The 144,179-nt window shown below is 41.8% G+C and overlaps 1 protein-coding gene across 4 annotated transcripts; it reads left to right on the forward strand.

The window, feature by feature from the left end:
• Positions 1–17,585: 17,585 nt before the first annotated feature.
• Positions 17,586–97,069, forward strand: PPP1R21 (protein phosphatase 1 regulatory subunit 21; the record flags this gene model as incomplete). Of its 4 annotated transcripts, none has more annotated exons than XM_080711792.1 (22): positions 17,586–17,642; positions 31,395–31,463; positions 33,372–33,518; positions 36,537–36,635; positions 38,525–38,689; positions 38,846–38,904; positions 40,296–40,401; positions 46,473–46,514; positions 47,201–47,350; positions 54,566–54,667; positions 54,760–54,848; positions 57,844–57,980; positions 59,157–59,249; positions 66,184–66,311; positions 70,344–70,496; positions 80,399–80,491; positions 83,710–83,952; positions 86,923–86,955; positions 88,113–88,229; positions 90,999–91,097; positions 92,883–93,011; positions 97,040–97,069. In XM_080711792.1, 22 exons carry the CDS (start codon positions 17,586–17,588, stop codon positions 97,067–97,069), a joined length of 2,340 nt encoding a protein of 779 aa, XP_080567918.1. The 4 variants fall into 4 exon arrangements, with proteins under 4 accessions (XP_080567918.1, XP_080567917.1, XP_080567919.1 ...); XM_080711791.1 differs by having other exon boundaries at positions 40,296–40,390; positions 46,462–46,514; XM_080711793.1 differs by lacking the exon at positions 86,923–86,955 and having other exon boundaries at positions 40,296–40,390; positions 46,462–46,514.
• Positions 97,070–144,179: the final 47,110 nt, after the last annotated feature.

A 144,179-nucleotide genomic window follows, 5' to 3' on the forward strand; every position in this document is an offset into this window, starting at 1 on the left:
TCTTGCACTTTGCTTTTTGGAACTTTACTAGGATTTGTTACCCTTTACAAAGTTGCATCACCACTGGCAATATTAGTTGTACCAAACATAACACCTTTGTATTAACTGGAGTTTATATTTGTTTCATTCATGGTGAATGTAGGAATAAATACAGCATTTGACTTCTTCATTGAGACTTCTAGTGTGGCTGGCCCCAGCATTTTCACTTTGAAATACATTTTACTTTATTATAGATTATCTCCCCTTTATTCCTCCTTTGAATGTTTCCAGGGAAGGGATTTGACTCTGTGTGTGTGTGTGTGTGTGTGTGTGTGTGTGTGTGTGTGTTGCTAAGGATTGAACCCAGGACCTCATGCATGTTAGGCAAACACTCTACCACTAAGCTTCATTTCCAGCCTACTCATCTTATTGTTGAGAAGGTATATTTAGGTTATACTATGTGTAAATTTCATTTCAGGATCCTATCTGTATTATGGATTTGAGGGGTAGAGAACATTGGTCTTGAAAGTACTTATGGTCCTGGTACAGAAAGATATATATTCAGCCCTTATCTGCCTTCCTCCCCTTAGTGATAAGAGGCAGAGAGGATTGGCAATAGAGAGCTGTGTGTCTTCAGAGCAAAACAGGCATGATTTTTCATTCATCTGTGGCAAGCCTGGATTTGGGCATAGACATAAGAATGTTATTGGATAGCTAATTCTAAGAGTTAAGTACTAATCTATAATCTACCACTAACAACTTCTGTAAATTAGTTTGTCAGAGGACACAGGTAGGGATAGAACTCTATCAACATGGTGGAAGCAGACCAAGACATTCTGAACGAGTGGGAGGGGTGAGGGAGAAACTGCACTGGCCATCTGGATGCAGGGAAGGAGGGCCAGGGGAGGCAGCATACTCAGGGTCACCTGCATCCAGCATTGCCAACCTTGCCCTTCGCCTTGCTCAACCCACTAGAGTGACTAAATTCGCCACCTCTCCCTCTCCTTAATTGGAGCGGATAATTGACGAGCTGGCTCTGGTCACAGGAAATGTGCTCAGATGGCTTCTGTCCTGTGGGACAGGAAGAATGAGGACCACCTGATTTCATCCTGTGCCAAGGAGGGCGACACAAAGCAGCAGTGTCTCCTGTGGTGCCTGGCAGGGCAGAGTCAGGGATGAGCACCATGTGCAGGTCCATGGCCAGTGCCTCTCGGGAACCTTGGTGTCGGGACCGGGGAGGTGGCTGGAGCTATGATGGCCAGGAAGGAGCCCTGGGGCTGGGTGGCTCTGTGGCGAAGCTGCTTCCTTACTTTGGGCATACAATTAACCTCTGCATGTCTGTTTCTTCAGTAAAACAATTGAGAAAAACAAAACAAATACTTTTTTTTTTTAACTCAGGGGCACCGTATCACTAAATTATCCCAAGCTTTTTTGTTTTGTTTTGTTTTGTTTTAGCTTGAAACAGGATCTTGATAAGTTGCCTAGGCTGGCCTCAAACCTGTAATCCTCCTGCCTTAGCCTCTCGAGTAAGTGGTGTACAATTTTGTTCCTTCGTTTCATCCACCCCATGGGTGTTGCTTGAATGTGTACTGTATGGGTAGAGCCATGCTAGGGCCTGAGCCTACATAGCTGCCAAACTCACATGAGAGGGGGTAAAAAACACACATACAAACAACACACCATCTTTGCAGGGCTGTTTAAATCGTCACCTTTTCCCCAGATAAATCTCCACACTCTTTCTTTAGGTTAACATGTGGCCAACTCCCGCACTCCCTCTTTGGGTTGACACGTGGCCAACCCCGCACTCTGGCCCTTGCCCAGCTTCTTCTAGAGATGCCCTGGGAGAGGGACCCCATGGAGATGGCTGTTGCCAGGACAACAGAAACCAAACACCAGCAGAGATGCTTCTGAGGATGGGGTGAGTTAAGTGTTCCCACAATGGTTGCAGGTGCTTTTCCTGCTTTTTTGGAACATTTATTCTTGGAAAACCTTTTGTTGGGAATCATGCTGAGATCCCAAAAGTAAGTGAGGGCCAGTTAGCAACTCCTGGTTCCAGCACACATGCAATAGTGTGTACACACATGTGTACACCCAGCTCTGGGGTAGCTGCTTCCTTTGAAGGATTCATCCTCATTCATCACTAGCTGGAATTGGTTTATTATGGCTGTTTCCTGGGGATTTCCACCTGACCTGTGAGGAGCTCTGGCCCAAATGCAGAACAGAGACAGCTGTACTTCTTGAGTGACTTTCTCTGTGCAGTGAGAGGAGACAAAGGGAACCAAAAGGCTGAGCTTATGTGGCCCTGGACAAGAGTCTCCACTTTTCCTGAGTACCAGTGACAGAGGTGATCTTTAAATTGTCTTCTTCTTCTTCTTCTTCTTCTTCTTCTTCTTCTTCTTCTTCTTCTTCTTTTTTTTTTTGGTGGTACTGGGGGTGGAACCCAGAAGCTTTCTACCTTTGGGATATACTCCCAGACCTATTTTATATTTTATTTGGAAACAGGGTCTCACTAAGTTGCTGAGAGCCTCACTAAGTAGCTGAGGCTGGCTTTGAACCTGTGCGATCCTCCTGTCTCAGCCTCCCAAGTGTGGGGGATTACAAGTGTGCACTACCATGCCCAGCTAAATTGTGTTCTTAAGAGAAAGTTTAGGACAGATTACAACAACACACCAAATGCACATATATAACTCAAATTATTATTTTGTTTTTAGTTCGAGATTTCTCCTTCATGATCTAGCAGTTATTCAAAGGAGCATTTTCTCATACTAAAATTTTGGCTTAAAGCTGTTTGTCTAGTATTAATACCATTCATTACAAATGTTTAAATGCAGAAATGCATTTATTTTTATTAAGCTTATTTATCATGGATAGCTTAGTCTCAATTACAGATACTATAATCTCATAAAAGTTAAGTGGAATAAATTTATAAAAATCATTTTGCAAATAAGTAAGCTAAAAATCACTGAATTTCTCCAAAGATAAAATGAATCAGGGAGTCCCATGTCATTCTCATGACTAGCTTATAACTGGTTTATTAATCAGCAATTTCATAATTACATTCCTTGCTGGGCTGTTGTGCATCTTCAATAAGAATACCATGTTCATGGTGCCCAAGGCATCTAATAAATGTGAGCTGTTATTAATAAGTTTAAACTCTGAAAAACAGATTAATCTACAAAGACACACTCCTGTGCATATGCATGCACACATGCACATGCATTCAGGCTCTTTTACAGAGAACCAACTATGGCAGAGATGGGCAGATCCTCACTGTACTCTGAGCCTGAAAGCTGTACACACATTTTTTTGTTGTTGTTTTCTGGGGTAGGGGTCATCTGTAGATAGGAGGATCACAGGTTTGCAGCCAGACTCAGGAACTTAGTGAGACCTTCCACAACTTAGTGAGAGCTTTCTTCAAAATAAAAGAATAAAATAGGGATTGGGGTATAGCTCAGAGATAAAATTCCCCCTGGGTTCCTTCCCCAGCACCACACATACTCATGCAAATAATAGATAAAATAGGGCTGGTTGGGTGTGTAGTTCACAGGTAGAATGTCCCTGGGTTCATTCCCTAGCAACACACACACACACACACACACACACACACCTGAGCACATACATGGATGCTGTATTTCTATACTTGTGTTTATCTTCTAGAAAAGACATTTCAGATGATTGGGAGATAAATGAGAGGAAGAGAGAAGGGTGCATGCACGTGTGTGTGTGTGTGTGTGTGTGTGTGTGTGTGTGTGTGTTGCTGAGGATGGAGCCCAGAGGCACTCTTCCTCTGAGTTACCCCAGCCCTTTTTATTTTTTTATTTTAAAACAGGGTCTTATTAAGTTGCTGAAGATCTCTAAATTTCTGAGGCTGACCTCAAACTTACGATTTTCCTGTCTCAGTCTTCCAAGTACCGGGATTACATGGGTGCAGTACCACACCCAGGGAGGAGGATTTTAAGGACAAGACTGGCATGAAGTAGCTGATTTGTTCACTGACTGAACACACTTGTATGGAGGGCTTGGTGTTCAGGGTCATACAAGCAAGGTTGGTCCTGAGCTGCCCGTGGCCTCTGGATGTTGCTCACTCTCCTCCCAGGCCTCACCAGTACTGTTGGGATGAGACCCTTGCTTGCTCTCCTGGACTGATGCCACGGCCTCCTGGCTAGCCTCCCTGCCTCCCATTCCTCCAGTTATTTATTTATTATTTGTTTATTTATTTTGTGGTTCTGGGGGTGAAACACAGGGACATTATACTCCCAAGGCACACTCCAGCCCTATTTTTAATTTGAAACCAGGTCTCACTGAGTTGCAGAGGGCCTCACTAAGTAGCTGAGGTTGTCTGCGAACCGCAATCCTCCCATCTCAGCCTCTCAAATGCTGGGATCACAAGTATGTGCCACCATGTCCCGCCCCTCCAGTTAATTTTTTTTTAATAGTGTGAATGTAATTGCTTTTTTCTTGGCTAAAACTCCATTAATGGTTCTCCCTTCCTGCAGTCCAAGACCTGGCTCTGCCCTGGGACACAGACCCTCACCAGCCCTGTCACCTCTACCCATAACTGCTACCAGCTGCACCCCTTGTTTCACCCCAGTGCAAATATGTACTTATAAGCACAGCATTTCACATGCTCTTTAGGATGCTCTTCCTTTCATTCAAATCAAACTTCCACTAAGCTGGAAGCCACCCTGAATAATTCTCTAGTGCTCCAACCCAGTTGGCTAAGAAAATCGGGTGGCTCTCCATGTACGTCTGAGAACACTCCCAGAATCGTTTGCAGCTTCCTGCTCCACTGTTGTGAATCTCTGAGACTGTTACTGGTCCTCCGGCCTGGATGAAGGCAAGTGCCCCTCAACGACCTGAACCAGCCTCTGCCCTTGTTCCCTGGACCCCGGCATTGGTCCTCAGCACAGCAGCCAGAGTGGCTGTGAAGAACAAGTAAGAGCATGTCACTTCCTATAGATCCCTTCCCTAATCTGTGTTCTTTGATATCACACTGGTAGCTTGAAATAGGCCATGGTGTAGATGTAGTACTTACACCATGAAAATTGGCAAATGCTACAAATCAGGGCTTTTCTTTCCCTCCCTCCTTCCCTTTCTTCCTCTTAGTTTATCAGCACCCCAATGCTCCAACAGTGACCCATTTTTCTCAGAGTAAATGCCTAAGCCTTTCTCTTTCTAAGTCCTCACCAGGCAGTTCAACATCACTTCTCTCCCACTTCCCTGCCCTCTGCCCAGCCACACTGGCATCCTCACCAATCCCCCAATATGCCACACACCCTCACCTCAGGGATCTCCGCCATACTCCCTCCAGCACCCGCCCAGGCTCTGCTCACCAAGTCTGCCTTCCTTCAAGTGCTGCTTTTCCTGCTGCACATCCTGCCCCTTCCCACTTTCGTGACCCCTGGCCTTGCTCTGTTCCCCCCACTGCATCCCAACCTACTATCATTTATAGTAATATAAGAATAAATGATAAGAATGATAAGTAATATTTATATTACTGATTCTCTGCACCTCTACAAGAAGGCCACCTTGTAAGGGCAGGGATTGCACTGTTTTCTTCATGGACCAGCACACTGCATGGTACACCGAAGTCACTTAGTAAACATGAACTGACTGATCTTCAGTGCCCACCTCCTTTGTATACCTCTCCTAAACTTTGTACTTTGCTTCTCAACATCCACAAAATGCCAAGTCTTGTTCCTCTGGGTTAGCATCGTGCCCCCCACCTGAGGATTGAACCCAGGGGCATTCTAACTGTGAGCTAAACACCAGATCTTTTAATTATTTTTTGAACCAGGGTCTTGCTAAATTGCTAAGGCTGGCCTTGAATCTGTGATCCTTCTGTCTAAACCTTACTAGTGTGGGATTACAGGTGTGCACCACCATACCTGGCACAGAGTGCTCTTTGTGCATGGAGCTGCTAAAGGGCTGGTACTATATTTCTACACTCTGCCTGCCCGTGGCTGTTTGTGAGTTCTACAAAGGCATGTCCAATACCTAGCTTAGTGTCTGGCCCACACAACACCCCACTGACATTGTTAAAAGACCACATGAATGTTCATTTAAAAATCAGAAATGTTTTTCTTTTTCCCTTCCTCCCTCCCTCCTTCCCTTCTTCCCTTTCTTTCTTCCTTTTTTATTGTGGTACTAGGGATTGAATTCAGGGGCATTCTATCTCCATGCTACACTTCCAGCTCCTGCTGGATTGCTGAAAGTCTCACTACGTTGCTGAGATCATACTCAAACTTGTGATCCTCCTGTCTTAGACTCCCACATACTGGAATTACCAGTATGTACTACCATTTCAGTATGCATCATAGGGTAGCCAGAATTAAATTTCTTTCATTGGTTCCTTGATTTCATTGATTTCTTGTATTGACTCCTTTTCTTATCTTGTGGCCCCTCTAGTAAAGCCTCTGTTGGGAAGCCTGAGCCAGGGAGGGACCCAGAGTTTTATGGAGAGGGCATGACATTGAGCAAAGCAGTGCTCTGGTACCCTGGGATCTGAACAAGCTGGTTACTCTTTCTATCATGTTTCTCCCGTTTTCTCTACTCATCCATCACTGATGTCTTTCATAAGCCCTTCTCTTCCTTGATCCTAGAATCGGCTTTACACATGGGAGAGAAGAGACAGTGACCTGTGTGTGGTGGTGTGAGGAGCTTCTGGAAGTGAAACTTCACCTGAGTGTTACTTCTTCCATTTCTTTTCCAGTTCTTGCAAAATCCCAGATACTTGAGGCAGTGATAGGTATATGAAATGTTTTTAGTTTTTCAAGTTTTTATAAATATAGTTCCTATGCCACTTGGAGTCAGCAGCATGGGCTTATGGCTAGTGGCAGAAACTTTGAATGAAGAGGTCAGGGCCCAGGGAGGTTTCCTGATAGGAAGCCCCAACTGGGAGTGCAAAGGGGTAGGAGAGGAAGGTTGCAGGCAGAGCTAACAGCTTCTTGGTGAGCACAAGCAACCCAGGCTTGAGAGACCATGTGACCGGATAGCAGGGAACTTGGGGAACAGTGGTCAGGATGAGATTGAGGAGGCAGGAAGGGGCCAATGACACGGCCTTCAAGGCTGTGGCAGGACTGTGGAGCCTCCATGTGCTCTCCTTCTGAATGGTTTTCTTGAGGAGTAGTAGGATCAAATTGCAGCTGAAGGAAATTCTCCATTTCTCATTCTTTAGTCCTGGGCTCTCAAAAACCCTTGCTCCTGGAGTGACAACACAACCTGGATTATAGTGGGCCCTCAGCATAGAACTGAGACGGAAAGACTACCATTCATCATGCTCCACTAGGACCCACTTGGAGGCAATTTAGCAAGGGGAAAGCAGGTTTCATTAAAAGCCAGTTGAGGAAGATTCTGTTATTGGCAGCTGAGCCAGGGATCTTGCCTGGATCACTGCCTGGTAGGATTCCACCACTGGCCTGCATACAGAAACAAGCAAATGAGCCTGGTGTGGTGGTAGACACCTGTAATCCCAATACTTGAGATGCTGAGTCAGGAAAATCACAGGTTGGAAGCCAGCCTCAGCAATTTAGCAAGACTGTTACAAAATAAAAAAGAAGATAGGCTGGAATATAGGGAGGTAGAATGCCCTTGGGTTCAATCCCCAGTACTACACAAAAGAAAGGAAGAAATAAAGAAAGAAAAACTGCAAATGATATAAAAAGGAAAAATATATGCAGTTTGGTTAAAGTGGAGAGAAGCAGCTATATTGCTTCTTTGTGGATCCCACAGAAGTAATTAAAATTTAAATAAATTAAAGCCAGGTCATAAACCAGTGTATATTTAGCTAGACTGCTGGCCAGAGAACATGTTGCTTGCCTCTGCTGGGCCAGCATGAGGAAGCTCAGGAGCTCTGGGTTTCAGTTCCATGGCATGTTACAGAAGGAACAGGGGCTCAGGATCCTGTGGAGCTTGCAGGCTCCAGCAGTCTCTTTATTGTTTGGGCTCTGTCTCTCCAGGCTTGGAAGGTGAGAGCTGGAGGCCTCTGGTCTGCCCCCAGAAACTCCAAAGTGGTCCAGCTTCACGCCTGCCCACCCACCCCGCCCAGGACAAAGAAGAGGCCACGCCCTGTAGAGAGGAATGACTTGCTTCCGGTCTCAGCCATCAAGAGAGGAAGAAGGTCCACACCCTAACTCTAAGCTTCAAGAGAGTACAGGATGTCCCAACAAGTCTTGAAGAGCGACCTAGTAATTTTCCAGTTACTAATTTGCATTACTTGTTCTGTTCAAACAGCCTGTTTCCTCAAAAAAGACTCAGGTACAGTGGGATGAGGTCACCAGAGACATGCCTAAACAATTCCAACCACTAGTCGCGGGTGTGCCCAAAGACTGAGAACCAGTTCCTCCTGAGACTGTGGTTCTGATCGCTCTCCAGCTGCCATGGAGCAAGTTCGGTGAGGGAGCGCCCCCTGGTGGCCACACGAGGTCACACCAGGCAGAAAGAACCGTTCTGGGGCCACGCCTCCCGGTAGAGAATTCAGAGTAGAGGTGGTTTAAGAACCTTCCCTATTTACCTAAAACCGTTAATTTGTATACGTGCGGGTGTGTCTGTGTATGTGTAATGGTGCTGGGGACTGAACCCGGGAAGAGTGGATTCTATCTCTGAGCTACCCCCCCCCCCAGCCCTATTTTATTAAGTTTGAAACAGAGTCTCTCCAAATTACTGCATGCTGGTCTTTACTCCGTCATCCTCCTGTCTCAGTCTTCCAAGTCCTGGGATTACAGGCCTGTACCACACTGCCTCAGTAGGCAGTTGACTTTTTGTTATGAAAAATTTAAAATTTAAACAAAAGCAGAGCCCAAAGGACTATAAACTCCCAAGCGCTCACCACCCGGGTTCTAGAGTATCAAGATTTTGTCACTCATGTTATGTATCACTATTTATTTTTATCCGCCCCCCCATTTGTAACCTGGACATTATTCCACTTTACCTGAAATGCAGTACTATGTGTTTCTTAAAACTGTGGGCATTTTTTTTTTTTTGTAGAACCACATGCCTTTATCACATCAAGAATGACAATTCCTCATAGTCATCTAAATTCCTCTACAGTTTGCAGTTAGGTTTTTATTTTTTTTTAAATCTTTGGCAGTCCTTTGTGAATCCCAGCCGTGCATTATGTTTGGTCTTTGTGTCTTTTAAGTCTCTCCCTCTTTAGTGATTTATCCTTCAATACAGTAAAATGCACAAGTATTAAGCATTCAGTTGGACAGATTCTGACAAATACGTACACTTCATAACCCTCACCAAGAAAAAGAACATGTATTTCCATCACTTCAGAAAGTCACCTCCTGCACCTTTGAGTTGATACTGCTCTCATTTACTTCATATGGATTAATTCTGCCTAGAATTTCATATAAAATGGAAAGAAGTTGGGTGTGGTGGTGCACACCTGTAATCGTAGTACTTGGGAGGCTGAGACAGGAGGATTGTAGGCTCAAGACTAGCCTCAACAATTTAACAAGGCCTTCAAGCAATTTAGTGAGGCCCTGTTTCAAAATAAAAAATAAAATAGGGCTGGTGGTGTAGCACAGAGGCAGAATGCCCCTGGGTTTGATGCCCAGCACCACACACACATGCACACAAAGGAAACTTAGACTTAGTGTACTTTTCTCTTGTATGGCTTTTTACACTCAGCATAATGTTCTTGGGTTCTTCTATGCAGTTGCCCTTTATTCCTGAATTGTATTATCTGCATGCATCACAATTTGATTTGCAAATTTTTGTTGCTGGCCATCTGGATTGCTTTCAATTGGGGCTATTATGAATAAAGCTGCTATGACTATTTTTGTGTGAATATATATTTTTGTGTCACTTGGTTAACCCCTCCTCTTATTGTGTGTGTGCAAGGTGGGGTCACTGGGAATTGAACTGAGGGGCATTCTACCTTTGATCTACACTCCCAGTCCTATTTTATTCTTTATTCTGAAACAGGGTCTCACTAAGTTGCGGAAGACCTCACAATTTGCTGAGGCTAGACATGAACCTGCAATCTGAGTCTCCCAAGAACTGTGATCACAAGTGTGTGCCACTAAGCTGCACTTTGTGTGTTTTTTACTCTAAGAAAATCTTGAGTCTAAAGCAACTCTTGCTTTCCCACGTTTTCAGCTGTCTAATAGTTTGACATTCTGCAAATTTATCAGGTTCCCTGTGTTGTCATTTAACATGTTCCTCGAATCCCTGGGTTCTTATAAATTGGAAAGTAGGTCTAAAACCTAGTTGAGATGGGGGTGAAGCATCTGGCAAGACTGATTCAGAACTGGTATTAGGGTATGTTTCTTGATCTCAGAAAGCATTCCAGTGACCTGGTTGCCCCATTCCAGTTAAAACACTGAGACCCATTAGCAGGTCCACAGAGCCCTCATCTATAGTTTTGAATGCCCTTTGCCTTGAATCAATTGTTCTGTTAGGAATTACAACTTGGTGTTTTAAAAACATTCTACCAGTCCTAATTCTTTGCAAAGAAGACTCCTTGATCAACATTTCGTTGTTATGAAAGGCAGAAAAATACCTGACTAATTGCTAGTAAAATTTGTAATTTGGCTTGCTGATTGTTAGAAACTTTATAAAAAGCTCAGACAAGAAAGGCTGTCATAGTATTTAAAATGTAATATAAAAACACCTTCATCTTTCTCTAAGAAAAAACTGGCACTTAAATGTAGATGATTTATACATCAGTAGATCTGGACCAATTGTGGTTATAGTAATGATTATAATGATAGTAAGTACTAGCACTTGGGAAACATTTTATGTTGATTGAAATTAATTAATAATTAAATTGAAATAATCTTCAAGATAAAAATTATAGAGAAAATGAAAGCATTAGTCATTGTATAATTCCCTTCAACATCAGGTTAAACTTTTCCCCTGAGGAACCATGGATTCATTGTTTCAATTGACGTTTATTGAGCACTGCTTTTTCAAAACAAAGAGAAAATAGACTCATTAGGCCTCATGGGGTCCAGTGGATGAATTTTGTCTCAGTGATTCCCAAGACTTGCTTTGTGCGACATTTATGGTCTCCACTGTGGGATATGCAAAGAATATCCTGAAGTTTTTGGCAACACCCCAAGGTCACAAATCACCTGCCCTATACACAGGTGGCAAAATATATAACTGGCTTTGGGGTGGGGGTGGCAAAGAAGGCCTTTTCCCTAATATTATGTGCTTTCCATGGTATCATGCCCATTTCAAGCTATCATCGTGATATCATGAATGCAGAGTTACAAAGATGCCCAGTGCACCATTACTTGGTATCTACACCATAGGGCACAATAAACTTCAAGAGTGTAGATTATGGTACATTTTACATGGTAAAATGGAGAGTTATGAATATTTATTATCTTCATAGTAAAACTCATTTAATTGTAAGTTTATGTCATTTAAGTTTTAATTTTTTATTTTTTTTGGTGGTACTGGGGGTGGAACCCAGGGGCTTTCTAACTCCAGGCTATACTCCCAGACCTATTTTATATTTTATTTGGAAACAGGGTCTCACTAAGTTGCTGAGAGCCTAAGTAGCTGAGGCTGGCTTTGAACCTGTGTGATCCTCCTGTCTCAGCCTCCCAAATGCGGGGATTACAAGCATGCGCCACCACACCCGGCTTATATCATTTAAGTTTTAATGATGCCTGTGTTTAATGGGTGACTTGCTGAGATAGGAGGATTGTGGGTTCAAAGCCAGTCTCAGCAACAATTCCTGAAAAGTTAAGAGTGAGCTCTCACCAGCCATTGCAGACTGCTGGAGCACACCTTTGTTTCTTACTCTTGCAGTACTGACTGTAGCCACTGCAAGGTACAGCATGAAACTGGGAACTGAGAGCAAATGGTTGGGGTAACCCTCCAAGCCAGGGATGGCTGATGGCCTTTGGACATTGGAGAAGAGAGGAGCTGGGTGTAGTATTATGGATTATTTCCTCATCTCAACTATGAAGGATGTTAGCTTCCTATTACTAGTGCAACACATGCAACACATTATTCTAAACTTATATGTTTAAAACAATACAAATTTATTTTTTTAGTTCTAAGGGTCAGAACTTAGAAGTGGTTCTCATTAGCTAAAAGTAATATGGCAGCAGGGCTGCTCCTCCTTCTGGAGGAGCAGGGAGGATACTCTATCTTCCAAGTTAGCAAAGTTGGGTTGAGTCTTTTGCATGCTGCCATCTCTGGTATCTCTCTTTGAAGAGCTGATTAGCAACCTTAATTCCCATTGCCACGTAAACTGCCAAGTTCATAGGCTCTATGGACTAGACCCTGGACTCGTGGGAGGCATTTTTCTGGCTCTGCACTTGTCTGGGAGGCCTATTGGAGAAGGTGCTTAGATCCTAAAAGGCAAGACTATATAGTAAGATGTCACAAAAGCTGCTCTTTGGCCTCTGATAATCAGTAGGTAGAAATAAGAAAGGAGGCAGGGAAGGGAGACATTTTATAGATGGTGGGGGGGCAGTCCCTGGAAGTGATGATGTGTGAGACCTGAATGGCTAGAACGGCACCATGCCAAGACCTGCAGAAGGCCAGGCCAAGGATGGAGAGCAGTGGTACCAAGAGAATGCTAGTTGGGCTTTGGATTGAACTCTCTAAACCATCTCAAATAAGTACAATAGCATGTTCACTTATACAAACTCCACCTTAGGTAAGTCCCCTCCTTGGGAGGCTGAGACAAGGAAATGTAGGTTTGTTGCCAGCCTCAGCAATAAGTGAGGTCCTCTACAACTAAGTGAAACTCCGTTTCAAAATAAAAATAAAAAGGGCTGGGAGTGTAGCTCAGGGGTAGGATGTCCCTGGGTTAAATCCCCAGCACCACATAACCAAACAAAAAACAAGGTAAGTCCCCCTCCTGTTTTCCTTGTCCAATCAGACTCATCCTTCCAAATCCCTCCTACACAGAAACTGTGGAGAACCACTGGGGAAAAACAAGTACAAAGTTTCCAAAGAGGGGTGTGTTTGTAAATCAAAAGGGGCAGTAAAGAAGAGGAGGGGTGGCAGAATCCTGTAGTAATTGCACCCAGAAACTCACACTCCCCCATCTGCACCCCTTTGTGACTGGTGCTGCTCTTCTTTTCATCAGGAGACATCCAATTTCCCACCTCTAAATCTGGGCTGGCCTTGTGGTTTGCTTGGTCAAAAGAAAATGGCAGCAGTGAAGTTGTACAAGTTTACAACCCTCTTGAACTTATGAGGCCTTAGAACTCTGCTATCATTGCCCTATTGGAACCCACCAACCTGTGAAGAAGCTCAGTCTAGATTACTGGAGGCTTAGATATCATGAAAACAACTGAGGTGTCCAGCCAGTAGCTAAGACCAGCGGCCCAACATTAAATGAGGCTTTGAGACTTTCCAGCCACAGCTGTGCCATTAAGATCACTAGGGCTATATGAATGGTCTTAGGTGAGGCCATCAAAAAACCTAGAGATTCATCAGAAATAGCAAAGCATTGTTGTTCAGGGTAGACTGTTATGCAGCAATGGATAACTGCTACATAAAGTGGGAAGTTATGGGGCCAGGTCATGTACAGGTTTAATAGCCTTAGCCAGGAATTTGGATTTCATTCCAAGTGCTCTGGGGAATCATGAGTTTTAGGAAGAGTGATATGTTTTTAAAGATCATTCTGGTGCTATGTAGAGAAAGGTTTGTACTTGGGCAAGAATGGAAGTAGGGAGATCAGTACCTGAGCTGATGGTTATGAAGATGACAACACAGCAGGGGACTGCCTTGGAGAACACAGCAGGGGACTGACTTGGAGAACACATAGGGGACTGCCTTTGACAACACAGCAAGGGACTACCTTGGACAACACAGCAGTGGACTGCCTTGGACAACACAGCAGTGGACTGCCTTGGAGAACACAGCAGGGGACTGACTTGGAAAACACAGCAGGGGACTGCCTTGGAGAACATAGCAGGGGATAGACTTGGAGAACACAGCAGGGGACTGAGTTGGAGAACACAGCAGGCGACTGACTTGGAGAACACAGCAGGGGACTGCCTTGGAGAACACAGCAGTGGACTGAGTTGGAGAACACAGCAGAGGACTGACTTGGAGAAGACAGGAATGGACTGACTTGGACAACACAGCAGGGGACTGCCTTGGAGAACACAGCAGGGGACTGAGTTGGAGAACACAGCAGTGGACTGCCTTGGAGAACACAGCAGTGGACTGCCTTGGAGAACACAGCAGGGGACTGACTTGGAGAACACAGCAGAGGACTGACTTGGACAACACAGCAGGGGACTGACTTGGAGAACACAGCAGAGGACTGACTTGGACAACACAGCAGGGGACTGACTTGGAGAACACAGCAGGGGACTGACTTGGAGAACATAGCAGGGGATAGACTTGGAGAACACAGCAGGGGACTGCCTTGGGTCCTGCTAATGAATGGGGCTGGGAGATAGTGAGCAACAATCCTCTTGTAGGTACATACTACAAGATTTTTTCCACTTCTGTGCCATTGTCTTTCCTTCACTTGGTGGTGGTGATGGGGTTGTTATTGAGAAGTGAAAGAGACAGAGACTTATAATATGAAAAGCACTGTTTTAATATGTTTTGAGATGCAGCCAACAGTAACAAAGACTAAAAATTAAAAATCAGTTGCCTTAGCCGGGCGTGGTGGTACATGCTTGTAATCCCAGCATTTGGGAGGCCGAGATTGGAGGATTGCGGTTTGCAGACAGCCTCAGCTACTTAGTGAGGCTGCAATTTAGTGAGACCCTGTTTCAAAATAATAGGGCAGGGGGTGTAGTTCGGAGGTTGAATACCCCTGGGTTCCATCCCCAGACCTGAAAAAAAAAAATCAGTTGCCTTGTGCTTTACTCTGAAGGATCTAATGGGCAAAAGATTCCACTGGGCTCATGAAGACTGTTACCCAATAGGAAAGGCCTTCAGAATAGAACCAAGTCCTTGGGAGAGAGCCACAGTGGGAAAGGCAATATAGGAAGGAGATGAAAGAGAGACCAGAGGGAATAGGCAAAACTAGAACTTATCCATGATGATCTATCTCTAGATGGGCAGAAATGCAAGGAGCAAAGAAATACTGTGTTCATGGATGTGTGATATGACTGCATCCCAACAGGTACATCTGGGAGCGTCCCTGGACAGATGCTTGTTCCCAGGCATCATTGAGTGGAGAAGACTGACCAAGACGCAGTCCTCACACCTAGGGCTTGCTGTTTAATTGGACACACTACTAAACATGGTATAGTAGGCAATTAGCAATGTAAGGGTTTTTAGTTCTATCAATTTCTGAACATTATATAAATAAAATTGGATATAATTTTTTTCTTTTAGATCTGGCTTCTTTTGCTCTGAATTATTATCTTTTGAAATTTATCGAAAAACTGTCGTGGCTCAGTCTTTTTCATTGCTGTTTAATATTCCATAACATGAATATACAATCATTTTCCTATCCATTTTTTTTTTTTTTTTTGGATACTGGGGATTGAACCCAGGGGCATTCTACCCAAGGTATACCTCCAGCCCTTTTTATTTTTAAACAGGCCTTTTTCTTTCTTTCTTTTTTTTTTTTAATGGTACTGAGAATGGAACCCAGGTGCCTTCTACCTTTGAGTTATACCCCCAGTCCTAATTTGTTTTATTTTGAAACAGGGTCTACTAAGTTGCTGAGGGTGGCCTCGGGGTTACAAGCATATGCCACCAAGTCTAGCTTGTTTCTGTATTTTTAGTATATACTCATGTGTCCATGAACAACACAAGTGATATTTTATATTTTTAAAATGTATTTATATTAGCTGGGCCTGGTGGCGCAGGCTTGTAATTCCTGAGCTTGGGAGGCTGAGATAGGAGGACTGCGCAGGTTCGAAGCCAGCCTGATACTTATTGAGGCTCTCAGCAACTTAGCGAGCCCCTGTTTCCAAATAAAGTATAAAATAGGTCTGGGAGTATAGTCCGGAGGTAGAAAAGCCCCTGCATTCCATCCCCAGTACCATCATAAAAAAAAAAGTACTTCATAAAAAAAAAAAAGTACTTCAAAAAAGCCTACTTCAATTTGCTTCTCATATATAACATGGCATTTTGCTGGTATCTACATGGCATGTTGATATCTACAAATACATGCAGCTACACAGATCTAGGTAGTTTTAACTGCAATTATAATTTATGGCAAACATAGTCTATATTTATCAACCATTCCTCTATCAATGAATGTTTCAATGCAGCAATGAAATGTAATACCTAGTAAAATTCTAAAAATATTCAAATGAGTAAGTGGAGGCACTTTTTGGTACTGAGATTGAACCCAGGGGCTATCTACACTCCCAATCCTCCTTTTGTCCCCCCCCCCCAATTTTTCCTTCTTTTTTTTTTTTTTTGGCTGGTACTGGGGGTGGAACCCAGGTTTCTAACTCCAGGGTATACTCCCAGACCTACTTTTATATTTTATTTGGAAACAGGGTCTCAGTAAGTTGCTGAGAGCCTCACTAAGTAGATGGGGTTGATTTAGAAACTGTGTGATCCTTCTGTCTCAGCCTCCCAAGCACGGGGATCACAAGCATGCGCCACCACGTAATCTTCCTGTCTCAGCCTCCCAAGCACGGGGATCACAAGCATGCGCCACCACGCCACCTGGCTACTCCCAGACCTTTTTTATACTATATTTGGAAACAGGGTCTCACTGAGTTGCTGAGCGCCTCACTAAGTAGCTGAGGCTGGCTTGGAACCTGCAACCTTCCTGTCTTGGCTTCCCAAATACTGGAACCTTAGGTATGTGCCACTATGTCAAGGCTAGAGGCAGCTCTTAATTCAAGCAAAAATGTCATAAAATATTCCAGGATAACTAGTTGCTTCAATTCCTCGCGTTTAAAGCTGTTAACATCTACTCTTAACTGCAAACATGGCAAGAATCATTGCCTAAAATTTCCTAGCGGCCTTATAATAAATCCACTGAAAAATGTTCTAATGTGTGTGAACGGGGGCGGGGGTAGGTGGATGTTAGGTATGGAATATACACAAAGAAACCCCAATGCCAAAATACAAACGCGTGCCGGGAGGTGTTAGTCAGTTAGAGCGCAGAACGTTTCCCGGGCGACCTCATCCCGATAGCGACAGAGCGGAAGGTTGGGGTTTTTCTTGTGAAGCTCCTGGGAAAGCAGTGACCATCGAACGCCAAGCAGTTGCCATGGGAACCACGGGGCGGTCGGAATCCTCGAAACTCTTAGAATGTTTTTTCTTCCGGTCTTCGGCTCTGCGCCACCGCCGTCTCTCTCCTTAGTCCCCGCCCATGCCCGAGAATCTCTCCGCATTCTCTTCCCCTCTCGCTCCTCCGAGCTCCGTTCCACGATGCCATCGGGACGCACGGCCAAGATGGCGCCGGGCCCTCGAGGCAGAGGCGGGGCCCAGGCGCGCCGGCCGGGGTGCGCGCGCACGTGCGAGGGCGCATGCGTGGGGCGGAGACGTCGGCGTCGCCCCGCCCCGGAGGCCGCTCCGCCCCCAGCCCCACTCCGCCGCCCTCCCGCCCAGAACCCGGAAGTGGAGGAGGAGGCGCGGCGGCCGGCGGCGGAGGCTGGCGGAGCACAGCACCAGCTCGCGTCCGGGGTCGGGGTCGGGGGGCGGGCTGAGCGGCCCGGCCTGCCGGGCCTGGACGGGCGGGGGAGGCCATGGCCTCGGCAGAGTTGCAGGGGAAGTACCAGAAGCTGGCTCAGGAGTACTCGAAGGTACCCACCGTGGGCGGGGAGTGAGGGGTCCCTGGCCCTACGGCCTCGGGTTGCCTTGACAGCGGCTTGTCAGGACAGAGGGGGACGGCCGAGGGGGCACGTGAACGCGCCCCTCTTTCCCCTGCACCCCCTCTGACCACCATTACAGTGCCTCCACCTGCAGCTCCCCCGAGATGGGGCCGGGCGGTGGCTGAGTCCGTGTGCTTTTCTGCAGAGAGGAGCTGGAGTTTGATTCTTCCTTCTCACTGAACTAGAGGGCTTCCGCACTGGCATGCCCAAATCCAGGCTTCTGCCTCCTGTGCTGGCTGGTAGGAGAAGGGACAGATTTGGCTCACCCTTCCCTTCGCTGCTTCCCGGTTTTTCCAAGCCAGTGATGGGAATGGCGAACCGTTCTTCCTTCCCTAGGGATGGTACGAGGATAGAGGGAGGTTTATGTCCCGAATCAATTTGGGAGGGTAAGTGGTGTCATTGTATAAACGCCTCACTAAGGGTGGATATTTACGAATGTATTCAGTGCTTCGGCAAGATTTCTGGAGTGATTTTGATAGCTTGAGTTCCGGGGCAGTGTCCTTTTTCTCTCATCCCTCCTTCACCTATAATGGGGCAAAGCACCCAGCAGGTGCTCCCTACGGTTGAATAAAGCAAAATAGGGACCTGCCCCTTTGTCGTGGTTGCAGCAGTAGTCTTAAGTGGTGGACTCTTCCCTTGGGCAAGGGTGGTGCAGTTTCTGGGTAGAGTTTCTGCCTTAAGAATATTCTAATGAAGTTATTGGAAATCGATTCAACAGTCATTAGGTAGTGGGAATACTTTTTATTGCAAGTTGGAAAAATTGAACAATTTTATTATGATTTTATTCCACGAATATTCTACAAGCTGACACAAAATATTTTTTGAAAAATAAAACCTGTGTCTAAACAAACACACCTAAGTCTTATATCAACCGATTGGAGCCTTTTGAAGAACTACACTTTTATTCCCACGGTGCTACCATTGGCAAAACTTTGTTGCATTTCCATTTGAAGTCGTCTTAGGAGCCTGTGATACAATGTCCATGATGGCAAATTTTCATCCTTTGGAGGAGGAATTCCCTGCCATTCCTTGTTCCAGAAGTTTGGAACATATCTATGTGTGAAGGGGATGGATACAGTACGGCAATCCTCAAATTTGCCTCTCCTATCGTTGGTTGAACATTTTCATGTAGCTGAGCCTGTGGTACATGCTTGTAATCCCAGTACTCAGGAGTCTGAGGCAGGAAGATTGCAGATTTGAGACCATCCTCAGCAACTTAGTGAGGCCCTCTGCAACTTAATGAGACTCTGTTTCAAAACAGGGTCTCAGTCTCCCAAGAACTGGGATTGATTATAGGCATGTGCCTTGCTCATTTTTTAAAAAATTGCAATGTTATAGGAATTTCATAAGATGTACTTACTGGTCCAAAGATTCCATATTCTAGTACAATTTCTAATCCCCTTCCCTTTTTTGTACTGGGGGTTGAACCTAGGGGCATTCTACTTTTGAGCTTCTCTCTCTCTCTCTCTCTCTCTCTCTCTCTCTCTCTGAAACAGTGTCTCACTAAGTTGCTGAAGGCCTTACTAAATTGCTGAGGCTAGCTTTGAACCTGCAGGCCTCCTGTCTCAGCCTTCAAAATGCTAGGAATGTTAGGATTACAAGTGTGTGTTACTGTGCCGGGCTTTGTGCTATGCAATTTCTAGGTAAGGTTTTGTCTTTTTTTAGTCCTGTGCCTGTACAAGGAGTAGTCTGCCTTTTTTATTACCCTTTCTAGTACAGAAATTGTGGGCTGATCATGAAATTTAGTCACATTGTTTCTATACCCTATTTAGGCTACTAAGGAAAAAGGTTGCTCTTAATCTATGGAAAGAAGCCTACATATCAGGAGAGCAACACACATGATCCCTAAACAAAGGATATTTGCAGAATGTTCTCATTTAACTTAAGTGCAGATCTCAGCATGTACTCCAGGAAAGGATCGTTCCTTCATTAAGAACTGTGATCATAGTCTTTCCTCTTGAGAAGTTAAAAACAACAAAACATAAAACCAGCTGGGCGTGGTAGTGCATGCTTGTAATCCCTGTGCTTGGGAGGCGGAGACAGGAGAATCATGCAGGTTCGAAGCCAGCTGTGCTGGCATAAGAGACCCTGTTTCCAAATTTAAAAAAAAGTACAAAATAGGTCTGGGAGTGTAGCCCGGAGGTAGAAGGGTTTCCAGGAACCCCAGTACCACAAAAACAACAACAAAAACAAAAAACCTACTACAATTTAAGGAGCTCCTGGAAAAGAAGCTGAGAATATAGCTAGATAAAAGCTGAACTATAGAGGCCAAAGCAGAATTGTGGGACAGTTAGATTGCTAGAACAAAGTTCCATAGAAAGGTCAGTAAAAATGGAGATTAAAACTCTAAGCTGGTAATGGTGGAACATGACTATAATCCTTGTGCTCTGCTGAGATGGGATGATTGCATATTTGTGGCCAGCCTTAGCAAATCTTAGCAATTTAGCAAGGTCTTTAGAAATTTAATAAGACCATTTCCAAAATGTAAAAAAAAAAAAAAAAAAAAAGCCAGGCGGTAGAACTATGCCCCTGGGTTTAGTCCCCAGTACCTCAACAAAAAGTTAAAAAAAAAAAAGTTAGGGCTGAGGATGTAGCTCAGAGGTAGAATCCTGCCAGGTTCAATCCCAAGTACCATGAAAGAAAGGAAGGCAGGTAGGAAGGTGATTAAGACTCCAGCCAAGCACAAGTACCATGAGAGAGAGAAAGAAAGAAGGATAGATTAAGACTCCAAGCCAGGCAATGGCATATGCAGTATGCCATACTGTAATCCCAGTACTTAGGAGGCTAAGACAGGAGGATCACATGTTCAAGAACAGCCTCAGCAATTTAGAGGGGCCCTCAGCAACATATTAAAGTCCTGTTTCAAAATAAAAAACCAAAAGGGCTGGGAGTATACCTTAGAGATAGAATGTCCCTAGAGTCAATCCTCAGTGTCCCATCCCAACTCCAGTGGTTTGGACAGTTAGGAGGTAATTAAAGGCTTTTCAGAATTCAAGTGCAATAGCATTTGGGAGAGGGAGAAGGTATGTAGAGGCTGTTTTTCTGAGTTTTTTTTAAAGTCAATAAGTAAAAATGCAAGCTTTTCTTTGAGATGTGAAAAAGCTCATCAAGGCCTCAGTTATTACATTATAGATTAAGAATGAATATTATTTATTTTAAAAAGAATATACTTTATTTTGAAACAAGGGTCTCACTGAGTTGCAAAGGGCCTCACTAAGTAGCTGAGGTTGTCCGTGAACCCGGATCCTCCTATCTGAGATTACAAGTGTGCACCACCACACCTGGCTGAAAGACCATTTCTTACTTGCTTTTTTCTCCTACAACCTGTACTCTGCTTCTGATACTCTGGTATATCTTATGAGGAAGAGAGGCAAACGTAGGTGTGGTGGCACACGCCTGTAATCCCAGTACTTGGGAGGCTGAGACAGGAGGATTGCAGGTTTGAGGACAGTCTTAGCATCTTGGCAAGACCCGATTTGAAAATAAAAAAAAAGAAGTGCTGAGGGTATATTTCAGAGGTAGAATAACCCTGGGCTCAATCCCCTGTACCAAAAGAAAAAAATAAAATAAAAAAGAGGAGAGGTTAATAGTACTGAGTCTGGCTCATTTGATTTCAGCCTGCTTACTTTATTTGCAGACATACTCTTGCCTGGCACCATAGTATGTGTGTAAACAAGTTTTAAGATCTTCCCAATGTTTGTGTTACACTAGGACAGCAATTTTCAAAGTATGGGCCCTGGACCCCATCATCTAGGAATGGGTTAGCAATGCAGACTCCAGAGTCTACCCTGGACGTATTGAATCTCAAACTAGCAGTAGGACCCAGCAGTCTGTTGGGTAACATACCTCTGTGTTTTTGATACATGCTTTATTAATAAACTTGTGGTACTACTGTGAAATTCCTGAGGCACCTAATTTACAACGGGAAAAGGCTATTTAGCCACAATTTGGAGGTTCTGAGTCTGAACCGTGCAGTAGGGCTCGGTGAGGGCTAACCTTGGACTGCTGTGAGACATGGTGATGGTAACAACAGGAGCGTGTTGAGAGCAAGCCCTTGATTATATCTCGAACCATGAGCAGAACCAGGAGAAAGACAGACACTAGGGCCCCACAGCCCCTTCAGGAGCACATTTCCTGTGACTTAGGGACCATGCCTTTATATATGAACCTTTGGGGAGCCCTTAACATCTAAACTTAGCACATGCTAAACTTAGAGGATCATTGTTGAAGAAATGGTATCAGTAAAGTAGCTTTTGCTCACATGAAGATGATTCTTTTACAGTTCTTTTTGAGGTGGTAAAAACCATTGGGAGAACCAAACATTCATGAATCCTCTGTTTACTTTGCAGTCGATGCTTCTTGTAGTTGTAATGGAGATCACTGGGGACTTTTAGACTCTCTTAGCACAGAGCTGTTCAAATTGGAAAATGGTCAATTTTGATTCAGTGTGTTTTGTTTTCATATAGTGGGGCTTGGTGGGACCTGACTAGTCACCCCTTGCTCTAAGAGAAATAGACTGAGGAGCTAGAGGGACTAAAAATCGAGTATCCGCTTTTTATAACCTTGATGTGTATAGTTCACTACTAAGGTTAGATTGGAAAACAACTTTGAGTTCAATGCTATCAGATGGTATTCTCCAAGACAATGAAAACGTGTTTTGCTATCCAACAGGGTAACTTTGCCACGTGTGGTGATTGAGCACTCAAAATGAAGCTAGTATGGCAAAGAACTGAATTATTCAGTTTTAAATAATTTTACTTTATCCGGGCATGGTTGCACACACCTGTAATCCTAGTACCTGGGAGGCTGAGACAGCAGTATCACAGGTTCTTGGCCAGTCTCAGCTACTTAGTAAGAACCTCTGCAACTTAGGGAGACCCATTAGTTTCAAAATGAAGAATAGCTCGGAGGTAGAATGCCCCTGGTTTCAATCCCAGTACCACACACACACACACACACACACACACAAATAAATAATTTAAATAGGCACATGTGGCTATTGGCTGCCCTGTTGGACAGTGCTAGTTTAGACCCCAGCTCATTCATATATATATATATATATATATATATATATATATATATATAATCACAAATATAAATATCTGTGTTACTCACCTGAAGATCTTGTTAAACTGTGGATTCTGGTTTAGTCAGTTAGTCAGTCCAGGGCAGGGCCTCAGCTTCCGTTTCCAAGTGGTGCTGGTACAACCACCCACCAACCAGACTTTACTCTAGAAAGACAGTGGGTGGCCTACTTTTCCTCGTTAGTTCACTGATGGGAGGCAACCAGACTGCGAGATTTAGGGATGGAGATTTGTCATGGCAAGTTTCCCCACAAGAGAATAGGAGCAAGAGAAAGGGTTCCATATGAAGCCTGGTCTGAGAGGAGGTGTTTCTTGCAGCAGTGACAAAATAACTCCAGCCACTAGTATATCATATGTGGCTGCATATGCTTTGCTTTATCCCCTTCCTGGTATAGTAACAAATAAATAGGTAAAGAGAAAGACCAGGTGCTGTTCCAAACCCTTTAGTATACTTAAAATGTTAAAACTGGAAGTTTTAGTGATCATTCAGGCCAATTAATATAACTGATTTCTGGACAACTTTAGTATTCTGAAACTTTTTTTTTTTTTCAGTATTGGGGTTCAAATCCAGGGCCTTGCCACATGGTAGGCAATCTTTGCCACTGATCTACATCCTTAGCCCTTATTATTTTTGTTTTGAGACAAAGTCTCACTGAGTTGCCCTGGCTGGCCTCAAACCTGTGCTCCTCCTGCCTCAGCCTCCTTGACTTGCTGAATCCAAATATGTGCTACTACACCCAGTGGATTCTGAAGCTTTGAATAAGGGTGTTGACGAGGCTGAGCATTGTCTCTGTACACATAACTTTGTAATGAAAAAAAGCTGAATGTTTAAAGGTTTGTTTTATGGGGTTGTAAAGCATGTATAAATGTCAAAATGTCAATTGCATGGTAATGGCCACGTAAGAATGGCTCTAATGAAGATGATTGAGGTTTAAATGAGAAAATGATGTGGGTGATTCATCTCTTTTTTCCCACAAAATCTTCCACAGTTTATGATTTAAAGTCAAATTTCTAATCTTGGGCCAATTATCAGAGATTGTTTAAGTGGCATGAGAGAGATCATAGTTGGCTTACTACCACTCTCTGTGTGCCTTGAAAGGCCTGACTGAGGCTGGGCTCTTTCAGAGCCAAAGTTAAAGAGAGCAGGTTTGTGTGCTAGCACAGGGCTTTGAGGATTATTGGTGTCTACTAGTATCAAACAATTCAAATCATTTGGAGAAGGGTCTTAGAAAAGAATTTTTTTTTTTTTTTTTGGTACTGGGGTTCCTGGAAGCCCTTCTACGTCCAGGCTACACTCCCAGACCCATTTTTTTTAAAAATATACTTTTTATTTGGAAACAATAAAAATAAGCCCGAAACCTGCATGATCCTTCTGTCTCCATCTCCCAAGCTGGGTTTACACGCACCACCACGCCCAGCTGGAAAAGAATTGTTAAAGGAATGACATTCTCTCATAGTTATATAATGTAGTACATTTGTTTTTTTTAATATAGAATATTGAATGTGATCAAGTAACAACTGGAGTGCTTTCTCTATTTTCAGTATTGATCTTTCATTTTAAGCATGAAATATAAGAATTATACTGCAATCTGTATCATGAGCAGTTTAAATTGACAGATGGAAGATGGGTACAGAAATCATATATAAATCACTAAGTATAAAGTTTACAACTTTAAAAAGTAAAATTAAAACTGAATAATTTAATAAGAAATGTCTTATTACTAATATGTGCCAAGGAAAATGGGGAGCAAGTTCACCAGGTAGCGTTTAGGAGAAATTATAGAGGAAGTAGGGTCAGAGGTGAGAAGTGGCTCCTGCAAGGACAGACAGGGTTTAGTTAGCCAGCGTGAAGCAGGACTGTGCTTTCAAAGTATAGGTAATGCTAATCAAAAGATTAGACAACAAAAAATGACATTTAAAAGAATTAAGAGGGCTTTGGAGTTGAGATTCAGAGGTGCTGTCCTCCATTAAATGGCCCAAATGTGCATGGTGCAGAGCTGCTGTAAGTAGACTGTGTTTTCTTAAAAATAGCTGGTATCATTTTCTCAAGTGTTTTTCTGTCTAATGGAGACTTCAGGGCAGTTGTTTCTTGATTAAGTCACTGTGCACAAAAGTCTCCGTGCTTGTCTCCTGGAGGCATCAGTGCCCATCTGGTGACCTTGTGTCTGTATCTAAAACAGAAGCACTGTGTATCTGCCTCCTCTGTAATGAATGCTGGAGAGGGGGAAGATGCATTCTGAAAGACCCATCCATTCACGCCAATATCAGCATCTGACAGGCTGCTCATTCAGGAGTGCTGTGGGAAGTCGTGATGCTGACGTGCAGGAAGGCATCCAGGGCCACACAGTGTAGCTAAGGTGGCAATAGAGTGTGCCACGCCTATTGCCAGCATCCTTTTCTACCTACTAAATAATAGACAGGCATGCTAGAGAAATATTTCTAAAAGATCAGCAGTTTCTGTTAAGCAGTTTCATTGAAACCGTGTTTGAGTTGCCAGCTTAGCAAATAATATTTTTTAAAGGAAAATCCAAATTATTTTTTGTTATCACCAGTTAGATTAAATGTTAAAGGTTACTTGAAAATTCCTTTTTGCTTTTTAACAAAGTGGGCTCTTTAGTTTGCTTTAAGTAGCCTTTACTATGCCTTATGAATGAAATGTAAGGTTATTTTATATTTCAAATGAAAGGCAAGGTTATTTTATATTTTAAATTTTTATTGTTCTGATCCTACATAAAATGATCACTTCAAGCTTCATTCTAAGTTCTTAATGCAGTCCAGTCACTAGGAGCTTCCAAATAACATACAAAGAAGACAGGCAAAATATCAAAGTTAGGACAGAGATATGAATCCTAAAGACTGAAGTGGTATTGCTATCTTTTGGCTATATGGATTTGAAAGTATTCATTCTACTATCTAGGTAACACATTATCCATGACTATATTGATATTTCTTATAAGTAGGTTACTACATGAAGGAAATCATTATTGAACTGGTATTTCTCCCTTTTTAGAATTTGTTTTGGAGGGTACTGGGGATTGAACTTAGGGACATTCTACCTCCCAGCCCTTTTTTTTTTTTTAATTTTGATATAGGATCTCACTAAGTTGCTGAGGATTATGATAAGTTGCTGAGGTTGGTCTCGAACCTGCAGTCCTTCTTTCTCAGCCTCCCAAATACTAGGATTACACCATGCCCAACTACTTTTTGATCTCAAAATTCTTTCTGTAAAGAGCCAAACAAGTTTTTTAGGCTTGGGGATACCTGGGTTCTAGTGCAACTATTCATCTCTTCTGTTATAAACAGTATGTAAATGAATAAGTATGGCTGTGTTCCGGTAAAACTTTAAATAGGTAGCAGGCCATTCTACCAAAAGTGATCTACAGAGTCAATGCAGTCCCTATCTAAATACCAATGTCATTCTTCTTATACCTAGAAAAATCAGTTATAAATTTCATATGGAGAAATAAAAGACCCAGAATAGCCAGAACAATTCTCAGTAACAAGAACCATGCAGGAGGCATCACAATTTCTGACTTCAAATTATACTACAGAGCTATAATAATTAAAACAGCATGGTATATTGGTATAAAAACAAGCACCCAGACCAATAGAACAGAAGATACAGAAACTAACTTATCCACTTAGAGTCAACTGATCTTCAAAAAGGGTTTAAATATATATGCTGGAGAAAAAACAGCCTTTTCAATAAATGGTGCTGGAAAAACTGGCTGTCCACTTGTAGAAAATTGGAACTAAATCTTTACCTCTTACCCTGCACAGAAATCAACTTGAGATGGATCAAAGACCTGGAAATTAGACCAGAGTTTATGAAGCTGTTAGAGGAGGGCATAGATTCAAGACTCCAACATATAGGCATAGGTAGAAACTTCCTCAACAAGACCTCCAAAGCTCAGGAAAATAAAATAAGAATAAGTGGGATGGCACCAAACTAAAAAGTTTTTGCTCATCGCAGGAAATCATCCAGATTCTAAAGAGAAAGCCTACAGAATGGGAGATCTTTATCAGCTATCCCTCTGACAGAAGTCTAATATCTAGAATATACAAAGAACTTAAACGACTTTACAGTAGAAAAACAAATAACCCAATCAAGAAATGGGCAACCAAATTGAATAGATATTTCACACAAGAGGAGATACAAATAAATGGCCAATAGATACATGAAAAAATGTTCAGCATCATTAGCAATCAGGGAGCTGTAAATCAAAACTACATTGAGATTCCATCTAACTCCAATCAGAATGGTAATCATAAAGAAATAAAATAATAATAAATGTCGGTGAGGCTGTGGGGAAATAGAAACTCTTCTACACTGTTGGTGGGAGTGCAAACTAGTCCAGTTACTATGGAGATCAGTATGGAGAGTCCTTAGAAAACTGAGAATGGACCCACCATATGATCTGGCTAAACCACTCCTGGGTATCTTTCCAAAGGGGTTGAAACCAGAGAACAATGTGATATATGCATACCCATGTTCATAGTAGCACAATTCACAATAGCCAAACTGTGGGATCAACCTAGGTGTCCATCAACAGATGAATGGATTACAAAATTATGGGAAATGCAATGGAATTCTACTTAGCAATAAAGAAAAATAAGATTACTCATGTTAAGTGAGATTAGCCAATCAGAGAGCAAAGGGCCATATGTTTTCTTTAATATGTGCAGGCTAGAGAATAATTGGCATACAAGAGAGACTCCAGATGATCAGGGAAAACAGGGAGAAGATATAAGGGTAGGAGTGGAAGAAGGTTTATTAAAAGAAATATTACTGTAGACTATGTGTATACATGTGAATATATACTAATGTCTGTATTGGGAGGCAGGGAAATGAAGGGGGCACCAAGAGCGTGCACATTTATGTTATTGTCAACATGGTTTACATTATGATGTGAGACTATAATGCACCAGTAAAACCATACCCCCCAAAAAATGAAAATAAGCAGACCAATTTGGTCCACAGACCTTAGTTTACTAGCTCCTCTTTGTAGAAGTTAACCCTTTTTTCCTAGTATATATTTGCCCATTGTCCTATTTATAGGACCATTTATGCATGTTAAATATACCATATTGTCCCAGTGTCCTACTTAAAGGATAATATGTATTTTCATTCTTAATGATAATAAAGGGTATATAAGCTCTAGATTGTGATTTCCAATCTATTTTTTTTTGTTTGTTTGTTTGTTTGTTTTTGTGGGTCTGGGGATGGAACCCAGGGGCATTTGACCTCCGAGCTACACCCCCCTGCCCCATTTTTTATTATTTTATTTTGAAACAGGGTCTCACTAAGTTGCAGAGGGCCTCACTAAGTAGCTGAGGCTGTCCGTGAACTGTGATCCTCCAGGTCTCAGCCTCCCAAATGCTGGGATTAGAGTCGTGTGCCACCATGCCCGGCTCCAATCTATTTTAATGTATCTGTGGCAATTTTGTTGAAATAGTCTCAGAACTGAAAACTTGGGACATAATGGGTTAATGTGTATATTCTTTTCTTTTTTAGATCAGGAAATATTAGTTTTGCAGATTACTTTTTACCATTTTACCCCCCCCCCCACCGCCCTTTTTATTGTACTGGGTTTTAAACTCAGAGGCATTCTACCTCCAAGTTATACCCCCCAGCCTAATTTGATTTCTTATTGGATACAGGGTCTCAGTAAGTTGTGGAGGGTCTCGCTAAGTTTCTGAGGCTACCTTTGAACTGAGATCCTCCAGTCTCAGCCTCCCAAGTACTGGGATTACAAGTGTGCACCACCCTGCCCAGCTTATCATCCCCTTTTAATTATGAATTTTTTGAAAATAAGGACAATTGTTTTACTTCTTTCTTCCCTATCATTTAGTACAATGCCTTACACCAGGAAAACTATAATAAATATACCTACCTCTTGTCCCTTTGAGTCCATTCTAAGAACTCTGTTTTATTTGTGGACCACTTTATAGTTTAGACAGAAAGTGCTTTGACATAGGTTTCTTATCTGGTTCTCACAGCTGCCTTAGAAGAAGGAAGATAGGGTAGATGTATTTATCCATTTTGTAGACCATGTAGTTGAAGCTTGAAGACTAAGTGAATTTCCCAAGTTTATAATGTCTAGTAAGTGTGGCACAGCAAAGATTAGGGTCTGCTTTCTATTGGAGCACTGAACTGTGAGCTTTAATTTTATAAAAATAGAAGATGCTCATCTTTTTATTTTTTGTTTTAGGGTTTTAAATTTTGAGTTTTAAATATTCAGTTTTAGGTTTAACATTCAAATATTCCTGCTCTTTTGGTACAGAAGAGTCATTTCTGTTCTGTTCTCAGAAGACAGATCCAAGTTATACAGAATAAGAAATAATTTTTTTTAAGCCCATAGATGAAATTGTTCTATTCCTTCAACTTCTCATAGAAGATCCTGGATATTCATGGTTTCTGTACTGAGCCCTTAGAATGTTAGTCTGGAAACCTTTCACTTCAACGTCATTGGACTTACATATTTATAATTAAATTGTGCTGTGTTCTTTTTGCTGAGAATACATTCATCTAACTATAGATGCAGATTTTATCATCTAAAACTCACTCATGGTGGTTATATAGATGTATGAATAAGTAAAAATGCATCAAATGGTATAAATTTTATTTTCATACTTTATTGAAAATAAAGTTATACCTGGGAAAATCATGGAACCAACCTAGATATCCTATACACAAGGGAATTTTACTCAGCCATAAAAAAACAGTTATGTCATTGGCAGGAAAATGGATGGAACTAGAGAATATTATGCTGAGTGGATCAGCCAGTCTCAAAGTCAAGGGCTTTCCTCTCATGAGTGGAAGCTAGAGGAAAAATAGGAAACAAAGGGCTTCAGATAAATGCAGAAGTGAAACCAGTAGAATAGTGGCAGGGGAATGGGGGAGAGGGGGCAAAGGAAGGATTAAGGAAGGAAACATTTCAAATAATGCTGTGTCCATATATGAGGCATCTCTACCAATCTCAGTAACCCGTATGGGAGGGAGAAAGGGGGAGTGGGGTGGGATGCGGACAGAAACGCACCAAGTGCTTTGTGTGTGTATGAATGTATCACTTTGGGTCTCATTTTGATGTATCATTTCAGTGCACCAAGAAAAGCACAAGTTAAAGTTTTCTATTTTTAATAATTAACTATGGAAAAAAATGAAGTTCTTCTTCCAAGGCTTCCCCGACCTCACCAGCCTGCTGCTTTTCTTCCTCATCATAGCTTTGTAAATTAGTAGCCAAGAGTGTCTAGTTGGCATTATAACTGCTAGAGTCGGAGTCTCAGCTTTGCCACCTTGCTTCTCTGTGCCCTAGTTTCTTCATTCTAAAATGGAGGTAATTAGAATACCTCCGTAAGATAGTGAGGATTAGATGAGGTAGTATGAGGAGGCCCCTTGGGATAGGGCCTGGTCTGTAATGAGCATTAAAATGTAAGTGAATATTATGATTATTTTTAAAGTGAGCCTGCTCCCTAGTTGATTTGTATACGGCCTCAGCTGATGCCTAGCCACAGTCTACCATTCCTGAGCAATTGGTGATACTTTCATGTCTAATATTAGACACAGTATCCTGCTGGGTATGTTGATGCCCCACATTTTGATTTTCTGTATAATTCTTATTCCACAATTTGTCCAACTGTATGTATTTTATTAGTGAAAAGTATGCCAGGATTTCTGGGGAAATGACATATTTAGAACCCATTTATTTATTTATTTATTTATTTATTTATTTATTTATTTTTGTGTGTGTGTGTGGTACTTGAGATGGAATCCAGGGGCATTCTACCTCTGAGCTACACCTCTAGCCCTACTTTATTCTTTTATTTTGAAAGAGGGTCTCTTACTATGTTGCAGAGGGCCCAAGTTGCTGAGGCTGGCCACAAATTTGAAGTCCTCCTGTCTCAGCCTCCCAAGTACTGAGATTACAAGCATGTGCCATCACACCCAAATATATTATTCTTAATTTAGGAACATGACTTGGTTTTGTATGCAAAATGGTACACAAAAGTCAGGAGACATGGGCTTTAATGCTAATTTTGCCATTGATTTATTTTGTGCATTGAGGAGCTCAGCCTGTGTATCCTTACTTAAAAAATGGCAAATTATAGCTGAGTGTGGTGGCGCATGCTTGTAATCCCAGCGCTTGAGAGGCTGAGACAGGAGGATCCGCACAGGTTTGAAGCCAGCCTCAGATACTTAGTGAGGCTTTCAGCAACTTTAGTGAGACCGTGTTTCCAAATAAAGTATAAAATAGGTCTGGGAGTATAGCCCGGAGGTAGAAAAGCCCCTGGGTTTCACCTTCAGTACACACAAAGAAAGAAAGAAAGAAAGAAAGAAAGAAAGAAAGAAAGAAAGAAAGAAAGAAAGAAAGAAAGAAAGAAAGAAAGAAAGAAAGGAAGGAAGGAAGGAAGGAAGGAAGGAAGAAAGAAAGTGGCAAATTATGATATCTACTACATTCTTTGGGGCAAATATATATTTTTCTTTATATATGTATATGAGAAGATTTTAGTTATTCAGTGTGTTGATTCTATAATTATAAGAGAATTCCTTGGTAAAATGATGGCTTTATGTTAAAAATAATTATTACTTTCTTTTCAGCTTCGGGCTCAGAATCAGGTCCTAAAAAAAGGTGTTGTGGATGAACAAGCGAATTCTGCTGCTTTGAAGGTACACAACAAAATATTTGTGTTGGAAAGGTTAAGTTAGTGTTTGATGAAGCTCAAAACAGGAAATTCAGTTGGTTTTCAGGGTTAAAGTCCCAACTCTGACACTGATTCACTAGGGGTGGGGATGGTAATTTTTTGTGTTTAACTTTCCCGCTAGTTTAGGTATGAATATTATATATTTTATTTTCTTAGCTAAGAATTACAGAGAGTATTGTTTGCCTTTAAATACCTTAAGGCCTTTATTTAGCTACATTCATCTGCACTAAGGGGGCCTCTTGTCTGTGGTCATCTCAGGAAGCACATGGATGGACTGTTGTCATGTTCACATTTGTGTTCAGCACTCAGCAGACGGTAGAATCCTAATGGATTGGAATATGTGATTCATTTAGTCCATTAATCTTGCCTTCAGTTGAACTTAATAGTAATAAACTTTGTTAATCTAAATACAGAGTGATACATTTTTGCCATCAGTACCTTTGTTAACTGATGCTGGAAGATGAAGCAAATTGTTTCTGTCTCATTTTATTAAGCATGTTTGTTTGTTTGCTTCTGTTGTACTAGGGATTAGGCATTCTGCTTTTGAGCTATACCCCCAGCCCTATTTTATTCTTTATTTTGAAACAGGCTCTCACTAAGTTGTAGAGGGCCTCACAAGTTGCTGAGGTTGGCTGCAAACCTATAATCATTCTGTCTCAGCCTCCCAAGTACTGGGATTAACAAGTGTGTATAACCACACCCCGTTTAAGGATATGTTTAAATGGTAGATAAATTAATTCTAGGATATGAATGCCATCTTGGCCAAGTTGCAGTTAGATATACTATCTATCTCACTCTTTCCCTTTGCTTGTATCCTCTCTCCTCTTTAGACAGATGGAGTTAGAATTCCTTTTACTCCAGTCTTTTTCTGTACCCAGGTACTCTATTAGGTAGCTAAGACCCAGAAATATGTCCTGAGCCAGTCAACACTGGAAAAGTCTGTCTCTGAGAGAGCTTCCATCTACATGCCATCACCACAGTGCCAAGGCCGGGATGAGTCAGCAACCCACCCATACTTCCAAAGCTCTCTGTACCCATGGCACAATTATTAGGAAGATGTTTTATGGTCAGGGTATGTTACTCTTGTTATTATTTTACTGAAACTATTGGTGAAATGATTATTCTTTCTCCTAATAATATTTAAAACCTGTTACTGGGTAGAGTATTCCCTAGCTTCTTGTGGTCTGCTCTCGTATTTGACACCGTTCTAGTGCTGCTTGTGTTTGTGACTGTGCAGTGGTAGCGATAATGGCAACACTGGTGGCAGTGGTGATGGTGACAGCAGGTTCATCAATTGAGCACCTGCTGTATACCAGACATGTTGCTAAGTACATTATATTCATTAACTCATTAAGGGTTCACAATAACTAGGGGCTGTTAATGTTATCATCCCCATTGCAGAAACTGGAGTTTAGACAGAGATTCGATAGGAGTCTTCCAAAATCAATGATTGGCTAATGGAATTGGAGTATGAATCAACTAGTAGTAACTGTTATAACAGTGTAAAAAAATTACTTTTTGTCTTATTATTCATTACAGTGGTTATTGTAACTACGATGGACAATTTGCCAGTTTGTTAGATGAGAATGTTAAGATGTTCTCTGTTATAGTAGGCTTTTTTTTTTGTTCTTTTTTTTTTTTTTTTTTTTTTTTTGTAGTTCTGGGGATTGAACCCAGGAACATTTTACCTTGAACCTGCAGTTCTGTCTCAGCTTCCCAAGTACTGGTATTACAGACATGTGCTATCATGCCCAGCTTATAGTAGACTTGATTTTATTGAGTTTGCCTTTTTTTTCTTTCGGGTAATATAAGAGGTTTATTTAGGGAAGTGTGGATACATTTTAAGAGGAGGTTTGTTTTCACTTTGATATAGGAACAACTGAAAATGAAGGATCAATCACTGAGGAAACTACAACAGGAAATGGACAGTCTGACATTTCGAAATTTGCAGCTTGCCAAGAGGGTAGAGCTGCTTCAAGATGAACTATCTCTAAGTGAGCCTCGAGGCAAGAAAAACAAGGTAAGTTTAGTAAAGGCAAGTTAGTGTGGCCTTGTCATGAGGTACAGCAGGCACTGAATTTATTTATTTGCTTTGTTTGTTTGTTTGTTTGTTTATGGTATTAGGGATTGACCTGGGGGACATTCTTCCCCTGAGCTACACTCCCAACCCGTTTTTACTTTTTTGTTTGAAAACAGGGTATTGCTAGGTTGCTGAGAGTCTGGCTTAGGTTGCTGAGGCTGGCTTTGAATCTGTGATCCTCCTTTCTCAGCCTCCCAAGTTTCTGGGATTATAGGTGTGTGCTACCATACCTGGCTTGAGATCCGTTTTTGTGTGTGTGCTACTATGCTTGGAATTCAGGGGCATTTTACCTCCAACCTACACCCCCAGCCCTACTTTTTATTCTTTATTTTGAAACAGGGTCTCACTGAGTTGCAAAGGGTCTCATTAAGTAGGAGTTGAGGCTGTCTTCGAACTGCAATCTTTCTATTTCAGCCTCCCAAATGCTGGGATTACAAGTTGTGTGCCACCATCCCTGGCTTGAGACACTGGTTTTTAACAAAAGAACCCACCTCCAAATTGTCTAATATTCCATTATTTTATCTAAATATTGAGTAAAAAAAAGCACATATTTGCTATTAATATGTACTAAATATAGGGAGCATTTTCATGTGAAGGCCAGCTTAAAATAATTTATTAGCAACAAACATATATATAGTTGATATAGTGACTCTGAAAAGTCAACTGACCCTTTCATATTTATTGGTCAAAATTGTTGTTAACTTTTAATTATACCAAGTTGCCATTAACCCAAGGTAGAGTAAATAAAATGAGAGATATTGTTAAAATATAACTGTTTATAGGAAAGTAACAATTGAAGCACTCAAATAGTTCAACTTAGGTTTTATAAGTTTACTGCAGATGTGTTTTCTTAGTATTTATTCTATGAAGCCAATTTGGAATTTTTGTGTTCAAATTTAAAAATGTTTTCCTGTATGGTTTTGTATAGTGAGGTGAGATTCTCACTGCTTTAAGATGGGTGCTCTGGTGTTTCTGAACACTCTATGATTAAGAAGGTGCTCTTTAGAGCCGGGCATGGTGGTGCATGCTGTAATCCCAGTGCTTGGGAGGCTGAGACAGGAGGATCGCACAAGTTCGAAGCCAGCCTCAGCTACTTAGTGAGGCTCTCAGCAACTTAGTGAGACCCTGTTTCCAAATAAAAAATATAAAATATAAAAATAGGTCTGGGAGTATAGCCTGGAGGTAGAAAGCCTCTGGGTTCCACCTCCAGTACCAAAAAATAAAAAAAAAAAAAAGGAAAAAGAAGGTGCTCTTTATCTGACATGGTGGCCACACCTGTAATCCTAGTACTTGGGAGTCAGAGAAGAGGATCACAGGTTTTAGGACAGCCTCAGCAACTTAGTAGAGGCTGGGGATATAGCTCAGAGGTAGAATGCCTCTGGGTTCAATTCCTAGTACCCCCAAAATACATACATACATATATACATACATACATAAATGAAGGTGATCTTTTTGTGTAAGGAAATGGATGGGTTAGTAATGCAGTTCTACACCTTTTATGTGTATAGAACCATATTCCACAATATGTAGGTTGAAGAAGTAATAAATAGGTTGGATAGAAGGGAAGAATGCACACAGTGACCCCAAAGGAGCACTGTAGAGGGAGGAGCACAGGCTCTGGAGTTAAGCCCAGGTTTGAATTCTTTGTCTGTCATCTCTATACATCCATGACTGAGGCAAAGATGCTGACCTTGTACCCTCAGTTTCTCCATCAGCAAAGTGGGGATGAAGCTTTCAGGCTGGTTATGAAGATTGGGATCATGTGATGCCCTGGATGATAATTGCCTCATGATACATTTGCCTATGCATTTCCCTATGTGGAAGTCTGTGGAGTGCCTAGTTTTAAGTAAAAGGGGAGAACAGAGAAGACATAATAGATATGTGTTAGTCACTTGGGAAACTTGTCAGAATATAAATGCCCTGGAAATTCTCAAAAAAAGATCCCTGTGAGGTGGGAGAATAGCCATTTAGACTTCAGACATGTGCACCAGGTAACTCCTCCTACGACTGGCAGAGGTATGAGTATAACACTTGTAGATTGGTTTTAATTAAAGCTTTCCAAATTTGGTAGTACTAGAGGACTCCGAGTATGTCATTCAGCAGTGTTTCTTATGCATCTCTTATCTAAAAACATGATGGATATTTAATATTATTGTTGTTTATATATAGCTGCTCCATTTTCAAAGGGCTTTTAAACATTGATTCATATGGGATTGGTAACTTCATTGTAATGAAGAATAAAGGCAGGGAAGGATGGTAACTGATGTTTGAACACAGTCTTATTGTTAGACTGTCCCTTGAATAGTCTCACTTCTATGTATTACATGAAAACAAATGTTCATTATTAGATCTTTTGAATAGTGCTGTTATTCTCAGTAGAAAAAGGTAATATTAGTTAAAAAGCAAAAAATAAGGGCATTTTTCACAATCTTTGAGTTTTTCTTGTGTTTATAACTGTTTTATTTTATATGGTAGTGTTTTTAAAAAAACTTAGAAATTTATGTGAACTCTTGTATAAACTTATCATTGTAAATGCAGTTATATAATTTATTATAATTTCCTAAAGAAGTTTAACAGTGCAGACTCATGGAATTGATAAAACTTTCATTTCCCAAACCAAAATTTGAAACTGAAATGATGTATTTTAGCATACTTCTATTGCTGTCTTTTTGCATCTGCTCTGTTTTCCAACAGAACCAGCCCTGAATTCATCTGCAAAGACTAATGAGCACAGGCTCTCTCTTTCTTAAGTTTTCCTGCCCTTTGCAGGATATGCAGTTCCAATTTGTGTCACATAGGAAAAGTTAGATGATGGACTATATACATTTTGCAGGATTGTTTGAGGATGAATGAACACATAGAGGAGTCAAGCTACGAAGGTGGTAAAGAATCTGTGTACCTTAGCATGTTTCTCTAAAGGATGAAAATTATGTGGGCATAATTTATTCTTTCCATCAGAAAAGTGGAGAATCTTCTCAGTTGAGTCAGGAGCAGAAGAGTGTCTTTGATGAAGATCTACAAAAGAAGATAGAAGAGAATGAACGATTGCATATACAGGTGAGAAAAATCTGTTTTTCCATATGGGTGTTTGGTTAGTTGTCTTCTTTTCTCTATCCCTTTCTCCCTCCCTTCCTTTTCTTGTGGCACTGGGGGTGGAACCCAGGGGCCATCTCTCTGCGCTATACCGTCAGCCCCTATTTTATTGATTTTATTTTTATATTTTATTTTTATGTGGATCATATTGAAAATGGCATACATTCAGACTGTGCTTGGTGCCCTCTCCACCCACCCCACTTCCCCTCCCCTCCAACAATGAATGTCCAGGTTGACCATGCTGTATTCATACTTTTACACATATTCAAATGTAGCTCCTGCATTAATCAACCTCAGCCTTCTTTTCCCCTTCCATTCTATCTTTGCTGAGGTTTTCCCTCTATTATCTGGAGTCCCTCTAGTATCCCCAATACTCTCTAGTTTGGGCATATTAGAGAAAGCGTATGTCCCTTCTCTGTATGTGCTTGGTTGATCTCACTTAACATAATATTCTCCAGGTCTTTTCCTATTCTTGTGAATGACATGATTTTGTTCTTCTTTATTGCTGAGTAGAATTCCATTGTGTGTATTTCCCATAATTTTGCAATCCATTCATCTTTGGATGGAGACCTAGGTTGGTTCCATATTTTGGCTATTATGAATTGTGCTGCTATGATCATGGGTATGCATATGTTACTGTAGTTCTGATTTCAACTCGTTTGGAAAGATACCCAGGAGTGGTATAGCTGGATCACATGGTGGATCCATTCCCAGTTTTCTAAGGAATCTCCACACTGATCTCTATAGTGGCTGAACTAGTTTGCACTCCCACCAGCAGTGTAAAAGAGTTCGTCTTTCCCCACATCCTTGCCAGCATTTTTTATTTGATTTCTTTATGCTTGCCACTCTGATTGGGGTTAGATGAAATCTCAGCATAATTTTGATTTGCATCTCCCCTATTTTATTTTTTAATATATCGATGTTTAGTTAGACCCTACCCTAAAGGTCTTTGAGGGTGTGGACCAAGTATGTTTTGTATGTCTAGCTCTAGGACAGAACCTGACTCATGGCAGATACTCATATATTTATGGAATGTTGAGCATTTTTCCATAGCTATGCCCCAAACCATTGAATGTATTGTAAGAATTATACGGTAATATATCTAACTCTACCTCTTGATTTTTTTTTTTTTTGTCAAATGGTAAAAAAAAATTTGCACTAATTTTTGGTATTTATTTATTTATTTATTTATTTATTTTGGTGGCACTGGGGTTCCTGGAAGCCCTTCTACCTCCGGGCTACACTCCCAGACCTATTTTATATTTTTGAAACAGGGTCTCTTACGCCAGCGCGGCTGCGCGGCTGGCTTCGAACCTGCGCGATCCTCCTGTCTCCGCCTCCCAAGCGCGGGGATTACAAGCGTGCGCCACCACGCCCAGCCCATAATTTTTGGTCTTTAAAAATCTTTAAAAATTGAACTTTTGACCTCACTGTATTTTGTGTCTTAAGTATTCATAACTCTTAATTTGTATTCTACTCTCTTTAAGAGAATGAGCTTATTGAATTCTATTTGTGCCCCAAATTGCTTCAAATAGAACTTTATGAGACTCAGAGGAAGAAGGTATAGGCTTTGGAGTAGGTTTTCCTATGTTTGATCTCCTCTCTACTGTACTTAAGCTTTGAGGCATTTTACAAATTGCATGACCCTTTTTAAGCTTCAGTGAACACAGTTGTAAAGATTTGCTAACAAAAACACCACCTCTGATATACCTTGAGTACTAAATGAGAGAGTGCCTATTGGGTTTAGCATGTGGAGCCATGTAGAAACTACTCAGCAAATAGTTGCTTCAATTTGCTTTTCTCATATGTATATTAGGATATTGCGAATAGACAAAACAGTCTTTTCTTTCTAGTTTTTCGAAGCCGATGAGCAGCACAAGCATGTGGAAGCAGAGCTGCGGAGTCGGCTGACCACTTTGGAGACAGAAGCAGCCCAGCACCAAGCTGTGGTTGATGGCCTGACACGGAAGTACATGGAAACCATTGAGAAGCTGCAGAATGACAAAGCTAGGCTAGAAGTAAGGTCTGGTGTTTGTGAGAGTATTTTTAAAATTGGTTAAGGCTTTTATAAATTGTCTGCACTTCACAGAGCAGTCTAGGTGATTCTGCAGCCTGAGTGTTCTCCTATCTGTAGCCTGAGCTGTCGACTTTTTTTTTTTCCTTCTAAAATTCAGGTAAAATCTCAGAGTCTAGAAAAGGAGGCCAAAGAATGTCGACTTCAAACAGAAGAATGGTATGTGGAAATGTGAATTCCAAGAACTTGGAGCCTGAGTTTTGGTTTTAGCAGCTCTTCTGTCTTATCCTATCACATTTGAGATTAGGATACAGGAAGGGCCTGGTCTATTCTTTGGAGCCTCAGCATTCCTGAGAGAGTATCTTACCTGTTTCTCCTCTGCCCACAGGTGTTTTGGGCTTTGGCAGATGGTGTTCCAGGGCTCCTTTTTGAGGACTGATACTTTCTGTTTTACTTTTTGAGGATTGGATACTTTCTGTTTCAAACTGCCCCAAAGAGAGGGACCTTCTGATGGTCTCAGGCAAGAAAGCTGACTTATTATCAATGTTCAGACCTCTTTTTTTTTTTTTTTTTGGTGGTGGTACTGGGGTTCCTGGAAACCTTTCTACCTCCAGGCTACACTCCCAGACCTATTTTTTTATACTTTTTTATTTGGAAACAGGGTCTCTTAAGTCAGTGTGGCTGGCTTCGAACCTGTGCAATACTCTTGTCTCCGCCTCTCAAGCGCGGGGATTACAAGTGTGCGCCACCACGTCCGGCATGTTGTCCTTTTAATGGTACATTTTGAATAAACTTGAGGTTATATGATTTAATTTAAAGATATCTGATTTTTTTTTTTTTTTTTTTTGCGGTAATGGGGATGGAGCCCAGGGACATTCTACCTCCAAGTATACCCCCCGGCCCTATTTTTATTCTTTATTTTGAAACAGGGTCTTACTGAGTTTCAAAGGGCCTCACTAAGTAGCTGAGGCTGTTTGCGAACCTCAGTCCTCCTGTCTCAACCTCCCAAATGCTGGGATTATTAGCATGTGCCACCATGTCTGGCTCAAGATATCTAAACCTTAAAATTAAAGTGTTATTATACTCTAATGCTTATTTGTATCTAACATAATATTGTAGGCTTTAATAGGGTCAACCAAATTAATTCTGTTTCAGTTCAGTTGTGTTGGTAGAATTATATGCATGGTTTAGATGTGTGTACCTATGCTTCTAATTGAATCAGAACAGAAATTACTAGCTTTTGAACATGAAAAAAAATAATACTTTAAAAGAAACTTTACAGTAATACTTAATAAATGCTTGTATATCATAAAGAGAAAATTTATGCTTTTGAAATGGCTCTAAGATTACTTGGGGGAGTAAACTTAAGGTTATGTAAGATTCTGGGACTTTGCTACAACTCTCCAGACTCTTACATCATTCTCCAGAGGTCTCAAGGGCTCTGGAATTCAGCCATGGTGTTCCTCTTATCTTCACCTTGTAATAGCTCCCTTCTGAGAATGTCCCAGATGTTAGGCAGTTGAAGCCTGAAGCCAGCTGTTGCGATAACAAACAAATTACCATCCACTGTCTGATTGGTGATAATCTGGTTTTGTATTTTTTTCTTTCAGTCAATTACAGTTAAAGAATCTTCATGAAGATTTGTCAGGTAGATTAGCGGATTCCTTATCAATCATCAATGAAAAAGTACCTTTTAATGATACAAGTAGGTATTATGTACAGCTTTCCATTATTTTCAAAATTTTAAACCTCTTTGTGGTAAACAGCCAGTTAAAATAATTTCTAATCTCTTTGACAGAAAATTTAATTGACCAAACAGAGGGTTGCTTTCTTTTCGTTCTTTTGATTAGCTTTGGTTAGTTCTCATATTTCATAGATTTAAAATGATCATGTAACCACTCCAAACTCTAAACCACTCTTCTTCTAGCCTTCTTAGAAGAAGCTCAAATCCACATTTTTGAATTTCATATACTTATCATATGCCAAGGTAAACACTAACCTGAACATAAAGTAGTGGAATATTTGTACAGGGACAGTTGTGATTTCTGGTGGGGAGGGGTAGATCTTTTTAGTCTGGTATTGCCTCTTGGTCCATCCCCAGTGACTGTTAGGAAACAGGGCTTACTTATCCTGTGAATTGTCTGGTAACTTACACACCCAAAAGCATCAACAGCAGCAAAATAGCTTTTTGAAAATACTAAAGAACACCTGGATGCAGTGTCACATGCCTATAATCCTGGATACTTAGGAGGCTTAGGCAGAAAGATTGCAAGTTCAAGGCCAGCATGGGCAATTTAGCCAGGCTCTGTCTCAGAATTAGGAAGAGCCTATGAATATAATGCACCAATAAAAAATAATAATAAAAAAAAAGAATTAGGAAGAGCCAGGGATGTAGATAAGTGGTAGAGCACCTTCCTAGCATGCGTGAGGCCCTAATTTTCATCCTCAATACTAAAAACAAAAACAAAATCAAACCTTCAAAAACCAGAAACCTAGACAATACCTTACATGTGTAATATGTTTGTAACCTTTAGACAAAAATTAAGACCTTGAAAACAAAGAAAGCAAAGAAAATATTTAATTGCTTGGCATTTCTTTTGTTTACAATTGCATGGTTAATGTTAATTTTTTACTCCTTCCAAATTTTCCTAGAGACCTAAAAAAAAGGAAGAAAGAGAAGAAACTGCAGGAAAATAGCAGTTTAATTCAATACTAAAATAAGCATATCTCATTATTGTATCAAAAACATAGATTCCCTTTGAAAACAGGGCCTGTTCCTAGCTTCTACATTAATGTAAAAAGCACTAGCTAGGGAGATGCAAATCAAAACTACGCTAAGATTCCATCTAACCTCAATCAGAGTGGCAAACATAAAGAAATCAAACAATTGCTGGCAAGGATGTGGGGAAAGAGGAACTCTTTTACACTGTTGGTGGGAGTGCAGAGTAGTTCAGCCACTATGGAGATCAGTGTGGAGATTCCTTAGAAAACTGGGAATAGATCCACCATTTGATCTAGCTATACTACTCCTGGGTATCTTTCCAAACGGGTTGAAATCAGAACTACAGTAACATATGCATACCCATGTTCATAGCAGCACAGTTTGTAATAGCCAAAATATGGAACCAACCTAGATCTCCATCAACAGATGAATGGATTGCAAAATTATGGGAAATACACACAATGGGATTCTATTCAGCTATAAAGAAGAATAAAATAATAGCATTTTCAAGAAGATGGAAGGAACTAGAGAACATTATGTTAAGTGAGATTAGTCAAGCACAGAAAGAGAAGGGACATATGTTTTCTCTAATATGCCCAAGCTAGGGAACAGTGGTAATACCAGAGGGACTCCAGATGATGGAGGGGAAATCTCAGCAAATCTTGAATGGAAGGATAGGAGAGAAAGAAAGCTGAGGTTGTTCAATGGAGGAACTGCATACGAATATGTGTAATAGCATAAATACAACATGGTTAACCTGGACATTCTCTATTGGGAGGGGGGAAGGGAAATGGAGGGGGAAGGACATGAAGCACAGTCTAAATGTATAGCATTTTCAGTATGTTCCACTTATAAAAATTAAAATTAAAAATTAAAAAAAAGAAAGCACTAGCATACTGTTGCACAATTGAGTACCTGGATTTGAAACCTTGCCATTTCAGCCATCAGGTTCTAATAACCTTCTGAACCTTTTTTTCATTTATTGTTCCTTTTCTAGTAATAGTTATTACCATGCTTTTAGGTCCTTACCATGACTCATGTGAGTTAGTTACTTTTGTTCCCAAATACTTGTTTTTATTTTGTTTTTGGTACTGGGGATTGAACCCAGAGGCATTCTACATCTGAGCTATACCCTCAGATCTTTTAAGTTTTTGTTTTGAAACAAGGTCTCTCTAGGTTGCTGAGGCTATCCTTGAACCTGTGATCCTTCTGTCTTAGCCTCCCTAGTACAGGGATTACAATTGTGTGCCACCACACCCTATAGTCTCCAAATATTTAAAAATCATTTGCTGAATGCCTAGATTAGTACATAGCAAAAGAGGATGAAACATACATGCATACATACATATATACATTTATTTATTTGTTTTTGTGGTACTGGAAATGGAACCCAGGAGCATTCTACCTTTGAACCCCCCTCTCCCCCAGCTGTTGTAAAATTTTTGTTTTGAAACAGAGCCTCACAAGGTTGCTGAGAGTCTCACTAAGTTGCTAAAGCTGGTCTCAAACCTGCTATCCTCCTGTTTCAGTCTTTCAAGTACAGGAATTACAGGTGTGCTCTGCCATGTCCTGCTGCAAAAATTTATAAAGCAAAGATTTGTATTCTTAAGGCATTTATGGTCTAGTAGGACAGAGATGGATATAGAAGTGTCTGTACAGAAAATATAAGCTAGATTGTACCATAAGGAAGCATTTGAGGCTTCAAGGGTGGGAGATGTTAATCTGTGGGTGTTTGGGGAAGCCATTCCAGAGGCAGTGTGCTTTGCAACAGCCTATTTATGTGAGCAGGTTTTATTGAGCAGAGAGGAGGGGAAACAGGCCAAAAGATTGCATGGAATGTAGTATGTGGGACAAAAGTGTCCCAGTGGCTTCAGAAACAATAATTAAGTATGACAGGAGGTTGTAGTGGGTGGGTTGTAGTGGGCATTGATAGGTCATTTCTAAAACGGGGGGTGGGATTCAAACTTAGAGTTCTGAGTTCTGGCCTAAGAACTTAGGGCTTTATTCAAAAGACCATCAAGTTGTTGGAGAGGTTTTTGAGCCAGGGACTGTCCTGATGAAATTTGTGTACTCACAAGGTTAATGTGGCAGTGGTGTGGCTTGCCTTGGAGGAGGTGGAGGGAAGCTGAGACTTGTGATCACAGACTTAAGCCTGTACTGCCAAGGACTGTGAGGAAGTAGAAAAGAAAGAATAGGTTGGTCCTTTCAGATAGGCAGTGGAGATAGAGAAGGTAGTGTAGAGGAAGGATGATGATTCAGTTGAGAGGAATAAAAGGTAGATATTTTTCTTCAGCTTTCCATTTAGATTGAGGCAGGCCCTCCAGCTTTTTCTTTAAAACTATTTTTTTGGCTAAACACAAAATAAAAAGCATAAAACTTCTTCACAGTAACCCCCCCATCAAATGTAAACAAAGCAGAGTCATCCTAGACAGCTTAGCACAGGCTCCCTCAAATATAAACAAAGCAGTGATGTAAAGAACAATGTAATGATTAAATAATGGTTAACTGCTTGTTCTGCTTCTTTGCTTGCTAGGAAGTACCTGGCACACATCTGTCCCCCTTTCCCAACATTAGGTGACCAAATGTGTAAAAGAGCTTGTATGTTCAGTGATTGTGCTCGGACCCAAAGCTTTGCTTGGTGAGCTTTCACTAGTGAATAATGAAACCTGCTTTCAGCTCTGATCTGTCTCCTGACTTCAGGGACCTAGTTTTCCTGCAACAAGATGACAAAGTACTAAGGCAGCCAGCTTAAAAGGGAAAAGATTCATTTTGGTTTCTGCCGGTGGTTAGGTGGCTCTGCTGACTTGGGATCTGTGGCCAGGCAGAGCATCATGTGGAGCCTGTGATCAAGCAGAGCTGCTTGCTTCATGGCAGCCAGGGAGCAAGAGAGAGGAAGGGGCTGAGGTCTCAGTATCCTCTCCAAGGGCACCACTTAGTGACCTGCTCTTTCCATTAGAACCTCCTAAAGGTTCCACCACCTCCCAGCAGTGCCATCAGCTGGGTATCAAACCCTCAACAGGATGAGCCTTGGGGACATGGAAGATCCAAGCTGTAACAATAGACAAGGGCAGGTTTGTTGGAAGATGGTAGAGTTAATGTTGCTGTTGTTTAAGGTTCTAAATTGACCTGAGGAAGCTGGATGAGCCCTCTGTGGGCATGGTGGTAATGTGGGGTGCAGGGTCTTGGTGAGTTCTCTATCGCAGTGGGGAGCATGGTCCTGTAGTGGAGAGAAGCTGGAGAAATGGAGTGAGATAGAAGCTGGAGAATCTAGTGGTGCCATCCAGCTCTGCATGTTGCTGTGAGAGGCCAGAGAGAGTTGCGATGGTAAAGGTAGTGAGGTCTAATGACTGGATTTGGTTACCTGAAGAGCACTAGAAGTCTTTGAGGGAAGTGCTTCCACATAGGGCAGACATCATATTGCTAGCACAAGAATTGGATGAATCAGTGCTGGAGAAACAGGCAGAACAGGGCTTTTTTTGAGTAATGGGAATGAAAAGAGATGAGAGCCTAACAGACTGGCAAAGTTCTTTCACTTCTGTTTTCTTTCTCTTCTGTTTTCTTTCAAACAGTATGTGTATGGGAAAGGGAATGTGGTACAGGCAAAGGAGAAGTCTCTGTGCAGTTAAGTGAGCTGTAACAGATGCTCTTTGTACAATGAAGGGACAATAAAGATACAAGGGAGGGAGGTCTCATATGCCATGTCCCTGAGCAGGTCAGGAGCAGCTGTTGCCAAGGGTCTAGAGCAGGTTTATCTGAGGACAAGATATGTGAGCCATGGACTCCAAGATGGAGGCTGGGGAAGGTGAGAAAACTTTCTCTTTGGCTCCTATCATCTTAGCATAGGGGGCGAGGGGAGGCCATTTCATCCATGCGGAGGCAGGGGAGGAGCTGAGGAATGGTATTCAGGACTTAAGCTAGGATAGGTTTGGAATGAATATCATTGGAAGAATGAGAGGGACACAACAATTAATTCCTGCTTGCTGAGTAGAGTTGAAGCCTCCTCTAAGTTAGGCAGAATATATTATACAGACCCCACTCTGGGTTTGGAAATGATGCACCAGGCTTGGGGGCAGGGAGAGACAAAGCTTCAAGAGGGCTGATAGGAGAAGAGGGGTGTTGCTGGATGGAGAGTGAGCTGGGAATTCACAACCAATTTAGCAGCAGTGGAGACACTGGAGAGAACCGGTAGAGAACCATATGGGAACTTTCAGAATCAGATTTTGGCACTGGGACCATTTTGACTGAGGACTTGGTCAAAGGAGAGCAGATTTGAGTGGCCAGAATGTTGAGCAGAGATGAGCAGAGGTACAGACTGTAAAGGAAGTGTGAGGCCAGGCCTTAGAGAGCTGTCAGTGGTTGACAACAGCTTTGATTATGGAGAGGACCGTGAGAGAGATAGTGAAACCATATCAGGAAAGTTAGGATCCATTGGTTGGGATCAGCAGTAGTAGATGGTGATAGATTTCTGAATATTGTAGTGTTATAGAAACTGGCATTTTTGGAGTATTAGCGTAGCAGCCATGTGCAGGGTTAGTACAGAAGGGAGAAAGACTGATGATAACAATAATATCATGACCCTTTCTAAGTAATTTTGATAGGCCCCAAAGAAGTGTTTGAGATTGTTAGAAATGAAACCAGATGTGGTGATGCACACCTGTAATCCCAGTACTTTGGGAGGTTGAGACAGGAGGGTTGCAAGTGTGAGGCCAGTCTCAGGAACTTAGCAAGACCTTGTTTCAAAATAAAATTTTAAAAAAAAAACACAAACAGAGCTGTGGGTGTAGCTCAAAGGTATAATGCTCCTGGGTTCAACCCCCAGAACTAGAAAAATAAAATAAAATAAAAGAAGTGGAAACAGTAATTGCTTTCTAATTTTGAAGTATTTGGAAACCAGATTCCATATGAACTCAGTTACTTTCCTGAATGGTAACTATGGCACTCATCATTTTAAATTCTCATGTAAAGCTGATTTTGCTGCTGAACTTTCATTATTTTGTATTTAAACTATTTAAGTATACAATGAGAAACCTAATGTACATCATTTTGTTTTGTAGAATATAGTCAGTATAATGCTCTCAACGTTCCACTCCACAATAGGAGACATCAGGTAAAGGATGAAGGACTTGTTTTTATTTTTAGCTACATGTATGTTGAGGTTTACAGAAACAAGAATTACTTGTTTTGGTTTCTGTTTAGTTTCTAGATGATTGCTTTACATTCTTTAAAACATGTTACTTGCTTTTTATTGCATTCACAAGCAGTACAGATTTTTGATGTTTCTCTTGTCTGATACAATTAGAATTGAATTATGGGATGTCTTAATTTTTTCTTTTTTCTTTCTTTTTTTTTTTTTTGGTGGTACCGGGGATGGAACCCTTCTACCTCCGGGCTATACTCCCAGACCTATTTTTATATATTTTTTTAAATTTGGAAACAGGGTTCTTGAGCCAGCGAGGCTGGCTTCGAACCTGCACGATCCTTCTGTCTCCGCCTCCCAAGCACGGGGATTACAAGCATGTACCACCACGCCTGGCTGGATGTCTTAATTTTTTTAACCATGCTTTTCTTTTGGGTTGGCAGACCTTGCATTAAAGGATCTAGGTGAAAGTGGAGGAAGTGTGTTTGCTAAAACTGGTAGTTTTCTGATTTACTGAGATAGGAATATTAAAATTCAAACGGGAACAAATGAATTACAATGAGGAATAATCACACTCAAATTCACAAGTAGACTTAAAATTTGTTTAAGAAAAAAAATTTGATCATTGACCTCAACTGAGTACTTTCATTTTAAAGCTGAAGATGCGAGATATTGCCGGGCAGGCCCTAGCTTTTGTTCAAGATCTCGTGACAGCTCTTCTGAACTTTCACACCTATACAGAACAGAGGATTCAGATTTTTCCTGTTGATTCTGCCATAGACACTATATCGCCATTGAATCAGAAGGTAAATTTGATTCAGAATACTTTTTGTTGCCCTGAACAAATAAGGAGATATTTATTTTAATATCACTTCTGTGCATTAGCTGAGTGCTGTAGAGGATATGGAAAAAAATAAGTTATAACCTTTACTCTAAAGACGGAATATGACAAAAATGGAAATTCTAAAGAAATTACATACTATGAAGGAAAAGTAAAGAAGTTAAACACTAGGGGAGTTTCTGAAAGACCTCTGTGAGTGGGTGAGTGGTCTGGCCAGTATGTGGTGTGAGATCATTGGTGAGGAAGATTGCTGTTGGTGGTGACTAGTTCTTTGAGGGATGGATATTTTTTCTGCCAGAAGAGAGAAAGACATGAACAAACTCAGGGAAGGGGAAAGCACAGCAGGGTGGGGGGCACACATTAAGAAGAGGAGGGCTGCAAGGGAGCATGAGCAGTCTTGGCTGGAGCTCTGGAAGGGAGGAGTAAATTCGGCACAAAGTTAAAAAGAATAGTAGCTCCAGGTTCTGGAGGACTGTTGAGGGCAGGCCAAGACATAGATCTTCACTTTGTGGGATTGAGGCCTTTGCAATCTTTTGACCAGGGGGTATCTTAATGAAAAGTGCCATTCTGTTGTTGAAATAGAAAGTTTTATTGTTGAAAAGCTTTTTTTTGTTGTTGGCATTCTTCTTGTTTGTAGTTACTGTATAACTTTCATCAAATGGATATCACTGGACTACATTCTCTTAAAGATTGGACCAGGGTTGGGGAATTTGCTTCTAAAATGGCTCACTCACATGCCTAGCTAGTTAGTGTTGACTATTGGCTGGAAGCCTGTTTTTCATCGCATGCACCTCCATAGGGCTGTTTGGGTACCCTCATTACATGACAGCTAACTTCCCTCAGCAAGACTGATCCAGAGAGAACTAGGTAGAGGTCATACTATCTTTTATGACATCAGCTAGATGGTCACACCATCATTTTTGCCGTATTGTATTGGTCACAGACCGACCTCAGAAGGCCAAAAGTTCATGAGCATCATTGAGGCTGTTTTGGCAAACAAATCCCACAGGGAAGAAATTTAGGGATCTTGCAATAGATTGCTCCTTTGTGCTCTTGATAATGTGGTTTGAAATGAGCCATGCTGTTCCTCTTAATCTGATTCTTCTTCATAGATTGTTTGTGTGCCTCATGCAGTATTTCCAGGGCTTGATTAGTGTTTGTCTACAGATACCCACAGTGCCTGTTAGTGGAGCAAGACTTGGATGCTGGATTCAGACTTTTTGACTTTCAAGGCCAGTTTACTATGCCCTCTTGGGAGATTTATTTACTTTCATTGTTTCAGTTTCCTCATCTTTAAAACAAGGGATAGAGTACCTATCTCACAGTATGTGCTTAAAGATCAAATGATATAATACATCTGAGCATTAAAAAGAGCACCTCAATATGTGCCTCGTTTTCATCATTTTTGATTTGATTCCACAAAAAAGGACATAAATATTTAACTGAGCATTGAAACACTCTTTAATCACTTACAAAAGTAATATTAAAAGTGGAGGGAAAAAAAGCCAGGTGTGGTGGCACAGGTTTATAATCCCAGTACTTGGGAGGCTGAGATAGGAGGACCGCAGTTTCACAACCAGCTTCAGCTACTTAGTGAGGCCCTCTGCAACTTAGTGAGATTCAGTTTCAAAATAAAAAAAATAGAGCTGGGGTAACTTCCGGGAAGATGGTGATAGAGAAAAGCAGCGTTTACGAGTCCTGCTAACACTTGATCTCTATTGCCACAAAATCAGTGCTTTTCATAGCCAACAACACTATCAGCAGAGATGTAAACACAAGGGACAGAGAAAAAGAAGACTAGAAGAACAACTAGAGACTAGAAAAGAAACCAGTTCGCATTGTGGCGATGGAGCCACGCCGGCGCCATCTTCCCTCACAGCACCAGGCTCCAGAGAGGAAAGGTAAACAAGGAGCTGAAGTGAGCAGCTGCGGATCATTCGGATGTAGTTCAGCAGTTCTTTCAGCACAAGACCCTCTAAAACTCCTAGTGGCCAAGTTCATCACGCTTTCCAGGGACTCAGAACGGAGCTTAAAACCAGAAAATTAATATGCCAGCCTCGTGGCTGAGGGCATGACAGCGGCATCATATTGCCAGCAGAGGACGAGTTCAACACGCCCGCAACAGCTCCAGATCAGCACGCACAATAACTGTAAGTGAAATTGCGGCCCCTAAAGGAGAAATCCCAGCACTGCACCCCCAGGGATATACGCAGTTTTGATACTCTCCCTGGGCCTGAGATTTTGCAGTCCAACCCAATGAAGGAGTAGTGGTGGCAAAGATACCACACCCTAGTCGCAGCTTCTCGTGGGAAAACTCCAGGCCGGCATCCCCCATGGTCTTGCGCAGCCTCGACTAACTCCCTGGGTCTGAGACTTTATGATACAACCCAGTAAAGGAGTAGTGGTGACTGAGATTACTACAAACTCCAGATTCAGAGCACCCTAAGTGAAGTTGTGGTGACCCAGGGAAAAACCCAGAGAAGGCACAGACTTCTGAAATCATGGAAAAGAGGAACAACAATAGAGCAATGAATGCTCACAACCCCATAATATCAGAACCTGATAACACAGAAATTCAGAGATCTCCAGAAGATCAAATCAGGAATATAACTGTAGAAATAATACAGGACCTTTGAAAAGAATTTAAGGAGAGTCTAAAAATAATAAAGGATACAATCATTGAAGTAAAGGCATCAACTCAAACTATAAACAATCGATTAGACCACATGCAGATTAGAATCTCACTCCTAGAAGATGATCACTTCAAACACAAACGCATAATTTATAACTTAGAAAAAACAATTTGACAGCAGGAATTTGACATCGAAGAAATATGGGCCCATTTTAAGAGAGCTAGCCTAAGAATAATTAGAATAGAGGAAGGAAAAGAAGGTGAAACCAAAGGGATCAATAATCTCTTCAAAGAAGTAATAGTAGAAAATTTCCCAAACATAGAGCAAGAGGTCGATACACAGGTCCAGGAAACTTATAGAACTCCCTTTAGACAAGATTAGAGAAAAGGTTCCCCATGCCACATAATTGTCAAAATGACCAATGTAGAAGCCAAGAAGAGAATCTTAACGGCAACAAAAACAAAAGGCCAAGTGACATTCAGAGGCAAACCAATTAGAATCAATCACTCCAGACTTCCCAAACCAAGTCATGAAAACCAGAAGGGCTTGGAGTAACATATTCCAAACCCTGAAAGAAAACAACTTCCAACCAAAAGTTTCCTACCCAGCAAAAATATCTATCAAATTAGATGGGGAAATAAGAAGCTTCCATGACAAACAGAAACTGAAGGAATTTATGTCATCAAAACCAGTGCTAGAGAAAATAGTCAAGGAGATTAACTACAAAGAAAAATTGGTAATACACACCAGAACCAGAGAAACAAGATTTTCCATCCAGAAGAAAACTAAGCAAAGAAGAATACACAGTATTTCAAACAGAAATAAAATCTTAACATGTTACGAATTAAAAGTTATCTCTCGATAATTACACTGAATGTAAATGGCCTCAGTTCCCCAATAAAAAGACATGAAGTGGCAAAATGGATTAAAAACCAGAATCCATCTATCTGCTGCTTACAAGAAACACACTTTACAAGTCATGATAGGAACAAACTCAAGGTAAAGGGCTGGAGCAAGGTAATTCATGTTAAGTAGCCATCCTAACAAATGTGAAGTAGTATTTCAGTATAGTTTTTATTTGTATTTCCTTAATGAATAGTTATATTATGATAATGATGAGTGATATTCTTGTGTTTATTGGTCCTATAAAAATCTTTGGAGATTCATTGTCTATTTTAGTAAACTATTTAGTAAACTATTTTAGGTAAACTCTTTCTAAATTGTATTGTTTGCTTTTATTGCTAATTTTTAGGATTTCTATTTGGAATATTAATATACCTTCAGATATAGCATTTGGAAATATTTTATCCCATTCTATTATTTAATAACTTTTAATTCTGTTTACATTGTCTTTGGATGTACAATTTTTTAATTTTTTATGAAGTTTGTTTGTTTATTCTTTTGTTGCCTGTGCCTTTGGAATCATATCCAAGAAATCACTGCCAATTTTAGTGTTGTGAAGTTTGATGACCCTGGTTTTCTTCTAAAAGTTTATAGTCTTAAGATTTGCATTTAGGTCTTTTATCTATTTTGAGTTCATAATTGTATATGGTGTTAGGTAAGGGTCCAATTTTACTCTTTGTCATGTAATTATTATTTTTCAGCAATTTTTATTTAAAAGATTATTATTTCCTTCACCCAATGTTCTTGGAACCCTTGTCAAAAATAACCATATATGGAAGAAGACATATATGGAAGAATTAATTTCTAGGCTTTTTATTTTACTCCACTGGTTTATATATCTGCCTTTATAGCAATACTACACTGTTTTCATTATTGTAGCTTTATAAGGTTTGAAGTCAGAAAAAAAACAAAAAACCAAGTACTTCAAATAATGATACATCCATATTCTACGGTATCACTACCAATCTCACTAATGTGTACGGGGAGGAACCTGGAGGGACATACACCAAGATCTGTGTGCATGCACATTTGTACTACTTTGAATATCACTATGAGCTGTAATTATAATGAACCAACAAAATATTAAAAAAAAAAAGGAGTAGAAACCTTAGTTGAGTGAAGAAGGGGACCTAATGAAGCAGATAGGAAGGGGGAAAAGGGAAATACACAGACTTACCAAAACCAGTTACTCTGCTGAAAATAGGAAGGTGGGGAGAGGGAGAAATAGGGAACTGGGTAAGGGCTGAGTACTGTGTGTAAACCTCTATCACCCTAAACTGCAACAAGTTGTATGATTACAATGCACCAATAAAAACAATTAAAAAAAAATAGAGCTGGGGTATAGTTCAGAGTCAGAATGCCCCTGGGTTCTATACCTAGTACCACCAAAAAAAAAAAAAAAAAAAAGTAGGGAATAAACTTAAAAAAGACTGGAATAGGAGAAAAGCAGTACTGCTACTTTTTTTTTTTTAATGTAGCTATAATTTCCATGATAATAAGAAGGATTTTCAGCCAGGTGTGGTGGTGTACACTTGTAATGCCAGTACTTGGGAGGCTAAGACAAGAGGATACAGGTTCGCAGTCAGCCTTAACTACTTAGTAAGGCCTTCTGCAACTTAGTGAGACCTAGTTTCAAAATAAAGAATGAAAAATCGGGCTGGGGGTGTAGCTCAGATGTAAAATGCCCCTGGGTTCAATTCCTAGCACCACTCACACAAAAAAAGAAATATTTTCGACTTTATCCTGGTTCTTAGCCTATTGGAATTTTATTTTAGCTTGTTATACTCACAGGGTGAGAATCAAATGTGTCAATTTGTCTGGGACACTTCATTATGTTGCATAATTTATGTTATTTCTCAATTTTTTTTTTACCTTTGGTCTTTGATCTATGAAAGGTCTGTGATAAATCTAGTCTGTAATACTGAAGGAGATTCCAAAACCATTTGTTAAAAAATTATTATAATTTTTAAACTTGCTAATAGAATCATAAAGTAGACCTTTAAACCTGTAAGCTTAGTGTTCATCTTATTTTACGGCTATAAGGATTGCATCCCAGAGAGATTGAGTGAGTGGCCCCAGGACTGTATATCTGTGTAGTTTACAGTGGGGTCAGTTGAATCATGTTTCTGTAGAAAGAGATCTTAACATTTTTATAGTAAGAAAATTGAACCATTGTAACCATTGTTAATACTTTGATAACTGATTTCCTAAATGAAGTTACCCTTTGGCTTCTGAATTGTCTAAATGCCTAGAGGATATGTGTGTGTGTGTGCGTGTGTGTGTGTGTGTGTGTGTGTGCGCGCGTGGGGGTGGGTGTTACTGGAGATTGAACCCCGAGGCATTCTACCTCAGAGTTATATCCCCAGTTCTTTTCTTTTCTCTTCTTTTCTTTTCTTTGAAACTGGGTTTTACTAGATTGCTCAGAGTCTTGCTATGTTGCTGATGCTGTCCTCAAACTTCCTATAACCCTCCTGTCTCAGCCTTCCACTGTAATCCCAGCCTGTAACTGGGATTGCAGGCATGGGCCCATTTTTTTCTTTTTTTGTGGTCCTGGGGGTAGAACCCAAAGGGTCTCTACCTCTGGCTATACTCCCAGACCTATTTTATATTTTATTTGGAAACGGTCTCACTAAGTTGCTGAGAGCCTCACTAAGTAGCTGAGGCTGGCTTCGAACCTGCACGATCCTCCTGTCTCAGTCTCCCAAGCACTGGGATTACAAGCGTGCACCACCACACCCGACTGGCCCATTTTTTTCCCCCTAAATCTTATTTATGTATATATACATACATACATACATACATACATACATACATAGGATTGAACCCAGGGGTATTCTTCCTCTGACCTACACCCTCAGCCTTATTTTATATTCTTTATTTTTGAAGCAGGGTCTCTTTAAGTAGCTAATGCTGGCCAAGAACCTGCAATTCTCTTCTCAGCCTCTCAAGTACTGAGATTATAAGTGTGAGCCACCAAGCCTGGCCTGAATCTTTATTTATTTATTTACTTTTGGTGCCACGGATTGAGCCCAGTGCCTCGTGCATGCTAAGCATGTGCTCCATAGTGAGCTACACCCATAACTTCTGATTCTATTCTTCATGCTAAATCAGGTATTTTACATACTAATGTGTTAGCAGCTATAAGAATTCTTAGGTCATCATTTTGATAACTACATTTCTGATATTTTAAAACCCCAAATATATTATATGCTAAAAATAAGAAGCTGTCTTCATAAATCTCATTTTTAAAAAATGAGATACATAATATAAAATTGTATCATCTGGTCTTGATTTTCAAACCTTGTTTTTTCTTTTCTTTTTCCCTGGAACCCCTATGGATAAATAGTGTTCAAAGAAACCGGCCTGTTGGTACAAGGTTGCAGTGTTGAGTCATCTCACCATTTTCTCTGATGCTTAGTTGTTTATTGTGTCACCCCTCTTCTGCTTTCTCAAATTTGAAGGAAATGGAGGTTGGGGGCTATTATCTGGGACTACGAGAGGGTAAAGCATCTGGGTAAAAGCCAGATTTTGCAGAAAAGTTCCTAAAAGAATTTAGGTTTATAACTTTGTGTGCCCATTTACAAATGTATTGATGTATGCTGTTTTTCAGTGAATTTATTCACAATTCTTTTCCTCCTGTTTAGTTTTCACAACACCTTCATGAAAATGCATCGTATGTCCGCCCCCTTGAGGAAGGAATGCTCCATTTATTTGAAAGTATTACTGAGGATACTGTGACTGTCCTGGTAATTTTTTTTTTCAGTGTTTTACATCTGGAATTGGGAGCTTCACTCTCTCTAGTAGCACTTTTAACTTTGAAATTATTTTTATTTTCCAGGAGACAACTGTGAAATTGAAAACATTTTCAGAGCATCTAACCTCCTACATATGTTTTCTTAGGAAGATTCTTCCTTATCAGTTAAAAAGGTACTTTCCCTGGAGGCCAAGAAACTGTGGGTGGAACCTAACATGCTGTGACTTAATATAATAGTAAAATGTGATTAATATATTATGGACTTAATATAATAGTAAATTGTGATTTCCCGGACCTTTCTGCACCACAGCTAATTTGGGGTTTTGTGAAAAAGGAAAAGCATGACTAAGTAGCATAAACTTATATTTTAGAAAATTAAATTGTCAGCTATGATTTTTTAGTAGTTCTGCACAGCATTTGCTATTATAACTAATGTTATGAACAGTATTTTCAGCAATTGGTTTTATTATTCTTTTGCCGTAAATATCTAGATGGGTGTTTCAGTCAACATTGTCATGGCTGAGACTCCAAATACCTGATAGTCACAACTGAGAGGAGAGAGGATTTATTTACTCACAGTTCTGGGGTTTCAGTGCATGTTAGGCTGGGTCACATCTTTGAAAAGCTCAGGGCATGGTGGTGGGACAGAGAGAAAGCAAGGGTGGGGGCAAGCGACATATATAGTCCTCAGGGACACAGCCCTAGTGACCACCTCCTCTTGCCCTCCCTACCTGCCTATATTAGCACCCAGTAAATCCACTGACCCATCAGTGGATTTATCCACTGTTAGGACTAGAGCTCTCATGATTCAATTATATCACCTCTGAATGTTTTTGCCAATCTGTGAGCTCTTCCAAGGGACATTCTATATCCAAACCATAACAATGGGAGTTATAATACTTAACTTCTAAATTTGGATCTATAATCTTTGGGTATCTTTGAGATTATACATTCTTGTTTATATTATTGATGATTTGCATAGTTATAAATTAAAAACTTTATTACTCCGTCCTTTATTCACTGGCTATGTTATTTACTAACCTTTAATATTAAATAAATAACTAAACCATAAGTATTTTTGGAAAGGCAGAAAAAATACACATATCTGAGAATTTGATCATACCACTTGTAAATTTTTATATTTTTTATCTAAAACTATCAAGATTTCTGTTTCATCCTAAGATTCAGCCTTTTGAAACAAAGAATAATACAATACAACTGGAACATAAAAATATATTTGTTTTTTTATTTTTAATTTTTTGGTACTGGGGTTTGAACCTAGGAATATTGAATCTCCAAGCTATGGGTCTCACTAAATTACTGATGGTCTTGTTAAGTTGCTGAGGCTGATCTTGAACCTGCAATCCTCCTGTTTCATCTTCCTAAGTACTGGAATTACAAGCATGTGCCTTCAAGCCTGACTTCATAATTATAGTTTAAAATATTTTATGAAGCTGGACACAGTGGTACATACCTATAATCCTACCACTGGGAGGCTGAGACAGGAGAATTGCAGGTTTGAGGCCAACAAACTAGTTTAGTGAGACTCTGTTTTTAAATTTAAAAAAAAAAAAAAGTGCTGGTTGGGGTATTGCCCAGAGGTAGAATACCTCTGGGTTTAATCCTCAGTGCTCCCACCCAAAAAATTCCTAAATGTTGGATAAGCCCTTTCTTCATCTAAAATCCCTATCCTTGGCATGGTTTGCCACATGTGCTTTCAGCCTAGCTCATAAAGGGTTCATGATGTTATATGATCTGGGTAGCAGTGGTTTAACTACTGTTTTAATTGGTATGATGACCTGATCTTCAGTAGTATGTGTGCTCAGAATTGAATGTAGCTGGTTGCTATAAATAAAGTAGAAGTGGAAAGGGAAGGGAAGGGAATGAATATGATTATGATTTCCATGTTAACTTTTCTAGTTTTGTGAATAATTTTTTTACTTGATTACCTACATATCTTATTTTTTATTTTTATTTTTTTGCGGGTCTGGGGATGGAACCCAGGGGCATTTGACCTGTGCCCTATTTTTTTTTTTTTTTATTCTTTATTTTGAAACGGGGTCTCACTAAGTTGCAGAGGACCTCAGTAAGTGGCTGATGATGTCTGCAAACTGTGATCCTCCTGTCTCAGCCTCCTGAAAGCTGGGATTACAAGCATGCGCCAGCACTCCCGGCTACCTACATATTTTAAAATAGACATTATTAAGAGTTCACATGGTTTTATTTTAACCTTATAATTAAATTCTCTTAATGTATATGACATACATTCATAAACATATCAAAGTCAATCATTAAGCCAAATATGAAAAGGAAGGAGGGAGGAGGGAATGGGGTGAGAATTAGGGAAGGGCTAAGTAAGTAATGTGTGCATGTATGTCTCTATCATCTTGTACTCCATTAAGATGTATGACTACAATGCACTAGTAAAAAATTAAAAAAAAACTGAAAATGGTAAAATGTGTTTTATGAATGGTAAGCATTTACTTTTTTTTTTTTTTTTTTGGTGGTACTGGTGCTGGGGATTGAACCCAGGGGCCATTCTACCTCCAAGCCACACCCCCAGCCCAATTTTATTTTTATTTTGAAACAATCTTGCTAAGTTGATGAGTCTTACTACTAGCTGAAGCTGTCTTCAAACTTGCAATCCTCCTATCTCAGTCTTCCAAGTGCTGGGATTACAGGCCTGTGCCACCATGCCCTGCAGCATTTACTTTTAAATTTTTTTTTTTTTTTTTTTTTTTTTTTGCCAACCTGTTTAGCTTTTGAAACTATAAACACTGAGAGGTGTTTCTTAGCTAGTGGTAGTAATACCAGTTCCTGTTTAGTTAATTCTGTTTAGGAATTTAGCTTAAATTTTTTTGTAAGTAAAGGATTTAATATACTTAATGTTTAAAATATCAATGTTTTTGTGCTGTTCTCAGGTTAGAAAGATAATGGGCTTGTGCTTTATCTTTTCTTCAACTTAGTCCTGTGTCATTCCATTGGCATTGCAGTAAGCAGTGTGCATATCATAATGTAAAAAAAAAAAGACCCTATAAATGAAATCACGTTTCTTTTATTTTTCTTTTTTCAAAATTTCTCTTTGGATATAGTCATTTGAGAACTTATATAGTTTGGCAATCATTCATTCAGGGTGCTCACTTTCTAAAAAAATCTGCCCATTTCTAGTTTAGAAGAAGAATGTGAATCTTCTCTTTGTACATCTGCATTAAGAGCCAGGAATCTAGAGCTGTCCCAGGACATGAAAAAGATGACAGCTGTGTTTGAGAAGCTACAGACTTATGTTGCTCTTCTCACTTTGCCAAGTAAGTGTGTTTATTGTTCATGGTTCAGTTTGAAGGACTTGAGATCGAGAGCACAGAAGTTGGAAAAAGGAAGGTAATGTGCTCAGTAGAGGGATAGGAGCTTAGGGTCTGGAGTCAGCGAAATGGAGTTCAGATCCCTTGGATGAAGCACTTTACCTCTCTCTCTCCTCTGTGTTCTCACTTATAAAATGGAAGTAAATATGATTATTATGTTAAAAATGTAAAATATTTAGAATTAAACATGCATTAAATATAAATTCCCTTTTTGTCCTTCTTTTAATGGAGAAAGGCAAGTCACAAGAACTCATAGCAGCTTTCCAGTAAGTATCATAGGTTAGCATTAGTAGTAAAGATACCATTTATTTCCCTTTGGCCTAAATTTAAACAGGTATTTTTAGGTAATTGCATGAACCTCAATTATAAAGATGCTTTTCAGAATGCCATGATATTCCTGATACCATGATTTTTTGTTTTTCAAAATAGCTTTTTTCTGGTATAAATTATATACTATAATTTACTTATATAAAGTATATAATTCAGTAATTTTTAGTATATTCAGACGTGTGCACCATCAGTGCAGTCAAGTTTAAACCATTGTTAGTACATCAAGAAGAGACTTTATATCTTTTAGCTGTTACCTTCTTATTTGCCTGTTGCTCATCTCCCTAGCCCTAAGCAACTACTAATCTACTTTATCTATAGATTTACCTGTTCTAGACACTTCATATAAATGAATTCTTATTAAATGTGCTCTTTTGTGACCAGTTTTGCTGGAGAGCAGATCCACAGAGCTTCTCATGCTGTTATGCCAGAAATAGAATTCCATGATGTTTGCATAATAATATTTTAGTGTTGTTCAGCAAAAAGTAACTTGTAGGGGATAGAGAATTGTGTTATATAGTTACAAGATAAAAATTTACACTGACTTTGATTTATAAAAGGATCATGAAAGAACTGTTTCTACTTAGCAAATTGATTTTGATTCTTAACCAATAAAAATATTTGTGGATATGGGAGATGTAAACCAGTTAGGTGTGTTTGTATATATATCACCATTATATATGAATGTACTTGCAAAAGTTATTTCTAACATTTAATAGACAATTTTCATTCGCTGTATTTCCCCAAATAGAGGGAAATAGGATTTTGCTTAGGTTTGTGATTTTGATTTTGTAGGTACAGAGCCAGATGGACTCCTTCGGACAAACTATAGTTCTGTCTTAACAAATGTTGGTGCTGCTCTGCATGGATTTCATAATGTCATGAAAGGTAAGTCTTGAAAAAGATAGAAATAAGCTGAAAACCATCACCGTACTTTCTCAGGTCTGCCTGAAGGAGATTTAAACAAATAATGCCCAGGGTTGTGGAGGGCAGGTGAAGGCACCTGGAGGTCATGAAAGCACACAGCGCCTGCCTTCTGTTTTCCCAGCCTCTTGCTTTCTGCTGGTGAACAAAGTGCTGAAGAGAATTCCTTGTGCTTGGCTCTTTAGCCAGAAAACCATATGCTGACTTAGTGTGTATGTATGGATTATACCAAACCAGGCATGAAGGAATTGAAGAAACTAAAGCTTAAGTTTCCAGAAAGAATACATTAACTTTTCACCATTCTTTGCATTTTGATGTTTAAAATGCCCAAGTCCTGCCTTGTTGGGTTTAAACCTTGGTCAATTTGCAATTGTTTCTGTGTTCTTAAAAATATAGTCACAAGTACTTGGGAGGTTGAGATAATAGGATCACAAGTTCAAAGTGAGGCTTAGCAGCTTAGTGAGGCTGTCAGTAACTTAGTGAAACTCTGTTTCCAAATAAAATATAAAATAGGCCTGGGGGTGTAGCCTGGAGGTAAGCAGCTGCTGGGTTCCAGCCCCAGTACTACCCCCAAAAAATATATATATACACACACACACACATATACACACACACACGTATGCGTGCACGCCAGTTTGGTGGCACCCACTTGTAATTCCAGTAGTCAAGAGGCTGAGACAGGAGGATCGCAGGTTCATATCCAGCCTCAGCAACTTAGTGAGACTCTGTTTAAAAATAAAAATAAAATAGAGTTGGGGTGTAGCTCAGAGGTAGAATGCCCCTGTGTTCAATCCCCAGTACTGCATAAATAAATAAATAAATAAATAAATAAATAAATAAATAAATAAAGTGTATATATAATAAAAAAGAGTGTATATATAGTAAACAGGGTGTAGGTCAGTTGTAGAGCATCCCTAGGTTCAGTCCTCATAACACACACACACACACACACACACACACACACACACACACAAAGTAGAGCATCCCTAGGTTCAGTCCTCATAACACACATACACACACACACACACACACAAAAGTTATGAAAGTTATCTGCCAATAGGCAGGGAAAATCTTTTAAATAATTTCATATGCTTTTTAGCATGAGATTCTGAGTCCTGACTAATCTGTAGACCTCTGTTGCTCCTAGATTTTCATACTACTTTTCCTTTCTTTTCCTTTCCCTTTAGAGACTTGGAGTAGGGGAAGAAGAATCAGGAGGGATTATTAAAGACTAAAATGATTCTTATAGAGTTTAGTTAACAATTAATGATGCCGGACGTGGTGGCGCACGCTTGTAATCCCAGCGCTTGGGAGGCTGAGACAGGAGAATCACACAGGTTCGAAGCCAGCCTCAGCTACTTAGTGAGGCTCTCAGCAACTTAGACCCTGTTTCCAAATAAAAATATAAAAGGTCTGGGAGTATAGCCTGGAGGTAGAAAGCCCCTGGGTTCCACCCCCAGTACCACCAAAAACAAAACAAAACAAAACAAAAAAAACAATTAATGACTCATTTCACAGAAAATAATTTTTTAAAACTTAAAGCTATTTTGTCTAATGTGTGAGAGGGGTGTACTTGGTGTCCACTTACAGTTTGGCACATTCCTATGGCAATGTGGTTTATTCTTCATCCCAAATACCACTTTACCATTCAGTATGGAGAATGGGCCTTCCTTGGTGGCTTATCTTCTCTTAATTATGAGGAACTTTAAAAGTAACTACTTCTGTACGGTGGTGCACACTTGTAATCCCAGCATTTGGGAGGCTGAGACAGGAGGATCATGGTTCTCAGACAACCTCAGCTACTTAGTGAGGCCCTTTGCAACTACGTGAGATCCTGTTTCAAAAATAAAGAATAAAAATAGGGCTGGGGGTGTAGTTTGGAGGTAGAATGTCCCTGGTATCCATTCCCAGTACCGAAAAAAAAAAAAAAAAAAAAAAAGTCACTACTTCTGGAACTGGCTCTGGTTTCAGGAATCACAGCTTTATAGTTAGCCTGGGTGGCTCTTGACAACAGTCAATCAAACTTTCAGAACTTCAGAACTTTTGTAGAAAGCCCATGTGGCTTTTGGTTTGAGGAGCTAGGACTAGCTGTAATTCTTCATTCTAGAACTTTCTAAAACCTGCATTAGGCCTTTGTAACCACTTCTGCAGCTTCAAATTTTTGTTTTGTTTTTTAAATTTCCAATGTGATACGATTTATTCTTGCTAGCAGTTTCTCTAATAGGAAGTTTCTAAATAGGAAGTGCTAGACGCACTTGTCGATAGTAGCTTACCCATTGAAAGGGGTCTTAACATTTCCTTCATGTAAAAAATATCTTGATTTTATTTACATTAATATATTAAGGCTGGGCATGGTGGTACATGTTTGTAATCTCAGCATTTAGGAGGCTAAGACAGGAGGATCACAGTTCGTGGACAGCCTCAGCTACTTAGGCCCTTTGCAACTACATGAGACCCTGTTTCAAAATAAAGAATAAAAATCAGGGCTGGGAATGTAGCTCGGAGGTAAAATGCCTCTGGGTTCCATCCCCAGTACCGGGAAAAAAAATCATCAACAGTATACAAAATTTTCTAAATACACTTTTGTTCATATACTTGTATACTGTATAAGGTCAAGAAGATGCCAAGTGGACCAGTCAGAATGTGCTGTTGTTTGGCTTGAGCTTATAGGAACTATGGGACAGTGAGAAACCACTTCAGCCTCTTTGTGCCACTTCTTGTTTCTGTTCCTGAAAATGAATATAGGGTAAAAGAAGAATATTGGAAACAGTATTATGAAACAAAATGATTATGGAGCCTTGTTGCTAGGTTTACAGTTGGAGTTTGTCTATCTTGGAAGACTGTTATGTATCTCTTGTGAAAACTGAGAACATTAACAGGAACATCTTAGGTTTTTTGGTTTTTGTTTTTTCTTTTCTTTTTTTGGTACTGGGGATGGAACCCAGTGGCATTCTACCTCTGAGCTACACCCATATTTTTTATTCTTTATTTTGAAACAGGGTCTCACTGAGTTGCAAGGGGCCTTACTAAGTAGTGAGGTTGGCTGCGAACCACGATCTTCCAGTCTCAGCCTCCTGAATGCTAGGATTACAAGCATGCACCACCATGTGCGGCGAAACATCTTTGTTTTTAAGAGAACTTTTATTTTAATCCTTTGCCCTTCCTGCAAAACTCTGAGTAATTGCTTAATCTGATTTGAAATTAAAGAGAGAAAGATGGGTAGGTGGGTTGCTAGGTTGTTCTCAGTGTACAAAAAGAGAGGGAGATATAAAAATGTGTGTTCTATATAGAGTTAAAGTGAGAGTGAATTAAACTTTAAAGTAGTAGTAATCTGTGAGAATTACTTGATTTGTAGCTTCAGAGAAGTTGAGAAGCTGAGACAGGAAGATTGCAGGTTCAAGGCCAGCTTCAGCAATTTAGTGAGAATAAAAATTTTAAAAAAGGGCTTGCCATGTAGCTCAGAGTTACAATGCTTTTGCTCATCTATTTATCTATTTATAAAAAAGAAAGAAATCTGTGATCTTGATGACATGATTTATTTGTATTTTTTTGGAATTAAAATTTAATGTCCTGAGCCAGCATGGTGGCACACGCTTGTAATCCCAGAGCTTGGGAGGCTGAGACAGAAGGATCACACAGGTTCAAAGCCAGCCTCAGCTACTGAGTGAGGCTCTCAGCAACTTAATGAGACCCTGTTTCCAAATAAAGTATAAAAATAGGTCTGGAAGTATAGCCCGGAGGTAGAAAAGCCAATCGGTTCCACCTCTAGTACCACAAAAAAAAAAAAAAAAATTAATGTCCTTAGACACCATAAATCATTTTTTTATTGCAGTACTGGGGATGGAATACAGGGGCATTCTACCTCTGAGCGACACCCCCAGCTCTATTTTTTTTCTTTATTTTTTGAAACAGGGTCTCACTTCTCACTGAGTTGCAAACTTGCTAAGTAGCTGAGGCTGGCTGTGAACCAAGATCCTCCTGTCTCGGTCTCCCAAGTGCCGGGATTACAAGCGTGCGCCACCATGCCCCACTCAAAAATTTTTGATCAAATAAAGAGTAAAGAGTTGGATTGGGGAAGTTATAGTCAAATTCAAGTAACATTGTTCTTAGTATTATATCACTTTTATAAATACCTCAATTACCATCAGTCAACCAAGATTGCCTACCAACTATAACATTGGTTATACTTCCAGTAAATTATTAAGTATTAGTGGTGTATAGCAAGACAACATCTACTTTAGGATTAGCAATTTCAGTGTACAAAAAGTTTTCAGCATTCTAACTGCATTTATATATATTTGGACATCTTAGTTATATAAAAAGATAATCATTTATTTTATTTTACTTATTATTATTTTTTTGTGGCACTGGGGATGGAACCCAGGGGTATTGTTACCTCTGAGCTACACCCCCAGCCCTATTTTTTAGTCTTTTTATTTTTAAAACAGGGTCTCACTGAGTTGCGAAGAGCTTCACTAGGTAGCTGAGGCTATCCACAAACTGCAATCCTCTGGTCTCCACCTCCCGAATGCTGGGATAACAAGCGTGTGCCACCATGCCCAGCCTAGATAATCATTCATTTTAAAAAATATATGAAACATAATAGTAGGACACGGATTGGTTGGTTTCTTTATGGTGACAACTGCAACATATAGTATAAGATGTTAACATGCCGGGCGTGGTGGCGCACGCTTGTAATCCCCGCGCTTGGGAGGCAGAGACAGGAGGATTGCGCAGGTTCGAAGCTAGCGACGCGCGCTGGCTTAGGAGACCCTGTTTCCAAATAAAAATGTAAAAATAGGTCTGGGAGTGTAGCCTGGAGGTAGAAGGGCTTCCAGGAACCCCAGTACCACAAAAAAAAAAAAAAAAAAAGATAAAGATGTTAACATAAGATAAAAACTGGCTGACATGTATGTAGAGACTAGCACTTTTTTCTAAACTATACTAAATACATATACATGTGTATAAAAGGCATAAATAAATACTAATTAAGCTGGGCATGGTGGCGCAGGATTGTAATCCCAGCACTTGGGAGACTGAGACAGGAGGATTCAGAGCCAGCCTCAGCTACTTAGTGAGGCTTTCAGCAACTTAGTGAGACCCTGTTTCCAAATAAAATATAAAATATGTCTGGGAGCATAGCCCCGAGGTAGAAAACCTCTGGGTCCCACCCCCAGTACCCCCCCACAATATATATGTGTGTGTGTGTGTGTGTGTGTGTGTGTGTGTGTGTATGTATATGTATATGTATATGTATATGTATATGTATATACACTAATTAAACAATTGCCTAGTTTTTGAAAGTGTTTGTGAAAATAATTTCTTTGAGAATGTAGTAATTTTTTATTAAAATATGAAAACATCACATTAAATTTCAAATACCGTTTCTTAATTCTGAATAAATGAAATTCTTTGTATAGTTTCTATAAATGTTAATTTTTCTGTAATATATTTTTAGCTTTGTTAATGATAATTAGTGCTCTTTAGCTGAAATATTCTAAAAACTTCAATGGAGGCTGATTATAAACATTTTATTATTTAAAACTATAATTACCCTTCATTGTAAATCAATATTGTCAGTAATTCTACTTTCCCCTAATTACAGGGCAAATCATTATTTATTGCAGAGACCCAGAAAACTCCAAAACTTGGCTCTTTGGCCAGTCTCATCTACTGCAGTTCCTCTCTATTGTGCTTCTCTAACCACAGACCTTTGTTGTAATATTATTGAACTGGAAGCAGTAGCACATTAAGCATACACTACAGACATTTACTTTCTTCCTCTATCCCTATATCCCTTTCTCCCTCTCCCTCCCTCCTTTTCTTCCTTCTTTCTTTCTTTCTTTCTTTCTTTCTTTCTTTCTTTCTTTCTTTCTCTCTCTCTCTCTCTCTCTCTCTTTCTTTCTTTCTTTCTTTCTTTCTTTCTCCTTCCTCCCTTCTTTCTTTCTTTCTTTTTTTTTTTTTTTTGGCACAAGGTATTAAGCCCAGGGTCATTCTACCTCTGAGCTACCTTCTCCTTTTTGTTTTGAAACAAGATCTTGTTAAGTTGCTGAGGGTTTTGCTAAGTAGCTAAGACTAGCCTCAAACCTGGATCTTCTGTCTTGGCCTGCCAAGTACTGAGATTATAGGTGTGCAACACCATGCTGATTTGTGCACACATTTCTCATTGATAGTTAAAATGTGCACTAACTAGCCAAGGTCCAATATGGTGTGTGTGTGTGTGTGTGTGTGTGTGTGTGTGTGTGTGTGTGTGTGTTGGCACTGGGGGTTGAACCCAAGGGCATTCTACTTCTGAGCTACAGCTCCCAGCCCTATTTTCTTTCTTTTGAAACAGGTTCTCACTAGGTTAATGAGAGTCTCACTATTTGCTGAGGCTGTCTTCAACCTTGCATTCCTCCTGTGTCATACTCCCAAGTACTGGGATTACAAGCATGTGCTACCACGTCCAGTTTAGGTCCTGTATGGATTATGGGACTTCATGCCTGTGTTGGCTGTTCTGCTCTAGCTTCATGGCTTGCTTATATAGGTACAAGAACTTTTCTTATTAGTTCCTGTTAGACTATCAAAACAGTGATTTCTAAATGGTAAATTCTAGTCAGGATCATTTATTCAGTGCTAGAATAATGGCTAGTCTCCAGAGAAGAAGACTTAGACTCACAGGCTGGTGGCTGCCCTAAAGATAGCCAAGATGGTGTTAAGAGACCCTCACTTTTCTCTATTCTTGCTGTCTGAATTTGTGGCTTACTTGATATTCAGCAAAATCCTGATACTTGGGACTATTCTTTGACAGATTTACTTTGTACATTTGTTAGAGTAAGTATGAAAAATGAGTGGACTGGTTGTCTGTATGTGTCTTGCATATAAATGGTAATGTGTTTTGATTTCATTGCTTTTATAGATATTTCCAAACATTATAGTCAGAAAACTACCATAGAGCATGAACTTCCAACAGCAACACAGAAGCTGATAACAACTAACGACTGTATCCTGTCATCAGTAGTGGCATTAACAAACGGAGCAGGAAAGGTAATTATTCTCTGGCATATATGGATATTCAGTTGAGTTGTTAAGTATACTCCCAGTTTTTTTGTTTGTTTGTTTGTTTGTTTTGTAGTACCAGGGATGTAACCCAGGGACTTTCTACCTCTGGGATACACTCCTAGACCTATTTTATTTTTTATTTGGAAACAGGGTCTCACTAAGTTGCTGAGAGCCTCACTAAGTAGCTAAGGCTGGCTTCAAACCTGCATGATCCTCCTGTCTCAGCCTTCCAAGTACTGGGATTACAAGCTTGTGCCACCACACCCGGCTGTTTCTTTTTCTATTTTTTTAATGACAGGAAAATTGATCTGTAAAAGGATATTGAATATAAAGCTTATTTTGGTAATATAAAGTTATCCCCTTTTCCTTTCCCCTACTCTATATTTATTTTTATTTTAAAAAACTTTTCAGTTTTCTTCAGGTTGAATCATCTACTCATGTAAAAGAATGTGATAGTGACAGTTTGGCTTTTGTGATGAGCTGATCACTTGCTGTTTAGATTTTAATGCAAGATTGACTGATTTGAGGATTTTACATGGGTTCAAAATAGATCCTTGTACGTATCAGGGTTCTGTTATAGAATACAATGGGAACATTGAAAAAAAAATCCAGTACAAACTCCATTAATAGTTTGGGTGTTTTTCCCTCCTAGTTTTTTTTGATAACACTTGGGACTGTACTGCCTCTGTGGTTTTGTATCTTAACAATTTTTTTTTTTTTTTTTTTTTTTTTTGCGGGTCTGGGGATGGAACCCAGAGGCATTTGACCTCTGAGCTACACCCCCTGCCCTATTTTTTATTCTTTATTTTGAAACTGGGTCTCACTGAGTTGCAGAGGGCCTCACTAAGTAGCTGGGGCTGTCCACACACCACGATCCTCCAGTCTCAGCCTCCTGAATGCTGGGATTACAAGTGTGCGCCACCATGTCTGGCTTAACAATTTTTTTAAAGTGACTTCAGTACATGTCTTTCTTTAAACCCATTACAGTAGATAATAGACATTTGGGTCACTAAGCACTTAGTTGTTGACAGTGCAGTTTTTTAAAAAACTCTTTGGTAATGACTGTTGTGGTTTCTCAGACTCATGCTGTCATCAAACCTTCCACAGTTAAGATTTCATTGAGAACTCACCATCTGTATAAAACCCAAACTAGTTTTCAGAACTCTTTTAGTCCATTTACTTCAGCAGTCTAACATAATTTCTTAAGGAAATGCGAATCTCTGTACCTGTATATTTATACATCATTTTTTTGACAGGTTGACCATAATAATAAGAGATTTTCTTAAAGTGGTTTAAGTCAGTCAGAAATGATCATGGGTTATGTTGTCTACTCTTTTATTTGTTTTTTGTTTTTGTTTTTGTTTTTGTTTTTGTTTTTTTGCTTCTTTTTGTCATCTTTCCTAAACTTGAGCTGGTCTTTGTGATACCTGGTTAGAGCTTAGGGCCATTATTTAGGTTCTGTTAACTCACAGATCTGTACCCTTTGGATTCCTGAGCCAAAGAACTATCCTTCTGCATCCTTTTCACCCTCTTTATCTACCACATGCCAGAACTTTCTAAGGATAAATGATTCAGTTAAGGAAAATTCCAGAAAAAGGAAAGGGTTGGTATTTTACTGGAGACTCTGCATTTGCTGCCTTTTATGAGAACACTGAACTATTAAATACATATATATTTCATAGTTTTGCCTGAAACCTTAAAATGTTGTTTCAAGGAAAGTATCTAATTTTTAGTTTGGAATATTTATAAATGTTTTTTAACCTACATAAATATTTGAACTAGTGTTAGTTGGTGACAGCTTAATACTTGGCTAATATGATTTAATTAAACTAAATTTAAAATTTATAATTAAAAAAACACCAGGCATGGTGGCGCATGCTTGTAATCCCAGTACTTAGGAGGCTGAGACAGGAGAATCTCAGGTTTACAGTTAGTCTCAGCTACTTAGTGAGGCCCTCTGTAACTTAGTGAGACCTTATTTCAAAATAAAGAATAAAAAATAGGGCTGGGGTGTCGCTCAAAGTTAGAATCTCCCTGGGTTCCATCCCCAATACCACAAAAACAAAAACAAAAACAGCTAGAATACCTGGACAAGGTGGCTCATGACTACAATCCCAGTACTTGGGAGGCTGAGATAGGAGGATTGCAGATTTGCAACTTAGAGACCCTGTTTAAAAAAACAAAAGAGTAAAATTGGGCTGGGATAGTCTGGTGTGTAGCTTGGAGGTAGAGTTACATTCCCTTTGTTACACGCTTGCACACACACACAACAGCTGGAAGGCTATAGCCATAGGGTGTGCATATTAAAGTTTGGAAATTTAAAACTCTTAGAAAAAAGAAAGAAGATAGACCTCATAATATAAGAATGTGACCTAAATGCAGATATTAGATGTGTCCATGCCATTTGCAAGAAATAAAGTAGACAAGGCTGTCCATGAACTGCGATCCTCCTGTCTCAGCCTCCCAAATTCTGGGATTACAAGTGTACACCACCACACCTGGCTTGGAATACTTGTTATTTGACATAGAAAAACATTAGTGAAAAATAACCTTCAGATTTTTTATTAGTGATTATTGCTTAATTTTAGAGCAGTTTTTTTTTTTGTCAAGACAGAATACTTTGTTTTACAAGTAAATACTTGAAAAATACTGTTTTACCTGTTCATATTTATCAAGATAGAATATTCTTTAATGTATTTAACTAAAATTTTTCTGGCTGGACCATTTGGCCAGACTTTTTTTTTTGGGGGGGGGGTACTGGGGATTGAACCTAGAGGAATTCTACCTCTAGGCTACACCCCAGCCCAATTTTATTTCTTATTTGGAAAGAGGGTCTCACTAAGTTATGGAGGGCCTCACTAATTGCTGAGGCTACCTTCAAACCTGCAATCCTCCTGTCTCAGCTTTCCAAGTACTTGGATTCCAAGCATATACTACTATGCCCAGCTGATGTTTTTATTTTATATCACCATTTCATATGGTGTTCTTGATCAGAATCATGGCTCAGCAAAATTGTAGTCATGGATTTTTTTTTTTTTTTTTTTTTTTGCGGGTCTGGGGAATGGAACCCAGGGGCATTCGACCTCCGAGCTACACCCCCTGCCCTAATTTTGAAACAGGGTCTCACTAAGTTGCGGAGGGTCTCCCTAAGTAGCTGAGGCTGTCCGCGAACTGCGATCCTCCAGTCTCAGCCTCCTGAATGCTGGGATTACAAGCGTGCGCCACCATGCCCGGCATAGTTATGGATTTTTGTGGCTGCTTATATAGGCTTAACAAATTTTAAATCTGTGAATGACAAGAATCTACTAAAGTTTTAGCTTTTGTTCCTTTTCTATTTATAATTCATAAATTGAGATTTACAGAATTAAATTTTAGGTGGATTACCTATCCAAGATGCCTATGTCATGTCTTCTGTTGAAATGTGAAATATTCAAAGTTGAAAAACAGCTGGGCATGGTGGTGTACACTTGTAATCCCAGCATTGGGAGGCTGAGACAGGAGGATTGTACAGGTTCAAAGCCAGCCTCAGCTACTTAGTGAGGCTCTCAACAACTTAGTGAGACCCTGATTCCAAATAAAGTATAAAAATACTTCTGGGAATATAGCCTGGAGGTAGAAAAGCCCCTGGGTTACACCCCTAGTGCCACACACACACACAAAAAAAAAATTGAAAAACAAATGTAATGAGTAAACCTGAACCATGATATCTTGAGATCAATGCAGAAATTAGTGATGTAAACAGGTCATGAGAATCACCTACAGAATAAATCAGAATCAATCTTGGTTTTCAAGATGTCTAAGATGACATGTGAGAAGTCAGTTCTGAATATTTATATCTATATACTCTTTATTATTTATCATTTTCTACTTCTCAAATAAATAAAACTGGGCTTTAGGGCAGGTCTTGAAATTTCATTTTGATTCACAGCGTCTTTAAACTGCTCCAAAAGCTACTAGATACATATTTTAGATTGTTGTTGGAAAACAGAATCTGTTTTCTTGTCATACTTTGTTTAGATTGCATCTTTCTTCAGCAACAATGTGGACTACTTCATTGCTTCACTGAGCTATGATCCTAAGGCAACGAGTGGATTCATCAGTCCCCTTTCTGCGGAATGCATGCTCCAGTACAAGAAAAAAGCTGCTGCCTATATGGAGGCTGTGAGAAAGGTTTGTGAACTGCTGTTGATATTTAAATCAGAGAAAACACTAGGAATTACTCCAGAGAATGGCAAGAGTTTTTCTATAGTCCATATTGTTTAAATTTTCTGCAGTTTTAGAATGCTGGTGATTGATGGGTGTTATAGGGGGACTTTCAGGAAGAGATGACAAAGACCTAAACCTAATGTGATAAGCAAAGATCATGTTGGACTAGTGTCCCCAGTGCCTAGTGGAGTCCCTGGAGTGAGGTAGCATGGCAGGCAGTAAATATCAAACTTCATAACATCTTTTACTTGTAGAAACAAAATAAATAAATATGTTTATAATTTCCCCTAATATAGTAAGAATACACAGTCATTACAACAACAGCAGCAAAAATTAGAAGATCTAGCAGTAGCCTGGCACAGTGGAGCACACCTATAATCCCATTACTTGGGAAACTGAGACAGAAGGATTCAGGTTTGAATCCAGTGCTTGGTCACTTAAGGAGACCTTATTTCAAAATAAGAAAGAAAAAAAGGATGGGGGGTATTGCTCAGAAGTTATGCCTTGGTTTCAATCTTCAGTCTCTCTCTTACATGCATGCCCATGCTCACAGTCATGTGCATGCGTGCACACACACACATGACACAATAGTACATTAAGAAGAAAATTATGATCATCCTAAATCTCACCACCCCAATTTAGCTAGCTACTCTTAACTTTGTTAGAATATATTCACATGCAAAATATTTTAATGTGTATGTAAACACATGGATGCACAGGCACACAAATCCTAATAAAAGCAAAATATATCTAGCTTGTATATGCTTTTTGAATCTTTTTTATTAAGGTACTGTGGATATGCTTATATATAATTTATATCTATAATATAAATTACTATAATCAATTTAATGCCTATATAGCATTTCATTCCATAAATGTATAATTTGACCATTCTATTGCTGATAATGTGTGTTGTTGCCTATTTTTTATTATATATGCAGTACTTCAGTTAATATTCTTTCACATGGAACATTGCATCTTTTTCATCTTCCTTTTTTAAAAATTTTTATTTAAAAATAAATATAATCCTTTGTGTGTGTGGGGGGGGTAGTGGGGTTTCTGGAAGCCCTTCTACCTCTGGGCTACACTCCCAGACCTATTTTATATTATTTTTATTTGGAAACAGGGTCTCTTAAGCCAACGTGGCTGGCTTTGAACCTGTGGATACTCCTGTCTCTGCTTCCCAAGTGTGGGGATTATAAGCATGCACCACCACGCCCGGCTAAATATAATTCTTTTTTAAAATGTTTTTTTAAAAAAAACTTTTTATTGGTGTATTGTAGTTATACATCTTAATGGAGTAGAAGATGGTAGAGGGATATATGCACACATCACCCAATTAAACCTTACCCAGTTCCTACCCCATTACCTCCTCCTTTCCTTCTCATATTTGCCTTAGTGATTGACTGATATGTTTGTTAATGTACATTAGGGAATTTCCCTTTCCCCTTCCATCCCCTCAGTTAGGTCACCTTATTTGTTCATCTGTAGTATCTCCTTCTTGTCTAGAGTTTCTTATTTGACCCATTTTCTCCCTAGCTTCCACATATTAGGGAGAGCATCCAATTTCTTACATTTTGTGACTGACTAATCTCACTTAGCATAATGTCCTTCAGTTCATTCCATTTTTCTGTAAATGATGTAACTGTGTGTGATCTATTTTGGAGAAGGTTCCATGAATAGTTGAGAAAAACGTGAACTCTGCTGTAGTTGGGTGGATTATTCTATAATGTGTCTAAAATTATCCATTGGGTTGATGGTGTTCTTTAGGTCTGAGGCATCCTAACTGACCTTTTGTCTAGAAGATCAGTCTAATGGTGTGAGAGGGGTGTTGAAGCCTCCCAGTACTATTTTATTGGGATCTATGTATGACTTAATGTCACAAAGAGTTTGTTTTATGAAAGTAGCCATACCTATGTTTGGGGCATAAATGTTGACTCTCATTATTTCCTTGTGTTGGATTGTTCCTTTTATTAATAAAAAATGTCCTGCTTTGTTTCTTCTAATAAGCTTGTACTTGAAATCTAACCTCTCTGATATCATAGTTGGTACTTGTCTTTGAGTTCTCTTGGCATGGATTACCTTGGTCTAGTCCTTTACCTTTAGGTTGTGACTCTCTTTACTTGTAAGGTGTGTTTCTTGCAGGCAGAAGTTAGATGGATTCTGATTTTTAATCCATTTTGCCACCTTATCTCTTTTTATTGGGGAGTTGAGGCCATGTATGTTCAGTGTGATTATGGAGAGATGATTTTTAATTCCTAACATTTTGAGTTTTAACTTTGGTTTGAGGTAGTGTTTGTTCTTCTTTGCTTACTTGTTTGCTTGATGGAAATTCTTTTTTTTCCTGGATCTTACATATATTACTTCTTTCTTCTTTGCAGTTAAGCTCTCTTTGAGTATTTTCTCTAGTGCTGGTTTGGAAGACAAATTATTTTAGCTTCTGTTTGTTTTGGAAGATTTTTCTTTTTCTATCTAATTTGAGAGATAGTTTTGCTGGGTGGGAAATTTTTGGCTCCAAGTTGTTTTCTTTCAGAGTTTGGAATATCTTACTCCAGGCCCTTCTGGCTTTCATGACCTGGTTTGGGAAATCTAGAGTTATTCTAATTGGTTTGCCTCTGAATGTCACTTGGTCTTTTGTTTTCATTGCCTTTAAAATCCTCTCTTTGGATTCTACATTGGTCAGTTTGACTCTTATATAGTGTGGTGAACCTTCTCTCTGATCTTGTCTAAAGGGGGTTTTATAGTTTCCTGTACCTCTATTTCTATGTTTGGAAAATTCTAATATTACATATTTAAAAAGATTGTTGATCCCTTTGGTTTCACCTTCTATTTCCTCTTCAATGCCTATTATTCTTAGGTTAGTTCTTTTAACATAGGCCCATGTCTCTTCAGTGTCCAATTTATGCTCTCGGATTGTTTTTTCTAAATTATATACTATGTGTTTATTTTTAGAGTAATCATCTTCTAAGAGTTATATTCTGTTGTCCATTTGATTTATTTTATTGTTTATAGTTTATATTGATGGATGGCTTCACTTTTTTTTTTTTTTTTTTTTTTTGGTGGTACTGGGGGTGGAACCCAGAGGCTTTCTATTTCCAGGCTATACTCCCAGACCAGTTTTATATTTTATTTGGAAACAAGGTCTCATTAAGTTGCTGAGAGCCTCACTAAGTAGCCGAGGCTGGCTTTGAACCTGTGCTATCCTCCTGTCTCAGCCTCTCAAGCTCAGGGATTACAAGTGTGTGCCACCATGCCCAGCCTGATGCCTTCACTTTAATGATTGCATCCTTTATTTCTTTCAGAATCTCTCTAAATTCTTCTTGGAAATCCTGTATAATTTCTATTGTTAGATTTCTGATTTGTCCTTCTGGTGTTCTCTTCAATTCTGTGTTGTCAGGTTCTTTTATTGCAGGGTTGTGGGAGTTCATTGCTTCCTTATTCCTCCTTCTCATGATTTCAGAAGTTTGTCTCTGTTGTTTTTGATAGATTTCTATCAGTCCCTAAGTGTCAGCTGGTATATCCAAAGGTAAGTTATATTGCATTCAGCATTGCAGGTTGAATGTGGTAGGAAATGAAATTGTGGGGAAGAGAACAAACAAACAAGCATATACACATAAAAACAAAAACAAAACAATAAAATAATGCAACCCTACAAATAGATGAATTGTCAGCAGACTTAGCCTCTATATTCTCAGTCCAATTAGATGCTTCGTGCCACTGGCACCTGTCCTGCTGCATGCCTAGTTTTCTGAGTCTTTCTCAGTCTTTTCAAATGGCTGGTATCAATGGGGTTGAGTCTAGTGTTAAGCATAAGTCACCCTCCACGCTTTCCACAGATGGAGCCTGAGTCTCTCCCTGCCTGCATAGGCTGCAGATACCTCTAGGACCAAACCCAGTGTATATGTAGAATCTCTATTCTCCACAGATGGGCCTGGGTTCATCTGACTTCTCCCCCTTAATCACAATTGGGTGGTCTGTGGTGATCTTAGAGATCCTACTTGTTGGATTTAGTGTTAAGTATAGTTCTTTCTCCACACTTTCCACTGATGCAGAGCCTGAGTCTGTCAGAGTCTCTGCTATGTCCAATAGCAAACTCCTTTCCTACCTTCCTGCACTGGGTTGAACTGCAAAGTCCCAGACCCAGCAAGTTTATCATGGCTTCATGAGTCCTTGCAGGTACAGTGCTGGGTGTTCTGCGGGGACAGTGAGTTCACTTACTGTGTTGATTGTCACTCTGGATCTCTGGAGGGTGTGGTGAGCTCAGCTTCCAGTGCTGCAAGTTGTAGCTGTTTTTGCTCAGGAGGAACTGAGGGCTTACATTTCCTGCCTTCTGCTGACTTTGGGATTAGACTGTTGTGGTCTTTCTAGGTACTTGAGTTGTGTCATTAGGTTGTTTACTTGGCGACTCTCTGTTCTTCTAATGTGGGCACTCAATGGTATAAACTTTCCTTTTAACACTGCCTTCAAAATGTCCCATAAATTTTGGTAAGTTGTTTTTCTATTTTCATTTATTTCCATAAATTTCTTTATTTCCCCCCAATTTCCGATCTTACCCACTCATTGTTCAATAGTGTATCATTCAATCTCCATGTATTTAAATAGTTTCTTTTGGGTTTCCTGTTGTTGACTTCTACTTTCATTCCATTATGGTCTGAAAAGATTCAGGGAATTATATTACATCTTTTGAATTTGCTGGTGCTTGCTTTGTGGTCCAGGATGTGATCTATTTTTGAGAAGGTTATGGGATGCTGAGAAGAATTTATATTCTGTTGTTCCTGGTTGAAATATTCTGTATATTTCTATTAGGTCCATTTGGTTTATAGTTTTCTTTAGTTTTAAAGAGTCTTTACTCATATTTTGCCTTGAAGATTGATCCAGTAGTGTGAGAGGTGTGTTGAAGTCTCCCAATATTATTGTGTTTGGGTCTATTTGAGATCTGATGTCCAGGAGGATTTGTTTTACAAATGTGGCTGTACCCACATTTGGGGCATTCACATTTACTATCATTATATCTTCTTGGTGGATTGTTCCTTTTAATAAAAGGAAATGCCCTGCTTTGTCTCCTCTGATGTGTTTTAGCTTAACATCTGTGGGTTTTTTTTTTTTTTTTTTTTTTTTGTGGTTCTGGGGTTACTGGAAGCCCTTCTACCTCCGGGCTATACTCCCAGACTTATTTTATATCTTTTATTTGGAAACAGGGTCTCTTAAGCCAGTGTTGCTGACTTCGAACCTGCGTGATCCTCCCGTCTCCACCTCCCAAGCGCGGGGATTACAAGCGTGTGCCACCACTCCTGGCTTAACATCTGTTTTGTTGGATATCAGCGTTGCTATCCCTTCCCATTTTTGGTCTCGATTAGCATGATATATCTTTTTCCATCCTTTTACTCTTAGTCTGTGAATGTCTTTGGCTGTAAGGTGAGTTTCTTGCAAACAGCATATACTTGGATTATGTTTTTAATCCAAATTGCCAGTCTATGTCTTTTGACTGGCGAGTTAAGTCCTTTGACATTCAGAGTTAATATTGAAATATGATTTTTGTTTCCTATAATTTTGTGTTCTATCGTCTCTTTAGTATAATATTATTTCTTTTTACTTAGATGCCCTGCCGATCAACTTCATCTCTTCTCTGGTTCTGTAACTTGCTTCATTTTTCTTTTTTATGGTTTATTTCTTTAAGTATTTTCTCTAGTGTTTTTTAGTGATTTGAATTCATGAATTTTTTGAGATTATGATTATCTTGAAACACTTTTGTTTCTCCATCAATTTTGAATAATAATTTTGCTGGATATAGAAGTTTTAGTTTGGATCACATCATACCAGTCTCTCCTGGCATTCATGACTTGGGTTGTATAATTTGGGGTAATTTTTATTGCTTTCCCCCTGAATGTCACCCGTTCTTTTGTTCTCACTGCTTTTAATATTCTTTTCATGGCCTCTATGTTGGTCATTTTGATTATTACATGGCATGGGGAGGTCCTTCTTTGATCTTGTCTTAATTGCGTTCTGTATGTCTCCTGAATGTGTAAGTCCAAGTCTCTTTCCATGTTTGGATAATTCTCTGAAATGATTTCTTTGAAGAGATTACGAATGCCCTTGGTCTGTACCTCTCTTCCTTTTCACTGCCTTTTATTTGTAAGTTAGGACATTTCATATTGTCCCATAGTTGTTGAATGTTTAGGTTTTGTTGCTGTAATGACTTATGTATGCTGTTGACTGTGTTTTCTGTTTTGAATGAGCTGTCTTCTAACAATGATATTCTGTTTTCCATTTCATCTAATCTTCCAGAATTTCTTTCTGTTGCTATCTTTGTTTCATTTATTGATTCCTTTCATTCCAGGCCTCTTTCTGGTTTTTTTCTATTATCTCCATTTCTTCTTTCATTTTCTATACACTTGCTTTGAGGCCTTTCATTATATTGAAGATCAGGACTCGGATTCTCCTTGCATTTCTTGTAAGTCAGTATTCATGATTTCCATTATTTCTTCACTGTTCCTAGTTTTCATATTTTCAGGGTTCTCAGGCTTGTTTTTCTGATGTCTTGGCATCATGTCTTTTGTGGATATTATGTCTGATCCAATCTTAATAGTAGGAATTTAGGGTATCAGCAGGTAAGCAGAGGTGTCTCTGTTCTCCACAGCTAGGGCTGGGCTGGTCTGACTTCTCCCCATTCACCACTATTGGGAGGTCTGTAGTGATCCCGGAGATCCTACTAATTTGGTCTAGTGTTAACTGTAGGTCTCCTCTCACACTTTCTACTGATCAGAGCTTGAGTCTGTCTGAGCCTCTGCATGTCCAACAGCAGACTCTACTCCCACCATTCTGGGTTGTAACCCAAAGTCTCAGACCCAGGGAATTTATTGGGGCTGTGGGAGTCCCTGGGGGCACCGGGCTGGGTGATTGTCCGTGGAATCTCGACTTCTCTTATCGTGTTATTGAGAGCCATTCTGGATCTCTGAAGGGTGTATTAATCTCAGCTGCCACTACTCCTTCACTGGGTCGAACTGCAAAATCTCAGATCCAGGGAATTTTATCACAGTTGCGTGAATCCCTGGGAGTGCCAGGCTGGGAGTTTTCTGCAGGAACCAGGACTTCTCTTACGGTGTTATTGAGCACTGCTCTGGATCTCTGGAGGGTGTGGTAATCTCAGCTGACTCTACTCCTTCACTGGGTGAACTGCAAAATCTCACACCCAGAGAATTTTTCACGACTGCATGAGTCCCTGGGGCTGATTTCTTGGATATGATTTCAATGGCACAGGCAACAAAAGGGTAAACAAACTCCCTAAAAAATAAAAAAATATTGTATATCCAAAGACAGTGTAAACAGAGTTAAAAGTTACTGATAGAATGGGATAAAATATTTCCAAATGCTAAATCTGAAGGTATATTAATATTCCAAATAGAAATCCTAAAAATTAGCAACAATAAAAGCAAACAATACAATTTAGAAATAGGTAAAAGACTAACATAAATAATGAATCTCCAAAGATAACCAATCTTAGTTGTCTGTTGGATGGAAAATCTTGTTTCTCTGGTTCTGGTGTGTGTTACCTATTTCTTCTTTGTAGTTAATCTCTTTGAGTATTTTCTCTAGTGCTGGTTTTGAAGACAAATTCTTTCAGTTTCTGTTTGTCATGGAAGCTTCTTATTTCTCCATCTAATTTGATAGAAAGTTTTGCTGGGTAGGAAACTTTTGGCTGGAAGTTGTTTTTTTTCAGAGTTTGGAATATGTTACTCCAAGCCCTTCTGACTCTCATGACTTAGTTTGGGAAGTCTGGAGTGATTCTAATTGGTTTGCCTCTGAATGTCACTTGGCCTTTTGCTTTTGTTGCCTTTAAGATTCTCTGCTTGGCATCCACATTGGTCATTTTGACAATTATGTGGCGTGGGGATTCTCTTCACTGATCCTGTCTAAAGGGAGTTCTATAAGTTTTCTGGACCTGTGTATCAACCGCTTGCTCTATGTTTGGAAAATATTCTGCTATTACTTCCTTGAAGAGATTATCGATCCCTTTGGTTTCACTTTCTTTTCCCTCCTCCATTCCAATTATTCTTAGGTTAGCTCTCTTAAAATGGGCCCATATTTCTTCAATGTCAGATTCCTGCTGTCGGATTTTTTTTTTTTTCTAAATTAGAAACTATGTGTTTGTTTTTGGAGTGATCATCTTTTAGGAGCAAGATTCTGTTCTCCATGTGGTCTAATCGGTTGTTTGTGCTTTGAATTGAGGCCTTGATTGATTGATTGATTGCATCCTTTATCTCTTTTTGTCTCTCTCTGAATTCTTTTCGAAGCACCTCTATTATTTCTACAGTTATTTTCCTGATTTGATCTTCTAGAAATCTCTGAATTTCTGTTTTATCAGGTTCTGATGTTGTGGGGTTGTGGGCATTCATTGCTCCATTGTTATTCCTCTTTCCCATGATTTCGGAAGTGTGTGCCTTCTCTGGGTTCTTCCTTTGGGTCACTACGACTTCACTTAAGGTGCTCTGGATCTCGAGTCTGTGGTATCTCAGTCACCACTACTCCTTTACTGGGTTGTATCGCAAAGTCTCAGATTTAGGGAGTCAGTCGAGGCTGCTTTAGACCATGGGGGGTGCCAGGTTGGGCGTTCTCCTGCTGGGAGTTGTGACTATGGTGTGATATCTCTGCCACTGCCACTCCCCCACTGGGTCAAGTCCCTGGGAGTCAGTACTGGGATTTCCCCTCTGGGGCCCGCAATTTGACTCACTGTTGTTGAGTGTGCTGATGGAGCTGTAGTGGACTAGGTGAATTTGCTGCTGCTACCGCCGGTGGCAATATGGCACCACTGCCATGCCCTTGGCCATGAGACTGGCGTAATTCTTCCCTGTTTTTGAGCTCCACTCTGAGTCCCTGCAGGGTGTGCTGAGCCTAGCCTCTGGGAGCTTTAGACACTCCCTGTGCTGAGAAATCTGCCGAATTCCACCTGGCTGATCCACAGCTGCTCACCTCGGCTCGCTGTCCGCCGCTCCTCTCTGGAGTCTGGTGGGCTGTTGAGTGTGTTGGTCTGGTGCCATCCGGTGAGCTTGCTGCTGCCGCGTCCTCGGGCGTGAGGCCGGCGTATCTCCTCTGTGGCTCAGAGCTCCGTTCTGAGTCCCCCTCCTCTCTGGTGCCTGGTGCTGTAAGGGAAGATGGTGCCCGCGCCACTCCGCACCGCGGCTCCAGCTGCAGAACTGCGGTCTGGTTTCTTTCTGGAGTCTCATTTTTCCAGCCCTCTTTTTCTCTGTCCCTTGTATTTACATTCTTCGTTTCTCTGCTGATGGCGTTTTCTGGCTATGAAAGGCGCTGATTTTGTGGTAATAAAGATTGGTTGCTAGCAGGGCTCGTAAGCCCCACTTTTCTCCATCGCCATCTTCCCAGAAGTCCCAGCTAAATTTTTAAATTTTTAGATTTAGATCCTTCAGGTAGAACTTATTTTGATATAAGATATGAGAAGTTTCTAATTAGTTCTTCTTCTAAGTAATTAGCTGATTGTCCTTACACCATTTATCCATCCCTTCCTTTCTTCTTGGAATTAGAAATGTAATGTTTGTCACATAATAGATTTTTATATATTCTTTTGTATGTCTTTGGATTTCTTGTTCTTTCCTGGATTTTTTATTCTTTTATATCTACTTTGGTGTTAGCCCATATAGTTATAGCTTGTGTAGCTATAGTTGGCATAAGTCCTCCTTTATTTTTCAAAATAAAGATATTTTTCTTTTTACGTGTATTAAAGAAAATAGTCTGTATCGACATATGTCAGTATTTATTAGCACACCCTATTCAGCATTCTTATTTGTGTCTGTAGAGTTGGGGGAAGATGATGAAATAGTTTTCCTTTAATTCTTGTGGTGCTTTTTCTATAGCCCCTTTTGGAGTCTGTGCCTTATGAGGAAGCATTAGCAAACCGTCGGGTTCTTCTCAGCTCCACTGAAAGTCGAGAAGGCCTTGCACAGCAGGTATGGCAGCTGGAGAATCATGGAAATTGTTAAAGGTCAGACATGCTAAATCTACCTGGAGAAGCTTTTAACGTGTACAGAGTGATGAGTGATTCAAAACTAAATATGTAACGTGAAATAATTCCATATTTAGGACCATATGTATAATTTGTTGAAAAATCTGTTGATACTCTAAATATCTTGATCCAGTATTTGTTTCACTTAGTATTAGTGTATTATCAATGCACTTTAGCCATAATTATTAATTCTCTAGGTACAAGATTTAAATGTCTGAGGAGGAAAGACTAGAGACTCAGCAAGTTATTTTCATTTCTTAAATAAACAGGGTTGGAAATTTTTGAATGTTCAGTTGGATAGTTGAATTTGGGGAGCAGGCAAGACTGAGAAGCACTGAATCATTCAGAAATTGGTACATACGGATGCCAGTTTATCTGTTGTCAGCTAAACTTTTAGTTTGGGAAATACTCAGTTTGAAAAAGAATATAAATTCATCTGAGACAATTATTTGTCAATGCTGACCTATTTTCATTGGAAGAATATCACTTATCTTTTTAACAATAATTCACTAAGATGCTGGGACTAAAAGTATAATCTATATAGTAATTACTGAAAAATAAAATTTCTCTGATACAGTAAAATATAGAATTACCTTAAAGTTAATTTTTGGGATTTTTTTCTTTTTATTAGTGTAAAGAAAGTAAGATAAATAAATTAAATAAATTTTACCAAAGTAGCTAGTATGTAGCAGAACTGCCTGCCTTCAAGAGCTAATGCCTTTCCCTCTGTGCCAGTGACCAGCTATGGACCTCAGCTGAGAAGCATTCTGGACCTCCCTTCTTGACACTCTGAAGTGAGCATGTCTGCCTTTCAGGGTCCTGTAAAGATGCACTGAGCCAGTGGGAGGCAGTGTGATATAGGGAAAATAAGCCTACTTGTGAACCAGAGAGATGGGGTCTCAAATTCTGGCTCTGTGTTTTTTTAGCTAAGAAGATGGTCTAACTTCTGAGAACCTTAATTCTCCACTTTAAGAAATGAATTTTGTTGGACTGTTAGGAGGCTTCAGTGGAGTAAAGGGAAGAAAATACCACACACAGTGTCTGGTACATGGTAATTGCTCAATAGTGATAGTTGGCAAAGCATTGAAATTCACTGTAAAATCATTATCTTTTTTTTAAAAAAATTTTGTTGGCAGTGCTGAGGATGGAACCCAGGGGGGATTCTATCTTCAAGCTACATCCCCAGCTCTATTTTTTATTCTTTATTTTGAAATAGGGTCTCACTGAGTTGCAAAGGGCTTGCTAAGTAGCTGAGGCTGTCTACAAACTGCAATCCTCCTGTCTCAGCCTCCCAAGTGCTGGGATTACAAGGATGTTCCACCACGCCTGGCTTAGATCATTATTATTTTTGTATCATTCCCAAGCTTTTATTTGCTCTAAGAATTACATTTTTAACTATTTATTTAGTGGTAATGCTGGGGATGGAACCCATGGGGATTCTACCTTTGACCTACATCCCAGCCTTATTTTATTTCTTATTTGGAAACAGCTGTTGAGAGCCTCATTAAAGTTGCTGAAGCTAGCCGGGTGTGGTGGCGCACGCTTTGTAATCCCTTCACTTGGAGGGAGAGACAGGAGGATCGTGCTGGTTCGAAGCCAGTCTCTCTCTGGCTTAAGAGACCCTGTTTCCAAATAAAAAGCGTATAAAATAGGTCTGGGAGTGTAGCCTGGAGTAGAAGGGTTTCCAGGAACCACAGTACCACCGGAAAAAAAAAAAAAAGTTGCTGAAGCTGGCTTCGAACCTGTGTCTCAGCCTCCCAAATTATTGGGATTATGGGCATGTGCCATTATATCCAGCTTACATTATAACTTCTTACTAAACATACTTACAGAAAAGTATACAAATCACAGCTAGGGACACAGTGGTACAGGCATATAATCTCAGTATTTGGGAGATTGAGATAGGAGGATCCCAAGTTCAAGGCCAGCACACGGTAATGTATTGCGACACTACTTTAAGACAAAAAGTAGCGCATGCTTGTATTCCCCCCACACACTTGGGAGGCTGAGACAGGAGGATCGCGCAGGTTCGAAGCCAACCTCAGCTATTTAGTGAGGCTCTCAGCAACTTAGTGAGACCCTGTTTCCAAATAAAATACAAAATGGGTCTGGGAGTATAGCCTGGAAGTAGAAAGCCTCTGGGTTCCATCCCCAATACCACCAGGAAAAAAAAAAAGTAAAAAGATCTGGAGGTATAGCTCAGTAGTATGCCCCTGGGTTCAACCACCCCCCATACCACAAATAAAGGATGCAAATCATGAATGCAGATCCCATTGAATTTTCACAAGTAGAATACGCTGATATAACACACAGGATCTAAATTTTCAAAAAAGTATATGGGGAAAGGATATTTTTCTATGTATAATATACCTGAGAGAAAAATTGTCAGAACCCCAGAATCCTTTCTTATGTCCCTTTCCAGTTACTACCAGTTACTACTCTTCTCTTCCCCAGAGATAACCAGTATACTGCATGCTAACACCATAGGTTGGTTCTATAGCCTGATGAACTTTTTATTAAATGCATTTATGTAGTGCATATTTTAGGTCTGACTTCTGCCATTCAGCACTATATGAATGAAAGTTCATATTGTTCCACAAACATAACCCCCCTTAGTATTTTTCTCTTTTGAACTTTAGTCCAGTGATATAAATTGTTTTCTTGATAATTAGTGATATGGAGCACTATTTTATGTTTATGGTCTTGTTGAGGTACCTATGGAAGTCTTTTTTGTTTTGTTATTTTTTTCCCTATGGTGTGTCTATCTTTTTCTTATTGATTTGTAGGAATTGTTTATACATTCTGGGTATTATATCTTGATATACAAAATGCATCTCTGTTACATAATGACTTCTTTATATGTTCTGGTTATCATATTCATGTTGACTATTTTATATTCTTTTTCTACTCTTAGGCTTTCCTTTTTACTCAATGAAGTTTTTTGTTTTGTTTTGATAGAGACTTTTTTTACTTCAGTTCAATATATCAGTTTATGATTATGTTTTTTGTATTCTGTTTAATAAATCTCTCCCTATTTCAGAATCAGGTTTTATTGTTATCACCTCTGTGAGATGGTTTATACTCTGGAAGGGCTTTGTTTTTGCTACTAGGTTTCTTCTGCATCGTTCTCTAAGATATAAAACTCTTACGTTGCTTCTCAAGGTTCAACAGAGTTTGGAAAAGATTTCTAAACTGGAGCAAGAAAAAGAACATTGGATGTTGGAAGCACAATTAGCCAAAATCAAGCTAGAGAAAGAAAACCAGCGGATTGCAGATAAGCTCAAGAGCACCAGCAGCGGGCAGTTGGTTGGCCGAGCCCAGGAAAATGCTGCTGTGTTGTATGCTACTGGGCAGGATGAAGCCACAGCAAAGGTGACGTTGGAGCCAGTTCAGAGCACCAGTCTGGTGAGTGGCTTTGTGGTTGCCTGCAGTTTTTTTTTTTTTTTTTCAGTGCTGATTGGTAAGGATCTAACCTAGTTCTCAGTGTTAACCATTGTCTTAGTGTGTTCCAACTACTACAACAAAATACCATGGACTAGGTGGCCTATAAACAACAGATATTTCATTTCTCACAGTTGAAGGTTGAGAAGGGCAAGATCAAGGCACTCATACCCACAGATTTGGTGTCTGGCGAGGGCTTATTTCCTGGTTTGGACACAGCTGTCTTTCACTATGTTCTCATGTAGTAGAAGCAGTGAACACTTTCTCTGGGTCTCTTTTGTAAGGACACTAATCCCAGTAGGTTACTTCCCCAGGGTCCTACCTATTACCATTACCTTGGTGCTTAGGATTTCAACACAGGAATTTGGGGGAGACACAACATTCAGAATAAAATAACCACTTATATTTCATGTTATTTTATAATAGGACTGATCCACATGCTCTAGGAAAAAACTGCACGTTAGTAAACAGGATATCTCCTTGAAAAAGTAATATCATTAAATTCCTTTTGATTTTACATGCAAACTTCCTTATGGTTAAGTCTGCATTCCCAAAGAATATATACCTGAGTCAAATTTAAGATGATTCTGTTTTTTCATAAAAGTATTTATAATTTGGGGTTGTGTTTTTAATCAAGGACCAACTGCCTACTTTTTTAATAGAAATGAACACTAACACAAATTTTAAGCAATTAATATGATATATCCTAGGGAACATAAAGTTTTGTTAATATCATCTAATATAGAAACTTACCAGAATAACTCTTTCACAAGGCAGTATGTTGGCAAGCTATCATTTTTGAGAGATACCGGGGACTGAATCCAGGGGCCCTCTACTTCTGAGCTATACCCACAGTCCTTTTTTAATTTGTTATTTTGAAACAGGGTCCTGCTTAAATGGCTAAGAGTCTCTCTGAGTTGCAGAAACTGGTTTCAAACCTGCAATCCTCCTGTTTCGGCCTCCCAAAGTACTGGCATTATAGGCATGCACCACCATGCTTGGCAACAAGATATCTTAGAATTTTATATCTCTTTCCTTATTTCTTTTTCTTTCTTTTATGGTTTTGTGGTACTGGGGATTGAACCCAGGGCATTATGCATGCTAGGCAAATGCTCTGCCAGGCAGCTAAATCCCTAGCCCTCTTTCCTTATTTTTAACCGCAGTGATTTAGAAGGTAAAAATAAAATAAAATAAAATAAAATAAAAAACCTCTACTGTTATTATAGAATTCAAAGTTATTTTTTTAATTATAATATAATACCTGCTAAAAATCTAGCTGGGCATGGTGCTGCACGCTTGTAATCCCAGCATTAGGGAGGCTAAGACAGGAAGATTGCAGTTTGTGAATAGCCTCAGCTACTTAGTGAGGCCCTTTGGAACTCAATGAGACCTTGTTTGAACATAAAGAATAAAAAATAGTGCTAAGGGTATAGCTTGGCAGTAGAATGCCCCTGGGTTCCATCCCTAGTACTGGGGAAAAAAAAAATAGGAAAATCTAGAAAAGGGGAAATCAGAAAGAGAAATAATCAAGAGAGTCCCTTTTGATATATTGTCCCCAAGTGTTTTTTTTTTGTTGTTGTTGTTGTTTTGGTGCTAGGGATTGAACATTGTGGGTGCTCTGCTACTGAGCTACAGACCCCAGGTTTTGCTTTTTTGTTTTGGGGTTTTTTGATGCTGGGTCATTCTACCTCCAAGCTACACCCCAACCCTGTTTTACTTCTTATTTTGAAACAAGGTCTAAGTTGCAGAGGCTTCATTAAGCAGCTGAGGCTGGCTGTGAACCTGCAATCTTCCTGTCTTATCCTCCCAAGTACAGAGATTAAAAGAGTGCACCAAACACACTTGGCTTTAAAAAAAAAACATTGACTTTGAGATAGGGTTTTGCTAATTTGGCTAGGCCGGCCTCAAGCAAGCTGCCTTATCCTCCTGTAATTATGGAATAGCTGGGATTATAGACATGTGCCACCATACCTGGCTCTCCAAGAATTCCTTGAGCTGAGGAAAGTTGTGCTCTCTAAGGACCCTGTTCTCCAACATGTGTTTTTCTGCTGACATACCCTGTGGCTTCCTGATGCTACTGAAGAGCAAGTCATGGTCCTCCTCATATTCTGTACCTGGTACACAGCAGACTTGATAGTGAAACATACAAGACAGTTTTCATTTCCAAGATGTATACGGAACTTATTGCATCTTAGCAGTACCAAACCTTAAATATTATTAATTTTACAGGTGTGATTATGGCATTATAGAAATATTTTAGAGATAAATATAAGTATTTAGAGTAAGATATTATAATGTCTACACTTACCTTTGTGTGTGTGTGTAGTCCTAGGGATTAAACCTAGGGGCACTCTACCCCAGCCCGATTTTTTATTCTTTTTATTTTGAAACAGGGTCTCACTAAGTTGCAGAGAGTCTCACTAAGTAGCTGAGGCTGGCTGAGAACCCAGATCCTCCTATCTCAGCCTCCCAAGTACTGGGATAACAGGCGTGTGTCACCATGCCTCGCCTACAACTTACTTTTAGATTGTTCAAGAAAAAAATCTATGTACATAGATCTGTTGGATCTAGATGGTGGATATATAGAAGTTTATTTTTTCTTCCCAGTTGTTCTGTATGTTTGGAAATTTTTATAACATAGAAGAGGAAGAATTAAAATTGTGTTTCAGTGAAAATGGCTAAAGAGCATTTTGACAAAAGATTTAGTAGTAACAATTGGTTTCTGACTCATGTCAGAAATAATGAATGCATTTACTTATCAGCAGGTATAACAGCTTGCTTTTAAAAGACAGTTCAAGGGTGAGATTCTAGAACTGTGTCCCCAATGCTCTTTTAGCTGGTGTGGACTAAAAAGAGAAAAATTTACATGTGTTTAACCTGTTGTGTTTGAAATGAAAAATTTCTGGTCTAAAGATTTTCCCCCTTATGTTCTAGGTTGGGATTTTAACCAGGACATCTGACAACGAGGTAATGTACGCATGGCATTATTGTTTATTAGTAAATATCTCGCACCACATTTGTTGACAAAGTCCTGCAGAAGCTATCTTTGCCCAGTTGTTTTTCTTTCTGGCAATTCTAGCAAATGTGGGGCCAGTATATTCCCCTCTGTCATTGGATCCTTGTTTCTTTACTCTCTGGTTCTGTTTTAACTGTCACCAACAAATTATAGCTCACTTTTGTAACTGCCTTGTTGAGTGATTTGTATTGGCAGTTTAACAATGTGTGGTCCCTGTAACAATGCACTCACTGGCATACTCATGCCTGAGGCTGAGGGCCATATTCATCCTCCCAGTAGGTAGCCAGGAAAGCAGGGCTTTTCAGGGCCTTGATAATACAGTGCCATGTCAGAGTTAGCCAGTCCAAATCTTTCCAGTCTTTGAAGTAAATGAACCCAAATAGATTTACACATTTGAATTTTGGAATATTCTAAGATGTAACTTTAAAATTAACCATCAAGTGAACACTGAAGTCATTCAGCTTACTATTTGGTATGGCAAATCAGTAAATATGTTCAAGTAGCTTGATGAATTCTTTTATTTCCTTATTTATATTATCATATAGATAATCTTGAACTTTTTTCATGTATTTTTAAACCACACTCAATATTGTGTAATTGTACAGTAACTAGGAGAAATGACAGGCTGGAACAAAGGCACAAAACCGTTCAATTTAGAAATAAAATATGTTTCAGAGCATTAGAGTTGTCTTAAAATAATTTAGGGAAAAATAACATTTATAAGTTAGGGGTTCTAGTAAGTACCTTCTTTTCCCCTTCCTTCTTCCAATTAGAAGACAGAGGAGATAGATGGAGATTTTGAAAGTTTATTTGAGATTAATAAAAGCTGGGTAGACGAACATGGCCTCAGTGGGCTTCCCAGTACTTAACCTCAGTCATTTTCTCTTCTGAGTTCTGAAGCTACGACTTCTTTCTGAAATAGGCAGAGTGCTGAATTAAAGAAACTTGTGATATTCATTTATCTGCTGTGTCTGATGTTTCTTTGAGGGGCAGGCAAACTATAATTCTCCATGAAATTTCAAGTGAAAATGTGTACAGTGTTGCCTTTTTTTCCCCCTAGAATTGCTTCACTTCACTGGCATTTGTTTATTTTGTGTGCTCCATTTAGGTTCCAGATGTGGAATCTCGGGAAGACTTAATTAAAAATCATTACATGGCAAGGGTAGTGGAACTCACATCTCAGTTGCAGCTGGCCGACAGCAAGTCAGTACACTTTTATGCTGAGGTAAGTGGAGGGCTAAGTAGGTTCATGGTTTTCCTCTCCACTCCAGCAATAAGGTCACTGTCCTTTTCTGTTCAGTAGAAGAGAGAAGTCATTGTTTGCACATTTTATGTCTACTTGCATCTCTGAATTTGGATGTAGTTCATATTGATTAGTCTATACACCACCCCAAAATCTTCATTTCAACAACTATAAGACTGATTTGTCATTTCCAAGCTATACCAAGATAGCTGGGAGACATAAAGATAGCTTTTTCTATGGTCACATAACCTATGTTTTAGAGCAGTATTAGAAATTACAAATATTTTAGACAGGCAAAGGAATTTTTGTAAAAGTTCAGGTAAAAAACAAAATATGCCTAATTTTTAAAAATATTCTCCAATTTCTAAATGAAAAGTTTGTAGAGTCAAATTCCTATAAATAACCAAATGAAAAATGCAACCCTTTCCAACTTTTAAAAGATAAAAAAATCATTCTTTGTATTTTTTCTTCTCTCACCAAATAATTCATTTTCTCTAAAGCATTAGGAAAATGCTATGAAATATAATCAGAAAAATGATACATAATTTGGAATAGAAATGGGAAAAGGAAGTACCTATATCAAAGAATAAAAACATGATGAGCTAGAATAGATACTGCTCAGCATATATGAACTTTAAGGTCTCTGGTTTGAAACTTTATAATAAAAGGTCAGCTATAGATAGCAGACAGTGGATTATAATGATTAAAATGGCTAAATGAGTGATGTATGCATGTATACCTCTACCATCTTATACTCCATTAAGATGTATGACTACAATGCTCCAATACAAAATAAAAAAATGAACAATCAAACAAACAAAAAAGAAAATTAACATCTTACCCAACCAGTGACCTACCCAGTAAAAAAAATGTTCCATACTTCATGGAGCTTCCATATACTCTATGGAATACAGTTGTAATATAGTAACAAATTAAGATCCACCATATCTTTCCCAAGCAGTATAAGGAAGGTGTTATTGATTAACAAACATAGACATGCATACTTCTTTCCCTGAACAGGGAATTTTCCAAAAACATCAGGAAAAATAGAAAAATATAGCCATGAGCTAAATAACATTTCTGTCAATGATGGACTGCATATATGACTGCTTAATCTCTTAAGATTGTAGTGGCTTTGAAAACTTTTTGTTGCCTAGGAAAACTAGCCTTCATAGCATCACAGTGCAGTGTATTACTCTCCTGTGTGTAGATGAACCCACTGTGCTGCCAATTGTATAATAGTACACATGCAATTGTGTATAGTACCTGATTCTTAAAAATGATGACGAGTGGCAATGTTACTGGCTTATGTACTTGTAATTATTAAAAAAAAATACTTGTTTTCGAGCAAAAAAATTTTTGTTAAATTGAAAAATAAAAGATCATACCTTTTATGGGGACCCTGCTTTATCTATGATTTTCTTTCTCCCTTGCAGAGAGAGAGAGAGGTCAATTAGAGGCCAGTTGCTAGAAATGGAGAGGAGCTTTGCATCTTTTTCCTACTAAAATAAATGTTTGTGTGCCTAGCTCAGTGTGGTTTTTGCAGGCAATCATAGCATACATATTTGATAGGTTGACCACTCATGATCCCTTGTTGGAGTGCAAGAAGTGGGGAGGACAGCAAACTGGAGGACTTGCAAGGGGATTAATTGCTGTAGTACACTCCTGAGCCATACAGTGCAGCAGAGAAGGGTACCCTCATTGTGTGGTTCTCTGACTGCTTTCTGTTAGTTGTCCCAGGCTTGACTGTCATCTTCATGAAGATCTGTGCCTTGCATGTCTCCATCTTTGTCAGGTTCAGTACGGATTACTCAATAGATGTTTGGTTAATAGGATGTAGTTGATTTGGTTAGCTGAATTGCTAAACTAAATGGGAATTTTTTCGGCTGTTTTGTTTCCAAGGACTTTTCCTGTTGTAGTAATTGTCTTCAGTACACTGTGATACAAGGTTTTAGTTTGTCCTAGTTTTCCTCATTTGTAAACAGGAAGTGGTGACCCATGTATGACATTACTGGAATAGTTAGTCCAAGTGCCTGATGTTGACACAGCATTCAAATAAGTCTCATCAGATTCTCCTTTTCAGTCTCAGTGGTCTTTTTAGAAAGTCTAGTGATTCTTTTAATTACACACTGTTTTTGAACAATAATGTGAAATAGAATTTTTCCCTTTTCTTTTTTATCTGCTGTATTTCTAGATGGTCCAGTTTGGTAGAATTACCAGAGAAAACAGCTATGATCTTACAGTTCTACACTTATTTTTTTCTGTGTAGATACAGAAAAAAAGTGGAACTGTAAGGTTTTATTGCTCCTATAATGTGGTCTCTAGTGAAGGAATGAAAACACAAGAAAATTAGGATTCGTGGCCAGAAGGCATTGATCACTTTTTGAAATAATCATGACTACATCATAAATATGGAATTATGAATGAATCCTGGATAAATATAGAACATTCTTATTTTTTTGTAATCAGTGGTTGTTAGTCCAGAGCTAAGATGAAAAAAAAATAGTAGCAATTGATGAGCTTAGGTTGCTGGACATTTTTCCCTCACTATATGATGAGGGTGGGGTCTGATCTTTCTTCTACATACTCCAGCATGGTACAGGCCTATAGGTATTCAATAGGTATTTGTGGAATGAGTGAACAAATAAATGGCCTTTGGTCTTGAAGATTATTTTCTTGTAATCTTTCCTGAAGCAAATTTGGTTTTGGAAAATGCTGTCTCTAGAAATGGGATGTTTTCTGATTTTACAGTGCCGAGCACTCTCTAAAAGACTAGCGTTGGCTGAGAAGTCTAAGGAGGCATTGACAGAGGAGATGAAACTTGCCAGTCAGAGCATCAGTAGACTTCAGGTGAGTTCCCAGGTAGTCACAAGTATTACCTCAGCAGGCTTAATGTTTTTTCATTGGAAGGTCTTTGGCAGCAAAGTCAGCTTTTCCTTTCAGAAGTAGTGGCATTTGAATTCTACACATGATTTTGTCAAACCACTTTCTCATTTTGAAGGAACACTTTAATACTTATGACAAGCAAAAAATGATTGTCTTGTTTGCTTCTCTGGCTTCATCTTCATTTTAAAATCTTCTATAACCAGAATTTGTTTAATTATACTTACCCATAGTCTTTGTTTTTCCTCTTCCTTGTAAATACTCATCATGGTGGCCCATAGGCTTGTTCTCTGCACATCGTTCTGTTCTTCCTCATTCCTGTTTTATAACACTGACTTACACTGAAAGGTTAGGCTGCAAACCATTCCTTCTTTCCCACTGCCTGGCTTTAAAGGCTCCCCCCTCCCCCACAGAAAGCCCCTGATAACACAAACATGTTGGCAAGCAGAAGAAAACATCTGTACAGCCACAGCCACCTCCTCATTCCAGATTTGTTTTTCAGAGTACTTAGGAGCCCAGTTAGGTCTAAGGGGGTTGAAGAGAATGTGTGAGGTGGCAGGAGGGGGCAGGGCACTGCCTCCCCCTCCATGGGAGGTGTGGGATGGCATGAATGTGTTGGAGATCTGGGGTAAGGCTTGGAAAAACATCAGGGGCTTGGAAAGATCATTTAGACCTCTAGCCTTTCTGACAATTTTTTTTTTCAGTACTGGGGATTGAACCCAGGGGCATTTGACCTCCAAGCTACATCCCCAGCCTATTTTTTATTCCTTATTTTGAAACAAGGTCTCACCAAGTTGAAAAGGGCCTCACTAAGTAGCTGAGGCTGGCTGCAAACTTGTGATCCTCCTGTCTCAGCCTCCCATGTATTGAGATTACAAGCATGTGCCACCACATCTGGCTTTCTGTCAGTTTTATACCAGCATAGAAGGAAACCCTTTCATTTTTGCAAATAAATTAAGGACATATTTTGAAGTTGAGAGAAACATTTATTCCCATTTTTTTAAACTCTGTTCTGTTAGGTCCATATCTTAGCCTTTTAATTAATTGATCAACTGTGCCATCTTCCACAAGGATTTTTTTTTTGTGGGGGTCAGTATTAGGAATAGAACCAAGAGCATTCTACCTCTGAACTATACCTGCAGCCATTTTTATTTTGTATTGAAACAGGGTCTTGGTAAGTTGCTGAGACTGGACTAGAATCTGCAATTCTCCTGTCTCAGCCTCTCAAGTATTGGAATTACAGGTTTACACCACTGTGCCTGGCCATTTCTCCATAATTAAAAAAAATTTTTTGGTCCTGGGGTATTCTCTGAGCTGCACTCCCAGCCCTTTTTATTTTGTATTTTGAAACAGGGTCTCACTGATTTGCTACACATTGGCCTCGAATTTGCAACCCTCCTGTCACAGCCTCACAAGTACTGGGATTATAGGCATGTACCACAATTCCTGGCTTATAATAATTTTATTTTTTATTTATTTTTTTTTTTTTGTGGGTCTGGAGATGGAACCCAGGAGCATTCGACCTCTGAGCTACACTCCCTGCCCTATTTTTTATATTTTGAAACAGGGTCTCACTAAGTTGCAGAGGGCCTCACTAAGTAGCTGAAGCTGTCCGTGAACCACAATCCTCTGGTATCAGCCTCCTGAATTTGCCACCATGCCCAGCGTTTAAAATAAATTGTTAAAAGTTTCAGAGTGCCATGACCAGTGGGACTTTGAGCTTCCTTTTCTCTCTTTTGCGTTATGCTTTAGGATGAGCTGACAACAACAAAGAGGAGTTACGAGGATCAGTTAAGCATGATGAGTGACCACCTGTGCAGCATGAATGAGACATTGTCTAAGCAGAGAGAAGAGATCGACACCCTGAAGATGTCCAGCAAGGTAGGTGAGGTGAGGAGAGATAGTTCCTCTGCAGGGTAATACTTAACATAGTTAATATAAGCTGTCTCATTGTTAGGCATTTTAGGAGCTAAAGCTTATGAGACTTAAAGTGGTTATGAATAATTTTCCTTAATATCATTTGTCCTGTCCAAAAGTAATATTAAGTTTCTTTGACTGAGTTATAAGCTGAGGTCTATTCTCAAATACTGCCTGCTGCTTTAGGACATTTTTGGTGTTTCTTCTGCTCTTGTGGAAGAGTGAGGGAAACTCATAGAGGCTTTTAGGAAGGAGCCTGTTCTTTGTTTATAGAAGAGTCTTCAGTGGTGCTTTTAAAGAGTAATTTTTAACAAATTAATTCTCCTAAGTAAACATATAACTTAGGAATGTCTGACCCTGTTAACTCTGGAGATTTTTTTTTTCACTAAATATCTGCTTGTCCAGGCTGAGTAAGTAGACATTGGGTAGTATCTTCCGTTGGAATGCAGATCTGCATACCTTATCTTTACTATTGTATCCTAATACATGTATTCTTTTGCAGTGAAGCCAGGGGCTCAGTTCTGTGTGTCATCCAGGTGCCCAGCATATATCATTAACACAGACTATTGAATCACTGTTTCCAGCTTGTGCCTTTGAGAGTTGTTGTGGCCACTCATTGATTCAGCAGGCATTTACCAAGTTTCTGCTTGTGCAGAAGTAGAAATGAATAAACCATAGCTGTGTTTCAGCATCTGCTAATGGCAGTATAGGGAAGCATTCTGCTCATTTGGGGTCTTCTTGGAAAATAGATGAGTCTGCCTTCCATAGTTTTGCTTTCCATTGTAGTTTCATGATATTCACTGACCTCTCGACTTTGGAGGGTGTCTCTGGGGCTTCTCTGGCCATCTCTGTGGTGATTGTAACCAGCCAGTCTGGTTCTGATTATGGTGCTCCAGTAACTATGCTTCAGGAAACTTGAGCTTGGAGGCAGGGAAGTGGGTGCCAGGGCCGAGCTCTCCTGAGACTGCCTGCCCTGTACCCTTGCAGCCTCTGGGATATTCCAGCAGGGCACTGTCTAACTGAGGGCTATATACCTACTAAGGTACAAGCTGAAGAGATTGTTTTGATTCTTTTCTTGGTTTATGTATTTTAGCAGTAGTATGAGAAAGCCAGTTGTAGCACCTACCATTTGAACAAAAAGTAACAGTGATTCTACAAAACTCTTCAGGCAGCAGAGCTGCAGAAGCTTCTGGTTCTGGGCTGAGAAGCAAAGTGTGGAGCACAGCAAAGCTCAGTGTTCCAAAGTTAGCTTGATCGCCCTTTCTTCAAAATTAGGGAATTTTTAGGGCTTCTCAGAGCTTTTTGATCTGTTCCTTAAAATACATGTCATTTGTAAAACTCTAAAGATGTGTCTTCAATTAAGAGTTTATTTTGTTAGCCTTCCTTTGATCCCTGAGTTCCCCTCCACCCCTGTCTATTAGTAATCTATATTGCTATGGCATCATCTTATGGTTGAGTTGACGTTGTCTCCACTGGATACCAAGTAAACATCCTTAAGCATTTGTTTGCTGTTATCTTGCTTCCAGTGTTTGTGTTCTGCAAGCATTTTCCTACAAGGAAAAAATTTGTATATACCTAATAGCTTAGGAATTTAGAATGTATTCTTAAGAAGTGAACTTCTCTAAAAAGAAGAAAAGTAATGTAAAACTAGAAAGTCTAAATCTCACTCAAGATCAAAGACCTAGAAGTCAGACCAGAGACTGTCAAGTTACTAGAGGAGGGCGTAGGTCCAACACTCCAATATATAGCACAGGTCGATACTTCCTCAACAAGACCCCCAAAGCTTAGGAAATTAAAACAAGGATTAAAAGTGGGATGGCATTAAATTAAAAAGTTTCTGCATATCAAAGGAAACCATCAAGAGTCTAAATAGCTAGCCTACAGAATGGGAGATCTTTTATCAGCTATTCCTCTGACAGAGGACTAATATCTAGAATATACAAAAAACTTAAATGACTTTACACTAGAAAAACAACCCAATCAAGAAATGAGCAACTGAAGTGAATAGACACCACAAAAGAAGAGATACACATGGCCAATAGACACATGAAAAAATGTTCAACATCTTTAGCAATGAGGGAGATGCAAATCAAAACTACACTGAGATTCCATCTAACCCCAATCAGAGTGGCAAGTATAAAGAATCAAATAACAGGAAATGCTGGCAAGGATGTGGGGAAATAGGAATTGATCTATATTGTTTGTGAGATTGCAAACTAGTTCAGCCACTTTGGAGATGAGTGTGAAGATTCCTTAGAAAACTGGGAATCGATCCACCATATAATCCTGCCATACCACTACTGGGTATCTTTCCAAAAAGGTTGAAACCAAAGAATCTATGCATACCCAAGTTTATAGCAGCACAATTCACAATAGCCAAACTATGGAACCAACCTATGTGTCAATCAACAGATGAATGGATTATAAAATTATGGGAAGCCAGGCGTGGTGGTGCACACTTGTGATCCCAGCATATGGGAAACTGAGACAGGAAGGTTGAGGTTCACAGACAGCCTCAGCTACTTAGTGAGGCCCTTTGCAACTCATTGAGACCCTATTTCAAAATAAAGAATAAAAAATAGGGCTGGGAGTGTAGGTCAGAGGTAGAATGCTCCTGGGTTCCATCCCCAGTACTGTAAAATAAATAAGTAAATAAATATAAGTAAATAAAGTTATGGGAAATACACAATGGAATTCTACTCAGCAATAAAGAACAAAATCATGTCGTTTGCAAGAAAATGGAAGGACCTGGAGAATATTATATTGAGAGAGACTAGCCAGTCATAGAAAGTGAAAGGTCATATGTTTCTCTGTACCTACAAGCTAGGGAGTAATTCGAATACCAGAGGGACTCCAGATAATGGAGGAGACACCTCACTTGGAGCCAAGAAAGTGGTCTAAGGGAAGGAGAGGAGGAAGATTGAGGTTCATTAATGGAAATACCACCAACTATGTGTACATATGTGAACATACCAGTGTCAATCCTAGTACTCTGTATGGAGCACCAAGTGCTGTGTGCATGTATGTCATTGTAAACATGATTTACATTATGATGTAAGATGATAATGCACCAATAAAAGCACATTATTTTTTTAAAGTAAAAATCTTTGTATTTGAGGGAATTGGGAATAAGTTAAAACATTTTCCCTCTAACTTGTTCCCAACCATTATCTAAGCTTACTTTTGAAAGATAATTAGTGCCACTTGGGCATGTATTGGCACATATTCAAAATGATTACCTATGGCCGGGCATGATGGCGAATATTTGTGGCACATGTTGGTGCAGTACTTGGGAGACTGAGACAGGAGGATTGAAGTTTGTGGATAGCTTCATCTAGTGAATCCTTCTGCAACTTAGTGAGACCCAGTTTCAAAGTAAAGAATAAAAAAACAGGGCTTAGAGTGTAGCTCGGAGATAAAACGCCCCCTGGGTTCTATCCCAGGACTGCAAAAATAAAATTAAAAAAAATATATTACCTATGCAGACTTAATTTTTTTGTGGTACTGGAGATTGAACCCGAGGGCATTCTATCTCCAAGTTATACTGTACCCCCAGCCCTATTTGTTATTTTTTTATCGTACCATGTACCACCATACAGGGCTAAAATATGTTTGCTTAAACAACAATAAAAAAGCATCTTTAAGCTAAAGCTATTTATTCAACTTCATGAAATCTTATCTTCTCTTGTCTTTGGAGCAAAATGAATGTTTGAGGTTTGTCAAATCCCAGAGAGTAGCTTGCTTTTTATACTGTCTACCCTCAGCCCCCAGAGAGATAGGTCCCAGCAAAGTAGAGAGAGCAGGGAAAGTTGAAAGTAAACTGCTTTGTGATTACTGAATAAAATTAACAATGTGAGGCTATCAACTGTTTTCTCTCAGGGAAGCCAAAGTATTCCAGAGTGAAATACGGCCTTCAGACAGTGTGGTTTATAAACTATGTGAACTGTGTTTGCAAGTTTGTGTTCTTATTGTTAATATTTTTCTTTGCACAGGGAAATTCTAAAAAGAACAAGAGTCGATAGTTTACACATAGCTGGTTGGCGACTGTCCTTTCCAGAGTTGCTGCTGCTGCACAGAACTGTGGGACTGAGACCATGTCCAGGGCTGGCGGCTTTCAGGAGGCTCAAGTGTTGTTGGACCCAGTAAACTAGTCAGTGTTGTAATGGCCTTGAAACACTTAAATATATTTGTAAGCAGGAAGGTGGATACAGAAGTTGATGTTGACAGTGAAATGGAAAACACAGCACACACCATGGATATTGTAGGTTTCCTTATGCTGTTTTTACTGTGCACTTTTTAAAAGTAGGTTTTAATTTCAGTATGTAAGAACAACAAATATTTTGTAAATATTCAAACAGTTATATGGTAATCGATTTGGTATCTATGGACTAGATATATGTTTCTGGATAAAATGCTTAAAATTGTCAAACTGTTATTACTTATTATAATTGAAAGCAGTCTCCAGATTCTTTTTTAAAAGTTTTATTTATATTCTCTCTCTCTCTATCCCTATCTCTTTCTATGTCTCTATATCTCTATCTCTTGGAAGGGGGAGCCTTGCAAACTTCAGATCCTGTGGGTATATTATTGTCTTTAGTTCTTTCGTACCCTCTCTGTGTTAGAATAATAGCTAAAGAATATTCATGTCAATAAATTCGTACTTATATCAAACTTTCAGTCTTTCTATGAAAATTTGGTAAAGGAAATGGGAACCTCTTAAAGTAGGCTGTACAAAACTTATCAAATCCCAAGTGACTTAGATGTAACCCTTAATTCCCTACATTGGAATAATTGTAGTTAATCCTTTATAAGGCTCTTGAGCTTTGCTATGAGAGCTGCTTAAAATCACAATTTAGCAATGACCTGGGGCCTATCAGGCTCCCCTGGTTTATACCATAAACATTGCGTCATTTCAGTGTGAACCTCAGGGGTGTCTCTCCCAGCACCCCTACTCCCAAGACCCTGAATAGATTGCTCCTTTCCCAGATGCTTATGCAGGCCTGTTTCGCTTGTATATCAAGGTTCCCTTTAGTGTTAATAGGAAGCCTTTGGAGGGTTGGAGAGAGGGGAGTGACATTCTTTGACTTATGTTTTAATTGTTAAAATTCTATTAATAAGGCCAGGCGTGGTGGCGCACGCTTGTAATCCCCGCGCTTGGGAGACAGAGACAGGAGGATCGCGCAGGTTCGAAGCCAGCCGTGCTGGCTTAGGAGACCCTGTTTCCAAAAATAAAATAGGTCTGGGAGTGTAGCCCGGAGGTAGAAGGGCTTCCAGGAACCCCAGTACCACCAAAAAAAAAAAAAAAATCTATTAATAATTCTCTATTGCTTGGTTGAGAATAGATTATAGGGGAGCCAGGTGGAAACAGAAAGACCGGCCAGAGTGCTACTACAGTAACAAGAGGCCATTGAGAGATGACGTTGAGCATGGACCAATGTGATGAAAGTTGTGTGAAATCTGTTTCTGGATTTATTTTGAAGACAGAATTTGTGGGAGTTGCTGACAGATTTATCCAAAACTCAACTCCTTCCCCCTACACTTCTATTACTTGTTTCTGTTTTATTCTATACCTTAATGCTTACTTTATCTAATATTTGCTTATTTATCTTATGTGTTGCCTGTTTTCATCTCTAGAAGATGCAGCTCCATAAAGACAGACACCTTTATCTGGTTTGTTCATTGCTGTACTTTCTGTTCCTAGAGCACTGCCTGGCATTTAGCGAATGTTTGTTCAGTGAATGTAGATTGGATGAAGAGTGGGGTATGAGAGAAAGAGAGAACTCAAAGACAATTCAGAAACCTTGGCCTTAGCCTGGCGTGGCGGTGCACGCTTGTAATCCCAGCATTCGGGAGGCTGAGACTGGAGGATCACAGTTTGCGGACAGCCTCAGTTACATAGTGAGGCCCTCTGCAACTTGATGAGACCCTGCTTCAAAGTAAAAGAATACAAAATAGGGCAGGGGATGTAGCTCGGAGGTCAAATGCCCCTGGGTTCCACCCGCAGACCACCCCAAAAAACCAAACCAAACCAAAAAAGAAAAAACCTTGCCCTGAACAGGCTTGACTTAGAGAGAAGCAGCTAGCTTCACCTGTCCTGGTCGCAGCTTAAACTGGAGACCTGGGAATCCCCTCGGTTCCTCCTTGCCTTGTAACAGCTCATTGATTATCTTGTCTGCTGAGTATTCCTGCCTTTGCAGTATCTTTCACTTCTAACCTCTCTTTATTCAATACCTGAAACAAAACTACCCTTTCTACTCCCCTTTCTTGTACATACTTTGTTAGGGAATTTTCAGACATACACAAAAGCAGAGAGACTAGTACAATCCCAAATCCCCTATATTCACTTCTTTTGAGCATTGTTAATCCTATTTTATTCTTTCTTCCATGCTTATTTTTTTCCTGGAGTATTTTAAGGCAGTTTTCAGACATTGGGCCATTTCATCTTGTAAGTATTCTCAACCACCAGATGACAGGTAGCGCCAAGTGCATTGGCCCCCTGTCGGAACTTCCGATGAATGGGCTACATGTAGTGAACACAGGTCTGCACAACCGCCGGAACTTCCGATGAGTAGACCTGCAACAAATAGCGCCGAGCGGATGCAAGGGGGCGTCTCCTTGCCCCCGCTACCTTTAGTTTGATAGCTTAAAATAGTTTCCTGACCGGAAAATCCCCCCTTGCCTTTTTGCTTTAAATTGGGTTGCCTGAAGGAAAATAAACGAGATCTTGCTTGACAAATCTCCGGGCTCCGTGTGGTGATCGGGGCCGTCAGTACTCATCGTCTCACCAGCCCTGCCGCTGATGGGCTGGACCCATCATAAGTACTTTAGCTTTGCGTGCTTTTATAAGGGTGGTAAGCATTGGTGTCTAATTCTGTCTGACACATGTCATCATTCAGCAACCTTGTGTTGAGGGCCTGCAGTGTGCTCAGTGTGGAGCAGACTGAGGAGCAAAATGCATATGCCAGCTACCCTTGATAGCTTACTGCCCAGCAATGCGGCCAAGAAGGGACCATGTGCATGATAACTACAAACTGCCCTTGTCCATCCTGCCCTAGAATTGTCTTGGTCCAGTAAGCAAATGTCTCTATTTTTTTTTTTTTTGTATCAAAGTTATGAACTTAGGATCAGGCTATTCTAAAATACTCACTACTAAATGAGGGGAAAAGGCAAACAAAAAAAGTTATTCCTTTGTCTTTCTCCCATTTTATTCATTCCAGATATGTTAGTGAGTTTTGATCACTGACAGAATACTTGAGAAAAACAACTTAAAGGAACAGTGTTTCTTTTGGCTCATGTTTTTTGTTTTTTTTGGGGTTTTTTTTTGTATTTGCTTTTTTTAAAAAAATTAATTAATTTATTTTTTAAATTGGTGCATTGTCGCCGGGCGTGGTGGGGCACGCTTGTAATCCCTGCGCTTGGGAGGCGGAGACAGGAGGATCGCGCAGGTTCGAAGCCAGCCGTGCGCGCTGGCTTAGGAGACCCTGTTTCAAAAATGAAAATGTAAAAATAGGTCTGGGAGTGTAGCCCGGAGGTAGAAGGGCTTCCAGGAACCCCAGTACCACCAAAAAAATAAAAAATAAAAAATAAAATAAATAAATTGGTGCATTGTAGTCATATATCAATCACATTGGAGTACAAGACTTGAGAGGATATACAAGCACACATCATCCAATTAGCCCTCCTCCAGCCCCCATCCCATTCCCTACCCCTCCCTCCATCCCACGCTTCTTTGGTGATTAACTTTGATACATTTGTTAAAGAGGCTCTGTCCTCCACTATTACATACCCTCTGATTGGTCACATTAGTTGCTTCACTATAGGGCCCTTTCTATAGCTCAACCTCTTCCTGTTGCCCCTTTCCTCCTAGTTATTGCTGATTAAGAGAAGCGTCTGATTTATATTTTCTGTGGTATTTCTATGTGCATGCTGCGTTGCAAGTACCGATCCCACTCTTGACGGCCCCAGTAGTGGCCTGGCTACTCAGTGGACTGATCCAGACCTCGCTGGCTCAAGCAGAGGCCTTGCCTCATGGGAGGCTCCGGTTCTGGTCTCGCTGGCCCCTATACCGGCCTAACCCCTCAGCTGGCTTCGGTCCTGGCCTTGGAGGCCGCAGGAGTGGCCTTGCCTCACGGCAGGCTCCAATGTTGGCCATTGGCCCCTGCACTGGCCTAACCCCTTGGCAGGATTCCAATCCCAGCCTTGGAGGCCCCAGCACCGGCCTAGCCTCACGGGAGGCTCCAATGCCGGCCTCGTTGGCCTCAGCACCGGCCTAACCCCTCGGCAGGTTCCGCTCCTGGCCTAGGAGGCCCCAGCACTGGCCATGCCTCACAGCAGGCTCTGATGCTGGCCTCGCCTCACGGCAGGCTCCATTGCTGGCCTCACTGGCCCCAGCACCGCTCTAACCCTTCGGCAGGCTGTTATCCTGGCTCGGAGGCCCGAGTACCGGCCTTGCATCACAGCAGGCTCCAATGCCGGCCTCGCTGGCCCCAGCACCAGCCTAACCCCTCGGCAGGCTCTTATCCCGGCCTTGGAGGTCCCAGTACTGGCCTTGCCTCATGGCAGGCTCCGATGCCGGCCTCGCTGGCCTCAGCACCAGACTAACCCCTCGGCAGGCTGTTATCCTGGCCTCGGAGGCCCCAGCACCGGCCATGCCTCACAGCAGGCTCCGATGCCGGCCTCGCTGGCCCTAGCACCGGCCTAACCCCTCGGCAGGCTCTTATCCTGGCCTTGGAGGCCCCAGTATCGGCCTTGCCTCATGGCAGGCTCTGGTGCCGGCCTCGCTGGCCCCAGCACCAGCCTAACCCCTCGGCAGGCTCCAATCCCGGCCTCAGAGGCCCCAGTACCAGCCTTGCCTCATGGCAGGCTCCAGTGCCGGCCTCGCTGGCCCCAGCACCAGCCTAACCCCTTGGCAGGCTCTTATTCTGGCCTCGGAGGCCCCAGCACCGGCCTTGCCTCACGGCAGGCTCCGATGCCGGCCTCGCTGGCCCCAGCACCGGCCTAACCTCTCAGCAGACTCCAGACCCAACCTCGGAGGCCCCAGCACCAACCTTGCCTCATGGCAGGCTCTGATGCCGGCCTTGCTGGCCCCAGCATTGGTCTAACCCCTCGGCAGCCTCCAATCCAGCCACGGAGGCCTCAGTAGTGGCCTTGCCTCACAGCAAGCTCCGATGTCGGCCACTGGCCCCGGTGCCCACCTAACCCCTCAGCAGGTTCCGATCACTGTCTCTGTGGTTATTATTTCAAAGGTTCCAGGTGTAATGTATCAGATGTCTGCCTCCCCTGAGTACTGGCCACTGCCATTGCCACTGTCTCCACCATTTCAAATCCTTCCCAGGCTCTTTTTCCACTCTGAATGTTGTCCAGTGTTCCTAAGCATGCGTGATGGTAGCATTCGACATTTGGTGTAATTTCTCCAAAAAATAAGGTTGGTAGGATCCGGTTTCTGCTTCTCCTGAATACAAGTCTCCACCACCATCGCGGAGTCCTCTTTCAACACCGCCTTTCTCCTTGGTCTCCGCTAAACTCTCTCCTTACAGGTGATGTCCGAGATTCTTAACAATATAGAGAAATAGCAGTCCTCCTTCACGGGGAATTTTTCCTTAAGTTCCAGTGCATTTAGATAAGTTTTGTCTGCATCTCCAGTGTCCTGGCATCCGTAACGGCTTTCTTACCTCCTCTCTGATATTTTTCTTTTTCCGTCCCTTTTTTTTTTTTTTTTTTTTAATAAGACAGTATATGTGGTTTGAGGAGGTAGTGGGATCAGGCACTCACTCAGTAGCACTGTAACCCGGTCGGTTTCCCCATGGGTCCAGAGTGATCCGCACTACTCCGCCTGGGGTCCAGGGTCCCGCGACCCGGGCCCGGGCTGGCGTGCTCCGCGTGACCCCTGCCCGGAACCCAGCATCTTACTGGGTCCGGTTTCCCCAGGGGTCTGGCGTGCTACGCGCAGTTCGGCCCAGGGCCCAGAGTCCCGCGACCCGGACCCCGGCTGGCGTGCCCCGCGCACGACCCCCGCCCGGAACCCAGCATCTTACTGGGCCCGGTTTCTCCAGGGGTCTGGCGTGCTACACACAGTTTGGCCCCGGGCCCAGAGTCCCACGACCCGGCCCCGGCTGGCGTGCCCCGCGTGCGACCTCTGCCCGGAACCCAGTGTCTTACTGGGCCCGGTTTCTCCAGGGGTCTTGGCTCATGGTTTTAGAGGTTTCAGTTCAGGCTTAGCTGGTTCGCTGATTTGAAGCCTATAAGGAGGTGAACGTGGAGAGGGGCATGGTATAGCAAAACTGTTCACCTTGTGGCTCCAGGAAGCAGAAGGTGAAGAAGTGGGTGGGGCAGGACAAGGTGTGCCCTTCCAGGAGAGCACTTAGTGACCTGCTCCTCCATCTGTGAACGCCTCCTATACTTTCCACCAGTCTCCCAATAGTGCCTTCCAATTACAGTTCATCAAGGTACCAGTCCACCAAAAAGTTCAAAGCCCTCATGATCCAGGACACTGCTGCTCTGGGACCACACCTTTTAACACAGGAGTCTTCAGCGACACACTGGATCTAAACTGCTACACTGTAGAAGACCACTTTCATTCACTGTTTTGGAATCTATATTGATGTTAGGGTCTGAGATGCGCCCCCTCTTGCCCAAATAACGAAGAACACACCAAGGATGTAATACACAGGCGTGGAATGCAGATGTTTCCAGGAAGGTATAGGTTTGTAATTTAGGAAGAACTACTTTTCCTAAAAAGCAAGTTCTAATATTCTTTAAACACCAAGCCAGTTTGAAACGAGAAAGACTACTGCCTAACAAATGTTGAACATACACATAAGTAGTTGTACAGAAGTCAGAACTTGAGCGGCCAGTTATTAAAGAAAGACCAGGACTTACAAGTTACAATGAGAGTGGGCGAGGAAGGCCCACATGTGGCCTCCTGTGTATTCCCAGCATACTGCCATGCGGCCACCCTGGGCCCGGTTGGGAGCTGCTCTGTCCCCGCACAGGGCCGTGCACGCTGGGGCCTTCCCGTGGGGACCTGTGGGGGACCTGCTGAACATTCCTAAATCCCAATGTCTTAATTCTCTAAAGCCATTCTTAACAGTACCAGGGAAGCCTGGCCAGAAATCAGGGGTCAGGTCCGAGGCAGTGGCCCATGGTGGACCACAGGGGTCCCTGCCTTGTACCATCAGAGGAGTAGTGGAAGGGCGAGGCCAGGCTGTCCTGACCCGCGGCCTGCTCCACTCCCTGGGCTAGGCCTTCTACCCTAGACCCATCTGGCCCTTTCCTTCTGCCCTTCTCTTCCTGACCCCTCAGACTTGCCCTTTAGCCGGGGTCTAGACTCTGTTCTTGTGAGTCAGGAATACTCAGTATCCCTGCCGTTGCCCACACAGGCCTTGGCACCCAGATCCCTCCAGAGGGTCTGGGCTCGGGTCCTGACCCCGGCCCTGGCACCCCAGGGTTGGGAGTATGGAGGAGGACCTCTCCAAACCTGGACTGGAAAATCCCAGTCCAAGGGGGGGGCTGCCTTTTCCCCCTCACCTCGGCTAGGCCTGGCTGACCTCCATGCTGAGGAATCTGCCTGGAGGGTAAGTTAGTATTATCTTGTTCTGGAGGCTGGGAGGGAGGGAGAGATATTGGGCACGGAGGGGACAGAGACCTTGTCCGACAAGCTGAACGGGCCTTCGGGCATCTGGGCTCACAGATCTTAATTCTGTTTCCACTCTTACCTTACTTCTATATTTCAATTCTATATTTTACTCTCTTACTTCTACAAGGGTCCTACTTTAATTCTAATATCCTACTTTCTTATTTCTAATAGGTTCCATACACTAATATTGTCAATATCTTATTTCACACCTCATCCTCATTAGGAGAGAAATTCTTCCCAACTAAACTCTCATGCTGGGGAAGACTCCTCTTCCTGCATCCCTTCATTTCCAAATAGCATATTACTTTTGGTTTCTCTTATGAGGTTTTGGTTTCCTTGATTACTTATGAGGTTTGTCCATCAGCTTCTATGTCCCCATTGCTCAAAAACACAGACTTTGTGTGTGTGTGTGTGTGTGTGTGTGTGTGTGTGTGTGTGTGTAACTGGGGATGGAACAAAAGGGCATTCTACTGCTGAGCTATACCCCCAGCCCTATTTTATATTCTTTATTTTGAAACATGGTCTCACTAAGTAGCTGAGACTGGCACAAACCTGCAATCCTCCTGCCTCAGCCTCCCAAGTACTAGGATTAAAAGGGTGTGCCACCACACCTGGAAAACACATACTTTTTAAACTAGTTATGTCAACATTTTGAACTGGGTGTGGTGGTGAATGCTTGCAATTGTACTTTGGAGGCTAAGTCAGGAGGATCCCAGGTTGGAGGATAACATCAGCAATTTAGGCCCTCTGAAACTTACTGAGAACTTGTTTCAAAATAAAAAATAAAATAGGGCTGGGGGTGTTGCTCAGTGGAGAACCCTGAGTTCAATCAAGCCCCTGGGTTCAATCCTGAGTACCAGAAAATAAAAAAAATATTTTGAGTAGATTGATATTCAGTATGTTTTTATTTTCTTTTTTGTGGCACTGGGGATTGAATCCAAGGGCATTCTTGCACCAAGAAGCTACACCCTCAGCCCTATTTTTATTTTGAAACAGAGTCTCACTAGGTTGATGAGAGTCTCACTAGTTGCTAAGGCTTGTCCTCCAACCTGCAGTGCCCCTGTCTCAGCCTCCCAAGTACTGGAATTACTGGCATGCACCACCATGCCCAGTTCAGTTTGTAGGGTTTTTTTTTAATGACTATTCAAATGCTAGTGATATCCAAGTCATATATTGTGCTATGTATTGTATTTTTTTCCTGTACAACTCTGTTTTCCCTAGAGTTAATAATTGTCTTCTTTTAAGTTTCTCTAGTATATTCTTTATAGTTCTTTTCACTGATTTATTCCTATATTCCCTCCCAGGTATATAACTCTCCTTTCGGTGTGGCCAAAATTAAATGAGTATTGAGCCAACTTCATCTTCAAAAAGTCTCAAGAACAGCAACTTGGGAGGCTGTGAGCCCGGAGGGTTGTCTGAGCCCAGGAGTCTGAAGCCAGCCTAGGCAACCCAGTGGATCCCTTCTCAAAAAAGGAAGGGAGGGAAAGAGGGAGGAAGCTAGCTAGTTGTCTCTCGCAGAGCCCTCTGACCTGCTCCAGGCTGTCTCTTTTCCTGGAGCCTTCTTGGCATCAGGTGTCTCTTAACCCTCTTGACTGCAGGGACCCTTCCTGGGACTGCCCTATCCTATATTGTCTTTGCAGATCTTCCTCTTAAGCTCCCTCTCCTGTCCAGGCCTCTGGTGACAATATAGTGAGAAAGGAGAGGAAACTCTCAGTAGGCACAGAGTAGGGACTCAAATAGTTGATAGAAGTCCACATAGAGTGAAAGCCAAGACCAGAAAAGGACTTGTAATTAATCATGCATTCCTTTCTGAAGAAGATGGGATTTTGAGAACCTCATAAAGTAACATTTCCTGCTTTTTTTTTTCTGATTTCATATTATGTGCTCACTGTTGAAAATTTCAAATAAGAGGAAACATATCAAGAGCATACATCTCTATAGAGGTTCCAGTACAACATTTTTTTTTATTCTTGCTCTACTTCATGCATATATACTTTTTTTTTTTTTTTTTTTAGTACTGGGGATTGGACCTAGGTATATTCTACATTGGAGCTAGACCCCCAGGCCTATTTTTATTTTTATTTATTTTTATCTTAGAAACAGGATCTCATTAAGTTGCAGAGGGCCTAAGTTGCTAAGCTGGTCTCCAATCTGAAATCATCCTATCTCAGCCTCCCAAGTACCAGGCTTATAAATGTGCGCCACCTCACCCAGCTAAGAAATATGTTTTTAATCAGCTCTCAGTGGCACATCCCAGTACTTGGGATACTGAGACAGAAGAATTTCATGTTTGAGGCTGGCCTCAGCAATTTAGCAAGACTGTTTCAAAACAATAAAAAGGACTGGGATTGTAACTTGGAGGTAGAATGTCCCTGGGTTTAATCTCTAGTAACACCTCCCCAAAGTTTTAATTTAAAAAGTGGGGATATGTGATAAATTCCAAATGAGGAAAAAATGTCTAATATGAAAGGGAAGGCATGCATTAGCTGGCTGCACAACTCCGGGGGGCACCATCCACAGTACAGCAAACTCAGTAAGCTGGAATGTCAACATCACCCTCCCTTACGTTGGTACATGCAGTACTGTTCACTTTTCAAGGCTGATAAAACTGGATCCTCCATTGGTTTTGATAAGAAATTAATTCTACCAGTTAAATTCTAACAGATACTTTTAATCACACCTTTTTCAAGTTCTTTGTCCATTAAAAAAGTTCCAAAAAATTTAGCTATTACTATTTGAAAACAATAAATCAAATGGGGAGTCAACTAAGAAAGCCATCAAATGAATTGAAACAAAGGTTCTCTGCAAATGACTGAATTAAAGCCTTCATAGTAAACCCACAGACACAAGAATGTGCAATTTATAATTTTGCTTTATGCAGCATTTAATCCTGGAAGTTGTTCCACATCATAAAATCCTTCAAACTTCTCCAAGCTGGGCATGGTGGCGCATGCCTGTAAATCCCAGTACTTGGGAGACTGAGCCAGGAGGATAACAGATTCCAGAACAGCCTCAGCAAGTAGTGAGACTCATCAACCCAGCAAGACACTATTTCAAAATAAAAATAAAACATAGAGCTGGGGGTGTAGCTCAGAGGTAGAATGCCTCTGAGTTCAATCCCCAGTACCAAAAATAAATAAAGATAATAATAACCCTTCAATCTTCTCCATAACTTAAACATATGAAGATAGCAACATAGTTGGTTGATGATGACTAAGAAAACATCTTTGAGAACATCTTTGACAAGGAATAGTTTGTTTAATGACTGAAGAGGAAGTTTCTGTTCTTGGCTAAGAGCCATGTCCTCAGATACAATGATGATAAATGGAAATGCCTCTTTGCCTTAAATTTTTAAGCAGTTCAGTAATTAGAAATTAGAAAATTAACTAGATTAAATCAGGAAAAACCCATTGTAACTTTTCTAAATCTCTGAAAGAACGGTTAGAGAGCATTAGAACATTAGAATAACTTTCCATAGGGGTAGATTAGAAGAATTCACTGGGAGAGGGAGATAAGCCCCGGCAATTAGCAGGTGTTGAGGTGTTGAAAGGTACCTCCTGGATCAGAACTTTAGTGTTTGTTTTACCAACAACTTTAATATCCCTCTGCTATTTTAAACACTGGGGAGTAGTAGGAAGCCCAATAGGGACATGTTCTGGGCCCAAGAATAGAAACTGCAGAGTTCAGTTAACAAAGAACAGTGTCACTTATATCCTGCTCAGATAACAAAGAATATCCTTTATGAAGCTTTCCTAAGTTTCTTTATGATACTCCTTCAGCTGTGTTAAGCTTTCAACACATTTTATATAGTTATTTTTATGTGTGTTACCTCTAAACAGCTACACAGGCTGTCAGTCAGGAACTTTTCCCCCTAGGGGCCTGGCACAATGTCTTTTACATGGTAGGTGTTAATAAAGGCTACTTGGATACATCTTATGGATCCTACCAGAGCTACTTAAGCTACTATCAGAGTAGCTTAAGCCATACCTAAGAGTATATCATTCAGGGTAAAGGATAGGTAATTTTGGGCCATTTCATCCTAAATAATATTGATTTCAATTGGTGTTCTCAATGAAGATGTGGGATTTTTATCTATCCCTGGAAATTTCCATCCAAAGTAAATTTGAGTTTCCTCATAGAAAAAGTTATTTAGTCCAGTAATGGTGATACACACCTTTAATCCCAGTCCTTGGGAGGCTGAGACAGGAGCATTACAAGCTTGAGACTAGCCTCAGCAATTTAGGGAAACCCTCAGCAACTTAGACCATTTTTCAAAATAAAAAATAAAATAGGAGCTGGGTATGGTGGCGCATGCTTGTAATCCCAGCATTTGGGAGGCTGAGACAGGATGATCCAGGTTTGTGGACAGCCTAAGCTACTTATGCCCTTTGCAACTCAGCAAGACCCTGTTTCAAAATTTAAAAAGTAGGGCTAGGGGTGTAGCTTGGAGGTAGAATGCCCCTGTGTTCCATCCCCAGTACCGCAAAAAAAAAAGGGGGGGGCTGTGGTTTTAGCTCAAAGGCAGAACACCCCTGGGTTCAATCCTAGTACAAAAAAGTCATTTAGCAGTAGCTTGTTCTTTAAACATCAGGCCAGAGTTTATCATGCAACTAAAATGATGATTACCCTCCCACACCCTGTTTCATTTTAACTTTTGTTAAAGCCATCCACTGGGTAATATATTATTCAATATGGTTTTCCAAAACATCTTTATCTTGAGTGAGTATGGTAATTTAAATAGAGACTTACTGTAAAGTTTTTAGAGAGGAATATTTTCATCAGTCATTTGTGATTAAGCCTGTACTTGTTCTTGAAGTTAGAATAATTGAACCTGACAGCTTTTGGCTGACTTGAATTTTGAGGAATTCCAAGTTAATCCCCCAGGGCCTGTGTACAGACACTTTGAGGTCCTCCTATTAAACTGGAAAGTCTGTTTCCACGAAAAGGGGGACCTGTTAATAAAATGGAAAATGCCATAGCCCGAGGTTCTCAGACTATAAAATGGTCTTGCTCTGAGCCTGATAAAACCCAACTCAAGCTTCCTACCCTGGACTTACTTTGAAACAGAGTCTCACTAAGTTATTGAGGCTAACCTCAAACCTGTGATCCTCTTATCTCTGCCTCCCAGGTACAGGGATTTCAGGTGTGAGCCATCACACTTGCTGTCATGTAACTTTCTGTTCTCTAGGCTCTGGGTTCTCACCTGCTCCTTCTCTGGCCCATCACTGCTGTGCTATTGTAGAGCAGGAGAAAGAGCAGGAACAGGAATAAAATGAGGTCGCGGCTGTTGAGACCAGGCTAAACTGATTGAAAGGTTCGAGTCACCCCTGCCCCACAGGGGGCAGGGCCGGAAGCTAGGAGATGGAGCTCTGCGATTCTGGGTCAGGAAGAGGAGAGTTCAGAGTTCAGAGAGGAGCCCGAGAGGGAGGGACACGCTCTCTCCCCGCCACCAGCCTCCGCGGCCACGCAGGGGCTGGAGGCCAATCTCCCACAAATAAAAACATCCGTAATACCGATTATGGATCTCCGTGTTTATCTACGCGCCAAGGGGACTCGCCATCAACCTTTTATATTGGTGTCGAAGACCCGTATCGGACTTATGGGACTTGGTTTGGATCTCAGCTTATTTAACTACATGCGCAGCCTTGCGCGCCCGCCCACCCGGCCCGGCTTCTGCAAAAAGCTAAAAGAAGATATGCGGCGCCTCCAGGACGAGACGGCGCCGCCCGCCTCCTCTGGGATGGGCTGTGCCACGCCCGCCAGCCCAGGTGCGCCGCCCGCCCCGCCGGCTTCTGCAAAAAGCTGAAAGAAGATACGTGGCGCCTCCAGGATGAGTCCGCGCCGCCCGCCTCCGCTGGAATGGGCCGCACCGCGTCCGCCCGCGCCACGCCTGCGGCCCGAGCTGCCCGCCGCCTGGATGGGCCTCCACCACTGGCGCGCCACTCCCGCCACCACTGGGACGGGACTGCGCCGCCCGCGGACTCCCGCCCCGCACGCCTATGCTTTCTCTGCACCTGGTGTGGCTTAGACCTGCCCACCCGCCCCGGGCGGCTGCCACTCTGCAAAATGGCCCCCGGCCCGCCAAGTCCAGCCTGCATTCCTGCTGATCCCTCCATCCGGACTCGCGCCCTGGCGCCCTTCACCCTATGCCTGCCCACCCCCGCTGCCCGGGCCCGGCCATTCCGGTAAGCAGCCACATGGGATCACTGTGGGGGGGAGGCCGCAAGCTTTGGCCCGCCATCTTTGGCCCACGTGTAATCACTGGGGGGCTGCCATCTTTAACCCCTCCTACCTCATGGCCTCACTGGAGGTCCACCATCCTTAACCCCTCCCACCTCATGGCCTCACTGGAGGCCCCACCATCTTTAATCCCTCCCAGTTTCCACTCCTAACCAATCCTAGGAGTTGGCGGCCATTTTTAAAAAACTTTTCGCAGCCATCTTCAGGCTAGATCTCCACAGCAGCCTCTCTCAGCGGTAAGCTTCCTCTTAAGGGAGTAAGTGGGTTCTGCCTAACTCGGAGGATTCTGACTGACTGACTGACTGCTATTAAACCCGGTATACCGATATCCTCCAGTTCTCCAGTCGTTCAGGACGATTGAGGAGTGTACAGAGACAAGAGACGTCTTCTCTCTGGCACACCTGATCTGTATTACCAAACTAGGCAAGGCCCTGGGACGCTGGGGATACCTGCCTTTGTTCTTGCCCACTTACAAGTCATGGGGGGAAGTCAGCCATCAAAGATTGAGATTGACTCTCAGTCTCCGCTGGGCCGTGTGTTGACTAATCTGCAGGCTTTGGGATTCTCTGGGGAACTGTCCCCTGAAAGACTCGTGTCTCTCTGTACTAAGGTCTGGCCGACATATGACCTAACCAATAACTTTCGATGGCCTCCCATGGGCACGCTAGATCCTAGGACGCTGATGGCCCTCACTGAATTTTGCACGCGGTCAGCAAAATGGTGTGACCTCGAGTATGTACAGTCCTTCTGGCGGCTGCATTTTCTGTTTTCTCCCTCTACCGGCTCTACTGCTGCCCAGGGCATGCTGGCTGGAGTATCCCGTCAGCCACAACCGCCATCTTGGACACCACATGGCAACTCACAGGCGCCACCTTGTGGCCCTTCTGGGTCACAGGCTTACAATTTTGTGGACCCACAGCTGCCATCTTGCGATAAAACGTGGGGGCTGGGGTCTGACCCAGCTGGGTTACAAGCCCCATCTTCCTCTCTCCTGGCCCCACTTCGCGAAGTGGCTGGGGCAGAAGGGGTGGTCCAGGTCCATGCCCTCTTTTCCCTTCCTGACCTCACTCAACTGGAAAAGAGACTGGGGTCCTTTTCTACCAATCCTTCTGGTTTTATCAAGGAATTCCAACATATTGTGCAGGCATATGACTTAACTTGGCGGGATTTGCATGTCATTCTAACCTCTTCTCTAACTCCAGACGAACGTGCTCGGATCCTGAAGGCAGCCAGAGAGAGGCCTGACCAGGCTCATTTAACAGATCCAGGGCTTCCTATCGGTGCAGCTGCAGTTCCATCTGAGGAGCCCCACTGGAATTATAATGTAAAGGAGGGAATAGAAATGAGAAATTATATGATACAATGTCTTCTTGATGGTATGCGAGATGCTTCCCATAAGGCGGTTAATTATGATAAGCTTAGGGAAATCACCCAGGGTCCAAATGAAAACCCAGCAGTTTTTCTTAACCGGTTGTGAGAGGCCCTTACACGCTATACCCATCTAGATCCATCCTCTGAGGCAGGCTCGATCATATTGGCCACCCATTTCATTGGGCAAGCGGCTCCTGACATAAGAAAAAAGCTAAAGAAAGCTGAGGATGGCCCACAGACTCCTGTTCGAGACTTGATGAACATGGCATTTAAAGTCTTTAATTCCAGAGAGGAACAGGCCGAAGTGGAGCGTACTCTCCATCTTCGTCAGATGGCGGACTTACAGTCCCAAGCTCTGATAGCCGCCCTGAGGCCGGAGGAGGAAGGGCAGCCCTCTGGGTGGCAAGCGCCACCCAGGAGAGGACGACAGTAAAGACAACCACCTCCAGGAGCCTGTTTCAGGTGTGGAGTAAATGGCCATTGGAAAGGCGAGTGTCCTTTAAAAAGCAGTGGACCTCAGGTATCTCACTACAGGGGGTCTACCCTTCTGGACAAGGACCCGCTGCTGGCCCTATTTGGTCTGACCAAGGACTAACAGCCCCTGGAATCCCTCGTCCTCCTTCCTCCATCTTCCTTGCTGGCCCAGGGTACCTACAGGTACAGGGTAAGCCAGTTTCCTCTTTGGTGGCCTGCTTGATCTTTCAGGCCTTAATTTCCTTCTCAAATCTCAGTCCAGGGTGATGACGGCAAGGACAAATTCTCTTGCACGGTGTTGGGATCCACTAAACTTTGTTTCTCTCGACATAACTCTCTTTGATCCTCGGATGCCAAATTGCCTAAGTATTAAACTTCTAAAATGGGTAACTGATGCTCCTAATGCAGTAACAGGTGTTTGACCAGACAAATCCATACTCACTCAATGCTGAAAAGAGTGGAGTGGGGTCTTCTTTGGAAGTTGCTGCTATTAATAACTCTGGTCTAATGAAAAACTGCTAAAGGGGTGGTAGACGTTCTCCTCAGGAAAATGTTGCTATTTAAGTTAGTAGATCTAGTGACTGCCTTGCATCTAAAAGGGCTTCTGCCCAGCCTGGGTTCCGCTCTCACAATTTTCTTTTTCTTTAATAGCACCTTGCCTGTTAGTCTCCTCAAAGCAAACCAGTCACCGAGCTCTCCAGGGTAACCTCCAACTCTCGCTGCGACCACAGCCACCTGCTCCCTTCCAGCGGCTCAGATTCTGGTTTCTCCTGACCTGGGGCCCTGACTGACTGACTGACAGCGCCGCTTCTCAGCAGGAAGTCACTAGATGAACAAAACATCTGCCCATCTGCACCCCTTAGTCAAAGAGGTCGGGATGAAAGGTTCGAGTCGCCCCTGCCCCACAGGGGACGGGGCCGGAAGCTAGGAGGTGGAGCTCTGTGATTCCGGGAGGGGACCACGCCTCCCGGTCAGGAAAAAGAGAGTGCAGAGTTCAGAGAGGAGCCCGAGAGGGCAGGGGGAGGCACTCTCCCCCTGCCACCAGCCCCCGCGGCCACGCGGGGGCTGGAGGCCGATCTCCCACAAATAAAGGCATCCATAATATCTACTATGGATCTCCGCGTGTCTCTATGCGACTGGGGGACACACATGCACATCAACCTTTTACTGATCTCACCAGATTTTGATACGAAAGAACATTGCCAGTAAGAATCCTTTGGAAATAAGTTCTGGAATTACAAGAAAGAAATCTGCATTCATGACACAGAGACAGTGCTGAGTCAGTCACACTGAAGGGAAGGGCCTATCCTGTTGCGGGTGAAATGTGCATGGTGTGTGTGTGGGGAGAAGTAATACCCCCCCCCCCACCACCACCACACAAACAGACAAACAGAAAAACCGTGGATTCTTGTCCTAAGCTAAGAATAAATATTCATCACTTGGACAGCTGCTGAAGATTTAAAGGAGTTTATTAAAAACATAGAAATATAGGAATAGTTGCAGCCCTGTGCCGGAGTGGGGCACAGGGGGGCAATTTGAATGAAAATGCCATAGAACTCCAGTTTACTAAGTGTTTTATCCTGACCAAGTCCACGGCAGGTCCTTTGATCTGGAGATAATGCTACCCCTTATCTCCAGCCCTGGTTCTGCTGTCTCCAGGTGGATCTGCCCCGGAAGGGGGGGCAGCCCCATCTCTGATCACCTTTTGTTCCATCCCCCCAGATGTGTGAACTTGTTTCTCCAGGATCTGGGATTTCCTCCCATGTCTGGCTCCAGCCTTCTTTCTCTTTTAAAATGTAAATTACAAGTCTCTGCTAGCTAGCCCTGGCTTTCTTTAGTATAAAAGATATATTTTTAAAATTGAACTTCTTTCCCAATACTGATACATTAATAAATTTTGAAACTGATTAATAATTAAAGATGCAGTGGGTCCCATTCGCGCACAGATACACGCGAAAATCCATTATAGGTGGTATGGATGCCTTTATCCGTTGGGAGTTGACCACCAGCCCCCTGTCTCTCTATCGGGCTTCTTTCTGATCTAGCTTCTCTCAGATCCAGAGGGGTGGTCTCCTCTGGGAATCATGGGGCTTCGCCTCCTAGCTTCTGGCCCCGCCCCCTGCAGGGCAGCGGCTGGAACCTTTCAGAAACCTCTTCCCAATACTAGTACATATCCTTTGTAAAAGATAACATGGTTCTCAAACAACTCTCTTTAGTCTTTAGAAAATTATAGGCCTGTTTGTTTTGCAGAGAAGTGTCAAAGTCAAAGCTTCTAAAAGATTTCTTTTACCAGGTGGGCTACCTACTAATCAAGCCATAATGCTTATTTCAAAGATGACAATTTAAAATTTAAACCTCTAAGCACAACTATAATTGTTGTTTTTCAAGTGTGTTGCTTTTTCTGAGTCCTCTCCCGTTAGCTGTGGCATTTCTGAGATAGGCCAGCTTCCCTGGAAGACCCAATGGTAAAGGGTGCGCTGGATACAGGGCACAAGAGGTTCAATTTGGAGGGTCAAGGCTCAGGGCCAGCTAAGAATTGCTACCTCTATTTTACTTCCTGTCCTCCACCTCTCATGTTCTCTGCCCTACTTGCTCTCTATGTCTCCAGCTTCTTACCAGAAGGCTGACTCAGAGGATCGGTATCTCTCTGGTTACATAGAAGAATCTCTGAAAAGTTACCAGTCAGTTGACTTTTTTTTTTTTCTACTGAGAATTGAAGCCAGAGTCATTATACCTATAAGGTACACCCTCAGCGCTATTTTACTTTTATTTTGAAACAGAGTCTTGCCAAGTTATTGAAGCCAACCTCGAATCTGTGATCCTCTTATCTCTGCCTCCCAGGTACAGAGATTACAGGTGTGAGCCACTAGGCTTGCTATCAGGTAACTTTCTGTTCTCCATCTGGGTTCTCATCTGTTCCTTCTGACTCTGGCCCATCACTGGAAGATGGCTGGGGGAAATGGCCAGGTGAAGAAGGACTGGTACCTTTTTGTTTGTTTAGAGTGTCTTAAACATAAACACAATTAGAAATCTTATCTAAAAGTTTCCTAAATAGGGCCCAGCAGTGTGACTTCAGCCCTCCTTGGCCACCCTGAATGTCCGTTTTCTCCCTCACCTGGAGCACACTTCTTAACACTGGTTGGTGGTTGAGGTGGTTGAACAGGATACTTGAATGTCTTTTCCATTTCACCTATGGCTTCAAGGTAAAATAAGACTACACCCAAAAGAGCAAGTAAAAGATCATCATACGGCTATGAAACAGAAGGGTTCCCCCAGAATTCCCCACTGTCCCTCCACCAGCTGGAGCAGCGCTTGGAGTTGAGGTGTTGACCGGCACCTCTGACTTCTCAGGTGCAATCCTCTTCCCAGACACCTTGCAGACTGTTAAACTAATATTTCTCAATTGCTATTTGAATCCACAAGAATTTACTGAGTGCCTATCATATGCTGGGCTATGGAAATGCAAAAGCAAGTGGGATACCATTTGGATCAAAACACTGCTTTGCTTAAAATTTTTAATGCATTTCCCACCTTCTGCTTTATGCCCAGTTCCACTTTTCTATCCAAACATTCCCCATCTCCTCTACACCTTCCAGTCTTGGCATCCCCTCCAGCACTGTCTCTTTTCACCCCTCTGGTTGCATGGAAAGGGCAGAGAGATCCTTAATATCTGACTGGCTCCCAGTGAGATTCCCCCACTCACAGAGGAGGCTGAGACCAGCCCCGGACACTTGGCAGCAGGCGAAGATGCAGGGACCAGAAGCCATCCTAATATCTCTCCTGGGAGGACAATCCCCTTCCTCTTGTCCTGCACTCTATGGTAGCCCAGGCATACCAGAGGCATCTCTAAGCTCCAGCCTCCTGCCAGTCCACTGCGAAGCCCTGTACTCTGCTGTCTGGTGTCGCCTGCTGAAGGTGATTGGGTCCAGGAAGTTGGATTCCAGCTTTACCTTTCATCTTACCTGCGAACAGAGTTGACCATCTGAAAGAAAGCCAGGAACTTCCAAACAATTATTTAGCCCCTCCCCTCCCACTTTTTTTTTTTTTTTTTTCGGTACTGCGGATGGAATCCAGGGGCATTTTGCTTCGGAGTTACACCCCCAGCCCTATTTTTTTATTTTTTATTTTGAAACAACATCTCACTGGGTTGCAAAGGGCCTCACTAAGTAGCTGATCCTCCTGTCTCAGCCTCCCCAATGCTGGGATTGATTCTCTCTCGGGACAAGATGCATGGGGCGAAGCAAATAGGGGATAGGACTTAAAAACAAAGAAAAACAAAAAACAAAAACAAAACTTCAGGGCATCCGAGGCAGGAACCAAGGAGTGAGGAGAGAAAGAGAACCAAGCAGGGGGGCGAGGACAGGAAGAGTTCCCTCCCGTCCCAAACTGCGCCGCCTGGGGCCCTCCCCTACTCTGTCCCCTTCTTCCTCCCGTCTTCCCCTCCTCCCTTCCCTCTCCTCCCCTTCTCCTCTCTCCCTCCTCCCCTCGCCCCCCTCCGCCCAGACTGGATGGCGGCGGACACACTCGGAGCTCCAGCCGCGCAGCCCGTAAGTGACCGGGCCGGGGGCAGACGGAGGCTGGGGAGCCCCTCTGCAGATGGGGCTGCCCCAGGGGTCTGGGCGAGTTCCGGGAGGGGCGCGCGGGCCGCGGGGTGCTGCGCCGGCCTCTCCCCGTCCACTTTCCCTCGCTGCCCCAGAGGCGCCCCAGGAACGGCGGGGTGGGGGCGACCCGGCTTCCCCTCCACTGCTCTGGGTCCGACTCTAAAGACTGCAGCAGCACGGAAAAGAATCGGGCCTCAGCCCCGGGGCCGGCGCCGACCTGCAGTCCGTCCTCCTCTCCCTTTCCCTCCCGCCCGCCCCGCCACGGCCGCGCTGGCCTCCGCTTCCCTCCAGGGTAACAGCCCCGGGGACTGGGGGTTTAGATCTTGTGGGCACAGGGAGAAATGAAAATATATTCCTCTCTAAGATTAGGATTTTAGTATTTCTGTTGGTTCGGCATCTTTTTTAAAAAACTGTCCAGTTGTGCTTTCTTTCAATAATGATGACACTTCATGTAATTAGTCTAATTCCGAAAGAAAGAAACGGGGAAAATAATAAAAAAGAAATAGTAAAAATACTATGCGGAACTTGATCTTTAGAAAGCAAACTTTGGTCCACGCTCACCTGTTTTAGAGGGGGAAAGAAGTTGAGCAGTGTTTTTAGACTAACCTAACAAGCCTCCTCGCAGCTGGAAGTTTAATTTGCCTGCCAGGCAGGGCAGGGCAGTGTGCTGGCCTTGGCTCCTCCTCCAGCTAGCCGCCTCCCCCGCACACTTTTCTAAATAGAAGTCACGTAAGGCGGCAAGAAAGAGGCTAAACTGAGCAGCACCACCGAGAAAGGACAGCCTCCGAGGCTCGAGGCTGTGGCTTCATTTGAAATCTATTGGCTGGGAGGATCCTTTGGTTCAGCTGTGTGATTTTTATGTTGGTTCTTACTCTGGTAGAATCAGTGTTTCCATGACAGGCCAGTTTCTCTGCGTGCTGAGGCAAAGCTTTGCGGACCCCGCATGGGTCTGAACAATCTGGAATCTGGAATATATATATATATATATATATATATATATATATATATATATATATATATATATATATATATATATGGATTGATTTAAGTTGATACTGCAAATCTCTGCTCACTGAGAATCTGAGAACCTGGGCACCAGCCTGAGTAGGATTTACCTCCACATGACCTGGAAGAAAAGCTTTACTCAGGTGTGAGCTGTATGAGTAGAACTGACTCCAGGGGGTGTCGAGCTTCTCAAGAATCTAGACATTCCCTTTCTCTACAAACAGTAAATGTGATTTTAACAACATAGGAGATCAGATTGTGAAGAACCCTTTAAAACATCAAGACATTGAACCATTGGAAATAAGAATTTTTGTTCCTTTAAAAAATAAATTTCATTGGAAATTAAAGTTTATTTAAAGAAGGAAATAGCCGGGCGCTGTGGTACACACTTGTAATCCAAATTACAAGTGGTGCACACTTGTAATTTGGGAGGCAGAGACAGGAGGATCAGAGTTCGTGGACAGCCTCAGCTACTTAGTGAGGTCCTTTGCATCTCATTGAGACTCTGCTTCAAAATAAAGAATAAAATATAGGGCTGGGGGTGTAGCTTGGAGGTAGAATGTCCCTGGGTTCCATCCCCAGGTCTTCAAAAAGAAAGAAAGAAAGAAAAAGAAAGAAAGAAAGAAAGAAAGAAAGAATTCACTTCTCTTCACTCAATCAGTCTGACAGTTCACATCTGTATGGAACCTTAAGATTTTACTGTGGTTTTAAATAATCATTGAATAGGTAATGTTGTGACTTCCATTAAAAAGAAAGTCCTTCAGTTTTGAACTTGTTTGGCCCTATTGCTTAGAAAACAATGTACTCACATGAGAATCTTCAGTCTCTTCCTTTTCCTAATAATGTCTAATCCTGTATCTAAGACACTGCCTTGTTTAATTTTCGCACTCTCCTGGGATCCTGTTTAGTGCCAGTCACAGGCATGGCTAGGCAGCCCCTGGATTCTAGGATGTCCTGAAGGCCACACGGAGGGGTCTAGATGGTGAGATGGAGGCTGTAGTTCCCTGATAGTGAGGTGAAAGCAGCTAGTCATCTGGTTGGGTCAGAAAAGTTGGAAATGCTTGCAGAAAGGAAGGATGGCAGAGGTTAAGAAGTAAAATAACAGCTGGTACACACCCCTCTTTTTTTTTTTTTTGCAGTACTGGGGATTGGACCCAGGGGCTTTGCACCTTCAAACTATACCCCTAGTCTTATTTTTTAGTCTTTTTTTATTTTTTGATATAAAGAGTCTCACTGAGTCACTAAGTAGCTGAAGCTGTCTGAGAACTGAGATCCTCTGGTTTTACCCTCCCGAATTCTGGGATTACGAGTGTTCACTATCACACCTAGCTTGGTACACACCCTTATAATTCTAGTATTTGGGAATCTGAGACAGAGGGGTCATAGGGTTGAGGCCAGCTTGCCCTAATTTAGATTGTTTCTAAAGCCAGGCATGGTGATGCACACCTGTAATCCCAGTACTTGGGGGGCGGGGGGCTGAGATAGGAGGATCACAGATTCGAGGACAACATCAGCAGTTTAGTGAGACTGTTTCAAAATAAAAAATTAAAAAAATATAGGGCTGGAGTATAGAAAGACTGAAATAAGCTGGGTGTGGTGTTACATACTTATAACCCCATTGCTTGGGAGGCTGAGACAGGAAGATTTCAGGTTTGAAGATGGATTTAGTGAGATCCTGCTTCCAAATGAAAAGAAAATAGGGCTTGGAGTATAGCTCAGAAGTAGAATGCCCCCGGGTTCAATACCTCAGTCCACAAAATTAGTCATTCTGTTAGTCAATAAAATGAAAAGGGCTGGGGGTATAGCTTGGTGGTAGAACGCCCCTGGGTTTAGTCCCCAATCTCTTTCTAACACACACACACACACACACACACACACACACACACACACACACACACATCATAAAACTTTTAAATACTATGCTGTACAAGAATACTGAATCACATTAAAACATACTTAGGATATGTGAGTAAATTTTTTTTTGTGTGTGTGTGGGTCTGGGGATGGAACCCAGGGGCATTTGACCTCCGAGCTACACCCCCTGCCCTATTTTTTATTCTTTACTTTGAAACCGGGTCTCACTGAGTTGCAGAGGGCCTCACTAAGGAGCTAAGGCTGTCCGTGAACTGCAATCCTCAGGTCTCAGCCTCCTGAATGCTGAGATTACAAGCGTGTGCCACCACGCCCAGCTTTATGTGGGTAAATTTAAAAGCAAGTTATAGAGCCGGGTGTGGGGCGCACGCTTGGAATCCCAGTACTTGGGAGGCTGAGACAGGAGGATCACACAGGTTCAAAGCCAGCCTCAGCAGCTTAGTGAGGCTCTCAGCAACTTAGTAAGACCCTGTTTCCAAATAAAATATAAAATGGGTCTGGTGGTGTAGCATGGAGGTAGAAGGCCCCTGGGTTCCATCCCTAGTACCATAAAAAATAAATAAAAAGCAAATTATAGATTAGCACTATAATTTCAATCTTCAGAAGTATATAAGAATATTGAAATTGTGTGCATTGAAATGGATGATAGGATTGTAGATTCTTTTGATTTTCTTTGTGTTTGGCCGCACTTCTCAGCTTTTTATAGTAATAGTATGTAATATTTATTGAGCATTAAGTACTGCTGCTGCCTTCATTGTGGAGACTCAGAAGCTGGGGTCAAGGAATGATTCGCCCAAAGCCACCTGCGGCTGAGTGCTGGACTAAGGTCTGAATCAGGCCAGTGGGCAAAGTCTGCGTCTGTCACTATTGCCCACACTCTCCATGCACATGCATGGTTATTATTTTTATGATAAGGAAAAAGCAAATAGAAAAGAAAGGGAAAATATTTCATGCTTTAATAAGAACTAATATTTTGATTCATTGTAAAATACCTCAGCTTCCCATCTCTGTCACCTCCTGCTGTCACTTATCTTTGAGAATAAGTAACTCACCTTTCTAGTAGAGATGGGAATTCAGTGAGATTGATTCTGGGGATAGCTCTGGGAAAGAGTGTCTGCCTCCAGCACTACTGTGTGCCCTGGTGAGCAGCCAGGCCTGGAGCTCACCTTTTCCATCCTTTTCCTGGAATCTACCTGAAGGTCTTCTGATGGATCTTCCTAAAACACCTGGTCAATCAAATAGCAGGCCTTAAGAAAGAGGTTTTATCTCATCTACTTCTCAAGGTTTCTGGAAGGTTGATGATTCTGAATGACAATTACTTCTTGGTGGGGGGGGGGGGTTATAAACATCAAGGATCTTTTCCCAAATTATTAAGCTCAGACCAAAGTCCCCAATCTTGTGTTCATTTAACCACATAAGAAATATCATTCTGGTCTCTGTGCCAGGAATAGTCCTTGTGCGCAACATGTGTGGTATGTCTGTGGATGCTGTAAATTCATACTTACTGGTGTTTTCCTTTTTTCCTGTGGCCAAAAGGAAGCTCAGAGCCAACTTAGTGATCCACTTCTAGCAAATGTCTAGAATTTCATGGCCTTTATTTCTGGCAACTATTAACAAAACCTTATATTTCTCACCTGTGCTTTCCCTTGGTTTTCAGTTTTGTTGCCTATTTTATGTTGTTTTATGTTCTTGGTAAACATGTATATTGACTTATTTCTGCCATGCTGCTTCTTCATGTTAATGAAAATTTATAAGTTCTTTTTATAAAGAGTGGTTGGTAAATTTTAAAGTATTCATATTCCTGACCATGTTTTTAGTTTATTCTTACTCACAGTGAGAGCTTGGATCAGTATTCTAGACAAAATTATTTTCTGGCAGTCTTTGGAAGATACCACATGTCTTCATGCACCTATTGTTGCTACTTTTTTTTTTTTTTTTGTACCAGGGATTGAACCCCGGGGCATTCTACCTCCAAGATACATCCACAGCCCCATTTTTATTCTTTATTTTGAAACAGGGTCTCATGAGTTGCAAAGGGCCTCACTAAGTAGCTGAGGTTGTCTGCGAACCTGTGATCCACCTGTCTCAGCCTGGAGAATGCTGGGATTACAAGTGTGTGTCACCATGCCCAGCGTGCTACTTAAAAGTATGAAAATAAATGATTGTCATTTCATTATAAAAAAATCTGTCTTTTCCCTAGTAGATTTTAGGATTTTCTCAAAAATGTTCTACAAGTATGTTTAGGTGTGGAGTTAGAAAATATTATTCTAGCCAGGCATGGTGGCGCACGCTTGTAATCCCAGCACTTGAGAGGCTGAGACAGGAGGATCACAAAGGTTCAAAGCTAGCCTCAGCTACTTAGTGAGGCTCTCAGCAACTTAGTGAGATCCTGTTTTCAAACAAAATATAAAAATAGCTCTGAGAGTGTAGCCCGGAGGTAGAAAGCTCTTGGGTTCCATCCCCAGCACCAAAAAAAAAAAAAAAAAAAAAATTTTACCTTGCAGACAGTGAGCATTTGTGATGTTCTATTTGAGGAATCTAGGGCACTTTACCTAACTTCTCTCAATTTTCCCATCTATAAAATAGAAATATTAATAGCATGCACTTCATGCTATTAAGACGACAATGCATGAAAAATTTTTTACTAGTTCTGCCATAAGAAAGTGCAAAGTAGTTGCTAGCTATTGTCATTACATTATATACATTTTTATATTTTTAAAGAATTTCTTGACCCCTTTGGACTTCACAAGTTCATATAATATATTGATTTGTCTAGTTGCATACATGCACAAAATTCTTTTAAAAATGTTATTAAAATTGTATGCAGTTTTACTGACATCTTTATAACACTGATATTTTTATCTCCTGAATGACTGGTAATTTCTCTTATAGAAGAAATGTCTTATACAACTTTGCTGTAGTTATTTCCTATAGATCTTGTCAATGTTTTAAATGATATTATTTTTCTCTAATATTTTCTGATTGTTATTTGCTGGCTCATAGAAACATTCCTGATTTTAAAATTTTATTTAAGCTGGGTGCGGTGGTACTTGGGAGTACTTGGGAGGCTGAGACAGGAGAATCACAGCTTTGCAGCCAGCCTCAGCAACCTCGGGAGGCCCTCAGCAACTTAGTGAGACCCTGTTTCAAATAAAGAAAAAAAAATAAGGCTGAGGATATAGCTCAAAAGTAGAATGACCCTGCATTCCATCCTTGGTACCAAAAATAAATAAGTTAATTAATTAATAAAATTGTTCATCCAGCATCATTACCAACCTCTTCTATTAGTTCTGACAAAACAACAGTAATTGCCATATTCTATTGCTTATGACTTCTGTATCTTTTTCTTATTTCACAAAGTAAAACCTCCAGTACATTGTTCAGTAGTAACAGTGGTGGAGGGCACCCTGGTATTCTCATTGACTTTAATGCGCACTCTGAAAGTGAGTATGAAGTTTTGCTTAAGGTCTCTATTAAATTAAGGACCTTTCTTTTCTTTCTTTCCCTTTCTCTCTTTCTCTTTCTTTCTTTCTTTCTTTCTTTCTTTCTTTCTTTCTTTCTTTCTTTCTTTCTTTTTCTTTCTTTCTTCGCAACCCTCATTTAGCTGAATCCTATGGCATCTGTATTTGGCCCACTCAGAGCATGTTGATTTTTACAAGTCTTCACAAATCATAATGATGATAGTTATGATTGTTCTTGAGAAGAGGAAAAGAGCGTTATGAAAACAAAACATAATTGAAATTATGGACATGCCTCCATATAAATATGTGTGACCCAGAGCACAAAAATAACATTTGCAGGGCTAAGCCAAGAGTTTCATGGAAACAGCATTGGGAATCTAATTTAAAACATCCATGACCCAGAAATTTAGAGACACATTGGCCTCTCTGTTCATCCCTTTGAATGATTTTTTTTTTTCCTAGCTCGAAGTAATGCATAACAGGGCCAGTTTGGAGGATCTGAAGATGGTAATTGATGTTACAAACCTTGTTTTTGTTGGCCTTGGTGTAGCACCTATACAAACGTACAGAAAGGTTTTAATCTCAAACCTTTACATCTGAGAACCTTAGTGCAGCTCTGGGTCTCTTGCTTCTTTGTGGCTTGAAGCAGAGCCTTATATAAATTTTGTTAAAATCCCAATACTTCTGCTAGTTGGGGTCATTCTAAGTAGCACCCTGGTGGTCAGTGCTCCTGGATTTCAAAAAATTACCTCGTAAATGGGCATTGTGGTGCATACCTTTAATCCCAGTACTTGGGAGGCTGAGACAGGAGGACCTCAGGTTCAAGGACAGCCTTAACAACTTAGCAAGACTCTCAGCAACTCGATGAGACCTTGTTTCAAAATAAAAGATAAAATAGGTGTGGGGGTGTATCTAGGCAGTAGAATTCCCCTGGGTTCAATCTCCAGTTACTCCTCCTCAAATCAGTGCATAAAATAAAAAAAGTAGCCAGGCTTTCCTGGGAACCAGATGATAGTATCCTTCGATTCCAGGAGAGCTCAGATTTGCCTAGACCAGCATTCTTCTTCACTAAGGGAATTATTTTGGGCTTCCAATGTTATACTCTTTATTAATCATCTTTGTAAACTGCGAGAGAGAATGGCTCTGTATCATACAATGTTGGGGTGAAGCCAGCTTTGAACAGCCCCCTGCTTGTCAGGATCTGCCTTTCTCACCCATATGTTCCCCTGTCCTGCCAGGTGTTCCACTTAACTGCGCCCACATACAGGTCTCTGATCCTGCCATCTCTGGTCCACATGTGACAACTCTGCTGCAGAGTCTCACCACTTGTTGCCTGCCTGACAGACTGGTCTCCATTTGGAGTCTCACAGGGCACTGTACAGGCTATGTGCAATGCACTCTGCTTATGGAGACATGCAGAATCTCCCCGCCCAGTACAGGCTGGCTCCGTTGTTGGTTTGCTGCCTGCCTGTGCTCCTCACACTTCATCCCTGTGGCTCAACTAGTCTCTTGGACCCCTTCCCTCTTGGAACTCTTCTACTGGTCTTGTTTCTGTTGCTGATTTGCTTGACCTTTCTTATGGTTTGAACTGTTATGGTGTGGGAGAAACTGTCCCCGGGGACCTCCCATAAACTGCAGTTCTTGTCCAGACTTAGGACCGATGTACACTAGTCCGGACTCTTGCTAAATGTTGCAGGGGATAGGTTGGGGGGGGAAAGGTGCGTAGTGTGTGTGTGAAGTAAACCCCCCCCCCCCCCCCCCGCCAGACACACAGACAGACAAACAGAAAAACCGTGGATTCTTGTCCTAAGCCAAGAATAAGTATTCATCGCTTGGACAGCTACTTAAGATTTAAAGAAGTTTATTAGAAAGATAGAAATACAGAAAATAGAAATACAGCCCCAAGGGGATGACTCGAATGAGTACACCAAAGGGCTTACACGTGGACCGGACTTTTTATATCCATGACCTCCATCTTGTTCGCATGACTCTGACGTGAACCCTGTAAGGTACCTCCCCTAGCAAGATGTGGTAAGGTGTCTCCTTTCATAAAGGGCAAGGTCAAACCCTGCCCCATCCCCCCTAGATCTTGTAGATCTGTCTTTAGAAAGAGGAAGCCCTAGCTCTCCTCTATTGACTTGTTAAGTACTTTGAGCTAGGTTGATTTACACTGGAATAGCTGCCTGTTGTTAGGCCAAAACCAAGTCCTTTCTTTATCCAGGTCTGCCTCCATTTTGACACAACTATTTTGAAATATACCAATTATTTTCTTTTGAAATATATTAATAATCAGAGCTTTCCCAAATCTTCCTAGGTCATTCCTCATACTGGAACACTAAATATTTAAATGATAAAAATACAGGTTGTAACTGTTATGGCACTATTAGAAAGAGGGAAAGCTAGAGCTTAGAGTAAGCGCTATGCCACAGAGTGACATAGTGGGATGACCTGAAACAAGTCACTGAAGATTTCTGGACAGATTATCTTTATAACCAGCCTTCTGACCCGACTAGGTAGTTTAATGTGTAGATGACCTGCTCTGTCTCCAGCCTAGACCCCCCATGCCTTTTATTACACTCCAAAATGTGTTAAATTGCTTATTTGGAGTCTGGGATTTCCTCACATTCTTGGGGAAGTTTTCCTCTCTTTAAAAATGTAAAAAGGCCCTAAGCTTCTATTCTCTTGCTTATCACCTGAAAATCTGCAGCCCTTTCCTTGAAGCTTCTGGATTCTTTTACTACCAAAAATATATTTTAAAATTGAAAATCTTTCCCAATACTGGTACATTAATACATTTTGAAGCCTCTTCCCAATACTGATACAACCTTGACTTCTCTTCATTTGCTTTTTTGTTGTTGTTGTTGTTTGCTTATTTGTTTGGTTGGGTTTTGATTACTTTGTTGTTTGGTACTGGTGATTGAACCCAGGGGCATTCAACTTCAGAGCTTCACTCCTGGCCCTTTATTTCAAAACAGGGTATTTTCTTATTGGGTTGCTGAGCATCTTACTAAATCCTAAGGCTGTCCTTAAACCTGCAATGCTTCTGTCTCATCCTCCCAAGCACTGGGATTACAGGTGTGGGCCACTACGCCCAGCTCTGACCTGACTTTGTTTAGGGCTTTCCACCCCTACCACCTTTTGACACGTGTGGCTCATGATTCAGCTGTCGCTTGCTGGGCAGTTGCTCTGTTTGAGGCTGCTACATCTCACTTTCTGGGGCCACCAAATTAATCACTGTGGGGAGTGAAGAGGCGATGCAGTAGACCTGTAGAGCTTTGAGGAAGTATCTCAGGCCTTGAGAGGCAGACACAAAGAACAATTTATTCTCTCCTTGTATACTTCAGACTTTAACAATGAGTGTGGAGGGCAGGAGCTATCAGGTCTGACCTGAATTCTGCTGTAGCCCCTGCCCAGTTTTCCTGCCTTTGGTCTTACCACTCTCCAGCCTGCCCTCCCCCGCCAGACCTTGCTTCCCAAAATTCTAGTCTATTCCCCCCCAACCCCATCAGTCTTCAAATCTTCATTGTTTTTAGGATAAACTCTAACTGGTCAGCATGATCTGGAACAGCTTTTGTGACCTTGCTCACCTGCTTCAGCTGCTTGGATTCTTGGATCAGACTGTGCCTTCAGGGCCAGGCTCCCACCCATCTCCCAGCCTTGGCACACATGCTGTATCCTGCTGGATCTGTTTATATCGACCTTCCAGATTCAGCTCAGAGGCCCACTCTTTCAGTAGGTCTTTCAATCCCCAGAGGCCAACAGTTTCAATCCCCACCACTCCCATCTCTTCTGCTAATCTTGATTAGGTATCTGCCTTTGAGTCCCCAGAACCCATTATCACATTCACACAGCATTTGAGAATTGCCCCACTAGATAGAATGCCCTGGGGCAGTGGAATGTGGCCATTTTATTTTTTGCAGCAGAAAGTAATAGAGTTTTAAAAGTGCTCAGTTGTCATAGTTGAGTGAAAGTGCACGCATAAGAGAATTAATTCACAGATGTGTGCATATGCATTCACATACTGTGTGTGTGATCACATGCACCCAGCCATAGATCCCTATGGGAAGTTTGTTTCACATCTTTTTTTTTTCTTGCTGTCCTGGGGATGGAACTCAGGGGCATTCTACCTCTGAGCCACACCCCAGCCCTATTTTTTTTTACTTATTTATTTAATTTAATTTTAATTTAATTTAAAATTTTTTTGGCAATACTGGGGATGGAACCCAGGGGCATTCTACCTCTGAGCCACACCCCAGCCCTATTTTTTTTTTTTTTTTTGGTGGTACTGGGGTTCCTGGAAGCCCTTCTACCTCCAGGCTACACTCCCAGACCTATTTTATATTTTTTTAAACAGGGTCTCTTACGCCAGCGCGGCTGGCTTCGAACCTGCGCGATCCTCCTGTCTCCACCTCCCAAGCGTGGGGATTACAAGCGTGCGCCACCACACCTGGCTCCAGCCCTATTTTTTTTTTTTTTACTTATTATTTAATTTAAATTAAATTTAATTTAATTTTTCTGCAGTACTGGGGATAGAACCCAGGTGCATTCTACCTCCAAGCCACACCCCAGCCCTATTTTTTGTTCTTTATTTTGAACCAGCCCTACTTTTTATTCTTTATTTTGAAACAGGGTCTCACTGAGTTGCAGAGGGCCTCACTAAATAGCTGAGGTTGGCCAAAAACCACACTCCTCCTGTCTCAGCCTCCCCAGTGCTAGGATAACAAGTGTGTGCCACCATGTCCAGCTTGTTTCACATCTTACTAGGAATATTCAGTAAATTTCTGTTGATTCAAATAAAGAATGTGTTATGGTTTTTTATGGTTTGAAGTGAGGGTTACTGTTTGGGGGAACTGTCCCCAGGGACTTCAGTTAGGTTCCCAGAGGTTAGGACTCTTGCTTAAGAATTAAATGAGTTTATAAAAAAGATAGAAATGCAGAAGACAGTTACAGCCTCATGCTACCCAGGGATAGCATGAGGGGGTGGCCCAAACAAAGTCACCAAACTACAAAACATGGAACAGCTTTTATAGATACGACATCCTCCATCTTGTTTTCCTATGTAATTTTATGAGATAGGTAAAGTCCGTCCTCTTAATTTTCCTGCCTAACTCTTGGTTTATGCCCAGGTTTCTCTTCTCAAGAAGGTCAATTCCCTCCTCCCATTCTCTTAACTAGATATCAGTTATTATGTAAACCTGTCTTTAGAATGAGAAAGTCCTGGCTCCCACTCCTCTTTCCAGTTGCTAATTACTTTTAGCAAGGGAACTTTATGTTATAATAGCTGCCTGATTCCTGGCAGTAACCAAGTTCTGACTTGCCCTTTCTCTTACAACTCTGAGCTTCATCTTCTGTGACCCAATTTTTGAAATATATATATTAATAATCAGAGCATCTTTCTCAAATCTTCCTAGGCCATTCCTAATACTGGTACAGAATGAAAGCACATTCACATAAACTATGAAAAATTTCCCCCAAAATATATCAGAAGAGAAGCACAATGTAGCCCTGGCATGTTCTGAAAGGCGACAGGTCTGGAAAATGGGACTGGAGTTCATTTTCTCAACTCTTTTGCCCTAAGTGAATCATTTTGCCTTTCTGAACTTCTGTTTCCTTGTCTGTCAAATGAACTGTTAGGAAAGATTATGTGTAATGCCTGCTGAACATTCTAGAGTCAATCATTCTTAGGCCTAAAGGCAAATGACCAGCTACTTTGCATTAAGTGGAATGAGTTTGGGACTCTTCTTGACCTCATCATGGGATATGTTCATGACAAGCCTAAGAGATAGATAGACCCAGGCTTGCCTAAATTGGGCAGGAGGCCAGCCCAGAGCTGGAGGGCAGGGCTAGAGGGCAAGCCAGGATGAACTGCCTAGGTAAAGCAGCAGCCAGTGTCCATGGTAGTCTGGGGTCAAAACTACCCCCAGGAAACAGAATGGAGGGGTTGTGGGTGGTGTGCTTTTAGGGAGAAGCCCAAAAGATGTATTTTATTCCCAGGAGAGTCTGGGAAGTCCCAATACACGTCTTCAGTACCACTGCCTTGAGTTGTCTGAAGGATGGAAGGGAAAACTGTTTAGACTAAGTCCCCAAGACTGCAGATGGAAGTTTGAAGCATATTAATTGGGGTTAGTAGGAGAGAGAAGAGTTTTACCTCATCCAAATGAGAATGAAATGAACTCATAACAAAATGAGGTCTCTAGCATTGGAAGAGTTCAGGCAGATGACTCCTCAGCCAGGGGTGATGTATTTAGAATTCTTGAATTCTCAAGGTTGGACTAAATGTTATTGAAGGGGTTTTTCATGATTCTAAGAGAGGCTTTGCTCCTTGTGCCCTCACCAGATCTTGTCTGGGTAGATGCTCTCGGATCTCAGCCCTTCCTTTTGTGCTGTGATCTCTATGTGCCTTGCCATCCTGGTGACCAGCCTTGGGAACTCTTTAGTCTTCAAATGCTCTCCTGAAAGTGGAGCTTCTTGAATTGGACCTGGTGTGGCAGGATGTGGCCAGGCCAATGTCTCTAGGGACATTGCACCATGTGTACAGGTAGTGGGCCTGTTGCTTCCTCCTCAGTCTTCTTGCTCTGAGCTGAGCTCAGAGGTAATTAGCACACTGCTCCATGCTTGCGGCACCTCAGGTAATGGCAGACTTCATCTCCTGCCATTCCACTTTTCTCTGCTGAAGCCTCTGGCATCCTTGGCTCTGAGGCTTGGAAGAACCTCTTTGTATAGGGAACTTCCATAGCATCTCAGCCTGGCTTTCTAAAGGTCCTTAAGTGCTTATTTTTCATCTTGTACTTCTTTTTTTTTCCCTTTCATTTTTCTTTTTCATCTCCTCTTTCTCAATTCTCCATGCCCAGTAAGTATTACAAGCTTCTATTTGTGAAATGCTTTTCTTTTCAGATTCTTTGCCATCCCTGTATCCTGGTGAATGGGAGAAATGTGGGCTTGTAAGCTCCATTGTGCACACGAAGAAAACTGCCTAGCATGGTGAAGCAACATGGTTAATTCGCTGGCAGATGAAGGAAGTCAGGACCCAGGTTTCCCTCCAGGCCTCTGCCTGGAGATCACACTGCATTTGCTAATGGTTTTGGAGTCACGAAGAACTTCAAGCTTTCATTTGTGTGTGGTCACCATACAAAAGAATTGGCCTGGGAAGCAGTCCCAGGGCTCTCGAGACTCTAGACCACACTGGGACCATGCTGAAGTCCGTCAGCAGGAGTGAGAGCAGGAGGAAGTACTGAGCACTTTAAGTATTCACAGAAGCTGGTGAGACTATGACCGTATATGATGCTTCCCAAAGTTTCTTGAGGTGGAAGAATGCACGGGAGCCTTGCTTTGCAGGTGGAGGTTGAGTGTATGTCTGAGGAGGATGGAGGAGGCTTTGCGCAGAGACGCTGGCTTCTTATCCACAAACCTTCCCTGTGGCCATGCTTCAGGAAGAAAAGCAAAGGGGACAAGTTATTCTCATATGGTGTCAAAGGCATGGGGGCCATGGGGGACAGGTAGACCTAGGGTCTGGGGTTGGCAGTTGGCAGCTGAGTGCTGTGTTTGGAAGTGGGGTCTAGGCCAGGGTGAGGAGGGGTGGTGGGCAGGCTCTAGTCCTAGAGACCAGGGAGCTCCAGCTGATCTGATTAGAAGTCCGAATGGGGGAGGAGTACAGGCTCATGGGTTGGAGTGGGAAGTGGCTCTCTGGAGAATGAGGTGGTCTGGGATCTTGTATAGACTCTAGCTGGGAATTTTGAAGTGGGGAGAAAGACCTGCTCTCACCAAGTGGGAAACTTGTCATAATCTTTGCTTATTTGACCACTTGCATTAGCAGGTATCAGCAAGTACCTCTTGAATATAAATAAATCTCTAAGCTATTTATTGTTTTTCTCATGTGGAAAATATATATTACACAGTTGGTCCTCTGTATCCATTGGGTTTCATATCTGTAGATTTAATCAGTCATGAATCAAAATATTTGGGAAAAAGTTGTATGTGTTTTAAATATACCCAGACTTGGACATGTTGAATCTTGTCAACATTCTCTAAATAATACAGTATAACAACTTTTTACATAGCATATATATTAGACTTTATGAATAGTCAAGAGATTATTTGAAGTATACAGGAGTGTCTGTCTAGTTTATATGTAAACACTATTACATTTATACAAGGAACTTGAGAGGCCACAGATTTTGATGTCTATGAGGATTTTTAGAATCAATCCCCAGTGGGTACCCAGGGTAAAGTATATATCATATTTGTTCTGATCTCTGCACAAAACTAAACCATGGGAATGTGACTGTTATCCTCTGTTTTAGAGATCAGAAAACTGAGGCTCAAAGAGAATAATTGTTTGCTTAAAGTCCTATAGATAAGCAAAGCAAAGTACAATATGCACACTTTGAGTTCTTTCGCTGGTGCTGTGGCTTCTTTCCATGTGGTAAGAAACTGCTGAACTTCAGGGTGCAAAGGCACCTGGGTGGTGCGGGAGGCTGGGAATTACCCAGAGTCCAGGAAGGCCAGTCTGCCACGTGATCAAGCTTCTCAGGTGGAGAATCTGAGATCTATAAGTTTGAATAGAGGCTAACGCTCAGGTGCCTCTTGGCCAAGCCACCCAGTCATCGGTGCCCACTTACATATCTCCATCAGACTTTCCTTAATGTGCAAAATCCTTTTTTTCTTTTTCTTTTTCTTTTTGTACTGAGGATTGAATCCAGGGCCCTTCTATCTCCGAGCTACCCCAGCCTTACTTTATTTTTTACTTTCAAACTGGGTCTCATAAGGTTGCTGAGTCTGACCTTGAACCTGTGATCCTCTTTCTCAGCTACACAAGTACTGAGATTACAGGCCTGCCCCACCACACCCAGCTGCAAAATGCTTTTAAAGCCTTTGGTGGCCCTTGAGATGCAATAAAATAAAATTCACAAGTATTTCACGAGCATTCCCTGACGATAGGAATATTATTTTTGTATGCCGATATCCATATTTGAGACCAAGATATTAAGTAAATGTTTATCTCATGTAAATAGAACCTTGACAACTGATTTTTAAAAATCTCCGCTTATTTGGGGAATTGCTCAAATTGTTACATATTTAAACCCATATGCATTCATAAAATTCCATGGGGGTGGAGGTAACAGAAACAAGCAGGCTTTTGTTCTCTGTGTTCAGTAGCTGGAGCCTGTGTGTCTGAAATGAGCTGGGCATATCCCATTGAACTTGGTGTTCAGCAACAGCTGGGATTGGTCCTGGATAAATGAAAATACATTCTGTGTGGGGGCATACATATAGCCCTGATCACCTCTGAAGTTGTCCGTGTAATTTGTGTTCCTGGCCAGTCAGGTAAAAGACCTGCCATAGTGCTCAACATGAAAGTAACTGGATTTTGTGTCTGCTTACTGGGTTGAATAAAACCAGGTGCAAGAACTTCTCTTACACTGATGTCTTAGGTGGCACAGGGCTCAAATCAATAAAAACATAAACAGACAGTACACTCACGAACTCCTGATTTGCTGCCTGCATCTCTGCTGAAGTGCATATCCTCTCCCACTAAAGCTGGCCCTGTCCTGAGCCAGGGCAGCCTGTAATGCTGCCCACTCTGAGCCCCAGAGCATGTTTTAGTGAAGGAGGATTAGCACATTTTATTTTCCATTTATTCTTTTCTTTGGCCTTTTCTACCAGGTTATACACACCATTGAAATAGGAATCTAGCAGTAACAGTCTCTGCTTATGGTTACCCTCACATCCTTCTAATTTGCAGACACTACTTTATTTAGTATGTTCAAGAACCTTTTAAGGCAACAGTTTAGTCAGGGCTGCTATAATAAAATGCCATAGATTGGGCAACTCATTAACAACAGACATTTATTGCTCATAGTTCTAGAGACTGGGATCTCCAAGATGAAGGCAATAACAGTAATTAATATTACTCCTCCTCCTCCTCCTCCTCCTCTTCTTCCTCCTTTTTCTCCTCCTTCCTCTTCTTCTTCTTCTGATTGAACCCAGAGGCATTCTACCTCTGAGCTATACCTGTAGCCCTACTTGATTTTTTATTTTCAAACAAGGTCTCACTGAGTTGCTGAGGCTGGTGTCAAACCTGCTATCCTTCTGTCTCAGCTTCCCAGCTGTGTTACTTTTAATCAGTCTTTTTCTTGATTTTTTTTGACATCTCCTGGTACAGTGCTATTTTGCTTGATTCGGTAATGCATTTCATTCCACAACCCAGTTCAGCACACACTAAGATTGCATCTGGATTTTCTCTTGTTGGAGAATGAGACTCTTTCAGGGTTGGACAGAAGCCCTGGGACTCTGACTGGTGACCTTTCAAGCATGCCTGAGCTGAGGGTGGGAGGCTTCAGTGCTGACAGTAAGGACAGTGGTAGGAGTGCCAGAGGCTGCACTCAGTGCTCAGAGAATGCACCAGGGAGGAAGGCCCTTGCATGCTCTCTCTAGTCAAAGGCGAGTGGTCCTTTCAGCCACAGCCCATGTGGAAGCTCTTGGTCCCCTGTCTGGGAAAGCAAAGGTGAGGTTGTTCCCCTCTGAGGACTTTTGGTATATCAGGGAAAGAACTTGTGGCTGCTGCTTGTCCTGGAAGCTATGCTATGATCCTGCAAATTCAAGAAGCCATAGGGGCCCAGAGCCAACACTCAGGGTCATAGCAGAGAAGCTGGCAACAGGGAGCAGTACCACAGTGATGGCGTGGAAACTCTGTAAAACCTCATGGTAATGACAAAATTTAGCTCAGTGGTAGAGTGTGCAAGGCCCTGGGTTCTTTCCTAACACTGCAAAAACAAACAAAAAACAAAGCAAAAACAAAATCAAACAAAAAAATTGGGGAAACAATGTTTTAAAATCAGAATACTTACCCAACTCCAAATCTTCGTTCATTTAAAGACTGATAAGTTGGGTCCTTCACTCATGTGACTTTGTGTCACATGACCTCTGCAGGGCAAGGGAGGGGCTGAAACCCCCGCGAGAATTGGGCGTTCCCGCGAGTAAACCCTCCTCTCGCGAGATGCATACCTTGAAAAAGAGAGCCCGCGTCCTCAAGCTTCGGACAGGCGCGCGGGCCCCACAGTGCCTCGCCCTGATCCCCGGGAGAGCCGTGCCATTAAAACTTTACATGCCACGTGTACCGGACCTCTCTCGTGTTTTTCACACTCTGCCGTACGCACATTATTTTTTATTTTACTCGCATTAATTTTTTATTTTACTTATCATTTGGTGCCGAACCGGGAGAACTCTTGGGTCCCTCCCCATTTTTTTCTTTTTTTTTCTTTTTTTTTCCTTTTTTCTCTTTTTATTTTTACTCTCTTTTTGAGCCCCGGACTCTCCGACCCACCAGCAGCTGACTGTGAGGTCCCACACCAGCGCTCCGCTTACAGGCGTTGCTCCCACCACTGCTGCCGCTGCCGCCCCGTGCCTGCCCCGACCGTAAGCCTTCTTCCCCAGCCCCTCGCTCTCCGGGAGAGCCGGCGGCCTTCTTCCCGCCCCGGGCTCTGCTGAGAGCCGGTGGCCATCTTTCCAGCCCCGAGCTCTGCTGAGAGCTCGCGGCCATCTTTTCGGCCCCACGCTCTGCTGAGAGCCGGTGGCCATCTTTCTGGCCCCGCGCTCTGCTGAGAGCCGGTGGCCATCTTTCTGATCCCGCACTCTGCTGAGAGTCTGCGGCCATCTTTCCGGCCCCAAGCTCTGCTGAGAGCCGGTGGCCATCTTTTCCCGCCCACGTGCTCTCTTCTGGAGCGCCGACGGCCATCTTCCACTGCCACTGCGGCCGCAGCCACCACTGCTGGGGCGTGCAGGCTCCGCCGGCCGCCAGGCTGCCAGTTCCACCCGCCCGGAACCAGGCTGCTTGGGTGATGCTGGCACCTGCTCTGCTTGCCAACCTCCTGCACGGGCCAGGACCTCTGCCTGCCACTTGGACCTCCTAAAACCGCCGTTCCAGCTCGGCTCTCCAGTCACCGCCGGGACCTCTGGCCGATTTGCCCCGCCTGCCCCGAGCCAGGCTCACTGGGCGGTGCACAGCCGGCTTCGGTGTCCGCCACAGTCACCCGCACCAGGCGTAGCTCTACTCGCTGCTGCTGCTCCGTTTCGCCCGCCCAAGCCAGGCTCACTGGCGGTGCTTCTTGGGGCCCAGCCTCAGCGACTGCCGCATGCCTGGAAGCCATTTTGTCTCCACGCCACAAACTGGGCAAGCCATGCCGCCTGCGTGCCACCGTTTGATCCTGCCTGCGCCAGCCGTCAGTGCCATCCACACCAGCCACCAGCATCTGCGTGCCCCAGCTCCACCGCGCCCCCAGCAGCTTCTCAGCAGTTCTGTTGCAGCCAGCACTGGCTGGCAACACTTCACTCCGGTAAACTGCCTCCTTCCCTTGGTTAGTGGGTTCCGGACTTGGGTCTTCCGGTCCACTGGGACCCCAAAATCCAAGCACTTGGTGACCCATTGTCCCCTGGTCCACTGGGACCACCCTGCGGATGACCAGGTCATCCTCCGGTTTTGAGAAGGAATGAAGACGTTCTTCCCTATCTCGTAACCTCCGTTTCCAAACGATTGAGCAGGGAAATTGGGGACGCCCATTTCCTGTTCTTCGTTTCTGCCCATAAACCAATTATGGGAAGTCGAACCTTTATACTAGCCGATGCCCTGAGAGCCTGTCTGCCTTGATACGAGTTGGGAAATGAGTTGAGGTGGCCCAGGAAAAGTTAGGAACTTTTATAAGCGGTCTGGTATCCCTCCAAATGCTCTCCCCTATCAGCTGCCATTTATTTTCCCGCCAGCTGCCATTTTGTGATGGCACATAGTCGCTGCCTGGTGATGTCACAGTCGCCATCTTGGCCCGCGCCAGACTGCAATTTTGCTGGGCGGCCCGTGTGGGCGCGCCCTAGGTGCTGTGGGAAACGCCGGGCCGGGGCTGGGGCGACACCCTCTGCCCATGGGGAGTCTGCGTTGCCATTCTTGCCGGACACCAGCCCCGGGACGTGCTCTTTGTGAGTGTAGGTCCATCGCAGCTGACAGAACCTTAACATGGCATCTAAAGTTTTAATTCCAGAGAGAAACAGGTGGAAATGGAGCGTACACTCCGACTTTGCCAAAAAGCAGATCCCTAGTAGCTGCCCTTCAGCTGGCGGTGGCGGCTCAGCCCTCTGGAGCGCCACCTAGGTGTGGAGGACTGCAACAACAACTATCTCCAGGAGCCTGCCTGAAGTGGGGCAAAGCCACGCCTACCAATCAGACTGCCCGGCGTGTGGCCAGGAGGGCCACTGGAACAGTGCCCTTGAAAAAGGGTGAGCCCCAGGTGCCTCAACACAGGGGGAGCACCTTTCCAGACCAGGCCCCACTGCTGGCCCTACTCAGCCTGGCTGAAGACTGACGGCTCCTGGATCCCTCAACCTCCATCCTCTTTGCCAGCTCAGGCCCTTGCCTGTTCAAGCCTCCTCAAGCGCACATCACTAAGCTGTCCAGGGTAACCTCCAATTCGCACTGCAGCTATGCACCCACCTGCACCCCCTTCTGGGGGACTGGACTCCCGACTCCTCCCGGCCTGGGGCCCCTGACGACGCCCCTTGACAGCAGGAAGAAGCTAGAGGGTCCAACATCATCCATTATTCCTACCATCAAAAGGCCGGAATGATAAGTTGGGTCCTGCACTCATGTGACGTTGTGTCACATGACCTCTGCAGGGCAAGGGAGGGGCTGAAACCTCCGCGAGAATTGGGCGTTCCCGCGAGTAAACCCTCCTCTCGCGAGATGCATACCTTGAAAAGGAGAGCCCACGTCCTCAAGCTTTGGACAGGCGCACGGGCCCCACAGTGCCTCGCCCTGATCCCCAGGAGAGCCGTGCCATTAAAACTTTACATGCCACGTGTACCGGACCTCTCTCGTGTTTTTCACACTCCGCCGTACGCACATTATTTTTTATTTTACTCGCATTAATTTTTTATTTTACTTATCAAAGACCACCTCTGGGGACTGGCTGGTTTGGGTTGGTATTTGTCCATACTGTACCAGCATTGGGAATGGCCTAGGAAGATTTGAGAAAGCTCTGATTATTAATATATTTCAAAAATAATTGTGTCAAAATGGCGGCAGACCTGGAGAGAGAAAGGCTTGGCTTTGGTCAGGAAGCAAACAGCTATTGAAACTTAGATTGACTTAGCTAAATGTAATTAGCAAGTCAATAGGAGAGGAGAACTAGGCCTTTCTCTATCTAAAGACATCTACATGATTAGATAAGCTAGCTAGGACTGGAGGAGGGCTCAACCTTCCTGAAAGGAGATACCTTGCCACATCTTCCTGGGGGAGGTACCGTACAGGGATGTTCACTATGTCAGAATCACGTAAACAAGATAGAGGTCATGGGTATAAAAAAGTCCAGTCCACATGCTATATCTTGGGGGGTGGTGAATTGGCCTGGACCACCCTCCCCCCAAGCCATTCTGGCATGGGGCTGTAACTATTTTCTGTATTTCGATTTTCTGTATTTCTATCTTTTTAATAAACTTCTTTAAATCATCAGCAACTGTCCAAGCTATGTATATTTATCCTTAGCTCAGGACAAGAACCCGTGGTTTATTTCTGTTTTTGGCTGTTTTGGGTTTTGTTGTGGTTTGAGGGAAAGTGTGTCCAGGACCCTAACAGGGGTCCCGGGGAACAGTTTCCCCACAACCATACTCTCCCAATCCGTAACACATACTACGGTCAAAGATAAATACAGCTGAACTAATTATGGTAACACCAGATTTTAATTGGTAATAACTGTTGCAATAGGGGAAAGAGTCTGGCATGATCTAAACTTGACTTTAATTTGTACAAAAATGACTGGGTGTTCTGAAGGTAGCTTGTACTCTGTAGTGTCCGGAAGTGAAACATTACAGAAAGTGGGAAGGGGATTGGTCTCTAGAAAACCCTTTTGGGTTTGCAAACTGGAGTTTATCAAAGTTAGATCCTATACTCCCACTGAGGCTAGGAGTCAGGTCTCCTGCCACAGATGTTGGCTGAAACAAACAGTGAGCTCCTTAGCCAGCCTTGAGCTTTCTCAAGGGGTGTTTTTTTTTTTGGGAATGGGGTGGGGGTGTGCTGTGTCATCCCAGGAATGTGGCCTTGATCCATTAGAAACTATGCTAAGGGCGTGGTGGCTCATGCTTGGGAGGCAGAGACAGGAGGATCCACAGGTTCGAAGCCAGCCTTGCTGGCTTAAGAAACCCTGTTTCCAAATAAAATATAAAATAGGTCTGGGAGTGTAGCCCACAAGTAGAAGGGATCCATCCCCAGTACCACCAAAAAAAAAAAAAAAAAGAAACTATGCTTATGTTTGTTCAAGTCTGTAGGCCAAAGCTGTCAGTTCTAGTTAAGAAGCTGGCTATGAACTTGGCTAGTCTGGTCAAACAGAGAAACTTTGTCCCTGCTCTTAAAATTTAGAAAATGGATATATAAAACAAGCTATAAATAATAATGAGGACCAAATTCATGCTGGAAAGTGAAGATTAAATGCCACAGTAAAGGGACAGGCTGGGGAGTTGATCTGGAATCAGAGGTGATAATATAGAGACATGGGTAGATTATGCTTTCTTTGGCTTAATATATTATAAATTGTACCAGTATTGGGAATGGCCCAGGAAGATTTGAGAAAGCTATGATTATTAATATATTCCAAAAATTGGGTGAGGGGCAAATCTGTGAAAGGACTTGGTTTCTGCCTAAAAGCAGGCAACTATTCCAATGTAAATTAACCTAGCAAAAGGTAATTGGCAAGTCTATAGGAGAGGCAACTAGGCCTTTCTCTGTCTAAAGACAGATCTATATGATTAGATAAGCTAGCTAGGATGAAAGGAGACACCTTGCCACACCTTGCTGGGGGAGGAACCTTACAGGGAAGTTCTGTCCATGTGTTGTATCTTGGGGTGGTGAATTGGCTCGAACCAACCCCCCATGGCATTCTGGCATGGGCTCTAACTATCTTCTGTATTTCTCTTTTTAATAAACTTCTTTAAATCTTCAGCAAGTGTCTGAGCTATGTATACTTATCCTTAGCTCAGGACAAGAACCCGTGGTTTTTCTGGGTTTTTTGTTTTGTTGTGGTTTGAGGGAAATTGTGTCCGGGACCCTAACAGGGGTCCCCGGGGACAGTTTCCCCAAAACCATATTCCCACACTGTAACATATTTAACCGTAACATAAATGATACCTTCTGTCATATAGCTGAACATGTGTGTGAATATTATGGGCTGTAGAACATAAGTACTAATAATGTGGCTCATGAAGACTGGGCTCTTCTCCATGACTTACGTTGAGGAGGAGGCTTTGACATTTTTCTTAAATCTTTTGTTGTTTTATGTTTCCTTTCTGTTTGAAACTTTTAGTTTCCTTTGTAAGGGAATACTTCCATAGGAATGATATCTTTTTCTACCTTGGCCCACCTCCACTTTGGCTTTGTGTCTAGGGTTTGCACCCCAAAATAGCACTAAGGGTAACTGATTGGAGACCTCCAACCACGCAAAGCAAGACCAAGGCTTTGCAAATGCAGCTTCTGTCTGGCTGTGTTGCTCCAGATGAGTCTGGCACTTTGGGGAGTCTGAGAATTCCTTATTTGGGGAACAGCCAATGAAACCACATAGATACCAACTTCAAGACATTTTTTTTCTCTGGATTATGCAGCATTGTTACAGAGGAAAAAGCCAGAGACATGAAAGACTGAATTTAGCTTTCTGCAAAGGCTGGGGAGTTCCTGGGATTCCAGATTAAGACTTGAGAGGGATTCAGCCTAACTATGACACTGGGTCAGGGCTGATACCAGGAGGCTACTGATGGGTGTACTCATGAGTGCCTCCTCAGCCTCTGTCATCCCCCAGCCTCTGCCAAATACAGAGAAGCCAGATGTGGTGATCCTATTGGAAAGTGATCTGCATAGAGACACATTGAAGTAGGACAGAGGCTTCAGCTGTGTGGCTGACTAAAGATATTTGTTAGACAAGGATTCTGAGAATTTATCAGGAAGGGTAGGATGGCCAGTGATCAAGAAAGGACAGGAAATAGGGCCAGCTGAGTTATGGAAGCCATTCTCAGAAATGTTCCAGAATCGATGCTGGGCTGTCGTTGCTCTTGAGGAACTGTGGGGAAATCATCCCACAGTTTGCCTTTTCCACAGCCCGATTTCCAAGGGCAGATTCATGTGGAGGGCTTGGTGGAGAAACAGACTTCCAAGGTAGAGCAGGAAGTGATCGTTCTAGCTGGTGCTGTTTCCTTAGTGAAGCGTGGGTGGTGGGAAGCACTCAGAAATGGCAAGATATTCGGCATGGTAAGCTATCAGGTCTCTCTGAGACCTCTGCGTTATTGTACTTGGGGATCAGACAGACCTGGCTGCAATACAGGTTCTGCTTCTTACTACTTAGGCAAGCAGCCTAACCACTCTGATCCTTATTTTCCTCTTCCACAAAATGATAATAAGATTATCTATCACCCCAAAAAGTTGTATTAAATGAGATCATACATATATAACCCTTAGCATCCCAGGAGCATATACTACTATTCAGTAAGTATTTATTAGTGTTGTTAACTGAACAGAATGCCTCCAGTTTCTTACTAACTTTACAATTCAGTGATTCTTTCAACTGGGGAGGGCAGTATAGAGTTTTACTTTGCAGAGAAGTGAAAAGATTATTAAAAATTATTTAAAATGCAGGAGTTTCAACTGGGCATGGTGGTGCACACTTGTAGTCCCAGGATTTGGGAAGCTGAGACAGGAGGATCACAGTTTGCAGACTGCCTCAGCTACGTAGTGAGGCCCTTTGCAACTCAGTGAGACTCTGTTTCAAAATAAAGAATGAAAAATAGGGCTGAGGGTGTAGCTTGGAGGTAAAAGGCCTTGGGTTTCATCCCCAGTATTGCAAAAAAAGAAAAATATGCATGAGTTTCATATTTGGTCAGGCATTTGTAGACAAAGTAAGAAATGCTCTGACCAATGAGACATAATCCTTCTTAGAAAAAGTTTTATGACTCTCAAAGAATTTATGATATTTTCCTATGAAGACTGACCATCTATCTTCAGGTCCCTTCTGGTGAGACCATTTTTCCATATCAGTGCCTCTTACTTAAAAGACTTGTTGCAATATTGTTAATATTTAAGGTATGGCTAGTTATGATTTACTTTTAAAAACAATTTAGAGTCAATTTATGATAATTAAATTAAATCTCCAATATGGGCATGGTAGTACATGCCTGTAATCCCAGTCCTTGGAAAGCTAAAACAGGAGGATCACAGGTTCAAAGACAGCCTCGGAAGAGTTTAAAGACTCTCAGTAACATAGTGAGGCCCTGTTTAGAGGGAAAGAAGAAGAAGAAGAAGAAGAAGAAGAAGAAGAAGAAGGAGGAGGAGGAGGAGGAGGAGGAGGAGGAGGAGGAGGAGGAGGAGGAGGAGGAGGAGGAGGGCGGCTGGAGTGTAGTTCAAAGATAGAATGCTCCAGTGCCACAAAATAAATAAGCACACGCCAGGCGTGGTGGTGCACGCTTGTAATCCCTGCACTTAGGAGGCAGAGACAGGAGGATCGCGGAGGTTTGAAGCCAGCCTCACTGGCTTAGGAGACCCTGTTTCCAAATAAAAAATATAAAATAGGTCTGGAAGTATAGCCCAGAGGTAGAAGGGTTCCATCCCTGGAGTCTCTGCTCTCTTCTACCTGATGTTACCCTTATTCCCAAAATTCTCCCTCACTTCCACATTTAAAAGAGAACATACAACTATTCATTTTTTGAGACAGCTAATCTCACTTAGCATAATATTTTGATTGCATCCATTTTCCTGTGCATAATATAATTTTAAAACTGGTTTTTAAGCTCTTGGCACATCTAAGAGAAAGTGCTAGGCTTCTGAATGCTATCTCTCATGTATGTTGAGGTATAAAGGCTGAAACCATGGTTTCTTTCTATCCTTGTTATTTTTGGAACAAATGAGCAAATGTGTCTATATTTCATTTGTTCTTGGGTTCGATATATTCTGATGCTGCTTTGAAAACAGGCAGCTGTGAAGAATGTCTAAAAGTCTTCAGGGAAAGCAAACACTCCCCTTTGAGTCTTTGAAACCTCAGCAAGGGGTTCCTAGAAATTTCCACCATAGCATGTTTTTCTGTCTATGGTGGCCTCACTCAGAGTCTTGTTGTCTTATCTCTTATCTTTGTCTGGAATTGTCTTCTAGGATTTGTAGGATAATTCAAGTTGACTGAAATAGGCCTGTGAAAGGGTTGGGGACTGTTGGGTTGGATGAAGTTCATAGCTGAGGAAAGAGCTGGAGAGTCAGGCTGAGGAAGGAAGCTGGGCTGAGCAGCAGGGAGTCCTAGGTCCCTAGCTCTGCACTAACTGGCCTCTAGACTTTTGGGAGGATACCCAGATGCCATGTCCACTTTCAGTTGTGAAGTTTATGTGGGATGTTTCCCATGTCTGGGTTCTGTCCATCAGACTTAGGATCTTTTGGGAGGCACAGGCACACATATAGAGCCCATGCCGTTTGAAAGGCAGGGAAAAAACAAAACTGAGGTTAAATGGGTGCAGCTACCTGAAGACTTGGCTTTCTAGGTCTGGATGCTGCTGAGGTCAGTTCAGATGACTGAAGGAAGGTGTGCCACAATCCCACGGCACCCTCTGTACCTCCCGCAGATCAAGTGGGCTGACAGGCCAGGGCATTGGGTAGGGTGCATCCCCCTCCCCTGTGGCAAGCCAGGAGGGAAGAATGGGGAGGAAGGGCTGGAGAGAACTGGGCCTAGGTATTCACTCTGGGCCAACTGGCTGGTGGAGCCTCTGGGATCCGAAGGGGAAGATGGGGTCATATATAGGGAGTAGCAGAGGTAAGAGAGAAGTGGAAATGGATGTAAGAAGGCTTGAGAAGGAGAGGCAGCAGAGGGATAGAGGAGGGAGACAGAGGAGCACACAGGGAGAGCCAAAGGTCTGTTGCTACATCAGAACAGCATCAAACTCCTGCCTTCCAAGCAGGGACACAGGCTCAGGTTTCTCTTGGCCACAATGCAGAATTTTCTCTGGTTGAGTGAAACTGACATCTGCCAAGTGCCTCTAGGGAAGAGTCCTGCACAAGGTTGGGTGGTGGGGTGGATGTGCACCTTGTTAGGAAAAATAGGGACAAAGTAACATGTGAAACAGCAAGGAACAGGCTTTATTTGGGGTAAAAGCCTGTGAGGCAGCAACTGACAGGGTAGAGCTACCAGAGTCAGAAGCTGACTTCCCGACAGACTTGGGGCTTTTTATGGAGTTAGAATGGAGTGAGGGTACAGGAGCAGTCATGTAAGCCACCAGTTGGTGGGCTTGGGACTCGGCCAATTTTAGTAAATCCATAGGCTGAGGGGAAGGATAGTGGTTAGGGGTGGTTCTTTCTTCTTTTACAGATCTCTTTCCTTTATTCTGTGTCTTCTTTGGCAAGCCCTTACAGTGCCCACACACCTTGTGCACATTTTGGGTTGAAGGTAAGAGATATTTTGTAAGGTGTGCTTTTATTTTT

Source organism: Muscardinus avellanarius, assembly GCF_963383645.1.
Source record: "Muscardinus avellanarius genome assembly, chromosome: 15".
Taxonomy (NCBI): domain Eukaryota; kingdom Metazoa; phylum Chordata; class Mammalia; order Rodentia; family Gliridae; genus Muscardinus; species Muscardinus avellanarius.